The sequence below is a fragment of the Protomyctophum bolini genome, assembly GCF_963924005.1.
Source record: "Protomyctophum bolini genome assembly, chromosome: 19".
In the NCBI taxonomy this organism is placed as follows: domain Eukaryota; kingdom Metazoa; phylum Chordata; class Actinopteri; order Myctophiformes; family Myctophidae; genus Protomyctophum; species Protomyctophum bolini.
The window spans coordinates 23762779-23906957 of NC_137880.1; the positions used below are offsets into that span (position 1 = coordinate 23762779).

The 144179-nt window shown below is 42.5% G+C and overlaps 7 protein-coding genes and 1 long non-coding RNA gene across 14 annotated transcripts in view; 2 read left to right on the top strand and 6 right to left on the bottom strand.

Moving 5' to 3' along the window:
- Positions 1–9850: 9850 nt before the first annotated feature.
- Positions 9851–12199, bottom strand: LOC308333753. The gene is made up of 4 exons (XR_013965821.1): positions 11746–12199; positions 11006–11622; positions 10390–10494; positions 9851–9946 (listed from the first exon to the last, which is right to left on the bottom strand). It is a non-coding gene; the product is annotated as an uncharacterized lncRNA (long non-coding RNA).
- A 178-nt stretch (positions 12200–12377) lies between these two features.
- On the top strand, positions 12378–28583 carry LOC308334486 (ectonucleoside triphosphate diphosphohydrolase 5-like). 3 transcript variants are annotated; one of them, XM_080791276.1, is made up of 14 exons: positions 12378–12594; positions 16089–16330; positions 16807–16886; positions 17741–17884; positions 18579–18654; positions 19178–19213; positions 19886–19974; positions 20072–20154; positions 21107–21168; positions 21798–21899; positions 22318–22461; positions 22779–22835; positions 23367–23482; positions 27367–28583. In XM_080791276.1, the coding sequence occupies exons 2-14, from the start codon at positions 16096–16098 to the stop codon at positions 27448–27450; spliced, it is 1308 nt and encodes a 435-aa protein (XP_080647402.1). In that variant the 5' UTR covers positions 12378–12594; positions 16089–16095; the 3' UTR covers positions 27451–28583. The 3 variants fall into 3 exon arrangements, 2 of the variants coding, with proteins under 2 accessions (XP_080647402.1, XP_080647401.1); XR_013965911.1 differs by lacking the exon at positions 12378–12594 and having other exon boundaries at positions 15928–16330; positions 27367–27998; positions 28046–28583; XM_080791275.1 differs by lacking the exon at positions 12378–12594 and having other exon boundaries at positions 15928–16330.
- A 124-nt stretch (positions 28584–28707) lies between these two features.
- Positions 28708–49856, bottom strand: znf410 (zinc finger protein 410). Of its 4 annotated transcripts, none has more exons than XM_080791273.1 (12): positions 49753–49856; positions 49261–49342; positions 46830–46880; positions 46406–46541; positions 43434–43619; positions 38930–39151; positions 37571–37733; positions 35366–35547; positions 35003–35092; positions 33591–33710; positions 30885–31007; positions 28708–29130 (listed from the first exon to the last, which is right to left on the bottom strand). In XM_080791273.1, exons 3-12 carry the CDS (start codon positions 46860–46862, stop codon positions 29024–29026), a joined length of 1362 nt encoding a protein of 453 aa, XP_080647399.1. In that variant the 5' UTR covers positions 46863–46880; positions 49261–49342; positions 49753–49856; the 3' UTR covers positions 28708–29023. The 4 variants fall into 4 exon arrangements, with proteins under 4 accessions (XP_080647399.1, XP_080647400.1, XP_080647397.1 ...); XM_080791274.1 differs by having other exon boundaries at positions 35378–35547; positions 46821–46880; XM_080791271.1 differs by having other exon boundaries at positions 46821–46880.
- A 642-nt stretch (positions 49857–50498) lies between these two features.
- On the bottom strand, positions 50499–57009 carry cipcb (CLOCK-interacting pacemaker b). The gene is made up of 4 exons (XM_080791302.1): positions 56801–57009; positions 55864–56083; positions 55173–55336; positions 50499–53773 (listed from the first exon to the last, which is right to left on the bottom strand). Exons 1-4 carry the CDS (start codon positions 56822–56824, stop codon positions 52853–52855), a joined length of 1329 nt encoding a protein of 442 aa, XP_080647428.1. The 5' UTR covers positions 56825–57009; the 3' UTR covers positions 50499–52852.
- A 3222-nt stretch (positions 57010–60231) lies between these two features.
- Positions 60232–74023, bottom strand: LOC308334242 (vascular endothelial growth factor A-like). 2 transcript variants are annotated; one of them, XM_080790883.1, is made up of 7 exons: positions 73879–74023; positions 68193–68226; positions 67879–68075; positions 67239–67318; positions 67066–67101; positions 65841–65909; positions 60232–61534 (listed from the first exon to the last, which is right to left on the bottom strand). In XM_080790883.1, the coding sequence occupies exons 1-7, from the start codon at positions 73927–73929 to the stop codon at positions 61513–61515; spliced, it is 489 nt and encodes a 162-aa protein (XP_080647009.1). In that variant the 5' UTR covers positions 73930–74023; the 3' UTR covers positions 60232–61512. The 2 variants fall into 2 exon arrangements, with proteins under 2 accessions (XP_080647009.1, XP_080647008.1); XM_080790882.1 differs by having other exon boundaries at positions 65841–65912.
- Positions 74024–77904: 3881 nt separating this feature from the next.
- actr10 (actin related protein 10) lies at positions 77905–93136 on the bottom strand. The gene is made up of 13 exons (XM_080790848.1): positions 92945–93136; positions 91585–91657; positions 90740–90822; positions 90188–90296; positions 89590–89697; positions 89260–89327; positions 88060–88139; positions 87723–87758; positions 87292–87371; positions 85888–85961; positions 84372–84453; positions 81114–81315; positions 77905–79031 (listed from the first exon to the last, which is right to left on the bottom strand). The coding sequence occupies exons 1-13, from the start codon at positions 93019–93021 to the stop codon at positions 78850–78852; spliced, it is 1254 nt and encodes a 417-aa protein (XP_080646974.1). The 5' UTR covers positions 93022–93136; the 3' UTR covers positions 77905–78849.
- A 15471-nt stretch (positions 93137–108607) lies between these two features.
- Positions 108608–117742, bottom strand: LOC308333841 (uncharacterized protein). The gene is made up of 4 exons (XM_080790345.1): positions 116246–117742; positions 113307–113430; positions 110731–110786; positions 108608–109362 (listed from the first exon to the last, which is right to left on the bottom strand). Exons 1-4 carry the CDS (start codon positions 117104–117106, stop codon positions 109225–109227), a joined length of 1179 nt encoding a protein of 392 aa, XP_080646471.1. The 5' UTR covers positions 117107–117742; the 3' UTR covers positions 108608–109224.
- A 25409-nt stretch (positions 117743–143151) lies between these two features.
- Positions 143152–144179, top strand: part of LOC308333710 (homeobox protein OTX2-like) — a gene marked incomplete at both ends in the record, with an annotated part of 1713 nt that continues 685 nt past the window's right edge. The window contains 2 exons of the mRNA XM_080790163.1: positions 143152–143245; positions 143743–143894. Coding sequence (XP_080646289.1) covers positions 143152–143245; positions 143743–143894 — 246 coding nt within the window. The remainder of the gene's footprint in view (positions 143246–143742; positions 143895–144179) is intronic.

Sequence of the window (144179 nt, forward strand, 5' to 3'; positions counted from 1 at the left end):
AGCAGATGTCTCCTGGTGCTTTTGAGTTTTTATTTTTTATTCAAGCCTTGAAAAGTTCAAATTACTGCAGCATTGAGTTGTAGGAGGAACTCCCGATGGTCCTCCAGCACCTTGATGTCATGACATGGGACTTGAACCGGCCAACATGGAATATCTGTACTGAAAGCCTGATGATTAGACCACTGCACCATCAGTCAGACACTCTCAGGCAAAGTTTCCTGGTAATTTTGAAGTGATCTTTTGTTCGTTAGCCTTCAGTTAGTAAAGTTTAAATAACACAGCATTATATTAATCAGATGTTTCTTAGCGCTGTTGAGGTCTTCTTTTGTATGACAGTGTAACAGCCGGGAATCGAACCCTGGTCTCCCACGTGGAAAGCCAACATCTTAACCACTACGACAATTAGAGTTTTGAGGTAGTCAGGCTGAGGCTGAGGCTGTGAGCCACTGCTAGAATAGCAGTAAATGAAGCTCAATAACTAGCATTAAACTTTAGGAAGAGTGGGATTTGAACATTTAGGCCCAATCCCAATTCGTTTTTTAACCCTACCCCTCAGCCCTTGCCCCTTGTCCCTACATAATGAGTGTCAAGGGGTAGGGAGATAAATCATCCCCCTAGGAATTGGAACGTCCCTAAATATTGAACGTCCCTTGTAGATATTGATATACAACCTGTTCTCAGAAAATAGCTGATCTGCAAGCTCACTGCAGGCCAGTGGTCCCCAAACTTTGATGGCATTTCTGTCTCTAGGACCCCCAATTTATATTGTTATATGAATGTTAATTAACTCTGAGTGTACAAACTATCATTTAGCCCATAACCCACTTTGGAAACTACTTTCCATTTGATTTAAGCTGTAGAGATGCAACGTAAATATAACATTGCTGTGGTTATGATGAAATAAATATATTGTAGTTTTGTCTCATGTTGGTAGCCCACCATGCAGAATGTAATTCAGCTAGATATAGCTCATTCTGACACCTGCTCAACAGTTGTACCTGATTCATTGATTATTGGTTTGTATAGCATGGGTACAGATATAGGGTTAGAAAAAGGAAAAACTATTTACAGTATAGAAAGAAGGGGCTGTGGTCACTGGTCATCGTTTTTAATATCATTAGGAACAGAGTAATTTTCTATCAATGAAAATGCCATCGTGATTCATCTCCATCCAATGTACAGTCTGCACAGCAGCTTGCAATCTGTTTCCATAGCTGGTTTGCCTGGGGAAAAAACAACAAGATTGCTAATTAGACTGATGCCTGCTAATAAGCTAGCTTGCTTCCGAGTTGTAGCCTATCACCGGGGCACCGGCGATAAATAAAAAAGAATAAAGCGCCGATGCGGCGCCAAATGAATGGGTAACGTTGTATGAATGCAACGCCGTATCATATCGTTAGTTCATGTGAGGTAACGTTAACCTTTGCTAGAGATTGCGATATTTTTGGCGATGCAGATTGTTAATACATTCATATAATATTGGTTATTATAATATTTTTCCATAATAAAGTACATAAAAGGCTTCTTACCTCGTCCACCTTTCAGCCCTCAGTGATGTTGCTCCGTTTTAAGTCCCGTCGAGACATCCCTTCAAACGAAGGGGATTCTACCCCTCGCCCTCTGCCCTACCCCTCGCTCCACAGACAACCACTGCTCTACAAGACAATTATTTTATAGCCAGAATTAATTTTTACTTTTTAAACAAATTTGGCTGAACAAACTTCAGCCTGAGAGTCATACGGTTTTCTATATCTAATATCTAATTTCATTTCAACTGCCGAAACCCAGGTTGAGGGACCTTTAATCTAATACTCTACCAACTGAGCTATTTCGGCTTGCAAGAAACAGGACGGAAGACAATGAGGGCGGACACAAGTGTGGCCTACATGGGTCACATATAATTCGCCCAGCTGGTACCCACTTAAGGCCCAATCAGATCCCAGTTCAAACCCATACAGGCAAACACAGGTGGCGCACACATGGTTCTGAAATAGAATGGCCCATTTGGACCCACTTAGAAACCCGCATAAGCCCATATGGGCTAACACGGGTGGACCCTTTGTGAAAACTGGGTGCACGGCCCACTCGGACCCATGCCCATAGCCCATGTAGACATTTTTAAAAAGATTTACTATAGACCTACTAGACCTAGAAATTACATCTGGCCACAAAAGTTCACAGGATCTACTGAATGTGAAGGGGGTTATAGCCCATGTTTTTTGAAATTTTGAAAAAAAAAGTTATCCTCGTTTCTCATCATTTTGGACCATGGGCTATAGCCTATATCGTACGGCATACTATAGCGCGCCGTTTTTCATCATTTTTGATGATTTGACAAAAATGAAAAAAATGACAAAAACGATGGGTTATAGCCCATGTTTTTTGAAATTTTGAAAAAAAAAGTTAGCCTCGTTTCTCATCATTTTGGACCGTGGGCTATAGCCCATATCGTACGGCATACTATAGCGCGCAGTTTTTCATCATTTTTGAGGATTTTAAAAAAATGACGAAATGACAAAAACGATGGGTTATAGCCCATGTTTTTTGAAATGTTGAAAAAAAAAGTTAGCCTCGTTTCTCATCATTTTGGACCGTGGGCTATAGCCCATATCGTACGGCATACTATAGCGCGCAGTTTTTCATCATTTTTGAAGATTTTAAAAAAATGACAAAATGACAAAAACGATGGGTTATAGCCCATGTTTTTTGAAATTTTGAAAAAAAAAGTTATCCTCGTTTCTCATCATTTTGGACCATGGGCTATAGCCTATATCGTACGGCATACTATAGCGCGCCGTTTTTCATCATTTTTGATGATTTGACAAAAATGAAAAAATGACAAAAACGATGGGTTATAGCCCATGTTTTTTGAAATTTTGAAAAAAAAAGTTAGCCTCGTTTCTCATCATTTTGGACCGTGGGCTATAGCCCATATCGTACGGCATACTATAGCGCGCAGTTTTTCATCATTTTTGAGGATTTGAAAAAAATGACGAAATGACAAAAACGATGGGTTATAGCCCATGTTTTTTGAAATGTTGAAAAAAAAAGTTAGCCTCGTTTCTCATCATTTTGGACCGTGGGCTATAGCCCATATCGTACGGCATACTATAGCGCGCAGTTTTTCATCATTTTTGAAGATTTGAAAAAAATGACGAAATGACAAAAACGATGGGTTATAGCCCATGTTTTTTGAAATTTTGAAAAAAAAAGTTATCCTCGTTTCTCATCATTTTGGACCATGGGCTATAGCCTATATCGTACGGCATACTATAGCGCGCCGTTTTTCATCATTTTTGATGATTTGACAAAAATGACGAAATGACAAAAACGATGGGTTATAGCCCATGTTTTTTGAAAATGTTGAAAAAAAATGTTAGCCTCGTTTCTCATCATTTTGGACCGTGGGCTATAGCCCATATCGTACGGCATACTATAGCGCGCAGTTTTTCATCATTTTTGAAGATTTGAAAAAAATGACGAAATGACAAAAACGATGGGTTATAGCCCATGTTTTTTGAAATTTTGGAAAAAAAAGTTATCCTCGTTTCTCATCATTTTGGACCATGGGCTATAGCCTATATCGTACGGCATACTATAGCGCGCCGTTTTTCATCATTTTTGATGATTTGACAAAAATGAAAAAAATGACAAAAACGATGGGTTATAGCCCATGTTTTTTGAAATTTTGAAAAAAAAAGTTAGCCTCGTTTCTCATCATTTTGGACTGTGGGCTATAGCCCATATCGTACGGCATACTATAGCGCGCAGTTTTTCATCATTTTTGAGGATTTGAAAAAAATGACGAAATGACAAAAACGATGGGTTATAGCCCATGTTTTTTGAAATGTTGAAAAAAAAGTTAGCCTCGTTTCTCATCATTTTGGACCGCGGGCTATAGCCCATATCGTACGGCATACTATAGCGCGCAGTTTTTCATCATTTTTGAAGATTTGAAAAAAATGACGAAATGACAAAAACGATGGGTTATAGCCCATGTTTTTTGAAATTTTGAAAAAAAAGTTATCCTCGTTTCTCATCATTTTGGACCATGGGCTATAGCCTATATCGTACGGCATACTATAGCGCGCCGTTTTTCATCATTTTTGATGATTTGACAAAAATGACGAAATGACAAAAACGATGGGTTATAGCCCATGTTTTTTGAAATGTTGAAAAAAAAAGTTAGCCTCGTTTCTCATCATTTTGGACCGTGGGCTATAGCCCATATCGTACGGCATACTATAGCGCGCAGTTTTTCATCATTTTTGAAGATTTGAAAAAAATGACGAAATGACAAAAACGATGGGTTATAGCCCATGTTTTTTGAAATTTTGAAAAAAAAAGTTAGCCTCGTTTCTCATCATTTTGGACCGTGGGCTATAGCCCATATCGTACGGCATACTATAGCGCGCAGTTTTTCATCATTTTTGAAGATTTGAAAAAAATGACAAAATGACAAAAACGATGGGTTATAGCCCATGTTTTTTGAAATTTTGAAAAAAAAAGTTATCCTCGTTTCTCATCATTTTGGACCATGGGCTATAGCCTATATCGTACGGCATACTATAGCGCGCCGTTTTTCATCATTTTTGATGATTTGACAAAAATGAAAAAATGACAAAAACGATGGGTTATAGCCCATGTTTTTTGAAATTTTGAAAAAAAAAGTTAGCCTCGTTTCTCATCATTTTGGACCGTGGGCTATAGCCCATATCGTACGGCATACTATAGCGCGCAGTTTTTCATCATTTTTGATGATTTGACAAAAATGACGAAATGACAAAAACGATGGGTTATAGCCCATGTTTTTTGAAATGTTGAAAAAAAAGTTAGCCTCGTTTCTCATCATTTTGGACCGCGGGCTATAGCCCATATCGTACGGCATACTATAGCGTGCAGTTTTTCATCATTTTTGAGGATTTGAAAAAAATGACGAAATGACAAAAACGATGGGTTATAGCCCATGTTTTTTGAAATTTTGAAAAAAAAAGTTAGCCTCGTTTCTCATCATTTTGGACCGTGGGCTATAGCCCATATCGTACGGCATACTATAGCGCGCAGTTTTTCATCATTTTTGAGGATTTGAAAAAAATGACGAAATGACAAAAACGATGGGTTATAGCCCATGTTTTTTGAAATGTTGAAAAAAAAGTTAGCCTCGTTTCTCATCATTTTGGACCGCGGGCTATAGCCCATATCGTACGGCATACTATAGCGTGCAGTTTTTCATAATTTTTGAGGATTTGAAAAAAATGACGAAATGACAAAAACGATGGGTTATAGCCCATGTTTTTTGAAATTTTGAAAAAAAAAGTTAGCCTCGTTTCTCATCATTTTGGACCGTGGGCTATAGCCCATATCGTACGGCATACTATAGCGCGCAGTTTTTCATCATTTTTGAGGATTTGAAAAAAATGACGAAATGACAAAAACGATGGGTTATAGCCCATGTTTTTTGAAATTTTGGAGAAAAAAAGTTAGCCTCGTTTCTCATCATTTTGGACCGTGGGCTATAGCCCATATCGTACGGCATACTATAGCGCGCAGTTTTTCATCATTTTTGAGGATTTGAAAAAAATGACGAAATGACAAAAACGATGGGTTATAGCCCATGTTTTTTGAAATTTAGAAAAAAAAAGTTAGCCTCGTTTCTCATCATTTTGGACCGTGGGCTATAGCCCATATCGTACGGCATACTATAGCGCGCAGTTTTTCATCATTTTTGAGGATTTGAAAAAAATGACGAAATGACAGCCCATGTTTTTTGAAATTTTGGAAAAAAAAGTTAGCCTCGTTTCTCATCATTTTGGACCGTGGGCTATAGCCCATATCGTACGGCATACTATAGCGCGCAGTTTTTCATCATTTTTGAGGATTTGAAAAAAAATGACGAAATGACAAAAACGATGGGTTATAGCCCATGTTTTTTGAAATTTTGAAAAAAAAGTTATCCTCGTTTCTCATCATTTTGGACCATGGGCTATAGCCCATATCGTACGGCATACTATAGCGCGCCGTTTTTCATCATTTTTGAGGATTTGAAAAAAATGACGAAATGACAAAAACGATGGGTTATAGCCCATGTTTTTTGAAAATTTGAAAAACAAAGTTAGCCTCGTTTCTCATCATTTTGGACCGTGGGCTATAGCCCATATCGTACGGCATACTATAGCGTGCAGTTTTTCATCATTTTTGAGGATTTGAAAAAAATGACGAAATGACAAAAACGATGGGTTATAGCCCATGTTTTTTGAAATTTTGAAAAAAATAAGTTAGCCTCGTTTCTCATCATTTTGGACCGTGGGCTATAGCCCATATCGTACGGCATACTATAGCGCGCAGTTTTTCATCATTTTTGAGGATTTGAAAAAAATGACGAAATGACAAAAACGATGGGTTATAGCCCATGTTTTTTGAAATTTTGGAGAAAAAAAAGTTAGACTCGTTTCTCATCATTTTGGACCGTGGGCTATAGCCCATATCGTACGGCATACTATAGCGCGCAGTTTTTCATCATTTTTGAGGATTTGAAAAAAATGACGAAATGACAAAAACGATGGGTTATAGCCCATGTTTTTTGAAATTTTGAAAAAAAAAGTTAGCCTCGTTTCTCATCATTTTGGACCGTGGGCTATAGCCCATATCGTACGGCATACTATAGCGCGCAGTTTTTCATCATTTTTGAGGATTTGAAAAAAATGACGAAATGACAGCCCATGTTTTTTGAAATTTTGGGAAAAAAAGTTAGCCTCGTTTCTCATCATTTTGGACCGTGGGCTATAGCCCATATCGTACGGCATACTATAGCGCGCAGTTTTTCATCATTTTTGAGGATTTGAAAAAAATGACGAAATGACAAAAACGATGGGTTATAGCCCATGTTTTTTGAAATTTTGAAAAAAAAAGTTAGCCTCGTTTCTCATCATTTTGGACCGTGGGCTATAGCCCATATCGTACGGCTTACTATAGCGCGCAGTTTTTCATCATTTTTGAGGATTTGAAAAAAATGACGAAATGACAAAAACGATGGGTTATAGCCCATGTTTTTTGAAATTTTGGAAAAAAAAGTTAGCCTCGTTTCTCATCATTTTGGACAGTGGGCTATAGCCCATATCGTACGGCATACTATAGCGCGCAGTTTTTCATCATTTTTGAGGATTTGAAAAAAATGACGAAATGACAAAAACGATGGGTTATAGCCCATGTTTTTTGAAATTTTGAAAAAAAAAGTTAGCCTCGTTTCTCATCATTTTGGACCGTGGGCTATAGCCCATATCGTACGGCATACTATAGCGCGCAGTTTTTCATCATTTTTGAGGATTTGAAAAAAATGACGAAATGACAAAAACGATGGGTTATAGCCCATGTTTTTTGAAAATTTGAAAAAAAAAGTTAGCCTCGTTTCTCATCATTTTGGACCGTGGGCTATAGCCCATATCAAACGGCATACTATAGCGCGCAGTTTTTCATCATTTTTGAGGATTTGAAAAAAATGACGAAATGACAAAAACGATGGGTTATAGCCCATGTTTTTTGAAATTTAGAAAAAAAAAGTTAGCCTCGTTTCTCATCATTTTGGACCGTGGGCTATAGCCCATATCGTACGGCATACTATAGCGCGCAGTTTTTCATCATTTTTGAGGATTTGAAAAAAATGACGAAATGCCAAAAACGATGGGTTATAAACTTATAGCCCATGTTTTTTGAAATTTTGAAAAAAAAAGTTAGCCTCGTTTCTCATCATTTTGGACCGTGGGCTATAGCCCATATCGTACGGCATACTATAGCGCGCAGTTTTTCATCATTTTTGAGGATTTGAAAAAAATGACGAAATGACAAAAACGATGGGTTATAGCCCATGTTTTTTGAAATTTTGGAAAAAAAAGTTAGCCTCGTTTCTCATCATTTTGGACCGTGGGCTATAGCCCATATCAAACGGCATACTATAGCGCGCAGTTTTTCATCATTTTTGAGGATTTGAAAAAAATGACGAAATGACAAAAACGATGGGTTATAGCCCATGTTTTTTGAAATTTTGAAAAAAAAAGTTAGCCTCGTTTCTCATCATTTTGGACCGTGGGCTATAGCCCATATCGTACGGCATACTATAGCGCGCAGTTTTTCATCATTTTTGAGGATTTAAAAAAAATGACAAATGACAAAAACGATGGGTTATAGCCCATGTTTTTTGAAATTTTGGAAAAAAAAGTTAGCCTCGTTTCTCATCATTTTGGACCGTGGGCTATAGCCCATATCGTACGGCATACTATAGCGCGCAGTTTTTCATCATTTTTGAGGATTTGAAAAAAATGACGAAATGACAAAAACGATGGGTTATATATAGCCCATGTTTTTTGAAATTTTGAAAAAAAAAGTTAGCCTCGTTTCTCATCATTTTGGACCATGGGCTATAGCCCATATCGTACGGCATACTATAGCGCGCCGTTTTTCATCATTTTTGAGGATTTGAAAAAAATGACGAAATGACAAAAACGATGGGTTATAGCCCATGTTTTTTGAAATTTTGAAAAAAAAAGTTAGCCTCGTTTCTCATCATTTTGGACCATGGGCTATAGCCCATATCGTACGGCATACTATAGCGCGCCGTTTTTCATCATTTTTGAGGATTTGAAAAAAATGACGAAATGACAAAAACGATGGGTTATAGCCCATGTTTTTTGAAATTTTGAAAAAAAAGTTATCCTCGTTTCTCATCATTTTGGACCATGGGCTATAGCCCATATCGTACGGCATACTATAGCGCAGTTTTTCATCATTTTTGAGGATTTGAAAAAAATGACGAAATGACAAAAACGATGGGTTATAGCCCATGTTTTTTGAAATTTTGAAAAAAAAGTTATCCTCGTTTCTCATCATTTTGGACCATGGGCTATAGCCCATATCGTACGGCATACTATAGCGCGCCGTTTTTCATCATTTTTGAGGATTTGAAAAAAATGACAAAATGACAAAAACGATGGGTTATAGCCCATGTTTTTTGAAATTTTGAAAAAAAAAGTTAGCCTCGTTTCTCATCATTTTGGACCGTGGGCTATAGCCCATATCGTACGGCATACTATAGCGCGCAGTTTTTCATCATTTTTGAGGATTCGAAAAAAATGACGAAATGACAATAACGATGGGTTATAGCCCATGTTTTTTGAAATTTTGAAAAAAAAAGTTAGCCTCGTTTCTCATCATTTTGGACCGTGGGCTATAGCCCATATCGTACGGCATACTATAGCGCGCAGTTTTTCATCATTTTTGAGGATTTGAAAAAAATGACGAAATGACAAAAACGATGGGTTATAGCCCATGTTTTTTGAAATTTTGAAAAAAAAAGTTAGCCTCGTTTCTCATCATTTTGGACCGTGGGCTATAGCCCATATCGTACGGCATACTATAGCGCGCAGTTTTTCATCATTTTTGAGGATTTGAAAAAAATGACGAAATGACAAAAACGATGGGTTATAGCCCATGTTTTTTGAAATTTTGAAAAAAAAAGTTAGCCTCGTTTCTCATCATTTTGGACCATGGGCTATAGCCCATATCGTACGGCATACTATAGCGCGCCGTTTTTCATCATTTTTTGAGGATTTGAAAAAAATGAAAAAATGGAAAAAAAAATCCGCAATTTCCGCAATTTCCATTTCAAATTATTTCAAATTCCAAATTACCATTTCCGCAATTTCCGCAATTCCGCAATTTGACAAAAACGATGGGTTATACACAAGGGTTCACAAGAACAACAGCCCTCCCAACAGTTGTTTATGGGCTATAGAACTAGACTCTGTACACAGGCTGTGGAACAGAATTAAAGTTAATGGAAAAAAAAGTATAAAAACACCTGTTTTTGTGCACTCAACACAGTGGTTTTCGGTCTCACTGCCATTTCATCGGATCTGGCCCTGGGCTGTGGTGGTGAAATGGACTGGAATGAAGTCTGTAACACATTTTGAGTGCAATAGATCATCAGTTTTGTCATACAATACCATATCTACAAGCAATTAAAGCTAAAAGCCTATAGGTGTACATCAGAGGAATGAATAGCCATGGGAATAGTGATAAAAGAGTGTTAGTGACATGATCACATTTTTTTATAAGATTCCTTCAGTGGGAAATGTCAGGATTTTGGCCTTTGGGGTTGATGACCCGGACGCTTGAGACCCCCAATGTACAGGCATGTCAGGAAATGAACTCTGCAATATAACAGGGGAAATAATTGGGCTTTGAGGTGGGTGTGATTGCACAAATGTTGTGTTCAGTCTGTACAATGTATAGTATTTCAATATTGTATCATATCCACAATAACTTATAAGCCAGGGGTTTAGGTAATCAGAACAACACAGCATATTATGTTACAAGATAATGTCTCTTTATACTTACCGCTCCTGTACTGTCAAGAGGCGGAAATGATGACTTTGACGGTGATGGAGGTGCAGAACAGGGATGGTGCTCTTCCCATTGTTTGGTCATCGAGGAAACTGATAACTAGTAACGTGTGAAAAAAAATATTAAACAAACAGTAATTAAGGGATTCATCAATATCATCAGAATGGGTTCAAATACAGCTCTCCCCTGAGAATGTATCTATAAGTTCACAACAAGGTGTTCACGGGATATCATGTAATTGTTGTGCTTTTTAAAATAAATATTGGTCTTTTAAATATTTCTGAGGACACTTTCAAATTACATTTATAGTTAAATGTATTTACAGTGTCTCTCTTTAGGAGGTTTAAAATTGTTTATCTCCATGAGAACAACAGGGGTTCCTACACATTGAGAATGTGAACTCCTGAAACAGCTGGGGTCAAATACTCTGTAGTGTGTTGGTTGTAAAAGATAACAGCTCATTGTTCTACTACTAGTGATTCTCAGCATGGGTTCTGGCCTCTCAAGAGGTCTGTCACCAAAAACACATCATAATGGCTTTCCTTAAATTTAAAAACATTGTAATTCAATATAATGTTAGTGTACAGAATACAGATATTGTTTTCCTCACTCCAGTCAAAGTAGAAGTCAGCTGGGTCTGTGCTTTCAAAGGCAATGAATTATACTGGAGTGCCTCCCAGTTTGATGTCTTCATGGCAACTGAGATAGTCTATATAGCACAATGGGAAGACATATTTAGATAGCCACAACTTTAATAGTATGAGCAATATAAACAAAACAATGTATATTATTGTTTACACATTTTGACAGTAAATAGATTATGTAAAAGCTCAAAACTAAAAGCTGTAACTTTTCAGATCAAGCTTGTAGATCAGTTATTTCACCAAATGTATGTGTATAACAGATACTACGTTTCTATAGTGGGTAAAAGGTCAAAGATAGATGTAAAGCAAGAACTATAAAAAAGGAAGGTTTGGGGTTTGAGTTAGAGATAATGAATGAAAGTATTAGATTGGATGGATGGATGAATGAATGGGTTTACAGAAAAGTTAAATAAGGAGGGGGGATTCTCTCTGAGAGCAGGATGATAAGACATTGTCAGAAAGGCAATGTAAAGAAGAGGTGAAATATTATTTAATAATAAAACGTCAAACTTGTGCACAAAAGACTGCTGGTCACCAACGGGGCTTTCAGGCATCAAACTCGTTTCGTTTATCACAGGATATGCTTCAATAAAGAAAAATAGTTCGTTATTAACCTGAATCTAACAACAAATAATACATAGGCTATGCAATATTTAAAAATATAGTACATCTGCTAGATATGAATTATAAATAGTAGGCTACTCACATCGCTAATGCATGTTGGCACTTTGAATAGATTTCGCCGAGCAGGGCTTGGGCTACTAGGCTTTTCCTCAGAAGTTTTCTTTTTCTCTCTTCGTTCTGGTGTGGACTTTGCGCATCGTTTCACCCTTGAAGCTTGATTATGGAGAGACAACTCTTTAATCTCATCCGCAAGTTTTACAATTTGTTGTTGACATCGTCGATATGCATTTAATTTAGTACGACATTGGCCGCAAACTGCCTTTACATCATACGCGGCCGTCACTTCAGTTGCCGTGAGCTTCTCCAAAACAACTGCATAATCTTGTTTGACGTCCTTGATTATTAAATGGTGTCTGTTCTTCGAACTGTCAAAGTTATTTCCACAGAGTCGGCACACGTTGGGTTTTTTCTTAGACGGTGTGGTGGGTTCTTCAGCCATTCTCCTCATTTTCCTGAATTTCCTCGCTTAGCCTCGTTTTAAGTTCCACTGGTAATGATTTCCCCACGGTGTTATTTTGAGCGGTGCACACCGCTCAGAGCCCTGACGTCACATAATTTTGAGCGACGCCTACGCGGAAGGGTTGACTGGTTGACTCCCACTTTTAGACTGGTTCAGCCCACGGCTTATTCCAGAATCCAGGCTTTCATCTTTCGCGCAGACGAAATGAAAGCCTGGGTATCGAGGCTAGGTTAACTCGATCGGTGACCGGTCTCGGCTTTTTGAAAGTGCATATAGACACTTTCTTTCTTTCTGCTCACACCTATTTTTTTACAGTCTATGGTTCACACTCACACAGGGGCCCCCGACGGTTAACATCATCACACACAGACAGACGTCATATATCGTCCAGTCAGAAGAAGTGACATCATGGTGAGGATGAGTGGTTTTTACTTATTTTACTCCTCAACTACTCATTACATTGTGTCAGTTTGTGTAGACGCCTCGTGTATTTTGGTGGAACAATAAAGAGCTTGTGGTGGCGTTTAATTCAGGTTTCCCTTCTTGAACAAGTTGTAACCGTAGGCTACAAGGTGACAGCTGTGTACAGTGTAGCCTACCGTTATGTCAGTCGGTGGTTAGTTACTCTGGTGGAGAAGCTGAAGCTAGTAATAGCTAACTGCTAGCTGATGTAATCAATTGTAACGATAATGTCAGTGGCTGTGTTGTGAAACGCTGACAACAGTTGGTGGGAGAGGAACACAAATTGCTCATCGCAAACTAAAGTAATACACGTTGTACAACACATGACATGGCCGTTGTGACACTGGCATGTAGACACCTTTTAAACAGCGAGATAACATGGAGTCATGGACTTGATTAAAATAGAATACATCTTTGCATACTTATATTACTTAATGCTAGAAGATCGTGATCATTATAGTATAGGCTACAAGGCATTAAAGCCATGGCAGCTGGATTCGGTTTTATTTTATTGAAACTTTTATTGAACACCGATCGTTATCCTTTTGAGACACGATTACACCTCATATGAGGACAATGATAACTCATATGCATAACTGATAACTCATAATACAGAGCTTTTAAGGCCTGTCTTATGAGTTATCATTAATGGTTATGAATGTTCCAAAAATAATACTTCGTTATTATCCATTTATAAACATTGCTATTAGACCCATGTTGTGAAACCAATCGGTCTGTCCTACACCTAAGAAAATGTTGCAAGCAAAATAGTGAAAATAGCTGATTTACAATTTGTGAACATTTTTGAAGACTGTCACATGCCCAAAATATGGACGACAGGTTGAAGTTAAAGGTAAAAAAAATACCCCTAAAATTACAACCTTTTATTTATATGGACCATTATTCACCTCTGACATGTTGCCTTGAATACCTGGAGACGGTGTGTACTTTGTGTGCAAGAAGAGGCTGTTAAATTGTCCAGAAATGTTTTCTATATAGCAATTTAAAGATTTTGTGTTTTCTCACTTGCTACTGAGCAACTGAGCATAGAACTGTAATTACTGAATACAGTTTTGCTCTTTTAAAACTTTGCCCCAGTTAACTTCAGTTCATCATGCATTCACTCAGTTTTTGGATTCTTCATTTACCAGGTGGGGGAAAAAACAAATCCAGGAAAGAAAAGTTGATATACAAAATTGTTCATTTTTAGGGGTGAAGTATTACCTTTAACAGCTTCAGATTTAGTGTGCTGTAGTTTAGTGTGAAAAACATGTTCTTGGAAGCATTGCAGTGAAACTCATCCACATTTGGCAGTGTCAGTGTGCTCCAATTAATTAATATTGGAGGCAGAGCTGAATAGTGTCAAGCTGAGTCGGATCTGCCACATGTTTTTATACACATGCAACCGGAACTTAACATACTGTAGCCCCTTAAATGAAATGCACAATAAATTGTTACCCCACTACTGTATATACAGACTGCAATAACAATATATTTTGTTTTAGGCCTAAAACAAAAATCTGAACTATATCTGAGCTATAGTGAACTATGTTTACTATAGCCTCGGAAACCCAGACATTTTATTTTGTTTACTATTAATGTTAATAATGAATATAAATATAATACATCAAACATAGAGCACCTTTGTACTTATAGTTACTAAAATATGCAATACATAAACAGAACAAATAACTAAATATATAAAATAAATAAATATGGGCTACAGAATAATCCTAAAAACTGTTAAGATCTAATGGTAAAACAATGGAAAGAAACAGGTTTTTTGGGGGGTTAGACTTTAAAGGTGGGCTTTGAGATTGGTTGTAGCATCTGTTTTTATGTCGGTTGGCAGTGAGTTCCACAGAAAGCAACTAAGAAAGCCCCGTCACCCGTGGTTAGGTGCTTGGTCCTGGGGGTTTCTAGGAGGTTGGCATCACCCCTGGTTAGGTGCTTGGTCCTGGGGGTTTCTAGGAGGTTGGCATCACCCGTGGTTAGGTGCTTGGTCCTGGGGGTTTCTAGGAGGTTGGCATCACCCCTGGTTAGGTGCTTGGTCCTGGGGGTTTCTAGGAGGTTGGCATCACCCCTGGTTAGGTGCTTGGTCCTGGGGGTTTCTAGGAGGTCCCCGGACCTGAGGGAGTGGGAGTGGGGACATGGAGGTGTAGGTCGTTCAGAGAGGTAGAAGGGAGATGGGTTGTTGAGTCTTGGTGGGGAGTATTTCTTTAATGCAGGGGTTTTCAACTGATTGTGAACCAGGGACCACTGCTGTGTTGGGTGGGGATATGGGGTAAGGGCTAAGATTAATGCTTTTGTAACACTTGCTATGCCTCCCATGTGTATACATTCCACTGTTTTTCAAGCAATTGTCCACTGACTAAGTATAATTTCCTAATAATAATGACTCAACCAGACAGTCTGCTGCACTTCCCGCTCTTGAGATGATAACTCCCTTTTTCTGTTGAATTTCTTGACCTTCAATTTGTCAGTAAATGACTACATGGACGGTCATCATAGGTCACCAGGTCATTCAGTTCACTGTTTCTCAACTAGTGGAAAGACATTTTTTTTTAAATCAACAAATCCTACATTACTAAATGAATGGTCAGGGACCACATGCAATACTTGCAGGGACCACCAGTGGTCCACGGACCACCTGTTGAAAACCCCTGCTTTAATGTATTCTCATAAAATAAAATAAATTGTCTTCCGATTCCTGAATCCTCACTGGTTAACCCCCACACCCCACAAACATGAGTTCAGATTTTTCCTTCTAATTCAAGTCTACTATTACTACTACATATTTTGCAACATATTTTCCTTTGTGTTTAATGTCATACGTCATAGTGATGGATCTCTGGTTTGGGACTCGTTGCCAATCTTAGCAAATATCACCCACATAATTCCTATAATTATACTTAGTCATGATGAATAGCACAGACACCTGGTCTGCAAGCTCACAACATGGCGCATTGCGACATATTGAGCTTGTAGATCACATGCACAAAGCCACAATCTTGTTTAAAATGGGATTTCATTTTGTTGCTTGAATGAGCTATTTTACGGCAGCCCTATCAATATCATAGTTATACAAATAAGATGTATGACATGATTCCTTCCTGTACATTGATTGAGTCAACATGCATGCCAGAGACGTTGCAGTGAGCTACTGCAGGGATGTTCCTCTGTGGTTAGTTATAGTGGCTACAAGGGCGTGGTGAAACCGCAGGCTACATAACTTCATCTGGTTAACTCACCTTGCTCCATTTGATCACTCCCATACTCCTCTGTCACCCGCCGGTCACCCTGGGACATCACATTTCATAAGAGCAGACACTAACCGAGCTCCTCATTCTCTGCGCTGTCTCCTCGGTTCACTCACGCCACCGGTAACTCTTTTGTTTTCATTTGATCTTTCATCATCGTGCCTCTCTGCTGATCTCTTCCAGCGTGAAGATGAGACCCGGGGTGCCTGTAAATGTGATGCTTCTGCTGGTGCTTCTGGCCATGGTGGGGCTGAGCCATGCCCAGGTCAAAACCTCTCTCCTGGAGCTGACCAACAGCATCGGCAGCCTGCTGCCCGCACTCAGCCGCCCGGCCAACTCCAGCCGTATCTTCTACGCGGTGATGTTCGACGCAGGGAGCACGGGGACGCGCATCCACGTGTATACCTTCATCCAGAAAGACTCAGGTAGCCTGGCTCGTGTGAACCGGCCTCTCTTGGCACACATTGCTGTTAGTATTGTTTACTTTGTCTTTAAAAAAAATGTTTTTTTGTTATATTGAATGCAGCAGATCGTGTGAGCCTGTGAGGTCAATTTTATTGTACAGCAAAGATTTGAATCATGTATTTAAATTCCACAAGCAAGTTAAACAGCATGATGCTAGTACATACTATGTCGACTGACAGGTGGGAAATTCTGGGAATCCCTATTGCACAACAGCAAATGAATACCTGCAGATTATATTTAATTTAATCTGTTTTGCAAGTTATATAAAACCTGTATTTCGTTAAATACGACACACGAGTCAACTTGAATTGTCTTGAATGAGATCAATGCTGCACAGTGCACAATATATGTATACCAACTGCCAATTTAAAGTCCTCTGAATGTTTTGAATATCTGCTGTATAACTGATGCGTGCTGTATATGTTGTATTCTTTAGCGGAGCTGCCTGTTTTGGACAATGAGATGTTCCATTCCATAAAGCCTGGCTTGTCAGCATATGCTGACTCACCAGAGATGGTGAGTTAATTGTCAGTACTAATCAGTTCAGTTGAGCTGCATAAAAAGTGCTGTTTTCTCTGAAGCTGCATAAAGAAAACCTTCAAAAATGATTTAAGACTTGGGTCCCGATCAGACGGGATGCGTTTCAGCGGCTGGGGGCATCTTTTTGTAATTCTTATTTCAACTTTTAGTGAAGTTTTTTAGTGCACCCAGCGTTTTTATCTATGCGCCTCATGTTTTGGTTGAAAAGGAAAAAAGGTGCTGCAAGCTGCTCTGCTTTGTAGGCTGCACATAAAAGGCACCCTGTGTTTTGCAGTGTGAAAATGCATCCTGTCTGATTTGTGCTATACTGTTTGGTTCTAATTGTTTGGTTCTTTTTTTAATTTGTTGATGTGAAGTGAAGTGTTACACAGTGATGATTGTCTAACAGGACAGTTACACCTCATCTACACAGGCAAGGGCCGAGTGTTCCGACGGCGATATCACACAAACAACTGTCCTGATATGGAGCGTCGGCCATTGCCTTCAATCCTTGCAACGTAGCCTGAAACAATCTAGTAACCAATAAATAGTAGCGTGTAGATCTCAACCAATAACGGTGTTGGAGCCGCTAAACTTCGCTCAAATAGAGATTCTGCAAGTGAATATAGGAGGGGTGAACGACATCGCTGCACGCTCAGGGTACGTCAGGACAGTCTCATTGAAAAACATGTATTCTAATGAGAATTCATTGTTCGCTCGCGCGCATCGCTGGCAGTGTAGATGAGATGTTACACAGTGATGTCCCTCTGTCCCCATAGGACAGTCATACAGTGATGATTGTCTGTCCTAACAGGACAGTCACAGACTGATGTCCCTCTGTCCCCACACAGGGCGGTCACACAGTGAGGATGCTGTTGAAGGTGGCCAGGAAGACAGTCCCTCGTCTGGAGTGGAAGAGGACGCCGGTGGTCCTCAGAGCCACGGCAGGACTCCGGCTGTTGCCTGGAGACAAAGCCAAAGCTCTCCTGGACCAGGTAAAGGAGCTACAGTAGGCATGCGTCGTTAGCTTGTAGATCGGTTATTCTTTGGCAAAGCATCGTGCATGCCATGGATTATAATTTATGCTCCGGCGGCGCTGCTTGAACAGCCAGGAGGCAGGAGAAGATAATGCCAAGCGCAGCGTTAGTCTCTCTTGTACTGCCTGGAGTGATCATCGCCACAGAAAGCTATCCTGACTTGACTTGTTATTATGGGAAGAAGAGTAGCGGGGCAATCTGCACAGCCTGGGAGAGATGGGGGGGGGGGGGGGGGGTGACAGGTACTAGAGTGTTGAAGGAGGAAGAGCATTGTTATCAGGAGCGCCGTGGAGTGAGCTTTAGTGTGGAGAGAGGGCTCTCAATGAGGATAAGGCATAATGGATGGCCCCCAGGCATTGTGGGAGATATATGATACTTTATTAATCCCCCCCACGGGGAAATTAATTAATCCCCGTCTTGTGGAGGGCATGTCTGGAGGGGCTACCATTACTGCAGATAACATTAAGTCAGTTTTTTCGCTTTTTCTCGCTTTCTTTTTCCCTCGCTGTCTTCATTTTGCCTTTCACTGTACAATGTTTTCCTCTTTGTAATTTTCTCTCACTTCATTTTTCTCTCCCCTGCTTTGTGTTGATCTCTTGATTTCTCTATTTTTTCCTCTTGATTTCTCTCTCTCTCTCTCTCTCTCTCTCAGGTCCTGGATGTGTTTCATGAATCTCCCTTCTTGGTGTCAGACGACAGCGTCAGCATAATGAACGGCACAAACGAAGGTACCGTCTGGTCACCCTTGGCCCCAACAAGCAGCAGCCAAAGCCTTTCATCAGCTCCCACTGTCACTATGCTTGTTTCTGCAGCACCCGCACAGTGCCATCAGAGAAATTCTAGCATGCTACGCACATTTCCTTCTTGGAACTATTTATGACATTAGCTAAATTACAGTAGATTATTGCCATGTTTTATGATGACACTTTAGAAAATGTAATTGTTTTGGGGCTACAGAACTGTTATGACCTGAACAGGCTGCAATTATGTGGTGAAAAGATTTGATGTTCTGACTTAAACCACACGTTGTGCCATGGTGTTATTGATTTGTCAGCGTTTTGACCTTGTTTTTGTGAATTATAGCTCTGGTTCCAGGTGTTTACACTTAATGTATGTTAATGTAATGTTGTAAGCATTGCAATTTTGAATGAAATCATGTGGTTATCTTCCCTGAAACGGTCTTGTTAGCTTTTCTTGAAAATGACTGTTATCCGTTTCTTGCTTTTGTTTGTTTGCTAATCTGCGATGTAGGAATCCTGGCCTGGGTAGCCATCAACTTTCTGACTGGTGAGTTCTGAAAACTCAAGTCCACATGGTCTCCTACGTACATGAATACAGTATTTGAGAAAACATTGTAAATCCCGGGGGGGGGATTTGGTTGTCTCTGTAGCCAAAGTTATTATGTAGTTAAGCACTACACACAAATTACACAAACCAACAAAGACAGTTCTACTCAATTTCCCACGATCTGAGCAGCTCCCCTCCAAAAAAGATCTCATACTAAACTAACTTAAAACTCATGACTTGTTACCTTGTAGGTGGTTGAACTTGTAATGTTAAGTAACTTGAACAATAACCCTAAAAACCACATGAAACAACATTGTGATATTATATTTCTCCATATCGCCCAACCCTAAGACCAAGTCTAGAGCCCTGGGGGACCCTGGCCAACTAAGTATATGGGGTTTAAGAGGTTAAGTGAAGGTTTCGGCTGCACATATAATTTCACATAATTCTGCAGTTATTTTCTGATAGAAGCTGAACGTGTTTACCTTGCATGACTGCATGATTTGGCTCATTATCAGCTACAAAGCTGAGATTTCGTACCCCTGGTTACATAATGGCCCTTTTGAAGATAACATCTTATAAGTGTAGCTGATTCCTAATCGTCCCTGTGTGTGCGCTGCAGAGTTCACTGCTGGATTAAACCAGGGACCTTTTTTTCTCTCTTTCTTTTAGGTCACCTGAATTCACAAACTAAGAAGACTGTGGGGATCTTGGATTTGGGTGGGGGATCTACCCAGATTACCTTCCTACCGAAATCACAGGTTCGTCATCTGTATTTCAACTTGCTTTTTCCTGTCATTCTTTTGAAATAATGTTGTAATTGTGATCTGACATACAGTATTTGATATCCCTCCGTAGAAAACAGTTGAAAGCGCCCCGCCGGACGATTACATTGCCAGATTCGACATGTTCAATTCCACGTTTGAGCTATACACTCACAGGTAATACATGTTCAAATGCAAATAAAAACGCATTATAACGGTATGACAACTAATGTGTACTAACTTCCATAAAAGCTTTGTTGTTCCAGCTTCAGAGATGTTGGCCTACTTGCAAGAGACAACTGTGCTGAAATATGGTTTGGAAGTAATGTCAGACTTGATTCTTATTTTTTAAGAATTACCCAATAGTGAGCTTCTGCCTACGTAATTATAATTGGCCTCCACCATAGAGCAGTTTTCTTGCACTTGGGACTCCAATTAAAACCTACTGTTGTGAGTCAGATGACCTAAGTGCCGTTGCTATTTCCAGAGAAACAACTTGTTTCAAATTGTTTTGGGCAAGTCATTATAGGCAAAAATCTTTTTTGAAAATAGCAGATACTATACAAGCTCACAACATGTCATGATGCAATGCGTTGTGAGCTTATAGATTTAGCTCATTTTAGCTGTTTTTGAAAGAGGGCAAAAAGTTTTTGAGGGGCACTAGCCCCTCCTATGTCCAGCTTTGAGGGTTTGTGTAAACAAACATTGAATGCCATTGACAATAAATGGCCAGAATTTAGTGTTTGTGTAAACACAAACATTGAAGGCCATTGACAAATTGACAATGAATGGCCAGCTTTGAGTGTTTTTGACGCAAAGGTGAGGACGCAAATTGTGATTGGCCAGAATGAGATGATGTATGATGATAAGAGCGCCCCTCACTTCACACGGATGTGATCTTTCCATAATGAGCATTTCATTTGTTCGGATTGCCATTAGTACATAGATCAAATGAAAGTGGGGCAGCGGGCAGGGATATACTATCTATTTTGCAGAGTACTGTACTAATGTGCTACTGTACATTGTGGTGTGGGGGTATCTAGTTTGTTTGCAGAGTACATTATATTGCGGTGTGACAGTGTCTTATTACCTTTTTGTTCTCTTCACTCATACCATTGATTCCCTGCAGTTATCTGGGGAACGGGCTGATGGCAGCACGACTGGCAAGCCTGGGAGCTCTGGGTGCAGAAGGTACATGAATGAATGGTTATTTGGTTTCCATTAGCTGTGACTCCACGAGGCAGGCGACACACAGGTTTCACATTACTTTTTCGAGCGTCAATGCTTGAAGCCTTGAAGTACCTTTTTATTCTTTTCCTCGTTTTCATGATTTTTTGTCTCTGTTGGGTGGAAACATGTCAAACTGTTCAATTCAAAACTGTTCAAATTAAAAAGTAACAGATGTACAAGCCCAAAACGGATCGCTTCGCACCGCATTTCGAGCTTGTGGATCTGCTACTAGTGATGCTTTTGTGTGACACTGTAGTAATAGTATGTTCAAGTATGGCATTAATGGGTGAAAAAATGGTATGAAAAAATATTTTAATATGGAGATAAGACGTTTGTGTCCAACAACAGCAATTTAAAGGTTTTGGGTTTGGGGTGAGGGGTTTACTAAGGTCCTCCTTTCTAATCAGCAATTCCAGTGAGATGCTGAGATATAATAGGAAGTTCCTTGGATTGCCAAAAGGCTTGGGTGGAATTCATTGTCTATTAGTTTGGCGTTCCCCTGTCTGCGCCGTAAGACCACAGAAACCGGCTGTGTGAATTCTTGAGTCAACCCAGAGATTAAACACAGTCTTTGTGTTTCTCCTCTCCAGATGTGGACTGGCGGGTCTTCAGAAGCTCCTGTCTGCCAAAGAAGTTCAAGGATGAGTGGAGCTTTGGAGGAATCACCTATCAAGTCAGCGGGATCCCAGATGGTGCGAACCGATTGTGCTATGAATACAAGCACCCAATCTGTTGTTTGGGGTTAACAAATCAAGATCAGTGTGGAGAAACCTAATCTATTCCTTTTAAGATGCTTTACTCTAACAAATATAAATGTCCTTGGGTTTAAAGAAGTGATTCAACGTTCACCTTAAACACCCAAGGAGTGCTTAGGTAAAAAGCATTTTAGTGCAGTGTATTGCAGATTTTAATCTACTAAATATAGATGCATTATATGGTTCCATAATATGAAACCAAATGTTTCATATTAAAATCAAATGGGTTCAGATCCATGGAGTCTCCTGAGGAGGCACATCTGAAGCCTGGCCTGGATGGGGTCTCTGGATGTAAAAACAAATCTCTCATAATTATAGTTCCATAATAACGTGGCGTCTCTGTGCCTTGCATCAGGTTATACAGGATACAAGCTGTGTTATCAGGAGATCCTCAAAGTGGTCAAGGGGATCATCCACCAGCCATACGAACTGAAGGACAGCGGCGTCTTCTACGCATTCTCCTATTACTTTGACAGAGCTGTGGATGCAGGCCTCATCGGTGAGCGAACAGACACGGTTGCCCCCACACACACACACACACACACACACACACACACACACTCTAATTGCAGACAGAGACGGGGAAATATGAGTCATCAGCAGCTGCCTCTGTGGGTTTGACAGCCCTATAGGTGTGTAGTTATTAGACTAATCACTATCCTCTCTGCCGACCCGAGCCAAAAGGGCGCACACACTATTATTAGCATGATAGAAGCGTGTGTGTGTATGTGTGTAGGCCTACTTTTACTGTAATTAATGGTGTATAGAATTAGCATGATACGCAACGCAAATGACCCCAATCACCTCTCGTTGCAGACGGGAGCCAAGGAGGCAAGCTGGAGGTCAAAGACTTCAAGAAGAGGGCTAAGGAGGGTGAGTCGAGCACCGAGTGCTGGAACGCACGGTGATGCATAGCGATCGCTGTCGGGTGGAAACCTTGTATGTCCAAAACAGTTACTTCTCAGGAATGAAAAATAATAACCTGTGTTCCATTGTAGATATTATTTTGTCACAAGCACCTGTTAGTTTTCATTGGTTCAATATTTCTAAAAACCCACAGACACACTTTAACAACTTTTACTTTAATAACATTTTCAAAAATAGCAGAAATTGCAAGTTGCAAGTTTGCCACATCACAATACGTCGTGGCTACTTTTGTGTTTAACTAAGTAATACTTGAAATATGGAGATACAGGGTTTCTGCCCGACAGCAACGCTAATCACCATTACAGACCTGTCATGCACTTGAGACGAGGGACGCATCTCAATAGTCCGTCCACCCTTCAGCTGCCCTATCTTAAAACCCTGCCCCTCGGCCCACACGGCAGCATACAGATGACTTATTATCCAAGCCGTAAACAGAGAGGCATTACTTCAACGTTTGTTCTCTTTGTGTCGTCACAGTCTGCAACAAGATGACCAAGTACGGCACAGCCAGTCCATTCCTGTGCATGGACCTGACCTACATCACCTGCCTGCTCAAGGACGGCTTTGGCTTCAAGGAGAACACTGTACTGCAGGTACAGTAAGACGTCACAATAACAATGGAGTCTAGAAGGGGTGTAACGATACATTCTAACAGCGATACGTATCACGATACATGGTTGACGATACATGGACGATATTGGTTCATTATGGCGATAGGATTCAATGATTTGAAATCGATACAGTACCGGTAACTATTTAGAAAATACATTAAATATGTGTGAAACTTGTGGATAGTGCAGGTTTTTTTAAGAGAAACAATTATTATGGATATAAATTAGTAAACACTGATTCTCTGGCAAATAGATGGACATTGTATTTGAACACATACAGTATTACTTCCGCGAGCGGCCGGGCCATTCCGCCCATGCGAATGCATGGAGAAAAAAAAGAGACGAAAGCCAGCTGTATCGGAGCCGTGCCACACACACACAGTCAGTCACACACACACACACACTCACAGAGAGAAAGAGAGAGAGGAGAGAGGAGTTGACGTGAGAGAACGAGACCGCTGTTGCGTTTCACATGGCCAGTGCTGTTAGACAGCGACGACGATGATACACGGAAATAAGGCAACACGTCAAATATGGGCCAGCATCTTAGCAGACATCACAAAGAAATCGATCTGTCCAACGACGATTGTACAAAGACAACAACACAGCCAACTATATTCTAGATTCGTATAGAGAAAAGCTCTCAGCTAATTCGCCCCGTGCAAAACAATTAACGCACGGAGTTGCGGTCTGCATAGCTGCAGACATGCGACCACTTTCAATGGTGGAAAACGCTGGCTTTCAATATTTAATGAGAGTTGCAGAACAGCAGAACCACGTTACAAAATGCCATGCAGGTCGCATATGACCACGCGTGTGTTGCCTGGCATGTATGATAAAGTGAGGGCACAAATCACTGAAGGGCTGAGCCATGCAGATCAAATTGCACTAACAACAGATGGGTCTATATACTATTTGTCTTTTTTTTCCTTTCTTTTACTTACTTAGAGCTTAACAAGAATGTTACAAGTCATCTCATCTTAAAGAAACATTTAAAAAATGTTAGGGCATAAAACCCAAAGTTGTTAAACCTTTTATTATTCTCATTCTGATTTGTTATTTATAGAAAATAAATATGACTTATTGGGAAACAAGTGTTTTTCTTTACAAACCAAGATATTGGCCTAAATTATAATGAATATAGCCCTCAATGCTGAAAAAGGAGGTTTTTAAAAAATAGATTGAAAAAATGTAATCGAACATCGAAGCAAATCGTGAGCTTCAAATCGAAAATTGAATTGAATCGTGGACTAGGCGAATCGAACATCGAATCGAATCGTGAGCTGCAAATCGAAAATTGAATTGAATCGTGGACTAGGCGAATCGTGACAGCCCTAGAAAGTAATTAAACCCATCTTTTTATTTTTACAATGTACTTAGGGCAGGGGTTCTCAACCCGTGGGTTGTGACCCCTCGGGGGTCGCAAAATTATTTTGGGGGGGTCCCCAATTTCTTTTTATTTATTTTTAATATTTATTATATCTGGTTTCAGTATTCATTTATATTTTCTCTATTAAGGTTATTTTTGCAGTCAGTTTGTATTGGTGGTGGGGAGGGGGGCATGGCCAAAGCATTTCCGGGGGTCCCCAGCCAAAAACTTTGAGAACCTCTGACTTAGGGTATTGATAAAATTGATTATTTCCATTGCAAAACTATTCGATTCCGATTATTTCCGTTGCAAAACAAAACACTACGATACTTGCCGTTTACATATTGATATTAGGGCTGGGACTAATTGCGATTAATTTAGATTAATTAAGTACAGAGAAATTAATCGCGATTAACTACAGATAAATTAATCGCACCTTTTTTTTCACCGCGGAACGTTTCTCACTGGGCGCTTTTCTATAGTACTGAAAACTGGAAATAATAAAAAGTCACCCCATTTTGTGTTGCCTAGAACTGGAGGTCTGACAAAAAACAGTAACAATATGAAGTAAGTACAGCTTTGTGATGTCACTGAAATGTACTTGTTACCGTTACTAATTGTTTTTCAGACCTCCAGTTCTAGGCAACACAGAATGGGGTGACTTTTTATTATTATTTCCACAACAGGTATAATAATGACAGTAAAATGTTGAAAATGAGTTGTATCCTGTAGTCACTATTCATTGATTCACTGGGATACCAAAAAACATAAAAAAAAGGTTTCTCGCTGTTCTCGGGTTGAATATTGATATGCGATTAAAATGTGATTAATCTAGATTAGTTAACTACAAAGCCTCTGATTAATTGGATTAATTGTTTTAATCGAGTCCCAGCTCTAATTGATATACTTCGATAGTTTTCAAATTAAAATAGATATTTTGATAGTTACTATATCGTTACACCCCTAGAATATAGGCTCTAGAAACAGCTCGGGGCATGTTCCGAATTGTATCTAGACGGGGCTGGGCAATATATCTTATGTGATGATATTGTGATAGGAGTAGTAGTGGCGGTATAGTAGGACTATTACTGCTACTGCTATTACTATAGCAGCAGCAGTAGTAGTAATTTGCCTCTGAGATGTAGTGGAGTAGAAGTAAAAGTATTGGAAATACCAATACCTCCAAATTGTACTTAAGTATAGTACTTGAATAAATGTACTTAGTTACTTTCCACCACTGCAGGCAGTCAGGCAAGCAGGCAGACAGACAGACACACACAGCTTGCGAGCCTAATTTGCCGCAAGGGAGCTATATGAGAAGTTGTACTTTTTACCATGGCTAATCCTATGCGACGCAAGGCATGCGCAAGGCATGCCACTGGCTTTAATTGGTCACAGCTGTAATTAAATGCAGACTTAATACAACTGATTCAGTTTGTCTCGTTATTCAGAAATCAACTCTTTTCAGTAGGCTACGTGCGTTTGGTATTGCTGTTTGAAAGGGGTTTTGTGCATGAACTATTCTACATACCAGTACCACACTGTCTGCCTCTACTCCTCCACACTACTCCAGTGTTACGTCCGCATCATAATTTACTGGTGGTAAGTGAAGTGCCATTTGAACGGCACCGTTGGTGCTGGGACCGCGAGGGTCCACCTGGCTGGCCAGAGTGGGATTTCACTGGCGCTCCGGAAGGTTCTACTGTCTACATGCTGCTGGTTAAAACCATAGATAAAAAATAGATGCCTCATTGGCCGCTGGAGTTCATTGGAGCAACGTGTCTCCGTTGAAGGCAGGGATCTTTTTCCCTTCAACAGCGACACGCGCCCCAGAGCCGGAAGGGGCGTCTACCTTTTTATGTCTATGGTTAAAACATTCTCCTCTTGTCCTGATCCATATAGTTTTGAGCCACCGTTTGCACCATTGTAACTCTGCTGTTTATTAGGGGGCGCATACGTTGGTCCGACAGAGTCCGACAGCCAATGGTCCGGCAACCCCATAGTCCGACTCCGACCATAGAGCCAGTAGTAGTAGCAGTAACATGCCATCAAACATAATCAAAAGGTCACACTAGAACATGTCAAAAACCAGCAAAACTGTGATGCTATAGCATGTAATCAAAAATCATCACAAAAGACCATACTAACACTACTACGACTACTCAGGCCATGAGTGAACAATCTGAACAAAAGCCCACAGCATGGTACACTTGATCTGGTGTTGAGATGTGACATTTTAAAATCAGGTTCCACATGTGTAGAAAAGTGCTTCGACTTGCTTTTTCTGCATATTTGGTTCCCAATGTCTCTCCTATGTTCAAGTAAATTAAAATCTCACAAAATAAGTTGATTTCTGTCCCGGCCCAAACCGTTGCAGACAAAAAACTAAACAAAAGAAATGTTACTTTCTTTTTTATTATTTCAATAAATACAAAGGCATTTAAGTGATTTGGTGTTGGGTTATTTTCATTGTTTGTTGTTCTATCCCCCCTCCCAGTTGACCAAGAAAGTGAACAACGTGGAGACAAGCTGGGCTTTGGGCGCCACATTTCATCACTTCCACAACCTGAAGATCCACTGAGGAGGGAGGAGCAAGAGGATATATATATATATATACACACACTGTTTATTTAGTTGGTGCTCAATCATCAGGCGTACTGAATAATGGCCACTGCCAGGCCTCCATCTACCCCGGGACATTTGCTGTGTATTTTATTAGGGGGCTGTAAAAGAGCTCATGAGTAATTGTTTGTCTATTTTCTGAACGCAATTCCTCTTGTGTGTTGATATATATCGAGTTGTGAACGAGCCACAGACACCTGTTGTCTTAAGCCTGAGTTGTACTTGGTTGCACGCCGGTGTTTGCACCCCGAAAATAGCAGATCTATAGTTATATATAAGCTCTACAAGCTCACAACACGTTGCGAGCTTGTAGAGCTGCAGATTTTCGACACCAGCTGAGCTTACTTGACAGTTTTTGGTAATATAATGGAGTAAATGTTTTGAATGCTATTCTTCTCAGGTGTTAATATATCGAGTTATAAACAAGCTACCTGCAACCAAATCATTTGACATTTTTTGCAGACAGCCAGACACATTTTCAGATCCTTGATTCACGCGCCGAAAACAGTCAATCTACAAGCTCACAACACGCGGCGCAACTCGTGAGTTTGGAGACTGGCTTGTTGCCGGTGCACCAACACCAGCAAGTAACCCAAGTATATAAATCAGGCATTACACAGACACCGGCTGAAACGTGACGGCTAATACGTGCACCGTAATCATCCTGGTACCTAATTTGGCAAAAACTTGGTGTAGCCCTTCCATAAGATAATGCCGTGTAAAAGCAGTGTGCTCCATTGTTTTCAATGCAACAGTGGAGTAGACTCTAATGAGTGTAGAGGGAGTGGTTCTCAAACACTCTGAGAGTGTACAAAGTTACAGACCTGTAAGGGTCCATTTGGAACACCCCTGAAGGAACCCAGACAGTCCCTGGACCCCACTTTGAGAACCACTGGCATAGAGAGTGCATTATGTCTGGCACATTTCAAGTGGTAATTTTATAAATTATTATTAGCCGCTGGAACAAAAAAATGAATGGCACTCGGAGTTGTAAATTTTACATTAGGAAAACCGCTGTTAACCTTAAATGTACATGGTGATGAAAAAATGCAGGTATCTATACATTATTGTTTTCATAAAACATCATTTTTACACCCGTCTTTGTATTTCTTTGGGAGTACTTTGTTTTCTTTAAAAAAAAAAAAGGTTCATTTAGTACAAACTTTAGCATTTTTGTGCTTTTTGTCAAAATAAAACAGTTATTGGCTGCTAATTACATATCTACAAGGGTGAAAGTCAACAGAAACTATTTACATATAGACGTCTTCATGTTAAGTCCATTCCTTTTGCTTGACTGACCACATGATGATGCAGGTATTATGTTCCGACATACCAAGAGTCCGACACCCTACCCAAACACTAACCCTAAACCGCACGCCACAGGTGATTTGTATCCCGCAGCACGGGTGATTTGTAACCGGCAACGCATGTAGGGAGCCACGGTGTTGTCATGGACTAATGACTGATGATGGATTTTTGGTATGTCGGATAAACGACCACATGATGTGTGGGGGAAGTTCACCATGACGACACTATAGCAGAGCAACCGTGACCTGCTCTCCGTACGTGACGTGGCTCTCGGACGTCATGGTCACCAGCTCATGAGGTTGAGAGAGAACCACCACAGTGTCTGCTGAACCTGGACAGAAACAGACAGACAGACACAGTGATCAGAGAGAGGCGATGTTACGCTAAAACCAGTGTTTACCCCCAAACGAAAAACATAAAAAAAGAACATGAAATGTATCCATCTATAAATGCCTAGTCTGTACGTGTGTACGGCTAATGCGCGTAACTCAAGAACCGTTCACCCCATCGACTTCAAATTCGACACACATGTTCCACCGAATCCACACCCCCACAGGGAATGCAGTGGTCGGTGTCGAGTCGGTCGGACCCACAAAAGGCCTCTGCCAGGGCTCTGGACAGGGCCCCTGCCCATGCTCCATATATGGAGCTGGCCTGTTCTGACATCACAACACTCCATATTTGGGCATGCCTGACACAGAACTCCATACAGGAATAAAGGGACACAGTGAGACGATACAGAAATCTCCATATATGGGCATAAAAGGGACACAGACAAGATGGGTGTTACGGGTACTCTGACACAGGTACAACGGGTATTGCATAGCTGGGTGGGGCATGGATCTCCAACTTCCATCGTTACCGACACGGTGCTCTACAGCCGGGGACCGGTCTAATAATCCATGAATTAAAAAGAAACCTTTAAAGAAAATAGCAGCTAACAGCTATTACATTGGGTTGGGTTAAGTTGGGTTAAGACACCACATTTCTCTTTCTAGTCTCGACTCTCGAGCTAAAATTGGGTTTTTGCTGCGCTAAACATCAAAGGTGTCTGTGACGGGGGGGATTGGGGGGTTAATGGCTCGTCGTAACAACCTCACCGAGGTTGAACTACGACAGCGAGGTCCTCCTTTCAGACATCCCATTCATTCCTGGCTGGCTGAAGGGAAATGTTAACGGTGTTTGACAGACACTTGTCACATTGCAGGAATGTGTCACTACAGTCGTCCTTGGGTTTTCTGCAAGCTGGCGGCCGGCTCTGCCACTCGGCTCTAATGAGGAATGCTGACAAGTCATTTTAGGGAATCTGAAGGACAAAATGGAGGAACTTTTCCAAGTTTAAATGGGTACTACTACCTCCTACCTTCTGCTAGTATTTGCGTTTTTCACAAGCTGCTCGTTCAATCTTAACTACGTAGTCAAGACAGGCCGAAACCTACAGTAGAGCCTGAGTTATACTTGGCTGCACATCCGCTGGTGATCTACAAAAAATGCGTTTATGCTTTATGTAAAGCACATTGGATTGCCATTATGAAATATGCTATACAAAAGTAATTAAATTGTATTTTAAAGATATTTTTGATCTTTTTTGCCTTTATTGATAGATCACAGTAGTAGGTAGACAGGAAACGGGCAGAGATTGGGGAATATACGCAGGTTCGGGACTCGAACCCGCGACACACTGTTGGATTACCAGCCAAGGTGCCTGGACCGCTAAGCTGGCCCAGGCCTTTAAATTGTATTTTAAAACCAGGAAAGCACACTTGTCATTTTAGATTTTTGCATTGGCTATTCAAAAAATAGCAGATATACTAATACAAGCTTGTAGATATACGGCTTCTATTTTTGAACAATTTTGAAAAACCTTGTCCGATTTAAACTATCCGATTTAAATTAGAAAGCATTACTAGAATAGGCCTCGGGTATGAATGGGTTAAAGAAATTAGGTCAAATAGTCATCCGTGCATGTATGACATGACTGTTGATGAGGTGGGATGCCATCCATGTCACACCAGGTATGATGAGCTGTGACTGCAGTTAGATCAGCATCCCCCTCTATGCCACATCATGTGATCCTACGCCTACCTTGAGCTCTCAGCATGGCATGATGAAGGTTCATGGGTTCCACTGACGTCGTCGTCATGGTGACCATGGTGTCACCCGTCTCCCCATCAGCCTCCAGCAAGCTGCTGTGGGTCAGAGCCTCTCCTGTCAATCACACACACACACACACACACACACACACCGCTGCCTTCAATTATGTGCCGATAAAACAGCACAGACAGTGACACTTGGGGAACAGGTAGGTGGATTTAGGGATTTCTAGACTGCCATAGTGGGGCCCACACTCCACATAAGTATACATTATTATTAAGCAACCTACTAAAGCCGCATTGCGACATGTTGTACATCAGCTATGTCAGTCAGTGAATAGATTTGGTGGTGTAAAAAGATTTGGTGGTGGGGAAAAGGGAGGAGACCATGCATTCCCCCAGGGAGTTTGTGTTGTGTTCACTTTTCTTTGCAAGGAGAAGCGAGGACTTGGCCCTAGATTTCCCCATGATCAGCACAGCCCGGAAACATGGACAACAGTACAATAATAATTCTCTTTTTTTTAATCCAATGGCACAAAGGCTTCAAATACAATGTGAAATTTTATACAATCATGATTCACCGTTCGCCGAGCTCTAAATGCTGCACAGATCAGATGTTCTCTACAACAAAATCTAACAATTATGACAAGGAAACCATCATAATACGGTTGCGTTGCTTTACTCAAAACAGTATTGAAACCGGTTCAAATTTGGAACCGGTTTCAATACTCATTTTCCACACCAGTCGTGCACCCTACTTTGAGAACTACTGGTACTGGTCTAGACCGACAAGCTAAACACACACGCAGTCACACACGCGCATCCTCACCTCTCCTTCCCCACGCTAACGCATGTCTCTCCACATATCACTTATCTCGTTTCTCATCTTTAAAAAAAAAACCTATTTACTGATACACGGTACAGAAAGCAGTGGAATACGGCATCAGCTCGAGGGCCCTTTTCATTTGAAATGTTTCACACAACTAACCCTGCCCGTGGGAACAGGCTGCCATTAGACCTCGTCTGGAGTCTCGGAGTGCCAGAGGAAAGGTCACTCAGGCGCCAGGCTCCTCTAGTCTACACGCAAAGCATAACATTTAGCGGGGGTCTGGCAAAGTGATGGAGAAGCTGTGACTTTTTTCCACACAGCCCGACTACACAAAATGTTCTGCCCGGCATGTTGGATTACAGACTACTGGTCAGTATGAAAAGCAGTTGCTTGTTATCACAATGCTAGGTTAGTGTGAAGAAGGCTTTCACATCACACAGTTGTTGTATAGGTCGCTTAGCCTGGACACCAGACGAATCTGCCACAGGATAAACAAATGCCCTGGGCAGAGATTGGTCTGGCACTCCTCAGTTTGAATTACATTTCACTCACCCCAGAGTTGTGGTTGACGAATCAGAGCCCACTATTCAAAGTGACACGTTGGAATCTGTTTGTAACTGCCCAATGTAAATCAATATTCCACACTGAAGTTCCAGACTAATATCTACGTAGTGATATTAGTCTGGCCATGCCAGGCTATTATGTCGCTATAGTTGCACTCTAGATATTTGCTAGTCCTAGTTGCTAATGGATACCACCCTGAGTCAAACCACGTCCATATTGTATGTGTGTGACTGAGTCAGTTCTCTGGGACTTGGCAAGTTCACCGTTCTGCCTCTGCATTAAAAAGATAATCCTCCCTCCCTTTTTCTTTTTTCTGTTCTTTGGTTGCCCCACTTTGTGTACTGTGTTGCTGTTCTGTTAAAAATTAAAAGATGATCCTATATTAATCATCTTGTCCTATTGTTGCTTCCAAATCCAATATAGGACAGCATTGTTAATTTAGGCAATAATAACTAACAAATCATTAGTGGGACATTAGAGTGAGACTGGGATTAGAACCAAGAATAAATTATAACTATGTCCCATTACCAAAATAATCCACCACAGCTATTCAAAAATATATGAAAAGAGAAAACGCTTTGTTCTAAAACAGAACATGAGGAATTTTGTCAAGTGACTGCAGGAGAAATGAATGAGCTCTGCAAAGACAAGCGTAATGAGGGGTATCTTGTTATTGCTCATATACACTTGAGACAGATTCAAAAAGAAATATGTCTGCTGTGCAGCCAGTCACAGATGGCTTTTCAAACCTGTAGGGCTTGTGCGGAATCTGAGCCAAATATGTAAAAAAGAAAAAAAAAAAAGAAAGTGCTATAGAAATCATCATTTAAAGAACAGAACATCATGAACAATTCATGCTGCAGTCTTTGATGTCACAGACCATGAAACAGCATCTGTACTTGGGCTGCGTACAGCTTATGTCCAACACTGCCTCTGTGTGTGTGTGTGTGTGTGTGTGTGTGTGTGTGTGTGTGTGCAGCAATATTTGTGAGTTGCTGTGATAGGAGAAGAATATCAAATGGAACCACCCTGTGTGTGAGTGAGTGAGTGAGTGAGTGAGTGAGTGAGTGTGCATGTGCATGTGCGTGTGCGTGTGCGTGTGCGTGTGCGTGTGCGTGTGCGTGTGTGTGTGTGTGTGTGTGTGTGTGTGTGTGTGTGTGTGTGTGTGTGTGTGTTTACACTTGTGAGGACCAAACCTCCCCACAAGTATAGAAGAATTTGATAAATAGACATTGTGAGGACCTTTTCCTTAGTCCTCACAAAATATTAATAATGTTTTGATTTTAGAGTGCGTGTGTGTCTGACCCGTTTCTCTGCCCTCACTGGTGAGTCCCTCCTCTCCGTGTCTCTTCCTCATGTGGACATTTCTGCTGCCAGACTGAGAGAAGGTCTTCCCACAGATCCCACACTGATGGGGCTTCTCACCTGATTGCGCGCGCGCGCGCACGCGCACACACACACACACACACACACACACACACACACACACACATTTGAATCCACAAATTACAATGAATTTGACAAGGAAAGAAATATAACGGGGTTGACAGTTCATGTTCACTTAAGGATACACATGGCACCTCCTCCTCCACACAGACAAACTGCCTATAACAGCCGAAACAGAACAGTATTTGGCAAGTTGTTTGGCTTTGCTTTTTGTCATTCCAGCTATTCTTAGGCCACTCATGGTCAGTTTATGCACATGGCCCAGGCTTGCCGTCAGGCAGAAACCTCTTGTTTCCTAATTCTAACTTTTATGTTTTTTATTTCATGCCCTACTATACAAGCTCAAAACATTGTAGATCTGCTAGAGTTTAGCTAGTGGTGGCATCACTGGATGGTGGTGATGGGATGGTGGAAGAACTACAGAGTGTCAACCGCATGTGGGTCCTGTCCATTATGCGTCTGTATGTGTCTGCAGCTACTGTATGTATGAGGATCTCCCAATGGCTGAGCAGCAAGCGGCTGCCAATGAGGAGAACGCAGTGTATTTTTTTAGAGCACACTTTGTAGTATTCATTGTTTTTAGTAGGGTTGTCCCGATCCGATTACATGATTGGAAATCAGGGCCCGATCACGTACATCGATAGTATCAATATTATATTAGACTGGATATTGTACTATTGTAATATGGCATAAGTATTCTATATAAATATAAATATCGGATCTGGAAAAATCGGTATCGGCAGATACTCAAATGATCGGATCCTGTAGCTGATGTTTCTTTTGTACTGTATGTACTTAATACAATAAATCATGAGTATTCCTTTAAAGGTAGAGTCAGTGATTTCACTTAATTCAAATATGACTTATTTTTTTGTTTTGTTGTGATAATCCTCTCTACTATAGAGTGTGCTGACCATATAAGGAGTTCCTCCCTGTCCCCAGTTAACCCCTGGGGGTCAAAAAACCTTAGGTTTCGTTTTTGTTCTCTATCCTGATTGGATGAAAGCTTGTGTCCCAAGGCAAAAACGAAACCTAAGGGTTTTTGACTGAAATCACTGACACCCCCTTTAACTCTAAAACGTAAGACCTCATCCTTACATACACAGCGCACTTGGAGAGTTATGACTAACAAACAGCACGTAGCCACATTTCAGGATGGCTTTCTTTCCCCGACACATATTCAATTGTCATCCTCAAATGTGAGGCCTGCCAATGTGAGAGGGCTCCTCAGCCCTCCTTGGCTTATTAAGGAAAGTGTGTCCCACACTCACCAGAATGTACGAGCATGTGCTTTCGTAGACTAGAGTATTCTGCAAATGATCGCCCACAACCATCTGCTTCACACAGAAAAGGCTTTTCTCCTGGAACCACACACACACACACACACACACACACACACACACACACACACACAGTTTTATTATATATAGAGTATATACACACCCAGCAGATACATATTACACAGTAGAGATTTAACCCATTAAGGCCTGAGGCAGACTCTGTCTGGCGGACAGTTATATCGCCAGTTACGTGACGCTGGTTGGCCATGCCACGGATTACTCGGATGTGTAGTTCCAGACCTCCAGTAGTAAAGTGTCGTGTGGTACTGTGTACCGTCTGTGGCTCTGACTGACCTGTGTGCGTACGTTTGTGGTTCTTCAGGTTTCCGGCGGTGGTGAACCTCTTGCCGCAGTTCTTCTCCTTGCAGATGTAGGGCTTCTCGCCGTTGTGGGTCCTCATGTGAACCTGCAGCCTCTGCAGCACGTAGAAGCTCTTCCCACAGCCCTCTGCCCCGCACCGGAACGTGCGGTCGTTCCTTCAGCGAAACCCCAAAGCAAACGACAAGCACGTGTATAATGAAACACAAGATCTCACGGCTGAAAATGTCTGTATGACCAAATCCTAATGTGTGATTTGTGAAACGGTGTGAAAGGAGCACTTAGCACTGTTGACACAACATGTAAAATTATGTTTTACCGTTCTACATACTGCCAACCAGGTGAAGAAATCACAGATTGAGGCTTTAACATTTGCTTTTATATGAAATATCTTAGACTAATAAGATTTTATGGAATATGCTTCTGAACATTTTGCTACTTCGACCACTTCAAATGCTCTATTCTTAAATTAATAACCGAAAATAGCCTATTTTCAAGTTCTCAATGCCGTCTCAATTGTAGATCGGCTATTTTCACTGCACAACATGCTTGCATAGAAAACATGCTGGCTTCTGTGGATTCCAAATGACTTAAATCAGTCCTCGTGTCTGAGAACTTAAATGAATGCTTATGCAGAACTTTGCCTTCATAAAGGCTTATTTACTGCAGCTTACCACACTATCAGGCAGGCTGACCGCAAATAGATTTTTCCAAAACTGATACAATAAACAAGATCACAGCTCCCTGCATTGCATTAAGCAGTCTTCTCCTTCGCTTTGATGCCGTTTTCTGTTGCCCCGGCAAGCTGCTGCGACCACAAGTAAATCAAAGAATGTGCAAACAGTCTTACTGCCAAAAACCAACTTGCCTGTTAATGATTCTACACAGTCGATTCAATCCTCCTTGTTTATGTTTGATACATTTTGATATCGGGAGATTAAATCCAAGTTAATATAGTGATGTGCTTTCATTTTATTGTTTTTAAATTGGGGTTAGTTGCGGTCGATTCAGTAGTCAAAGTAGATACGGCAGCTAGAGAAATGATATCACACAACAGAATAAGGCAAAAAATGAGAGTATAAAAGGAGACAATTTAGATTTAACATCTACAATGACAAATCAAACTGAGGTATGCAAGATGAATTAGATAAAAAAGTAAAAATGTCAACGTGTGTGTGTGTTTTTTATTATTATTAAGCAATTGCATTATGGTGTGTAGTAGTCTTTTTACATCATGTCAGTACAATGGAAAAGGCATATCTGCCTAAGTCAAAGAGATGACTTGGGCAGATTTTGGAATGTAACAAAAGTTCTGAGGGCATATGAAATTGAATAAGGCAAGGTGAATGAGCTGTGTTAGGAGAGTAGCGTTGGGCAGAATAAATAAAAGATAAAATATGACTTAGGATATTACTAAACGCACAAGTCAAAGAGATGACTTAGGCAGATAGCGTTTTCCCTTCTTTTCAGAAAACCTTGAAGTATGACTTAGGCAATTATGCTATGAGGCCAACGATTATGAGACCAGCGATTATGCAGTATCTTTCCTGAATAGTAATAAGCAGTAGTAGCTGACTTTGGAAAATGTGTTTTGAAAAGAAAAGAAAAAGGTTTGCTCAACTCCTAGCTGCTTATGTGTTTACGACTACGGTGTTTATACCCAAGACAATCTTGTGACTCATAAAGAAACTAACTTCGTTATTAGTCTGCTTTGGGCTCTGGTCCTTAGGGCTGGGCCATACAACTTCAAATCAATATAAGGATTATTTTACTTTTGCCTCCATTAAGATTAATGAACGATTCTAACAACAAAAAAAGTGAAAATAGGCTCAGGCGGCTGGCGTAGCCGTCTGGGCACCTAGGCTGGTAATCCAGCTTGACAGCGTGTCGCGGGTTGTCGGCGGTGAGTGAGTTAATCAGACTAATCGACTTAAGACAATTAGAAAAATCTAATTTGTTCAGTCGATTCTTTGATATACTGTATAAGAAACAAAAAATGTAAAGTAGCAAAAAATCTGCTTCTCAATTCTATTCTGCCATTCAATTCATCTACATAAAAGTCGGTTATTGGTTCTAAATAAATTTGATATATATTTTAGGTTAACTTAAATTGCCAACCCTGCCGAAACTAACTTTGTAATAATAAGCCTGTTATGTGCTCCAGGCAGTCCCTCGTCTTACCTGTGAGTTTTTAGGTGGTATTTGAGGTGAGCGGGCCAGGTGAACGTCCTGCAACAACCCTCGAAGGAGCAGCGAAGGATCTGCTTGGCCAGTGGGCGGCTCACCCGAGACAACAGCTCGCGCTGCTTCTCCCCGTCCTGCGTGAAGCTGTGTGTGTGGTCGCCTGGGCCAGCCGGAGGAGAGAGAGAGAGAGATAGAGACCGGAGGAGAGAGTAGGTCTGTCACAATTATTACGTAATCGTTTAATCGCGATTATTTGAGATAATAGTCATGATCGTCATCATTTTTAAAAGCAAAAACAGCAGATCTACAAGCTTACAACGAGTCACTTCGTTGTAAGTTTGTAGATCAGCCATTTACGCTATTTGAAGTACTAGAGCGGTGCCCATTGGAGCCTCTACAGCAGCCTACATGGAACGATGCATGTTGGAAATTAATGCCCCACAAATATCTGGGTATTGAAAACCTCAAGGGATGCAACTGTGACATATATACCGTGCGACACTACTGAAGGGCTATAGACCATTTGCAGACCGAGGCCATGTTTCCATCAGAGTTTGGAAGCACTCATTTTTAGTAAAGCAATGTCCTGCTGCCTCTCATTATGTGCCAATTCAAAACAGGTGGTACACAGGGCAGTTGAGTGATATCTAATGAGCACTTCCAAAATAACCACCTGCAAGTACACAAAGTAGCTCATAACATGTATACAGTGGATTTTTATGAAACAAACTTAATAATTCAAGCTTTCCGTACAGCTGCAATGTTGGTGAGTTTGACGTTGTTTAATACAATCAGATAGGACTTTTCTGTTTGGATGAATGGGCTGCCATTGGAAGTTGCACCTTGCCACACAAGGTTTCAGCTCGACAGCGACGATATAATACATGGCGACTCTACTATGCTGAATGCAATCACTCTCTCTTTTTAACTGCCTGCTGCTTGGAAGGCACTTATCAGCAGCAATCACACCAAGTCAGTGGTAACGTCTGTCTGTAACAGACACATTTGATGCTTCTGAGGGGGGACCTACAGGACATAATTTAATCATTGGCAGCTGGAGGGGTACTTCTACTAGCTCAGGGAATGAACATTTTATTCCACACTGCACTAAGGCCCGCCATGCTGCAGACATTGTACTCTCACACTGCACTGAAGTCAGTGTTAAAGACCAAAGTACTGTGAGACAATATTCTGCTGCATTAGCTACCTACCTACTGTATGAGACAAGACTCAGAGTACAAGTTGCTTTTCTAGCCTAAGATAGCTTTTAAAAGCTTTGACAAATGACGTTCTTCTAATTGCACTTCAATGGTTATCCTGCTTGTACTGATTGAGATAAAAAAAGAAGGCATTTACTGCTACTGACGCTTGCAGCCCTGGCATCTTGGCTGGCCCTGGCATCCCTGGCAAGCTGTGCCCGTGTGGCAGCGATCAGGCTGTCGTGCGCCAGCTCCTGCACCCGTAGGTACCAGGGAGCGCTGCCATCCATCCCGTAGTCCCCGGACGAGACCCCGTCGTCGTCGTCCTCCCCTGCTCCATCTGCAGAGAAGATCAGCGGCTCTGACGAGGTGCTGATACCTGAGGGTGACAAGGGAGCGATATAAATAGAGAAAAGATCGTCAAGAACAAATAGTGAGCCGTAATGCCGAGTTGCTGACGTGCTAATGCTTCACCCATTTAGACCTGAGGCCGAAGTTTCTTATGTCAGTGGTTCTCAAACTTGTTCGTGTCAAGGACCCCCAAAATGATATGCATGATTTGGCTGCCGACCAGCCATCTCAAAATATAGAAGATGTACAAGCTCATAAAGCTGCACGAAGTGACATGCTATGAGCTTGTATATCTGCTATTTGCTATGGCCAAAGTATACAATTAATGGTTAGTGGTTCAAATCTAAAATGACACAGATCAAACTGGGAGTGTGCCAAGTTTAGCCCACTGACTAGGACCCACTCACGGTAAACCTAAGGGCCACTTGACCCCTTTTGCAACCAGATCTTATTTTAATTATGTTTGGGAGACACTTTCCTGGGGTTCTTATGTGGGTAAAATGTGTTTTTAGATATTTCAGTATTTCAAAGTGTCCATGGGCTCCATGATGTCATGGACACTGGGCTCACTTATTTCCAAGCTGTCATTCTCTTGTATTATATCGTACTTGTATGATTTATTTATTTCCCACCACGGAGTAACCTCGCGGCAGACTATCCAGCCAGCATGCATCTTCCACCTTGGAGGAAACTCTGGTAAGGCCGGCAGTGTCGGTAGGCCAATCAGAGGCAGGCGGGGCGTTACCATGTCTATGCTCGGACGTAGAAAAGATATACACCATAATATCATGGATCCCATGGACACTTTGAAATACTAAAATATTATGTAAAAAGAAAACACATATTACCCACATAAAACCCCCAGGAAAGTGTTTGTCTCCCAAACATCAACATTGTTATAATTTAGCTATTGAAAAATAGCAGATCTACAAGCTCATAGCGCATTTTTTAAAAATAGTTAAAATGTGCTTGAAATCTTTCAGAACATTGTCATGATTTAGAAAATCATAATAATTTCGACGTCAGGCCTAAATGGGTTAAAATAAGATCTGGTTGCAGAAGGGGTGAAGTGGCCCTTTGACGTTACTGACAACCATTTTACAAAACATAGTGTAGATTTGAGGAAGCCACTGGTTTATGTTCATTTCAGTGTAACATTGTCGGAAGAACAGGAAACAAAAGTCTGCACACCTGATCGGCTCAGAGACAGGTGCTTAGGCAGGGATCAAGCATAGAGAATAAAATAAAATGATCCGCACAATGCCTGCACTGTCTGCACTTTTATTTAAGCAACGTTTCGGTCACATAGACCTTCTTCGGGCATCTAAATCACAGGCATCTAAGACGTTATAAAAGTGTTCCATTGGTAATAGTGTAATTAAGAGTGCAATTGTAGTGCAAAATTGTCAACAACATAGTTTTGCCATTATATGTATCGTTATCTAAAGATCACAATGACACGCAGCCTCTTTAACACACAGCAACACGCTGCACACGGGAAGAAAGACATCGAGAAGGAGACAATTTATTTAACGTCATGTCATGAGATAGTATTATTAGGGCCTGCATACTAGAAAAACGGTGCACTTTGCTCAGCACATACAGCTGATTACTGTACAAATCAGACATACATTTCCCAAGTGGTGTCTCTAATCTTTCTCTTTCCACATTTTGAATTCCATGCCATCACGATAACACAATCTGTCCCCCTTTGCATCATTGTGCTCAATCATCCCTAGGGGCCACTTGGGGACTTCCTGAAAGAGTAAGATTCTCTTATCGGCTCGTTTCCGGAAGATGGCACTCCCTGCATTCTAATGGGCAAGTTCAACATACGCGCAGATAAGTATCTTCTTGTTAGGGCTCTTCTGTCTTCATTCGACCTCTCCTTATCTCCTTCTCCTCCTACTCATAGAGCTATTAGACATAGGTTTCTCTAGAGAGAATGCTCTCCCTCTAACCTCTGTAACCCCCTACATATCTCTGATTACCACTTCATAACCTTCTCCATCTCTCTCTCTCCCTCAAACTATTACCACTCAACGTAAGGTGAGGGCCTTAAACGTCTCTCCCTTACCCCAACAATTCCCTCCCCTCCCCCTGAGACTGTAACCTGCTCCTTCCTCTCCACTATTTCATCTGTTTGACCATCACTGCCCTCTCAAGGCAGCCCCCGCCAGCTCCTTGGTTATCTGAAATCCTCAGAGCTGAACGAACAGGTCTCGGGGCAGATGAAAAGAAGTGGCGCAAAACAGGTTAATCAGATGACCTCTCCCAATTTCACTCACTCCTTTCTGCCTTCTCCCCTCCCTCCTCGATCTACTGCCAAGTCCTCTTTCTACTGCGTTAAGATTCAGTCCTCTGCCTCTAACCCAAGGAAGCTTCTTTCTCCTGCCCCGTTCATCACTCTCCGCCAAGGCTTTCATCACCTACGACGTCAGAAACGCTTTCTCCAATGTTCCCACTAATCAAGTGCCTAACTCACTCAACGCTCTCCTATCTCTCCAGATGGTCATAAGACACCTCTAGACTGCATTCTTTCCTGGATCTTCGAGACCGTTCTAGAACTAATAGGGGTGGGCGATATGGTGATACAATATCGTATTGTGAGACGTTATTCACAGATATCGTATATATCTGATAGTGAATGCACATTTGCATTCATTTATCATTTTGTATAACAACGTTTTCGTTAGCCAAGTATTTTGGTCTAAATGTTCTGTTACTTATTTTTCTTTTAGTTTGTTACCTTGTAGGTGGTTGTACTGTTAACACATTCTGTACATACGTCTGGAAACGTCATAGGGGCTCGAACCGAGCAGTACATACGACGTCTGTAGACGTCCTAGCGCATCCTCAATGATACCGGGCGAGAGAGGAATATTCTATTCTATTTTTCCATATCGCCCAACCCTAATCTACTCCCTTTCATTACATTCATCATCAACAGTCAAATTAATCCTCAAGAAAACAACCATTGAACACTCAAGACAGTAGAACTACAGGCCGTCGGGATAAAGTTGTTTTAAAAAAATCAATCCTTTCCTTTCTTTCAAAAACTCTTGAACGTGTTGTCTCTAACCAGCTTTCTCTCCATGTCTCACAGAACTAGACCTCATGCTTACTCTGCTTATTCCGATTTCACACGTCGTTCAGTCGCTCAAGATAATGACTAAAGTCGCTACGGATATTGCCTAAATTGGAATAGTAAATTGTCAAAATCATAAGGCATCAGCTATTTGTGTACTAAAGCAGTGGTTCCCAAAGTGGGGTCCGGGGACCCCCAGGGGTACCTGAGGGAGTTCCAGGGGGGACCCATCTATTTTGTTCATGTTCATAAAGTGCTAAAGTGTTTAAAGCAGTGGTTCCCAAACTTTTTCATGTCAAGGACCCCCAAATTGACACTACTTAGCCCGTGGACCCCCATTTGAAAAGATATGCCAGGGACCCCCATAAGAGAAGACGTACACATTTAGACGTCTACATTTAGATGTTAGCTCTAAAGTGTTTAAAGCAGTGGTTCCCAAACTTACATTTAGACGTCTACATTTAGACGTCTACATTTAGACGTCTGTATACATTTAGACCAGTGGTTCCCAAAGTGATGTCCGGGAACCCCCAGGGGTACCTGAGGGAGTTCCAGGGGGGACCCATCTATTTTGTTCATGTTCATAAAGTGCTAAAGTGTTTAAAGCAGTGGTTCCCAAACTTACATTTAGACGTCTACATTTAGACGTCTACATTTAGACGTATACATTTAGACGTCTACATTTAGACAGTGTCCCCCTGAGTGCCTTCCCAGTGCCTCCCCAGTGCCTCCCCAGTGTCTCCCCAGTGCCTCCCCAGTGCCTCCCCAGTGTGCCCCCCGAGTGCCTTCCCAGTGCCTCCCCAGTGTGCCCCTGAGTGCCTCCCCAGTGTCTCCTCAGTGCCTGCCCAATTGCGGCCTGTGCCCAGCACCATGCCAAAGCTTTTTCCTGCAGGAAACACTGGTTGTGGTTGTAAATATATTGTTATCCGTGTTGCGAGGATGAGAGGGTACCTGGAAAAATATCTACCCCAAAAGGGGTACCTGGTCCAAAAAAGTTTGGGAACCCCTGTACTAAAGGCACATATCGCATCAGTGTCGTTTGTTGTCAAACTGCATACCTGCTACGCAAAATGCACACAGGTACGCAGGTCTGTTAAACGGATGAAGCCGAAAAGGATTATCTATGTTGTGTCCTCATTCACAGAATCACAGTGAATCCAGAGACTGGCAGATAGCAATTGCACAGATTATATTATGCTTTGTGTTTTTAATGTTGCTTCACCTTTGGCTAGGTTTAGCAGGACATAGGAGGTGCTGTCTGACTGCTGCAGGTCGTGGAGGATCGGTGGAGGGCTGGGGGAGCTCCTTGGGTGGGAGTGGGCTTGGACAACCATGGGGCTTCGCTCTGAAACGCCCCCGAACTCCGACAAGGAAGGAGTGCTCTCAGGCTCATGGCTGAGGGCACCACCTGGGAAGAAAATCACAAATACTTTACGTTTTTAAGATGAACTAAGTTGTTACCTTAAGGCAGAACAATTGAGCGTTATGAAGGTTAAAGGCTGCAGAGAATGGGTACAAAAACATTTACACTCCAATAAATTTGAATTAACCTTTAAACTGCGAGTATAAACAGCTTCTGTTAGCAGAATGAATGTAAGCAGCTGACGAAATCGCTCTTGGAGATATGTTGGTCTTTATATTAAATGTTTGAATTGTGTTTATAAGCTTCAATAATGTGTTTTATTTCTATGTACTGTTTAAGATACCAGGGTTTTTCGAAGAGGGAACTTTTGGGGTGGGATAGGTATGGGGTATGCTATTGTTTTATTGACCAATATGTGATTTGGACAATATTAATATACTGCTATTGGTGCCAGAGTGGGACATTTCTGCTTTACAACCTGGTGCTGCTGAATTGAAGAGACCAGGTTGATTACAGTTTGTTATTATTTATTTTCATTATTTTTTACAGGGAAAAAAAGCTTTGGGGAACCGTTTTGTCATATTTTATTTATATGACAGTGGGAAGTAATTATAATGTCGCATTTGATAGAACAAATATTTGAGGGTATAGTATTTTGTTCATTGGCTGACTTTGTTTTCCTGCGACGACCCGTAAAGGATAGAGGGAATATTCTGAGGCGTAGTAACGCTTCCATCAGTTTTCATCAGTGCAACGCTGGATTAATGATTTACTGTATATTATGCACCGATCATGCCTATTTGATCTAGTTTTGAGCCATAGTGCAAATAACGACAGCGTGTGTGCGTGCATGCATGCACACACACACACACAGGGATTTTGGCCGTTTTTACATGGACGCGATCGTCTGTTAGCTACAAATGCTGTCAGATGTCATAATGATGTTAGAACAGGCCAGCTCCATGCCCCACCAGGCTATGCAATACCTGTTGTACCTGTGACAGAGTACCCGCTTCACCCATCTGTCTGCGTCCCTTTCATGCCCATATATGGAGATTTCTGTATATGTCTCTCTGTGGGCCTTTATTCCTATATATGAGGTTCTGTGTCAGGCATGCCCAAATATGAAGTGTTGTGATGTCAGAATAGGCCAGATCCATATATAGAGATATAGGGGTGATCAGGTTCAGAGCCCGGGCAGAGGCTTTTGTGCTGGTTCCAAGTTCCAACAACCGGCTATCCGACACCGGGCACTGCACTCCCTGTGGGGGTGTGGAACGTGGGTGTCAAATTTGAAGTCAGTGTGGCGAACGGTTCTCGAGTTATGTGCATTAAAGATGTACACACAGACGTACAGAGCAATGGTGCATTTATAGATAGATGGTGTTATCATTTACACCTTCTTTTAATCAAACCTATACCTTGCACTGCTCTGGATTTATTCCCTACTAGTACTTTCTGCTGGAGCATCTAGTATTTTCCCTGTGTAGAATCAATAGGTAATTCTACCCATCACTAACAATATGAAGCATAATAATCTGAAACAAATTCGTTTTGTGTCGACTGTCGAGCACAATCAATGTACACTTAGTTTTCCTGGAGCAGAGACTCCTCTCCACAATGCTTCTAAGAAGGCATTCTTAAACCTGGGTTTAAACAAAACAATCCCCAGGAAAGGGATCTGTGTGTGCAAACTGTGCATGTGGCAATAGATGAAGAGAGACGTCCAACTGAAAAGTATGCATGCCACAACACGGTTAGGCAGCCGCATAACATTAACTATCACATCTAATTAAGAGTTTGGTCAAAAGATATGAGAATGAGTGAAACATTGTAGCCGCTGCCGAACTGTAAAAGCATGTTGGTCTCACTGTTAAAAACCAAAGTTGTGGCTAAAGTCCATGTGGCACATGATTGATGAGAGAATGGCTGTTGCCAGTCCAAATAAAAATATGCCTGGAGTGGACTAGATCACTAGTTTCAGATGATAATTCTAACACCGGGGCTCCACCGGGGTGTTGCGTCTCCGTCGCGTGTGTCAAAAAACGAACCGGGGCAATTTTAATGCAGTCACGCAACGCAACGCGGGCAGTGGAGCCTTCATTGATTAAAAAGGGAACATTCCCCGACGGTGACGGAGACGCGACGCTGGCGCGCCCGGTGGAGCCCCGGTGTAATGCTTTGCCGAGTGCCAATCCATCTGTATTATACACAAAACCTTTTTGTCTGGTGAAAACCTGAGCTATTTACCCGAATAGCCTTGTAATCAACTACGTGGTAACAGGCAATTCAGTGTCTATAGGTGACAATGACTGTAGTTGTGCAGGCATGCAAACAGGCCCAGGGTGAAAAAGGTGACCCTGGGCCACCCTAGATATTCCCTGATCAGATCATAGAATAAATCAGATCTGTCTGAAGTGAGTGGTACTGTACTGTACTGTACTGTACTGTACTGTACTGTACTGTACTGTACTGTACTGTACTGTACTGTACTGTACTGTACTGTACTGTACTGTACTGTACTGTACTGTACTGTACTGTACTGCCCTCCTCCCTGGCCTGTGTGTGTCTGTGTGTTAGGCTGTGCAACAGGGACACAGCCACACACATCTATAGGAGTGGTTGCACTCCTCAAAAATGTAGTGTTGCAACTTGCAAATTGCGGCCAAACTGGCTCTAATATAAGCAAAAACATGGCGGATCTAGTGGCCTGAAAGCTCTACAATGACCACAGACCTGCCAGTTGCAGTGAGTTGAAACAAACGCTCTGAATGACCATTTTCCTTTCAGGTCCAGTGGCCTGAACGCCCTAGTCTAAAATGACCACAAACCTGTCAGTTCCAGCGGGCTGCATAGAGAGCCAGACCCAGTGGCTGCCAGCAGAGGCAAGCAGGAGTGCTTGGACTCAGAGTCCTCCAAACCCTGTGCCAATGGGATGGAGGCGTTCTGTACAAACTGCACCAGCAGCTGATGAGAGAAACAGAGTAAGCGATGAGCTAGAAGACGTGTATGTAATTTTTGTCGTGCAACAGATAATAATTCTACTCATCAATTTAATTGATTATGAAAACATTATCCATTTATAATACTGTAATAACAAATGTAATTTTAGATTATTCTATAAATAAAATATGTAATGGATAGAATAATCACTAAGAACAAAAATTTAGTTAATGAATTACTTTGTCACCAAAAAAAGGACCAGGTTCTAGAGACTATAGGGAATATAAGAGAGAGGCAGGTCACCTGACTCACCTCAGGTTTGGAGTCCAACTCATCGGAAAGCATGGGTCAGACTTCTGAAACCTGTAGGAATGAGATGGGAAACCGTAACCACCACACATTATACACACATCAGTCATTGAACCACGCACAGAACGTCGGAAAAGAACGCAAACAACGGAAGCGAGGCGCGAGGTTGTGACACACAAACATACACATTACTAAAATAATAATCAGACTAATATGGGGGAGGGGGAGGGACACAACTGAGAAAGCGCACGCAAACAACGGCCGCGAGGCGCGAGGTTGTGAGTGTGACACACAAACATACACGTTACTAAAATAATAATCATACTAATATGGGGGGAAAACACAACGGAGACAGTGCTTCTTTCACCTGACAAATATCATTATGTGATAATTTCTTGTTTTATTATGGGATGAATCTAGAGTTGATTCTTTTTCTAAGTGTTGGAGTTTGGAAGCGCTCGGCAAAGTCACTGAATGGCCCTGCTGCTGCTGCGTGGTGCGTACCACCTGTTTCGAATTTGCACAAAATGCAGGTGGCAGCAGCACGACCAGTTAATAAAAACGAGTGCTTCCAAACTCTAACACAGAAAATATCACGGCACGGAATAACATGCATAACATGTCTATGGTCAGTGTTGCACACAACTGGTGCGTCACTGCGCATGCGTGACACGTCGTCAAAACGTTTGCTGTGTGGTAGATCAAAGGCATGCGATGCGTATGAGGAGAGGACAGCTGAGACAGGAATTTAGAGAATGCTGACAGGCACTCAAAAGGCGCACCAAACTAAAACTACATGTACAGGTGCTCCTTTGAGTACTAGCCCAAAATAATAATGTGCCCCCCTCTCTATGGTGGATTTTTATGAAACAAAAGCTTTGCAGTTTTTCTTAAACTAAAGAGGAGTGATCCATCTCTCTTCCCTTACAATCTGATGATAGTTGCACAGTAGTGACTGCAAAGGAAAATATGACACAACGATTATAGTATCAAGAACAAAACATATGGCTTGAATATTTATTTTTAAAAGACCTATTTGAGTTCAGAAGAGTAGTGTTCCTTCTAGACTGACATGTGTAGCTATTCTTTAATCAAATGTATGCAGTCAGAATAAGCCTAAAGACACCACGAGTTGCTTTAATTATTTTCAAATTAGTTTGTCTTTTATTTGAATATCAGCCTAATCAGCAACTACGTTTTTTGAAACTTATTGTTAGTTAGAACATGTCTAAAATAACCTAAAATATATTTTAAGGTGATTGCTAAATAAGTCATAATCCGATTCATTGATTAATCGTTTAAATAGTGGCTGGATGGTAAACACAAGGTTGCCAGTTCGAACCCGGGCTCCCCCAGAGTTAGTGTCGAAGTGTCCTTGAGCAAGACTCTGAACCCCTAATTGCTCCCGATGTGCAGGTTGGTGCCTTGCATGGTTTCCGCCGCCATCGGTGTATGAATGTGTGCGTGAATGGGTGAATGTAATGCACAATCTATGTAATGCGCCTTGGATAAAGGCGCTATATAATACCCATGTATACCTGTCGAAATACTTCCTTAATGTCAAAGAAGTCCACACCCACAACAGAGGGAGTTCAACAAAACATGTGCAACCCAGATTCGGCACAAACAAGGGACTAATTAATTTCGCTCCGATGCCACCAAAATGTGGAACACCCTACCAACAGGCATTAAGAGATGTATGCTGCTGCAAATGCCTTGACTCTTTCAAAAAACGCTCTCAAAGGGCACCTACGGACGGCTGCAATTCGAAACTGGCCCCCGTAAAATCTGAATCGCCCACCCACCCCTCAATGTATGTTTTTTGACCCTATTAACTCTATGATGATTTCCAGTTTTTGGCTATAATAGTAGTGTGTATTTGTAAATGTTGTGATGAATTGAACATGGTGGACCGGGCACTATTGTAAACAAGTGTAATGCAATAAGGTTATTTATCTCAGGGTCCTTTTCTTTGACTATATAGAAGTGTCTATTTGTATGTCTCTAAATGTTTTGATGAATTGAACATGGTGGACCCTCTTGTAAACAAGTGTAATGCTTAATTGGGTCGTCCACTCACAGTTAACAGTCTTTGTATTGAGTTTGTGCTTAAAATGTACTGTAATTCTGCAAACTGTTAATAAATATTTCAATCAATCAATGGTGTCGTCCCATTATCTACAATCTATGTGTCGTCCACAGTTAACAGTTTTGTATCGAGTTGTGTTTGAAATGTATTGTAATTCTCCAATATGTTAATAAATACTCCAATCAATCAAAAATCAGCTGTTGTAAATGTAAATAAGTGTAATAATGCTTAATCATGGATCGTCCACAAAGTATAGGCCTATATATTTTGTATTGACTTGTGCTTTAGTTTGAAATGTACCCATTCTGCATACTGTGAAATACAATTATCAATCAAAGCACTTACCCCAAGTTTACCCGTTACTTATGTTGATCATATATTATTTTGGTTTTCCAGTCATCTCTCGCTCAAAACCATCCTACAGCATCTACAGACAAGAACATATGGGATCAATCAACAAATCAACAAAGAAAACACCGTCGCTACAGTTTGTCAACATGGTAAAGTTAAGTGTCTACTATAGTATAATGCTACACTACCTTTAAGCGGGAGACAATGCCACTATTCTATGACAACTGTGTAAATAGGTAAAATACAAGGTCAATATTCATAACAATTTGAAGTGTAAACATTGCTGGGGGTGCTAAATGCGAGCTAGCTTAAACCACAGCTGTACCAAACTTGTATACAGCCGGCGTGTTTGTTATTGACATTCGCTAGTAAGCTAACTATGCTAAGCAGCTAGCCAGTTTAACGTTTCATGCTTTGTGTCAAAGACAACCATTTGAGTCGCGGGACACTTTTATTGGCATTATTACACCAGAGCAGAGTACTAACCTGTATCACCCATATACAGGTTAAAATACAGTTGTTGTTCCCTTTGTAACTGTAACTTTGACAGAGAGAGGATTGTCTACATTCACCAGTGGGCTGCAACAAGATTGTTCTACGGAAAGCCGAATGGAACATGACTTAAGTCAACTTCCGCGTTGTGTGTGTGTGTGTGTGTGTGTGTGTGTGTGTGCGCGTGTGCGCGTGCGTGCGTGTGTTGCCTGACACCTGACTGCTCCCTAGTGTTGAAATGGTGTAACTGCAGGACAGTAGGAGTGATCCAGTCACTGTGGAAGTGAAGTGCATTTCATTAAAGGACCGTCACCGTCACTCACCAAGCAGTCCTGAAAGGACTTGGTCCTTTATTGTTATTAAAGGACCAAGCAGTCCTGAAAGTCCTTTATTGTTTAGTTGTTTTTCTTCTCATTCTCCTTCCGCCAAAAATAGTAGTATGATATTACGAGTGATGAGAATACCACATTAATAAACCATTTTGGCAGATCATATCATATAATGCTTATAATCATAATGCCAAAACCCCAAACTAATCTACTGTAGAAGTTTGTAATGGTCACTTTGATCTTGCTTACCATTTGCACTGTACACAGAAAAAAGGAAATCTCAACCACCAGAAAACAAGGTTTCTCCCTAAGGCTTTCACTAAGCACAGGAGAAACATCCTACTTCATTACAATGAAGAACAAAGCGCAAATCATGGCCATTGAAATAATTTAGTTTTTCCTTTTCTTTAATCTGACGCATCTGCCCAGTTTCTTGGGTCAGCAACACATAAATAAAACAAGTATCCAACAGCATTTCAAACCTTCGCTTTGACAATTTAACAAGAATTTATTTATATACTCAAAAGCACATTACAAGACCAGAGGAATACAAATCATCCTTTTAAAAGGAAATAATGAAAGGCATCATACACGATCGTAAGCCAGGTGAGTGCGTTGTAATCATCATAATACACCATGCTTAAACTCCATACAATCTTCACATCCTAACACATGAGGTCAATCTGTATGGCTATTTTTTAAATCGCAACACAGACATGAAAAACATATGCGTTATTTATAACACATTGCATTTGCATGGCATAATAAATTATTATAATGCGTGTAGGTTTCATATGAGGTAATAATGTAGGTTTCATATGAGGTAATGAATGAGGTTAATTTAATCAACATGATTTTGCAATGTACTGTATGAATAGCCCATATCAGCTTATATTGTGCTTATAATGCCTTAGAAGACACTTCAAATAAAGTGTAAACCTAAAAAACAGACCGTTGCAGACTGTGTTTCACATGCGCCTCAATAGCTGCCTCAAAGTACCTCTCAGTATAAAATTGCTGGGGAGCTACTCAGTGCAAATCCAAACCCTTTAAACTAATAATATCATGTTTGATATTAAAGGCGTTATTCTACACTGTACACAGTACACACAGTTTTTAAAAAAGAGAAAAGAAACACAAAATTACAATGGAGAAACGCTGTGACACAAACTCTGCACATATTTACAATGGTGAACCACAGTGTTCACTTTCTGTTTGTTATATAAAAAACATACTTGAATGAAACGGTCTTGTTGATGCAGCACTACTGCATTTCCCTAGTGGAATTGTCTTGAGGGCTGTTTTTGCCCGCATCGATTCAGTTTAAAGTTTCTCCCGCAATTCATCATTCCAAATACAAACTCAGAACAGAAACAACTGTACACTTAGTTTGTAACAAGTGATGCAAAATACACACACAATAACGATATCCCCTGCCCTTAAAAAAGACAAAAACAACCCACAAAGTCATAAATAAATAGATTGTGATTAGGAAGTGCAGTCCATACCTCGATGGCCTGGTTAATGCTTGTATGAACCATTTGCTACTACACTCGTAGTAGCAAAGTATTACCAGCATTCCATCAACATGATGGGAATGTTATTTTAGAGAGAATGTGGTGGCCTATCGCAGAACTGTGCCAAACCCATTGAGGACTCAAACCGTTTCCGAATACAGCACGAACCATAATAAGACTTGAGGCACAGTATTCTCCTGTTTTTCGAGATTCAGACTGGTCTGAGCCAACACACTGAAAAGAGAGAATTGAGGCATTATTGGTATCGCCGCGACACGATCCATGTGTCGCATGTGCTTCATCGACACCCATTATTGAGGATTCAATGTTTGGAAGTACACAGTAGTGTTTGGTCTCCCGATGGCAAGCATTACTTCAGCATTCTTCTTGTCATCTCAGAGTCTGAGCACAACAAAACTAATTCCAAATCATGTGTAAGTTGGTTTAGGCAATAATTGATTGAATATTATATGAATATTACATTCATTGAACTGAATATTATATGGATACATTTATAAGGGATGTCTATGGGATTGTCTCAATAGCTATGGGTCTGAGGAACCGGACACATTCATGAATGAGCCCGATATTATGCTCTCGCCGATAAAGCCACATTGTCATTTCAATGACATAAGCATATTTTTGAGTTCTACAGAATTTTCGTTTCTTTTGAAAAGCTGCTCTTGAAGTATCTATACAAGTGCTGTTGAGTTGAAGTGCACCTCAGCATCAATGGGGCTAGAGCTGATTATAATTATCAGATTTTCTTTCAATTTTAGATCCACCAGACACTTTGTGCTGTGCACTTATAAAATAATATCCATCCTCATAGATTTTCATCTACAGAAAGTATTCATCCCGAGGCCAGTGGCGCTTTTCTTTTTTTATTAAAGTCTGCAGTGGCACTATATTAAGTCAGAAACTATAGTCAACCATATGACGCATGGTAAAAATAGCTGACAAAAGTGACGTGTCACCATATTGAAAGTGGTTAAGAGGAAGTCGGTGGAAGGGATGCAGACATGGTCATGGACCACCACACCAACAATGACTGTCCAGTGACTTTCTGAAAGCAGACTGCAGACAGAATATAGGTCACAGCATGCTATGGCTGGCTGCGGGGTGGATTTGTTGTGGGTCATATTACTGCCAGCTCAGCATGTCTTTTGTGAGCTCCAACAACAACCCCCAAACATGCTTTCCCCCAATCTGAGTCTAAAGGATTACCATCTGACCTTTAGTCTAGGTCTAGTCAGTGGTTTGGAGTTGGACACCCTTCTCTTTCTCCCTCTCCCGGTCCTCTTCCTGGAGGCTGCCCTGTAGCCGGACAAAGACGCTACTGTCCCCACTCTGCAAAGTCTGCATTGCCTTGAGGAAGAGCGCGGTTTCTTCCTTGAGTCGGTCCAAGTCCGTCTGAGTGCGGCGGTTCTGCCGGAGCAGCTCCTTGGTTCTGAGTGTGATGTCCAGCAGCCCGGACTTGCTCAGGATGTTGTAAGTGTTGGAGAAACGCTTCCGCTTGGCGTCGGGCTCGCCATCGGTGCATCCGCTGCTGTCCGAGCTGTATTGCTCGGCGGCGGCGCCGATGCAGGGAGCCGCGTCGGGGAGTGGCAGGGCCTCTTCTGGGTCTTCGAAGCAGTACAAGGGAGTGAGACACTGGCTGGGAGACAACCCTGATCGGCTGACGGCAGGCGAGGGCCTCTCACTGGAAGGGCTGCTGCAGCTGCTGCTGTCCGTCAGGGGCGCAGCGAGGCGCCGAAGAAGCAAAGGTGGTACAGCGCCAGGAGACAGACTGGCTGTGGAGGAACTACTGCTAGAGTGAACGGATGGGCCTCTCTGCTGGTGCTTGTGCCTGTGATGAGAACGCTCACGGTGTCTGGAAATGCCACTTTCTCCAGAGCTTGAGGAAGAAGAGGAATAACCGGACGAGGAAGAAGAGGAAGTGGTACTTCTTCCAGAGGAGCCGTGGCCGCCTCCAGGATGGGGTGCGATTTTGGGGTACGACTTGAGGATGGGGAGATACTTCTTGGGGCGTCTGTGTTTGGAGGTGGCCTCCTTAGAGCGAGAGACCACCGGCTGCAGAAACACCACCTGAGGCTGCTGGACCACTGGCTGGACCACCTCCACAGCGGGACTGAACGCCCAGGGCCTCAGAGCAGGCGGGGTCTCAGGCTGTGGAAAAAAGGAAGCACGTGTATGAGCCACGGATATCAAAAGTAACAAATGGCAAATACATGGAGCTATATATTACTAGAGCTAGACTGATACTGGCCTATCACAGACATATTGGTATCAGCATGTATGAAGACTTTTTACTGAACTGATGTCATGTTGATGTCGGAATAGAATGTAGATAAATGCATATACCGTACATTAATTTAGTTTTACTCTTGCTTAAACATTTTAAGATAATAATAAAATAATCAATAATAAAATAGTAACATTTAATATATTTTAAATTATTATAATTAATGGGAGACTACATGCTCAAAACTGCATTGTTCTGCAGTGTTATTACCCTCTTTTATCCCCTCTGAACAGACTGACTGTCCAGAGGCTCTTGGCCTTGATCGTGTGATTAGTGGGTGACCCTGCCCCAGATTTAACCACTCAAGCCCTGACTTTGTCATACAACAATTGCAGAATAATAATAATAAAAGGCTGATATACAAGCTCAGCTCAGCTGTGACCTCTGTAATACTCTTTTGTGTATAATGACATGCCCAAAATACGGACGCCAGGTTTAAGAGTGTAGTTTGAGCTTTGAACGAACTAGAACGTAATGCACCCATGGCTCCACAGGCTCTGTTGCCTTCATCCGAGCAATCACCTCCTTTTTCCCCCTGAGTAGGAATATTTTCTTTGTTCACGCCTCTCGTGAGGAAGATGTGGATAAATATTTGAGCTCGTTACAATAGCTTTCAATCGGGCGAGAAATGTGTGGACACTTGCTACAGTGCACACTCTCTGGTAAAGCTCAGGATGTTTATGCAACCTTGTCTCCATGGCCTTGGATTATGAGCATGTCAAAGCAGAGTTTATTTTGTTGTGGCTGTAACAAAGGGGAACTATAACAAGCCGCCGTGTTTCAAACACTGACTGTATATAAACCGGAAAGTTGTTTCAATCATATCAAGTGAAACGGTATATATATTGTTTTAAGTAAATAGAGACAGTGAGCAGAGAGAGGGCAAAGAGCCAAAGGTCAGATTTGAACCCGGGTCAGCTGTGAGGACTAGTCGCCTCATTTATGTGATACTCGGGTGCCTCCAGAGGCAGAGGAAGTACTACTAGCTATTTCATTGGCTTTTACTTCTTGCACAGACACAGGTCTGTATAATGGCTAATAGGCTATTCAGCGAGAAGTCATGTTGTGCAGGAACATGATCCACCATATATCGCAGTAGTGGTAGGCTTAGTGGGAGGCCTATACAGTATATTTGTGTAATAGACTAGTGCAGGTGAGTTGAAAGCATTGAGTTAATGTCAGAAACTATGCTATACTAGTATACAGTGTGACCCCCTTTCTGTTTGTTCCTGCGTGCGTGCGTGTGTGTGTGTAGTAGAATACCTGTTTGAGTAAGACATTGTTCATGATGATCACAGGAGAAAGGTTGGAGTAGGAGCCCCCCACCACTGCCAGCTGGGAGGGATGCGCTCCAGGACTGGAGCCCACAACAGTCCGGGGAGAGTCCTCCGAGTCGGTGATGTCCAGCGCGATCACTGAGCCCACATCTACAGGTCAGGAAGAAAGTAGGTTACAACCATGTGACACACTGCACAGTGAAGACACAGGAGACTGCGGCGAGGACAGTTAGTGGTGGAAGAAGTACTCAGGATGTTTTACTTGGGTAGAAATACTGTTTAAAACTCAAGGAAAAGTCCTATATTCGAAACGTGTCTAAATCTCTCTCTTTCTCTCTCTCAAAAAAAAGAAGGAAAAAAAAAGAGCAGATCTAGCTCACAAGGTGTCGCATCCATTTTCGAATAGATTAAGTATAAAAGACTCAAGAACGTTTTATGTTTTTGTAATAATAATAAAAATCTACAAAGTAACACTTGATAAAATATTGTAGTGGAGTAAAAACCATTAAGTACAATGTTTGCCTCTGAGATGTGATGGAGTACAACTTATAACATATAAAAGATCCACATACTTAAGTAATGTAAAAGTACTTCAAAATGTTTTACTTAGGTACTGTGCTTGACTTGAGTAAATGTACATAGTTAACCTTCCACTGCTACGGGAGGGCGGAACCAACCTGAGAAACCGGAGTCCCTCTCCGAGTCCGTTCTGGAACGCCCGGAGGACTTCATGGTACGCAGTTTGCCCGTCAACCTGCTGTGGCCCTCGGCCTTCCTCTTGGTGCTCGTCATCCTCGTGTTTGTGTTCCCTGCAGTGCTGTGATGTGTATGTCCTTGTTTCTGGAGCTCACCACCACATGTCTCCATCAGTATCTCCTGACCTAGAAAATGTTGGACCTGGAAGAAACGAGTAGTTGGTCGTTGGTTACAATGGGTGTTGCAGTGGTTGTATGTATGTGAGTGTTATTGCACCAGTGTTTCTTTATTTATTACATTTTAACAACACAAATCTTGTATGGGAGTCCCTGGCACACATTCCTTTCAGATGGGGGTCTGTGGCCAAATACATATTAACTAGGGGGTCTAGTAAGTGGATCCGTTAATTTGACAACTCCATCATCAAATTAAACTGAACTTAAACTGAAATCCATCCAGCCTCTACTGTTTTCTTGTAGCCACGATGTAGAACATGCATTTGGGGGTCTAGTCTACATGAGTTAACATGCATGAGACATGCATGGGTTATGCTCAAAATAATAAACAAAAACAATATGACAAAAGCAAATGACAGAAAACATGCCGTAAACTGGAATACACATAACATAATAGCAGTAGTGTATAGGATCTGCAGTGAGCAGAATATTTTGTTTCTATCCATCTACATATATTAGTAGATAATCTATTTACACACGAATAAAACACAAATAAACAACTGATATCATGGCCACATCAAGCCTGCCTATCTGATTAATTGAAAATGGTGGAACCTGTTATAAACAAGTCACAGTGTAAATGCTTTATCATCGTCCATAACAGTTTTTTAATTGACTTGTGCTTTCGTTTGAAATGTACCCATTCTGCATAATGTGAAATAACATTTTCAATCAATCATACCTTTGTGTGTGTTCCACGATCCATGGTTTCGAAGCAGGAGCAGCGGTAAAGTAACCCAGGACGCTGAGGACGGAGTTAGTTAGTGTGTGCTGTGTGGCTCCTGTGTCTGTGTGTGTGCCAGCGCCAGGCTGTGCCGCAGACGCTGTGTGTGTGCAGTAGTACATGTACAATACACGCTGGAACTCCGTGTTCCGCCGTTCCACGATACAGTCCACGGGACCACCACGGGGCTGTCCTCCTCCGCTCCTCCCCCTGCGGGTGGGGGTGTCGTTCAGACACGGGGCGGGATGCAATGTAACACGCAGCGCCGCGGACTTTCTCCCTAGATTAAAGTGTGATGATGGAAGAATCCCACGATTCTCTCCATACGGAAGGAAGCGTCGTATGCACGTATGGATTGAAAGATAGCTGTGGATTTGTTCCCGACGATCCACAAATAATGTTCCAGACGACCAGTAACAACAACAACAACAACCGAGATCAAGGATATCCTTTTGTACTTCAACGTGCCATATTTGGAAGATAGGGGGCGCGGCCTCGCCCATAGTAGTTGTAGTTATGGCAGCGTCACGGCCTCGCCCCCGCACATTGCCCGCCCACCATGTGCGTTCCATAGTCTCCGATTGGATGGCCCATTTGGCATTAGGCCAGAAAACGTGAGCCAGAGCCACCATCTAAATGTATGGCAAGTTGAGGACATTGTGTCCGCTTTATGATGCACACACACTGAAACACTTCACAGTGCAGGGCAGGCTTTTCCGATGTAGAGTATGTGGAATCCAGTGACGTGGCGTATGTGGAGCGTATAGCGTCCTGGTTGGTACATTACATTGCACATTAACCTTACAGTAAGACGACTAACCGCTGGCGGTGATCACGGTGTGTGCATGTACACTACAGTAGTAAACAGTACACTCCCTCACTGTACCCAGAGTCCTGTGCACGTGCCCAGAGCACAGCACAGCACACACGAGTGCTCAGCTGTACTCAGCTGCAGTACAAAAGGTGTGTGTGCTGCTGTGCAATGTGCCTTAGTACCGCTATCATGCACCCATTCTTTCACAAATCCATCTAGGCTGGGCCTAGATTCTAGGTGTATAAATAATTAGGGAGAAGTTTAATACAATTTGTTCTTAAAAGCAAATTAGACACATTCTTTAAAGTAAAAAATATACTGTGCAGTAGTGTATTTTCTTTATCCAAATAATTGGACTAATTGAAATAGAAAACTGTTGGCGCTTTTGCAAAATATTTAGGTTCCAATTTGAGATATTTAGATAAATCACTCAGTAATGTAATCAGTAATGCATACTATGTAATAAATGATTGCGACTAGGTCACAGATTACTATGAACACCTGTCCGTCAGTCAGGTGATCACGCCTCCATATATGGTTGTCAGTCCATTATGCCTCATGACATCACGCCTCATGACAAGTCACACCACCATATGGCCGTCAGTCCATCACTCCTTGTGACACGCTCCATATATGGCCGTCTCTATATGAAGATCACGACACTGCCCTCATCAAACCCTGGATAGCCATAGGCTACATGGAGAAGAACATAAATCTGCATATGGAGCCGGCCAGCAACTCTACATCTGACCTCAAACCCGTAGATCACCATATAGCCTATGGAGCTGACCTGTTCTGACATTACATATGTTGATCCTTTCCTCTTCGATGTCTCCCTTTTGACCGGTGGACATGTATTACCTGTCCATTCAAAGTTATTAGTGCAGCCGGCGAAAACTAGAGTTCTCAACAGGCACGAAAATTAAGGCCCAGCCCTACCTGGGCCCTCATCAAACCCTGTACACTCAAGACACTGCCCTTGCTGCCACATGCGCCACACGCGCGCGCACACACACACACACACACACACACACACACACACACACACACACACACACACACACACACACACACTCTCGTAATGATAATAGAGTGCACTCAAATGTCTTATCTGTACGAGACAGCGCCATGCCTGATAATGAGTACCCAGCTGTGAGTACATCATGCGACCGAAGTCATTGTTTGAGCACAATAATTACAACAGTAGGCTAATTCCTTGTTTTGTTTTTTCTTAAAGAGGCAGTGCCACAGGCCTATTACTCCTACATAATGATTGGGTATCAGTATATCCAGGGACCCCCCCTCCCTGGATATGGAGGGTGGAGGGTTCTACCAAAAACTGTAATTTTCTGTGTTAAAAGGCTATATTTATGTGGACACAAAACAACAGTCCCTTAACCAGTTGAACCCCAGCAATGCATCCATATTTGTGGAAAACTAAAAACAAAAAATCACAACTTGTAGATCAGTGTAGAACGAAAAGAGAATAGTATCAACTATCAAGAACAAGCAACACCATTCAAAGTAATAGGGCGACTGAATATCGTGGTGGCTGTCCTTTGAAGGCCTGTTTTATACGGTTCCTCAAACCCTGAGTCATTCCACTCAATCCAACTATAGTTAAGTGGTTAAAGATGCAGTACAGTGATTTTTGTACTTGTGGAGTTAACATTATTCTAATAGACCCCCAGGTGTGGTTAGAAATTCAAATATGTCTTCCCTGTGTATTGTTGGTTTCTCAAAAGGCCCAATCGAGGCCCAGGTCAAAAGGCCCAATCGAAATGACAGCAATATAGTGTCAACAACGCTGAAGGCATGACGCCAAAGCACGTACGCTGTGCAGTCTGCTCTGCAGCGTACCATGCCAAATGATAAATAAAATAAAAGTGCCTTAATGGACAGGTCCGTGAGTGCTGGTATTCTCTTTTAGAGATTTAATGTAAAACTGCCCACAACCCCTAGGACAATATGGGTAAATTCACGCATCTGCAGCATCGGTGTTTGACACCAATGTGTGACTGGTTGGGACTGGTTGGGACCGTAGGGCCCCCCCACTTGCAGTCTCCCATCTGCTTGCTTTGCCAATGAAAATAGCAATCTTTTTAAACTGCTTCATAACAACAAATGCTTGTGTAGACATTAGCTTAGACTAGACGAATGAAAACCAGAAATAGTAGGCCTACCACAGCCTCTCCAAGTCCTGGAAAAGATAAATAGGTCACTGTAACCTCTCATGTGGTTCCTAACCATTTTTACCCAGAGCCCCCTGTTCTTACACCTAACAATCCCCCACATGTTCACACTCATGCACGCACGCACACTCACGCATGTTTGTAATACATCGCAATGTGCAATAAAATTACATGCCCAAAGGGATACGGATACCAGGTTGAAAGTGGATAAAAGCAAGCATGTTTAAAAGGGAAACCCTGCCCTAGACTAAACCCCAACACAAAAGTCACAATCAGCATTCTAACACACATTTTATTCAAGCATTAAATTGTAGCATTCCATACCGGTAATTAGTAATTACACAGAGTAGATTAAATAATACATGTGTTCAATGACAGTGCCAATAAATAATATCTTCATGACATGATGACACTTGGACACAACAAGACACAATAAGTGTCATATTAGCATGCCATCAGTATGCAGCAATTTCTTCTAATAATTGTCTCCACCAGGCCGAAGGCATGGGGAGAGAGTATATATGTTTTGCACTCAGTCCGTGTGTGTGTCCGTCCGTCGGTGTACAGCTAATCAAATTTTGCACGTACACTCCCTGGATGCCAACGACCTCTGCACAAAACTTTCCAGAACGGCCTGTTATAGCGCCACCAGGAGGCCGACTTTTGAATTTTTTTTGGATATTACTCCGCTAGATTCTGTCCAAAAAACCCGCAAATAGTTACACACTATCTCTATAATCATGTGTTCAAGCCGGATCTGTCTGATATTTCATATTCCATCCGAATTGGCTAACATTGGCTTTCAAAGTTTGCAGGATTGGCCCCTTTGGAACAAAAAGCCTCAAATCATGAACGCAGCGTGTAATTTACGTGAAATCTTTCAAGGACTTTCCTACTAGGCTGAGGAATATATCCCACCCTTTTCACATTGGCCTGTTATAGCGCCACCAACAGGTGGAGTTTTGCCAAACACATTTTTGGAACAAAATGCCTCAAATCATCCAATTGCCATCCAAGGCATAAGAAGAAATGGCACCCTTTTCACATTGGCCTATTATAGCGCCACCAGGGGGCCACAACCTGACCTGCCCTCGTGGAGACCTGTGCCCCGAGGGGCACTTTATCTAGTTTTCTTTCCTATATTATTATCTTTTTTTAATGAAAATGACTCTGAACTGTTTTGGTAATTTCATCAGCAGCAGTCTGGGTCAAACTGGTGTGAATTGGTAGGTCGGGGGTAGTGAGACAATTAAGTGTTGTCCATATAGTGACTGTCCAGCAAAAGCCTTGGAGCAGGACAGGGAGGAGGACCTACAGTACATACTCCCTCAACCTGAATGACTGTCAACTGTAGAAATAATGTACATTTTAATTTAAACCATGTCTGGAGACATGAATACATGGTGCATACATGGATGTGAATAAACAGCATAACGTTGTAGAAAGCCATGCATGGTTGACCAGTGTGTGTGTGTGTGTGTGTGTGTGTGTGTGTGTGTGTGTGTGTGTGTGTGTGTGTGTGTGTGTGTGTGTGTGTGTGTGTGTGTGTGTGTGTGTGTGTGTGTGTGTGTGTGTGTGTGTGTGTGTGTACGTGCGTGTGAGACCGGTCCAAAGAGCTGTTGTTTCTTCACGTTGAACAGACGTCAGGATCAATCAACATCGTCCTAGGGGGGTGGGTGCTGACACCTGATGTACACAATCAGACAAACACAGGTTACAACAGGACTGCAGTGCTATCACTACTACTACACTGTTAAATCCTAAACTGAAGACCCATAATGTTATTGTGCACATTGCACAAAGTTTTAATGTGCCATACGGCACCTCATTGTGTGCCATACGGTACACAATGAGGTTTGGCTAGCAATGTTTTCATTATTTAAGCAGGAAAATGTTCAGTTATGACATATGGCCAAAGCTGTGAACAGACAATTGGTGTTGACACTGGTATGGTCCTGAAATAAATAAATAAAACAATAAAATATAAAACAAAAATGATACACAACAATCTACTAATTTAAAAAAGGACATTCTACTAATCTACTAATTTTAAAAAGGCCATTATAAAAGGGATTTCCTGAATAAGCGCATTTTCAGAATCTATTCTGTAAATGCAGCCTTGCCCTCAATGCCCTCAGTGCCTGTACACCTGACTAACTACCTAAAAAAAGTGAGCCACACCCACAGCCACAATACTAGAGGGAGCGAGAACAACGATCTGGTACCACCCACTTTCAAAACAAATATTGGTAAATTCTCCTTCTAGAGCACTGCCACTCAAGCGTGGAATGCCCTGACCCCTTCCCTCAAAAAATGCAGGTGACTTGCATCTTTTAAAACAGGCCTGAAAATCCACCTTTCAGCAGGCCCAAGGGAGAGGAAATGATCACCCACCTTTCCCGCAAGGACTTGTTTTGGTGCTATCCCTTTTGGATTATAAGTGTTTAACTGTACTATGTTGCTGTTAGATTTCTGTCTAATAAACTATCCAATCATTCAAACCCCAGAAGGTAAACAGGTAAAGCAAACAAAAGCTAGAGTGTATGAGCACCTCGCTGAGAATAATCATCAGATAACACAAAAACATAAAATGTTCATTACTTCAGATGTCTCTATCTGACAACAAGACCAGTAAACCATTGTTTGCGAGAGGAACACAAGACCAGGAGGCAAATAACTGGAGGAACGCCAGCTTAACGAGGCCACGGGTGACGCCATCAAGTCCCATTACAACAGGCAGACGGCAGAGTCATTTGGCTAACTGTAAAGTAGCCTTGCCGAGCCATGAGGCCCATAGGGCAGAATCTCCTGTTTCTGTAGCGTGAGGCAGCTTGATGTACAAGTACACCCCCTGGACATGTCACATATCGCTAGTAATTTACCCCCAATCCAACCCTTGATGCTGAGTGTCAAGCAGGGAGGCATTGGGTCCCATTTCTACAGTCTTTGGTATGACCCGGCTGGGGATTGAACCCCAACCTCCCAGTCTCAGGGCGGACACTCTAACCACAAGGCCACTGAGCTGGTTGGCTAACTGTGACTCAAGCTTATTATCGCCATTGCTCAATGGACTCAGAAGCAACAGGGGGCACCCCCCCACCAAATCATCACAGAGAAGAATGTTCATACACTTTTACAAAAACAAAACAAAATCACAAGCAACAGGGGGCACCCCTCCACCAAATCATCACAGAGAAGAATGTTCATACACTTTTACAAAAACAAAACAAAATGTGCTCGATGATGGAGTCTGGCTGTAACCATATACAGTAGGTGTCACCAGCCTCTTAATTGAGCCTTTGTCCCGAGTAGCCGTTGCCATGTATAACAGCTAATGGGGAAGCTGAATAAACTGAGTAAACTAAACCAAGACGCTTCCATGCTTTAAAGTTTAAATAATAAACTAAAGCCTACTTTATTCTCTGTAGCATGAAGGCGTTTGCCTTCATGCTTGCCGACAAGAAATAATCTTCAAGCTAACAATGCATTAGCTAAACTAGGAGATTGGATCTTGTCTTGTCTTGTCATTTTTGGAATAGAGTTTAAGTGGGAGGGCAACGGTTGCACAGCGGTTATCTATCTATCTATCTAGTTGACACAGTTGGTGGCACCCTTCCTGTGTTTTCTCCTTCGGCCCTGCTCTGTGGGAGCTACTGTACCGTTAGTCAGCCATGATAAAACACCCTTCCCTACACAGCTCTCCTCAACGCAAAGCCAAATTTATAGTCCGTCATATGATGGCGTCTCTTGTCGACAAGAACCACTTTTTCTAATGATTTAACACCATGTCACGAGACGTTGGCCTGAAGAGACACCACTATGCAATGGAGTATTAATTAAGCTTAAGACAAAGACAATGGCGCAATGTTCCAGGGCCGCGGTGACTGAGCCAATTTCTCTGTCCGTGTTACATAATATGCTTCGGGTTAAAATAGGGCAGGCTTTCCGTGAACCACACGACAGGACATTATGTCTGTCTGAGCTGAATTCCTCAATTAATTCTGCGGGTTCAGGCTGGGTTTAGATTTATATTCTTGAGATAAAGAGAATCATCTTTGGTCTGCTCAAAGACCAGATAAGATTGTTTCAAGTTCCAAAAGTGGGTATAATACTGACAGGAAAGTAGAATGCCGTATTATGAATCCATCAGTACACCCTGGGCTTTATCAGGAAGAATCAGAATAACAAGTAGGCCTAGATGTAGATAACAGACTGTATCTGCTTTGACATTTAAGCAATATCACAGGGAGGAGGAGTGCTGTCAACACTGCTGTGATTTGGTCAACGGCACAAGGCCACAGGCCGCTTTTCTTTCCTTTTGCTGTACTCTTCTTCCTTTTATGTATATACCCTACGGGCCCATTTGGGTCAATTTTTCACACTCTCAGAGTCATAGTGGCATTGAGAAATGTTTTGTTTGATTCTAAATATTGGGCATCCTTGGACACAAACACAACATGGCCATCTGTGGCCACTAGATCATAATGCATGTCTGCCAAGAAGGACAGCTGAGAGGTAATGTGACACGGCTGCACCGTCTCATCCCACTGCACAAACAGTGCTTAAAGTACCCACACATGTCTGAATGTTGAAGCCAAAAGCCTGATTCATACTGTTGTCGGTGTCACAAGGGATTAATTAAGCAAGCATATTTTATACTTTGGTGCAGGATGATTGTAAAGCGACTACATGAGAAACTGATGTTAAAGTCGCTGAGAGGCGATGGGATGGGCCAGGTTGTCAGACGCGCTCTGCTCCACAAAAAAAAAGGAATTCACTGGATCCAAAACAATGCGTTTAAGGGGTTTATTAAAGTAATGCTCAAACATAAATCCAAGTAATCACAGCGATCAACGTAAATAAAGCAAAATAAAGCGGTCAACAAAAAGTATGGCGTCCCACACACCCCCTCTCTCTCACTGTGTGTCAGCCAGGTGAACAGGCCACCTTCTTGAGTGAACCAGATCCGCCCCTATGCCCATCAATCAATCACATTAACACCAGTGACAGTCCATTCATTTCATTGACCAACATATTACCAGAATCCAATTCATGGCTCCTACAATGATGTTGCTCATCACAAATGACAGATTTCCAAGTTAATAACGCGATGTATCGTAAATCGATTTCAATCGATTCAAACAGGTGACAATTTAAAGCGATTTAATAAATAAAGAAATTACTTTTGGCTTTTGGAGGGAAATGAAATAGACTGCAGTCACTTTCATCTTAACTTAGAGCACTGCAGAGGGGAGGTGTGTGTGTGTGTGTGTGTGTGTGTGTGTGACTGTGTGTGTGTGTGTGTGTGTGTGTGTGTGTGTGTGTGTGTGTGTGTGTGTGTGTGTGTGTGTGTGTGTGTGTGTGTGTGTGTGTGTGTGTGTGTGTCTGTGACCAGCTGATGCTTGTTTACATGAAAAGTATGGTACTTTTGCAATGTAGTTAAGTAAAAGTTGTGAAAATGTGGTACTGTACATGTGAGATTAATAGCTGGGGGGGGATGTAAGAGGAAAAAAAAGAAATCAGTTTTCAGTCATTTGTCTGGAAAATTAATTTGTGTGACAAATCTGTTATTTGTGACAAGCAACAGTCTTCACTGTGTGAAGGGGTTGTGAGTGCGTGAGTGTGCGACCGTGCTTGCGTGCGTGACTATATCGTCGGGTGTGTCGGATGTAAACCTCATGTGTCCAAAACTGTACATTTTTAGGATTCAAATGCAAAAATATCAAAAGTAGCAGTTCGAAACATGGCCGTGTGGATGCTTTTGATGCTTCTGTGTGACGCTGCATGTAGAATGATCACATAGGCGTTGTAGGGTATTAATTTAGGAAAAAAGTAAAACACAAAAAGTTAGAATATAGAGATAAGAGGTTTCTGCCTGACAGCAACGATATGTGAGAGCAAGAGAAATAGAAGATACAGACAGATAGATACAGAAAGAGTGTGTGAAGGACAGTATGATCCAACTCATGCAGATAAATCATCTCTTTCTTACTTGCCACAGTCTTTTAGTTTTTTCCTGTGTTTCCTCCTCCTCCTCGGTCTGTTCCTCACAGACTGACTGCTGCTGGGAATCAATAAACATAATAAATATAAATGTACAGAACTCTGAAGAATGATGATGCTGCATGATATGAGTCCTTTGTCATGCATTTGCTGGTGGTTACAGCTAAACAAACTAAGAGGAATGCGAGCACACCTTCTGTCAAAATGAACGATACAACAAACCTGCCAGGCTGCCAGGTGCACGGCCATAACTCTATGTGCACGGCTCCAAAGAGTTCAACATAAAGAGAATGATGCTAGCTCTCAAGTTCTGAAAGCTGAAAGCCTTCGGGTACTTCTTTATTTTAATATACTGTAAGAGAGGCAATATAACAAATCGGACGTGCTACAGTATGCTCTACACTGTTTGTTTTGTCATGTTGATGTCAGGGCCGGTTTTAGCCTGCCCCAGGAGGGACTAATATATGGGGGGATATCATCATATCAGTTTATCCATCTATCTATCTTCTCCTTCTTTGACCAACAGTAACCCAATTTCCATCAAGACCACAGTATCTGACCACAGCACTGATGGCACACAGTGTTCAGCCGGGTCTAAATTCCTCTAAAAATGCTGCCCACCCAATCAGAAATGATAAATGGGTTGGCAGAGGAAGTGTAGCGCCCAGGATTACATTAGATAATTGGCGCTGGGTGATAAGAAAAAACTGGGTTACAAAATCGTGGGATAAAAATAAAAAATAAATTAAAAAAAGATAAATGGTTCAGCTATTTTGTGGTATTTTTTTATATCGGCTAAAAATAAATATTCCCAATAACTTGGTTTGGTGCCCCCCCCCCCTACAAACAAGCCTGTTGGCATCATTCTCTTTACTCTTTCATTCTCTTTACAGTTGTTTTAGTGGTCATACATCATGCAAAAACTGTTATACAATTGGCAGAAATATGCTTTGCAGAAAAAAATATACTGTATCTTTCAAAACTCTATGTAGAGTGGATGAAATTGTATGCTTAACCCATTTAGACCTGAGGCAGGGAGGCTGCTAAATCGTGACCTAAGTTTTCAGGAAAAACTTCAATTCTTTTATAATTGTGTTTACATGACTCCTGTGTCCAAAATGTATTTACGCGTTAGAATCATACTGCAAATGTGAACTAAATTTATTTAGGAAACTATTTTGCATTGAGATATCCAGAAATGTCTTTCTACTCACCTTCGACTATTCATATGTATTAATTGCCGCCGGGGTCTGAAAAAGAGCAGAAAACAATTAATGTAGGTTACTTAACTTACTTATGGTCTGCATTGGCAGGTTCTTCTCATAGGGAAATAACTTGTAAATGGCATTTGAGGGATTGTTCCCAGGTGGTATTCATCAGCACCTACCTGCACTCACATTCCTCGTGCTCCACAAAGGTGAGCTCCACATAATGTCCGGATCTCTCAGATGGAGTAATCCTCAACAGCTACGACGGGAAGGACAAGGAGAAGTTCTACGAAACTATCCCACAAATCTATGCAAAAAGCTCACACAAAAAAAAAGCTCACACCGACATGCTCTTCATCATTGCAAGCTCAGAATGTGTTGCCACCACTGTTTTCATACTGTAATGTTCTTAACGGAGCCATGCAGGCTGAAAACCGTGGCAGTCTGAGCCATTTAGCGCCATCTAGTGGCAGCAGGGAAGGAGTTTTAAGTTAAGTGCTGATCTGATACTGTGCATTCAAGTGAAACGTGGAAGGTATCAATTTTATAATGTGTGAGGGTGACTGACCGTTAAAGCAGTGGTTATCAAAGTGGACCACTAAACGACCAGCTAGGGGTCCTTGAGTGGTACAAATGTACAAATGGAACCAAATAGACCTGTCCATTTGGTTCCATTTGTGCACTGTCGGAGTTAAATGAATACTGAAGATTTTACATTTTAGATTGGGGTCCCAGCGATAAATAATCATATCAAAATGGGGTCCGTGGCCTAACTAACTGGGGTTCCTTGAGAAACCCTTCGTTACAGTACTCACACACCTGCAGAGTGATGTTGCGTATGAGTGTTGGCTGGCACTCCAGGTTGGCATCTCCGCAGCAGCCAGAACATCGCCAAAGTGGAACACAGGCGGGGCTAAACATATGCTCCACCCCTCCCGGGTACTCCTGCTCTACATCCACCAATCGCTCCATGGGACGACACATGCTCCGCCTCCACACCTCATGGAACAGCACTACTGCAACGATGGCAGAGGAGGAACTCTCTCATTATTACTCAATTCACATTTAGGGGCGGCGCTGATGATTAATGCATGATGATAATTATGTAATTATTATGTATCCATGGTCCTTACTTTTTGGGGGGACTTCTGATGAAGGGAGGGATTCCTGTATTATGTACACCAAAACAAGAAAGAATAATCTTTAAACACATTCATTCTTCCTTTATATCCGGGTAATAATCTGACACAAGCCCCTATGTGACTGTCCAATGAACAGAGCACAGTACAGAGATCTGTGAGATGAGATGAACATGCTTATACTGTAACTGAGAGGAGCAGTATGATTTGCAATTGAAGACCGCCCTCTGGTGGCAAAGGTAATACTAACCGTGTGCTACTAGGAGGTATGAGTTGTTGTTTAATAGGTAATGAGAAATGACTAATGAATAATGACTATAAACATAATTCAAATGATGCCAATCGATTTGAAATCTGCAGTATTTATAGTGACAATAATTCAATAACTTTTGAGTAGTTTAAACAGTATGTTATATCATTGTTATATGTTGTCAGACTACCAAAAGCATCAATAATACGAATAAATCGATTTTCAGGCAAAGACTGCACTTCAAATAATACCAACAAGGGTGTGTTGTAATATGTTTGCGTGCACACACACACACGCACACGCACACACGCACACACACACACACACACACACACACACACACACACACACACACACACACACAATCAAAGCCATGAACAAGCAACTACAGTATAGCTGTCAGGTCAAATGTTTTCGAGCAGTAATAACTCTTTCCTCCCAACAGATCACACAGCTGTTTTCATTACTTCTAGGGTCAAACCTGCACATATATTGTAACTTATATACTGCATATATGTAACTATAATTCTCTCTCTCTCTCTCTCTCTCTCTCTCTCTGTCTCCGTCTCTCTCTCTCTCGTTGTCTTATTTCTAAATGTCACATCCATTTTCTATGAACTTTCTTCTGGTGACTAATACAGGAGATACCACAGATAATATGTAGCAATATCTCTCTCTCTCTCCCTCATTATATGTTTTCTAAATGTCACATTAGATTTCTGTGAACTTTCTTCTGCTTAAGGTGACTAATACAAACAGGACCCATCTGGGCGTGTTTCGTCTGATCTAATAAGGCAAACCATGCATCCTAGAGACACGCAGGAGGCCATAATTAGATCCTTCTATTCATTCTATATAGGATACAATTTCAGTTTTGTTCAAAGTCTGACGCCTCTGTGTATTCCAGTCAAGGCCCACGCAGTCTTTGTGTTTCCTGAACTCCAGATGAGATCAAATGTGACTTTCTGGCCACGATCAGGCAATGAAGTTGTTTTCAATTCATAAATTTGTTTTCAATTCATAAATTTGTTTTCAATTCATAAAAAGACAGATTTACATGAGTCTGTGTTTCCTGAACTCCAGATGAGATCAAACGTGACTTTCTGGCCACGATCAGGCAATGAAGTTGTTTTCAATTCATAAAAAGACAGATTTACATGAGTCTGTGTTTCCTGAACTCCAGATGAGATCAAACGTGACTTTCTGGCCACGATCAGGCAATGAAGTTGTTTTCAATTCATAAAAAGACAGATTTACATGAGATCAGGAATGACTGTTTCTGTCTCAGAGTGAAGCTGGGAAGGGGGTTTGATTACTTGCAACGATACAGCACTAAATAACTCATTATCCATCTTCAAAGGAGTAAAGTTGCAGCTCCCACTGGGGGGAGTTGACCTTTAAGGGTCATTGTATACATTCTCTGAGGATACCGCGCTGTGTATATCCACACATCATGGTCTCTACTAGACTAGAGTATAAAGTTCTCAACAGGCCTGATAATTAAGGCCCTAACTCTGAGCCAAGGCCCGGCCCGAGTAATTAGCATAGATTTTAGGCCCAACCTGGCCCTAAAGCGTCGGGTCGGGTCGAGTTTGGGCAGAATTTGAGAACTCTATACAGAGTAAAAGTGAAATGCCAGTCAGCACCATCTTCATGATATATATAAATACACAAACAGACAGAACAGAACTATTATTTCTATATATATTCTTTTTTTTAAGATTTATTTCTTCATGGAGCCGCCCTGACGTTTTTGGGCCGGGTCGGGTTCGGGCAGGGTTTGAGAACTCTAGACTAGAGTAGAGTTCAATATAGAGTTCAGTCATAGCAGATGGTGTTCACCACTGGTTCTCAGGTTAACATCTCGGAGAGGGTATGAAAGAAACCAAATCGACCTGATAACACTGAGGACATTACAATATAGATTGAGGTCCCAAAGATAAATTGTAATTTGTAGCACATGGGGTCTGTGGTTTAATGCATATCAAGCTGACCTTTAAAAAGGTTGAGAATCACTGGTCTGCAACCCAAATCTACACTGAAAAATCCTCATTGCCCATTTAACTCAGTTCCATTTGTACCGTCTCTGAAATTACAGACCTATTGACACAATGTTGATAAACAGTGGTGTGTACAGTATATGACTGTGCTCTGCATAGCACCCCCCCTTCTTAAGGGGTCAAGGGTCAGAGGGCATTATAGGAAAAAGGAAACACCTGGGAGACGTGTCTAGCATCACACCCACACACCCATGGGACCATGCAGCCTAAGGGAGCTGTGGCCTCTCTGTACAAACCAGCTGGAAGATGCATGGTTCAACATGTTAAAATAACTCTGATATATTGAAACTCAGATATATTCGGGAGCGACACCGTCGTGTAAGAAAGTATAGAGTAGGATTAAGAAGATCACAACTTGTTTGAGAGAATCCAGACATTTACATTTTCATTGAAGCCAGTTATAGACCTAGCAGCCTAGACGATGTTCTTATACAAAGCTCCAGCTGGGGAGCAGCTAAGCAGGCCAGATTAATGTGTTCTGAGGAGAATAAAGGGAATACAACTGCCTCCAACTTACTCAACATAAAGAGTTGTTGTACCGTCTTGTTTGAGCTTAATTGTTTATCACATCACTCTCATTCTTCAATATAGCCTATATAATAGCTGTTTCTCCACCAGGGATCCAAATACTTTTTTGAGACATTGAGGGCTGTATTTTGCGTGTCTTAAGTACAAGGTCTTATTCCCTAACTTGAGTAAACTAAAGACCTGGAGGCGTGGTCAATGCTCTTTGGCCACTCAGAATAGCCAAATGGCATTGATCACGCCTCCAGGTCTTAAGTTTACTCAAGTTAGGGAATAAGACCTGGTGCTTAAGACACGCAAAATACAGCCCTGAGAGTGTACAACTATTAGATACACTCAGATTTAAATTGACACTGAATGGACTAAATGTATGAATGAATGAATGAACCATTGTAAAGCGCTTTGAGCACTTGGAAAAGCGCTATAAAAATGCAATTCATTATTATTATCATTATTAAATGGACACTTTCCAGTATAAATTGGGGTCAGAGATAATTTCCCCCGCCTAATAACAAGTTCAGAGTGTTTGCACTGAAAATGAATTGGTTCAGAAGAACCATGAAAGTTGGTTCTGAACTGGAACCAAAAAAGGGTTCCTTGAAAGCAAGAATCTAGAACGGAACCAGTTCTAGAACCAAAGTTCTTTTGGTGGAACAGGAGCCTGATAGATTGTGACATCTTGGCTGGGGTACTGCAAGGGCACACCCTACTGTAGCCCTCTTCGTCATAGTCCTGGACTACGCGCTAAGGAAGGCCATCAGTGGATGAGAGCACGATCTTGGCCTCACCATAATACCGCAAGGAGGTATTGGGAAAGGAGTCCAGACAGACCTGGACTATGCGGACGGCATCAGCCTGCTCTCCGACCACGTGGAACAAGCTCAGGAAAACTCCTAACCAGAGTTGAGGCAGAGTGTGCCAAGGTTGGTCTTCGGGCTGAATGCCAAGAAAACTGATGTTATCAACTATAACTATCACTTTGGAACATCCATCTCTGACAACAACAGAAGGCACTACTAAGGAAGTCAAGGATTCAAGTACCTAGGCTCATGGGTCAACTCAACTGAACAAGATCTTAAAGTGAGGAAGGCACTTGCATGGAGGGGCCGGCCAGCATATGGAACTCCAATCTCCCCCGTTAAATCAAGCTCAGCTTCTATACGGTAGAGTCTGTTCTCCTATACGGCAGTGAATGCTGGACACTGAAGCCAACCTTGCAGAAGTATAGATAGGTGCTACACCAGAATGTTACCAACATGAATCTGTATGATGGAATGCCAAGGGTGAGCCAGAAAATACCATCCAGGAGAATGAGACTAGCAGGACACTGCCAAAGACACCAATTTTGCGTGTCTTAAGTACCAGGTCTTATTACTTAACTTAAGACCTGGAGGCGTGGCCAATGCTCTTTGGACACTCAGAATAGCCAAATGGCATTGATCACGCCTCCAGGTCTTAAGTTAAGTAATAAGACCTGGTACTTAAGACACGCAAAATACAGCCCCAAGAGTTTCCAGCCAGCAAGTTAGTGCTGTGGGAACCAACACACGGGCACGGCCGCACAGGTCACGAGAACGTCCAACATTAACATATGTGGATGTACTCAAGAAAGGCAAAGCACCAACGAACTGGCCAGATCTATATGGAGAACCGGGATGACTGGAAGCAACGATGGAGGGCTCGTCTCAGGACGACCTAGAGAGAGTATCTGTCTCTCCAGCTCTTTAATAAACAGAAAATTAAATGTTTTGAGGGTTGCAGATTTCAGCCAATCAGGAGAGACTACCCATGTATCAGCTTCAGTACTGCAGTATCAGTTTGTCTGCTCATTTCTTTGTGTCAACACTCATCACTTCCACTTCCACAATTGCACTTGTTTGTCCTGCAGTATCCTGTATGGCTTCTCTGCATGAAATTGGTATCCTGACCCGAAAATGCTTTTTTTTTTTTTTACTAAAGAGCTGGGGAAACAGACCTATAGGCCTATGTTACTGTAAAAAATAATCTACTATCTACTATCAGAATACAGAATCATTTAACAAATAAATGATAATAAATGAATAGAAATCACTACCCCTATGGGTAGGCTACCCTATACCTTTAATTTGTCATGGTCCATTCAATTGCATATCAAAACTGGGTGTCCTTGTATAGCCCACTGAAAGAAGTTCAGAATAGGTCTAGGCCCCTAATTTAACCTCTAAATCTTGAACTGGATCTAAACATGCAGAGTTCCTGGCCCAGCTGGACCCTGCTGCCTGCAGCTGCCTGCTGCTGCAAAGGCCAGTTGTGTAAATATGTGCGCACATGAATGATAGCTAGCATATAGTCACTGTAAACAGCTTGTACATTCAATTGAACACGACACAACAGACAACACAACAAGAGTGCCTTAAAATGTGCCACACAGTCATTCAATATTAAGCTGCAAAGGTCTCTGTTAAAATGCTAAGGGTTGTGGTTATTCCCCCAGAAGGCTATTCAAATGTGACTCCAATTATATCTTCGTATTTCACGTGAAGTGCTCATCATAAGAGTCACAAGGAGAAAGAGAAGTCAAGGCGTAAGAAACGATTTCAAGAACTAATAAGACCGAGATGAATGTTTTACCAGATTTTAGAGATGAGCAATTCAATCAAATCTACTAATCATTTACACATGGGCTATACATTAAGCACTATAGCCTACTGCATGGTATTTAATCCCTCATGTAGGCCTACTGTAGGCCTAGCTATCCATACGCATTAAAGCTAACGATTCAAGCTCTGCATAGTTGTAGTTTTACGTTTTCAATGTCCCATTATATAAAATATTATAAAGTTTGCATGTTGCAGAGTTGGCCTACCTGCGCAGGTATCAGTTGCAGGAGAACTGCGACGCCGATGAAACTTTTCATTCTACCAAAAACAAATGGGCTCAGGGCATCACCAGCTTTGAAAGTAGGCCTATAGGCTAAAAAAAGAAAGAAAAGAAAAATAAATAAAGGTCAAAAGTAACGGAAAAGCTGGACGTATTTATGGGTCCAGATGAGAGGAGAGGCGCATTTTCTCTCTGCGCTCCTAGCGAGAGCGCGCACGAGGGCTGCGCGTCACAGCGGAGCATCAGTAGGCTAAAATAATCAACCCTCTGGCGCACAGCCTCTTTCTCTATGTACACCCCCCTCTATATGTACACCCCCCCCCCCCCCACACACACACACACACACACACACACACTTTCAAACTTATAGCGACGGTGCACTTAAAACATAGCAGTGGGCGTGGTTTTCTGGTTACACTGAAACATCGGCCATTCATACGTTTATAGATTATAGAAATGAAAACGTTTTTGTTATATCAAAAAATATCACTTACCCCACCTTTAAGACTATAAAGACAGACAGATCTATTCCGAGAAACCATTTGTATGTGTTTTCAAACATGTGAAATATGTGTATTTTCTGATGTTTTAACAATTAATCTTTATTTCAGACTATAGTCCATATGAAAAACTGTTACTTACGGACCGTGCCCTGTGAGCTGAAGCAGAAGCAACTATTCCCCCCCCCCCCCCCCTTCATTTAAACATTTATAATCAGGGCTTATTATTTGAAAACTTGTCCACTTTGGGACTCACTGATGGAGCCAAGCATCCAACATATAGGCTGGATGGGATGGATATAGGGATCCATCCCTTGATTCTCTGCCCTCGGTCATCATGCCGATTACAATTCTTAAATATATAAGACGGAGGGGTCGGGGTCACACATCACTCTCTAACTAAACCCTCCATTTGGGATGTGGCTTTACCAGCTGAGATTACACTGTTTATAATACCCAGGCCCCCAGATGGTGATGTGTATGGTCTGGGCACCAGGTTACGAATCTGAGGTTATCATCTCTGCCGTTCCAAATATGAGCAGAATGTCTGTGAAAGAGCCTCCTTCATTCCTGACTAAGCTGTGTTTATGCACTGTCATGTTCGCAAAAGATAACATGTCTGCCTTCATTAGTGATGATGGTCTATTTTATTATTATGCCTTTGACAAAACGTTCCTTTACATGATTGACTTACATTATATAGCTACATATTGGACTCATTGTGGTGAAAAAAGGGCATTGTTCCACTTTAATTTAGTCATATGCCGATACCATCATTAGTGATGGATTTTATTTTAACTTTTTGTCACTGACAAAACACTGCTCTATATGATTTACTTACATAATAAGTACATTCACCCCATTTATAAGTCATTGGCATCATTGTGGTTAATTTTTATCTTTTTCTGCAAACTGGGCATTGGTCCAGGACAGGTCCAGCGGAGTCCACTCTGATTTACAGTCAAGCACCCGATGCCAACTCTCGACGATGTTCTTTATTACAACCAGGTGCTTCATGTGAGTGCCACTCCTTATTATGGAATAGCCATGTTGGTTCAGCTCACAGCACACGACTCATAAGTAAGGCAGTGCCAACCCCCATCGTACATTTATTACAAAGGTCTCAGATGTGTTTTTACAGCCTTGGTGATTTACAGACCAATTAGGGCTGGTGTGTTTTATAAAACAGCGTCTGCAGAGAAGATAACGTAGACGGATGATGCCAGGCCCCCCACACACTGACTGCGATACTTGGCCTTTTTAAGCCTCATTTATATACTGTAGGGTGGCGGACTGTTTTGCTTGCAAAAAAGAACAGATCGACAAGCTAACAATATGTTGCTTCACAATGCATTGTTAGTTTGCAGATCTGTTGTTTTTAGGTGCCATATTTTCCTAACCTTGCACATGACTTTGATGAATTTATAAATAATGAATAGGGCATGTGAGAAGTCATACATGCAGATGTGGTGTGGTGTGTGCGTGTTTGCAAGTTGACAAATCTTCACGGCCAAGAAAATGCAACATCCCTACTGGTGTACTATATAACCCCGACATTCAAACTATCGTCTCTCAGTAGAACCCAGTGGTTCCCAAACATTTTAGCTCAAGACCCAAAAGAGAAATTAAACGTTTGCCCGGGACTCAATCTAGTGAGAATAGCAGATCGTTTTTAATTGATGAAAAGTTGTGATTTCTTTGTTTAAACTTTAAAAACAAATCTTGTATATATATTTAAAACGGAAAAGGAGATACCGGTATTTACTCTCAACCCATAACAATTGGTCCGCGGGAAACAGTGGCCTAAACTAAGGGACATGCAGGCCTCGTTTACTTTCAGGAGTCCCCACTCCCACTCGTAGGGTCCCACAGGCAGGGGTCAGGCAGACAGACAGACAGACAGCTGCTTCTTCCTGTGCCTGGGAACCGAGAAGATGCTCAGGTCCCAGTGCGAGCCCTCAGGCCCGTCGGGAGATAAAGAAGAGGGACGGGTACTGGGGGTTCCCCTTAAGCAGAGCAACAGCAGCAGGAGGCAGGGCCCTCTCTCTGGGTACTCTGGGTCCCCTCCCATCGTCTCAGATGTGGTTGCATGAGGGTCACATCCTAAGGGAGTGTGGCCTTTCTGTCTGGCATTCAAGTCACTCTCTTAGTCACTGGGCCTCGGGCCATGGGTTGGTCTGAAGTCTCTCACTTTCCCTCATAAGATCATACGCTGGGAAGGTCATCTGTGGAAGATCTCTGCATTGATCTGTCTGCCACTCACATCAATCACTCAAACTATGACTCAGCCTGGAGTCTTTTACAGTGCAACCGCTGTCTACAACACCGTCTGAATACATGTTCCGCATAGTCTACGGTTCTGCAATGTTGTTTTGCACAGATTGGGAGACCTGTGTTGTGCACCTTGTACCATCATGGCAAATTCCTTGCATAGTTGACAATAAATGGTTTCAGATTTTGAGAATACACTAGGACTGTAGCCACTCTATGGGCTGTATGTCTGAACTCATTGCGCAGTCTACAATTTGAAATTGTGCAATCTGATTCAACAGAAGTAGTAATTAGTAAATACAAAAAGTTGTGATGGTGAAAAACTTTACCTCCCTCTCAGAGATGAGTGATGCTGGCCTGGGATCATGTTGTCTGACAGCAGGGCCTCAGAATTCTCTCAGCATGGACATGAATCCTCCAGGGAAGCTGTTTGACGTGAGATCCTCACCATCTGTTTGGTTTACTGCTTCAAGTAAAAAGTTTGTTGGTGAGAGAAAGAATCTATGGAGATGATGTTTTGGAAAGTGTGGTATATGGAAAGGCAATAGAAGAGAAAGAGAGAGAAGGATGCAGGCGAAATAAAGACAGAGGTGTACATCTCTCATCCACCACAAGGCGGTAATCTATCTCAGCTCTCTTCCATTAAATTATTACATTTGTTTATGCCTGTGAGCAGTACAAACTTCTCCCAGACTTATCCCTATAGCTCATAGCTACCACTGTGTTGTGTTGACCCTATTTGATGTACTTAGTTGACCGCGGTCCCCAGGGGTCTATACTTGGTCGACCTCAGATTTTCCCTCAACAAATGTCTTTGCAGAAAATAGCTGAACGAGCTTGTAGATCAGCTATTCTTTGCATAATGTTTCCCCCCTCAGGTCGGGATGCTAGGATGTGCTGTGTGTTGCTTTAGTTGCCAATGCCAAGTACACAGGTAGGCCAACATTTTACCAATAAGTTGATTTCTCTCTCACACACACACACACACACACACACACACACACACACACACACGACATTGGAGAAATACTGTGAGAGTTCATCAAATCAACCTCCTTAACGAATCCTTACATTCCATTCTATTTTCCTTTAAACCACAGAGGGTATTCCCTGGAATGCTGCAGCTACACTGCACTAGTGGACAGCAGGGAATACTGTTCAAAGTGAGTAAGTTTCTGCACCCATGAGTGATGTCTGGGTAAATCCAGCACTCATTTCTAAAAAATAAATAATAATAATAATCACTCTTTAATAAGCATTCTTTAAAAATGAAGGGACACAACTATGAGACAGCCTTGGGAAGAGCGTGGAACAAAGAGGAACAAGATACATAAAAGCTTGACAGTAAAAGTAAAGGTGAAAAAAAAAGGTAAAAGTAAACAGGTGGCATTCATTTCAGATTCAAATTTAGCTTTGGTGAATTACAGAATCATTTATTTTGTAATAGTTTGAGTTACAGTAGTGAGTCTTACAGGATTGATATGGAGTTGGCTCCCGAATTTCTTAATAACTAATCTGTATAGTTGGCATGATAAAAAAAAACACAAAACAATAAATAAGCTAAACATTTAACCCTTGTTGAAAGAGTGTGCATGGGAGGTGCATTCAGCACCACCCAACCAGGTCTCTAGACCTCAATCACAACCTTTGGGAAACCACTGCTCTCCTGTATGTACAGTGAACTGATGCATGATAGGGAACGTTTCAACGCAGCACCATATATGCCATGACTGAATCAAATTCCTCTCTTTTGCTCAGAAAATGGAATGGGTCAAGACCATTTAACCTCTTAATGTAAACACTAATTAAGCTAATTTTTTCTTTAATTTATTTTTCCAAAATCACGGAAATTGCCGACCTAGAGGTTCATGTCGCAACGTGATGACCTGCTGGTCCGCGAACCACACATTGAGAACCAGTGGCCCAATGCAACAGGTGAATGGGTAAGGCCCTAACCCATTAATTCACATGGTTAAAACAACTGTTTTCCTAACAATTATTTTCATTTGACACCATCCAACAATACGCAGTCCAAGATAAGTGGATATTAGTAGATATGTGTGCACATGGGAGAACCTTGGGAGAGAAACCATTACACATGAATTAATGAATGGTCATCTGATGCTAGGAACAGACTATCCATGAAGTGCCATAGATTCCTACGGTTAGGGTGGCGAGTTAAAAGTCTATTTCTCTGTGGAGAAGGCTCTCTTCATGAGCGGAGGCGGGGTCTTCCCCGCTTCGTAGACAGACTCGGGTGGAGGCGAGCTGAGGCAGCACCAGTCCGGGATGCGACCCGTCTGGTTGTAATAATCCCGAGACACAGACCTGCTGCCCAGGATGTCCTGCAGAGCTCCGAAGATGGCTCCTGTACAGGGAAGAGAAGAACAGAGTGTATTCCAGTATTCTTTTATGTTTGGTAAATGCAGAAGACGACATGTCAATAAATAACTCTGTTTAGGATAACGTTCTTCCGGTGAGTCACTCCATGTGTCTTTATGAGGACAAATACTTGCATGGAATTTAAGAGGTTGTAAAGACTATAGGAGGTACATGGTGTGCTTTTACCCACTTTCACCCTGGCATCCTTATTTTGGGCATATCATTATAGGCAAACATTTTTAGGTTTAAAAATAAATCTAATAAATAAATAAATAAAATAAATCTTAGTAAAGCAACGTCATACTTACCAAATATTTTTTTCTAGAAAAAACTAAAAGGTGCCCACCCCTGGCATAGATCAAGGTTGAAGGATACTTACGCAACTCATTCTCTGTCAATGACGAAAATATACGTCAGAAAGCTCTGAGGTCCACCTTGTCAATGACGTAAAATAGGGTACAGGCTTTAGTTCCGATATCATTATTGGTCCGTCGGTCATTAGACCGACAACCTACCTCAAACCCTAAGCTAACCATAACTGCAAGCCCGGGAGCAGCACATGTTCGAGCGCTAGTCCGACCGTTGTTCCAGCATGTCAGACTAATGCTCCGTCGGAATTACCATCGGATCCCGTAAAACACATATTTTTTTATTTTTCCATTGATTAAGTTAGATCTTGCTCTTCACCCCCGTATGAATAACTCTCGTCTCGGTTGCTAGGCGATCGAGAAAACAGGAAATGAACCGGAAGTGAAAAAGTCCACCTCCGCGTAAACAGATTCTTTCAAATGCATTTATCTAAACAGGCTTTATTCACGGCCCATAACTGAAGCGGCTTGCGCTTATAAAATTTATGTTACGGTTTACGGGTGAATTAAAATAAGATCGCTGGACACTTTACATAGGCGTTGTTATGCAATAGTGGCAGTCGATGAACACACACAATGCCACATACAATAATAACAGTCATTAAGGCCAATAAATTACCCTCCAGCATAATATATCACCCCAGCTAACATAGCTAATGCATCAAGAGCAACACCTTAGCACCACCTTAAAACCGTCAACCCCACTGTCTGCCCTCCAAAAGGAGTCCATTCAGGAGTGTGATTGACAGAGGGACAAATGAGCGCTTGAACCTATTATAGCTCCAGGCAGTGACCCCATCTATATCTTCTCCCTGACGGACCCTTTTCCTTCCAACCTGTTCAGTTATTTTTTCCCACCTAATATTGAACCAGGTCCACTGGAAATGAATTGGTTCAGAACCCAAAAAGTTCTGTGAAAGCACCATGGTTCCAAGAATCTAGAACAGAACCACTTCTAGAACCAAAGTTCTTATGGTGGAAAAGGGTCCATACAGTACTCAGGGTATAGTACAGCATGCACAACTTTCTTTGCCTGCCCAATGGTGACTGCGCCAGGTCATTTCACAATCAATTCGTACTCCTAGATATGTATGATGTTGTGATTATGGTGTATTCTATTCACCCATAGACCTGGGAGCCACCACAATCACCTCGGTTTTCCTTACATTAATTACTACATTCCTTAAACTTAAGATCCTGTACTCTAGGTTGTACCAAATTCTCAAAACCAAACCCGAACAATACTGCTGATGCAGCTTTCACTAACTATGTCAATCATGAGAAGAAAAGGGTCCCGCTCACCGTCTTCACTTATAGAGCACTTATAGATTATTCAGAGTGACAACGTTTCAGTCTAAACGACCTTCATCAGGTATCTCCTGGATCTGCCGGCTCCTACGCACCTGTCCTTGTAGGTGTGCACAAGGACCTTTCTCTACTAACTGTGCCACAAAACTGTGGATCACCTGACCATATCTCTTTAATAAGAAATACAAATACCACCTTTTTACTGGCATAATATTTAATTTTGCCTTCTTAAACCCAAAGCACTGTCCTTCCTTGATGTACAGTTTATTTTGAATCGCATCTATATTATTAATGACATTATGTCTATAGTTATTGCTTCATGTTGTTAGTCTGGACTTTATTTAATTTCTCTTTTTCAATGTACAGCACTTTGAATATCAAATTCTGCTTACCTCCGAGCCAGGCAGTGCAGTTGGGCTTGGCGGGCGGGGAGTGCAGACGGAAGCTCTTGGTAGCAAGGACATTGCAGTACTTGGGTTTCTCCACCAGGAGGCGTATCTCAGCCAGCAGGCGGTGCAAGAAGCCTGGCAGCATGGCTGTGCCTCCAATCACCACCAGGTTCTCAGACAGAACCTTACGGGTGTCAATGGGGCACTGCGGGGATGAAGACACACACACACACACACACACGTGCACAAAACACACAAACACAAGACAGAGACAAACCGACTCAGATATTTGCTAAGGTGATAAACAAAGGGAATGTTATGCAATCTCAGATTGTCCAGAGTGTTTGTCTTCAGCTTTCTTGATCCAAACTAATTTGACAATGACAAGTTTGGACACATTTTTTATTTTTTTTACAGTATTATGTAACACAAATTTTGACATACCGGTAACCATTCTGTTAGGAGAACTGAGGTTTACCTAAACAGCCACTAGTATTAACCACGTAACATCCCTATTTTGGGCAAGTCATTGTCAAAGATTTCCAAATGTTTTGAAATTATGTAATCTACAAGCTCACAATGCAACGCACCAAGAGATTGTAGATCGTCAATTGCTATTCAACACCACCGTATGCTGAAGTATAAAACAGGAACACTGATGCTTTATGAGTACAGACGGACCTGAACTAACAGCCATGCACCGTCTAGCCATCTGAAAGTCCCGGCTTAGGTACAAACCAGCTGTGATAAATGAGGGTCCATGCAGTACCTTCCCTAGTGAACAGAACTGATGCTTCAGGAGGGATTCTGTGTCTCAGCACTGATCTTGTGGAGCGTAAAGTACAGTACATCTTGTATAGCTTCATTGGCTTGCAGTGAGTAGTAGCCCTATTCCGAGTGGACTAAAGCCAAACTTGTAAAGAATATGTGAGGTACATAGTGTGCTTTTACCCACTTTCATCCTGGCATCCTCAATTTGGGCATATCATTATAGGCAAACAATGTTAGGTATAAAGACAAATGCAAAATCTTCAAAAATAGCAGATCTACAAGGAGGCCTGGCAAATAGTAAAGCATCGTCATAATTACCAAATTATTTATTTGTTCAGCACAGCAATGTGTTTCAAGTTTTAATTCAGTTGTCCAATATGTGCAGTGGCCCATCGCTCACCAAGTCAGTAAAAACAAAGCTGCAGCTACAGTACATCTTGCTAGCTTAATTAGTTTGCAGTGAGTAGTAGAGCTATTCCAAGTGCACTACAGCCAAACTTATAATTTGTCGCACAACAGTGTAGCTTGCAGAAATATAATGGAAAGCAACACCTCTGTGTGACAAATTAGGCTTTTTGATTATCTCTCTTAACCACTTGAGCCTGACACCATTATATAGTGAAAATAATCTATTTTTGCTATGCCACACCGGCATAGTTACTTGTGTAAATTAAGCATAAAGGACAGTGATATACGTTTCTTTAAATTAAAAATGTTATCCCACGATTTTGTAACCCCTTTTTCACCCCTGTGTCAATTAACTAATGTGATCCTGGGCTGCTACACACCCTCTGCCAACCTGGGGAGAGCAACGGACTTGAACTCATGCTTCCTTTCCTTCACGCACGAGTGTCCAAGTTGCTCCTTTTCACCGGACAGGGGGGAGTTTCCCTGGTTGGACGTAGTGCAACCAGTTCCTTTTCACCGGACAGGGGGGAGTTTCCCTGGTTGGACGTAGTGCAACCAGTTCCTTTTCACCGGACAGGGGGGAGTTTCCCTGGTTGGACGTAGTGCAAACAGTTCCTTTTCACCGGACAGGGGGGAGTTTCCCAGGCTGGACGTAGTGCAACCAGTTCCTTTTCACCGGACAGGGGGGAGTTTCCCTGGTTGGACGTAGTGCAACCAGTTCCTTTTCACCGGACAGGGGGGAGTTTCCCTGGTTGGACGTAGTGCAACCAGATCCTTTTCACCGGACAGGGGGGGGGTTTCCCTGGCTGGACGTAGTGCAACCAGTTCCTTTTCACCGGACAGGGGGGAGTTTCCCTGGCTGGACGTAGTGCAACCAGTTCCTTTTCACCGGACAGGGGGGAGTTTCCCTGGCTGGACGTAGTACAACCAGTTCCTTTTCACCGGACAGGGGGGAGTTTCCCTGGCTGGACGTAGTGCAACCAGTTCCTTTTCACCGGACAGGGGGGGAGTTTCCCTGGCTGGACGTAGTGCAACCAGTTCCTTTCCGCTCCATCAGGCGCCCCGGCTGGTCAGCGTCCCCAGCGGGAATCGAACACAGGACCTTCTAGCTGTGAGGAGACAGCACTACCGACTATGCCACCGTGATATATCTTTCAAAGCAGTAGGTATAAGTTTGTCAGTGGCTGCCACTGTTCTACTCCATCTATACATTGAATTTAGATTGCCCCCAGACGTATCAGCAGTAGGCGGAGATCTCAGATCGTCTCATTATGTGTACTGTGTACATTGTGTCCTCCCGTCTGAAGATATATACAGTACATTGTGTACTGAATGCACTTGATATAACAATGTGTCCTGACTCCTGTGCGGGTTGAGCCAAAACATCTGCTCACAAGCATGTTTTTCAATTAGGTTAAAATCATTTATCTTTATGTGTAAGCAATGAGATGACATACTTGTGTGGGGCGAAATTTAAACACACATATGTAAATACTGACACAAAGAGCAGGCTCAGTACAAGGCAGAGATACAAGGCTTTTGTTTAGAGCCTTGTAACTGCCCAAGCAATGCATCAGTGTGACAGCTCTGTGCTGTCATGTTTATGGAGACTGATTAGTTTGTCCTGGTATGACCCATGGTACCACATGCATCTCACTGGAGCTTCCATTGCTCTGTGTTGGCAGCGTGGTTAGCGTTGCTGTCGGGCAGGAAACTCTTATCTCCATATTTTAACTAGGAAGCTTGAAAAGCTGTACGAAGCGACATATTTTAAAAAGCTTATGGTCTGCTCACTATTGAATTTGCATATCTTGAAAAGTAACAGTTCGGGACTTTGGACATTTTTCCACCCGACAGAGACGTTATACAGGTCTGTTGTTTTTGAGATTTACATTAGACAATAAAAAATCCGATCTTTTCTCCCCGATTCTGATATTTTGAAAATCATGTGATCGGAGCAGATTTCTGATCTCCCGATCGGGACAACCCTAATATATATAAAATCTATTTGACCCACACACTCATGCCTCCTGTCATTCCACAATCCAAATCACAACAAGAAATGCATCAGCTCTCATCTACCTTCACCAAGGCATCAAGTATCAGCGAGGCCACGCTCTTCTCCTCGTTGTCCTGCTCGAAGAGCATCTCCATCACAGAGTCCCTGGAAGAAGACAACCTAATTAGCAACAGCAGACGGAACTAAAGGCTGATAGTAATCACATTAAACTGGCCAGCTCATTTTATTAGGTCTGCTACTGAACAGAGGACAGTAAAGGCAAGCAATGTCCCCGAGACGAAATATTACCCTAATGACCAGTTATGTCATTTTTACAAAGCAAAAGCTAATCTCTTAATTGAGGCAGTCTACTGATCATTCCCAGTTTTGACCTGAGATCAGATTCTAAAAATGTATTCTATGTCAGTCGTTCGTTCTGAGCTTGTAGATCTGTTATTTTTCAATAGCTAAAGCATAACATAATGCTAACACCAAAAGGGGTTCCCGCCCAAAATGGGTTAAAGTTGAAATTTTTAACTTTTATGTCCTACCTACAGTATCTTGGAATTCGAACCCGATCTCTAGCACGAGTACATTTCTACCAGTCATCCTGTGAGATATTTCCCTGCTTGGCCAGGCGAGATATTGTGCTTTTGAGCTTCAGACAATACTACTTTTCAACTAGTAGGTGTCCGATACCAGGCTTCCTCTATAGAAGAGACCACCTTCAACTACTGCATATGCCCTGAGGGCAATCATACTATTGTTTTACTGCTCTGTTTATTTTGACGTGCTACTCCTCCCACAGTTTTTGTCTGTCTGGGCTACATCGGGAATCGTGTGCTTGTATTTTGCTAAGACATTTGTTGGATAATTTAATTGATATGAATTAATTAGAATTTCCACATAGACATGAATGGGAAAATGGGAAAATGCAAAAACTCACTTTCAAGTATTTTTTCCTCTGAGACCGTAAGGGCTATACTTACAAGACTTGGAGGAGAGATTCATAATAATTACTAAAAATGAATTACCTTAGAAGTATACCGGTCGGCCTCATGGTGGCGCTATAACAGCCAACTTTACATTTTTGGGTATAACTCTTGAACCGTAGGTCGTAAAATCAAAATGTTTTTTCCCCTGGATTCCTTGGGTCATGACGCATCTCCCCATATAGGCCACGCCCATTTGCGTCTAGATAGATTTCCCGCCATTTTGAATTTTGTTCAAAAAACACTTTTTGCTCCTCCTCCTACAGATTTTGTCCAAATCTCACAAAAATCGGTACACATGATCTCCGGACCTATCCGATTAAAACAGCACAGTCAGAATTTAGATTTTCTGTATCGTTCGGCCGTAATCGTCTTCCGAAGTTAGTGGGAGGGGCCTATTTTACGAAAAACGCCACAACTCACGCACGGAATGTCCGATCCATCCCAAATCTGAATCACGTGTCGAGGGTGGCTTAATCAACGCGGAGCGAAAAGCGATTCCATTTTCGACGGCTGCGATGTAGGCAATCACACTTTGCAATTTCCCAGAATTGCCTCTTTCTAGTTACGTATTATCATACTCTTTTACAGTATGTTGTTCAGCTACCTGATTGATCCCTTGACATGCAGGATCTTCTCCCCATCCAACGGGTAGTCAACATCAGGGGGCGCGGCCGGGCGCTACATGTGCATAAAAAAGGTAAATACGTTTAATTAAAATCCAGACAAAAATGCATTGAAAGGAAAACGGATGAATACTTTTACTATGTGTTCAGCTACTTTGAGCATATTAGCCAACTATACTCATTTGCCCAATGTCCTCATTTATGATACCACAATTCAATTTGCGTATTGCTGTAAATGCTTTTCCCAAGACGGCAGACGTCTGATTCATGAAATGTACACAGCTTTGATTTGTGTGCAAGCACTAGCGTATCAAATTGCTAGACCCATAACATGCAGACCAAAGATAGGGTCATGTGCAACAAGAAGAGGGAAACCTAATTATACCCGGTCGGTAGTACAACGGTATCGCTCGCCAAACAGAACAGATCTACAAACTGACAAGGCTTTGCATCATGACACATTGTAGATTGTAGATCTGGTGTTTTTAAGTATTGCTCTCAATACAATGTAACGTCCTCTTCAACCCGCTAGTGTTTGAGTAGCACGAGCAGTGAAATAAACATAAACAAAATGTGTAGTGAGCGCTGCTGCTAGGACATTAGTCCGTGACGTCACTGTTAAGATACCACGGATGTGTCAGTGACATCACTGTCATATGATAATTACAGATGACGTTACATTGCGATGTTTCAAAGACCGTCAGCACACATGTATGCTTTGGTTGTGTATTGTTGTTATTATGATACCTCAAAACGTCAGGAACACAGCCAAACTTTATTATTCGCTCTAAACTCTGACAAATGACATTCTCTGTCTCCCAAAGCCCCATAGTCCACAGCGCCCCTCTGAGGCACATAAGTACCATTGCAGTTGAATTAAGTGTACTTGGGTAGGGAAGAATCTTGGCCAATGTGAATGCTGGCCAGCGGCCACCAGGCAATCATATTCGGGAACGGTTCGAATCAATCAGATTGAGTCTGAATCCACCCTAAGTGCCTTCACACATTTCTCAATGCATACACAAGCAGTTTTGTGTGTACCAATGAACAAATTCTGTTAAGAACGATGAATGTGCGCCTGCTGCCCTAGTGGTCCAGGCGCATGCCACATATAGGCTCTGGCCTGACAGCGTGTCGCGTGTTCGAGTCCTGTTCATGACGACCTTTGCTTCATGTCTCCCCCTGTCCCTCTCTCCTCTTTCCTCTCAATCCTCACTTCACTTATTTATCAATAAAGGCCGAAAAACCAAAAAAATCAATCAAAAAGAAAAAAAAGAACGATGAATCAGACTGCACTTGGAAACAGCTGTACAGTGTACAAGCACTTGAACGCAAATCTGATCACATACACATTGCGTAAAAAAGCCCATCGAGTGTGCACTTACTTCAGCTGTACCATCCAAGTTAAATTTGGCTTCTTGTATCTTGAGGCCTCTCTGTAGGTCACTGACAAAGCATGTTCTGACTGTAAGCAGAAAAACACAACAGACAGTTACAATGCTGAAATGTTATGTTAAATGATCAACTTTAAACTTTATTTCTATTGCAGAATTTTCAAAATCAAGTCTGCAAAGTGCTTCAAAGACATACAAACAGAAAATACACAGTTCAATTACAAATTCAAATGCATGCAATGCAATGCAATGCAGTCAAGAAATAACCAGAAAAAGTGAATAGTTGATTTGGCAATGAATAAAAAATAAAGACAATTTAAAAAAAGAGGCTTAGCTTAGCTTTCAGTGAGACATTGCTTGTGACTTGTTGTCCTTACAGGAATCACAGTAAAGGAAAGATAATCAAATAAGAAAAAACCTACCCTTTATATCCTCCACAATCTCCTCTGGAATGGAGCCTGAGGAACAGAAAGGAAACTACAGGTAACTGAAAACCAAACAAGACAACGTCAGTGTAATCCTCATATAATTCCACTACTGCAGTCAAGTCTTTGTGGTTTAGTAAGCCTCCATTTTGATGGTGATGCTGAGGCAGCAGACTACAGCATCAGTAGGGAGAGAGTGGCAGGATGGCTGTTGTACAGATTAATTGTCGTAGATGTTTATTTTCCCACACGATAGATTGGAACGATCCATGGGCCACGCTTTAGTGCCTAAAATCAATCAGTCCATCTATCAATCCCATTGTCTAGAACTTACCAATAACCGTAGGTACACTTTGTCCACTACTGGCGTCTGTATCCACTGTGCACTGCTCCACCAGAAGTCCATCTAATTCTCTACAAGAAACACACATGACAGGAAACAATCACATCTTAAGGACTTTCAAGGAATTTATAATATGAGACAGAAAACCTCAGTGTTTAACGCTTCATTTACACTAAAACCTAAGTCCCCCCTTTCCATTTCCATCTACAACATCCTGGTGACTTCCTGTTCAAACTGCCAAGAGCCTGGGAGTGGTCCTGGATTAGTCAACTGTCCTATAAGGCAAAGCGATAACTCGATCCTCTGGGTTAGCACTTAACAACCTCCAGGGGATCAGATCAGACCATTCCTCACCAAGGAGTCTGCCCATCCAACTCTCTTTGCTGGGTCTGCCGGCATGTGCTCTCAAACATCTACTGACCCAGAACGCTGCAGCATGCTTGCTTGGTGGTCTTCAACTTCACAGCTTTTTCACGTCTCCCGACCACTGCACTCGCTCCATTGGCATTTGGCACCCACTTGCTGCTGGACGTTGCGATTACATGGTGACTGCATTGAGACTACATCTAGACTATGTTTCTGTCACTGTGATCGTTTTGTCTGTGCCTACGCGTGTCTGTGCTGAAAGGCACAAATGCTATCATAGTACATGGTCACAACAACACAGAAAATGCAGTCTGCACACTATACGTTCTATGACAGAGCCAGTGTGTAGTGTGTACATGGCACGGCCAATATGCTTATAAGAAGCCTGATTGCCTAGTATGAACACACTGAAAGTTATTAATTTGAGGTTTGGCACTCAGTACCCCCATTGATTCTTCCAAAGACAATTATAAATATGTAGAAGCCACATAAGTATAATACCCTTCCACATCAGTGTTAATCATAAGAGAGAAAGTGTGGATGATATTGGAAAATGTAGCAGGATTATAGGTTTTCAAACAGAAACATCTAGTAAGTGTGGATAATTGTCAGTGACTGAGCCACTGTGGAAATCCTCATGATACAGTGACAAGATGTTCAGTTAATACAAAGATGAAAGCTAGAGGTCCTGTTGTACTCTATGTCCAAGTCTTCTGTCACACACTGTATGTGTCAGATGAAGGCACGCGCTTCACTGGGAGCAATATACATCAACTTCAGTCAGTAGCATCCCCTTGAAATATACAGAATTCACAAGTTACTTACTTATGGATGGATTTCCCAGCCAAAGGCAAGGCCTCCCAGGCCGGAAGAATAGGAGTGCACTCATAGACCTGATGTCACAGTTAAGGGAGTAGCCTAAATAATCTGATATAGAACTAAACTATCCATTAAGTTACCAAACCATCATTTAAAAATGAAAACTTCAGAATCAGGACAAAATTCTTTAAAGTTCTATACCCTGGGAAAAAACACAGTGGGAAGAAGAATGATGGTACTGAACTTAAAGAAGGTCCAATTGTAACTAATAATTTGTACTCCCGTTTAATCCCTTGTTTAAGACCTCTGCAGTCCAAGTCGCTGAGTAAAGGATACAGGCAGCACCAGTGTCTCTGTGTAACCACAGTCCATCACCAGGGCAGAGTTAATGCCCAGGGTCATGATGGACATCAGATGACTGGGGGCAAACAGCACAGAGGGCACCTGCGTGGTATCACCAAACAAAGAATGAAAGTCTAAAAGCACCAGTGTGGAAACAGCACTTTTCAAAAATAGCTAAATTAGCCAATTTACAAGCTCACGATGCTTTATGACGGTTAGGGAAACTCCACCAGGTTGTTTATTTTTGTTATTCGTTGTACGACAAAGTACATAGGGTTATGTTAATACTGAAATGGTACATTTTCTGCATATACAGTATAAAAATTTAATCAATAAGTTGTGATATGCATAATACTGTATATATGCAACTTAAATGTAAGGCTGGCATGAGTTAAGCACTCTGAAATAACAGTTTATAAATGTTATTCCACAAATATAGCATTCTGGATGTTAGTTCACAATAAAACCCGGCTGTGGACTTCTCCTTTGAAATAAGGGTAATTTGCTACACTTCCAAGTACAACTTTATAGTTAGTCACATCACATGTTTACATCATGTCATCATAAGCAGGCTCAACATGGGCCCCATTACCTCAAACTGCTTGAAGAAGACTTTGGTGAGGGTCTCCCTGAAGTGGGACGGGCAAAGGATGGACTCGATGATGACCACTCTTCTGTCGCGAGGGTTCACCAAGAGGTGCCTGTTCCGTAATATAAGTCTCAGCCAGTCAATTTCAACTTCCAAAGTCACATCTTGAGGCACAATTATTTGGAATAATTTTGATTTGTAAATTACTATAATCTCAATGTATTTATTATTTTAGATTTTATTTCACTGTATGTCCGTAATACTCCAAGCTTCATGTATATGCATTTTTGCCAATACAAACATAAATCAATCAATCAAAACCTATGACTCAAGCAATCTCCAATTTTGGGAAAGTCTGAAGTAAAGTTAACAAAATGATGTTATAATTAAATACATGGTATTACAGTCATTACTTATTTTTCACATGTATTCTAAGATTTCAGGCAGTTTGGTCATAATGCACACATACATTTCTTAAGTGAAATGACTGTTTTCCTTTTTTGTTGCATTTTCTACTCATCCATGGCACACGTGCACACACACGCACTCACTCACCTGAAGTATAGCATATGGATAAACTCTTTGAGGTTGACATACAGTTCTTCTGTGTTGATGTTGTACTGAACTACTTTGATGGCCTGCAATAGAAACATGCATGAAATACATTTGTGCAATATGGCTGAAGAACATAACAATGTCAGGAGGACCACTTCACCACTTTTCAACTTATCTTATTGGTCCTCACTAATGTTCATGATAAAATACCACAATTGTGTTCTACTCAGTCTGTGTCTCATTAAGGGCTGTGGGAAGTTCAGAAACCCAGATTTTTTAAAACAAGATTGTTTTTAAACAACATTTATTAGATTTATATTATCGTGAGAACAAAGCCCATTATCGAGTCAAAACAGAAAAGTCACTATCATAGTGCCTAGAGGCTGGCTCAGACTAGTGTGCTAGACCAGTGGGTTTCAAGCCTTTTCATTTCAAGGCCCATTATTTATTCAGCATTTGAGCCACGGACCACCATTTGATAAGATCTAGCCTCTCAGATCCAAAACTAAAGAATATTTTGTTGTCGTTGGATAAGATTTTGTCCACAATTCCATGCTTTTGGTGAATGTTGATAAAAATAACAATTCTTCTACATTCTCTAATTGTGTAGACTTCTTGTAAATTGCAGATGTTTAACAATAATGTAACTCTGGAGTGTAAAATTAAACCATTTTACACTCTCAAGAGTTAAAGATCCAAGGGTCCATTTTGTTACCAACTCTCGATCATTTAGTTGGGGACCACCTGGAACCCCCTCAAGGACCACTGGTGGTCCCCGGACCACTGGTTGAAAACGACTGTCCTAGACGGTCAACCATATAGAGTTTAAGGAGTTAAGATCTCACCCGTTTCTGCCCTGGCTTCTGGATCTCGCTTGGAATGATGAACCTGGGACCCGTTTCCCCTGCAAAGCCACATCTACAACACAAAAGGAGCTCTGTCAGAAAAACAAACCAGGGCTTTTAGATCTGCTTTTACTTGAATGATGAAGTGATTAATTGGTTTTCAAACTTTTTCATATCGAGGATGTATTTGGCCAGCATTTCACTAAAGTGAGTAAGCCTTGCCGAGCCATGACGCCCATGGGGCAGGAGCCTACCGGTATCTCCTGTTTCTGTAGCGTGAGCCGTGAGACAGCTTGACGAACAAGTACACCCCCTGGACTGACGCTAGTACAGTCAGTATGTCGCAGGGACTTACCCCCAATCCAACCCTTGATGCTGCGTGCCAAGCAGGGAGGCACTGGGTCCCATATTTAGATTCTTTGGTATGACCCAGCCGGGGATCGAACCCCAACCTTCCAACCTCAGGGTGAACACTCTAACCACAAGGGCACTGAGCAGCATTTCACAGCATGTACTTTTATGAGCATGTGAGTCACAAATAAAACATCTTGAATCTAATGTTTTAGTGCCCATCTAGAATAGGTGAAGAGGTCGCACACACACCAAGAATCGGTTTAACAGGATTATACTACTCTACATCAGGTACAAACGTTTCGGCTATCCAGCCTTCATCAGTGCCCATCTACTAAAGCTGCCTGTGTTATAACAATGAACACAGATAAAACCCAAATAGACCACATGGATTTTCACATGACCTGCCTCAGGGAGGTGTTGACTATTAATTGCTGAACAAACTGTCTCATGTTATTCGCCCTTTAACACTCTCATATACAAGGCCCAATAATATATTGTCATTTTGAACACACAGTATATGAAATAGAAAGATTTGTATCTACATACTGTAGTGTACATGCATTCTGATTGTTTTATAAGAAAACAAATGCTATTTCTTGCCCCATCATTAGCTTTGGACCTAACGCTTTGAATCAGAGCTAAACCATCATGTTCATGTGACAAAACTCAAGTCTACTAACTAACAATGAAGCTGATGTTTCAATAAAGTCTGAACATGTATAATGTTGTGTTTTATGTAATAAATAAATAACAAAAAATATTTAGCTAGCTAGCTCAAGCTTTCTGTCTGACAACATTCTGGCAGCTTTCTGCCATTTATCTGAGGACTAATGACAATGTAATCTATAGCTAAATGTCACCATTATTCCTCGGGTAAACACAGGACACATCCGTTACTAGTATTAAGGAACGTTAGCATTAATTGACATGTTAAGCACCTAAGTAATAACTTGTTTACATTAGCATCATGCTCTGTTAGCAGGGACAGCTAACGGTTGCTACTCACTTTGTATAAGCGGCTCCCAAGTCAATGACGACCGCAGTCTTCTCTCCTCCACTGCCCAAGCCTTCATACAGGGGCATTTTAGTAGCCTTTTTTTAAAAGAAATTAATTAGAAAGAAATCAAATACAGTTAATAATCCCCTAATGTTTATGTTTATGTTTAGTTTGCATCGAAGCTGGGTTGGGCTGGGAGGGTCCTCGAAACCTATTGAGGTGACGTCCGTCCTGATCGCCTGACTACAAATGGAATTACGAAAGAAAAGACAATTATCAATAAAACAAAACGCACTTCTGTTGCGCATTATTATTTGAATATGGTATGTCTAAGAGCGCGCAACATTTAAGATGTTATCAATCAAGCACTGTATTTGGAAATTGCTTTCCACATCAATAAATCAACCAAAGCAAGTAAATAATATATATAAAAATAAAATAAAATCTTATGGGAAGAAAAGAAGCTTTGTACTAAATTTGTTACATTCTAGGCTAAGTTGCTGAATTTAATTGTCTCTGACATAAAAGGTAAATAGTGGATTTTAATTTGGAAAAAAGTTAGTTGAAGTTAAGGAGCTGTCCCTTCAGCACCAGGTAAATGTCTCATTATTTATATGCCTCGAATTGGCAACGAGAACGAGTCAACGACAGACAGAAAAACATGATGTATTTGTTAAGAATGTGACTAATTACATTACAATTGATATCATAGGCTATAGGCTAATCATATGCTCGTCTAAAAGGAAGCTAAATGGCACTTATCATCATACATAATCAATTCTGTTTGATTTGACGCTGCATGGTATGAGTGACGAGTCTATGACTGCAACAAACACTACAGAACTCCACCAGTCCAGACCTATCTATGGTCCAGACGCGCATACGCACAGGGCAACTTTCACAGCATGACGTTGGTGCTTGTTTTCCGCGCTCTGTCTGTCTTGGAAATAAGGTGAAGCGAAATTGGGGGAATTCTATAGATTATGAAACGACCTTCGATCTGTGCGCTCTCAAATTCGACGATATGATTTGTGGATGGTAAGGTATGCTTCATATATATTCATGTTACTTTTCTGCCTGGCGTTAATACGAAATGCAAATGCATAGTCAGACTGCATGAATTCCTTAAAATGCATTTTAAGACAGGCTTGTGTTCGGTTGGAGCTATGAATAGGATACTGCTGTATGTTACATTGCAGCCAGTCAGTGCAACCATTTCAGATGATTTCAGCACCGCATGCAATGGGGATTTGTTTACTGGTCTCTGCATAAATCTATACGTTTGATAAGTCGATTGGCTGCTCTTGTTGTGGAGTATAATGGCTATATAGCCTACTACTATATAGTCTACCAACCACATCGATCATAGAGAGGGAATGTGCGTTGTGTTATTGTATTGATACACAGTCGAGCTATATGCACCGTCAGGGCAGGTGTTGATTCATTTCAGACGCCTGTCTGACTCAGTCTCAACATGAAGAAAGGGTGTCACCCCCCGTCAACAATTCTACAATCTGTCTAGAATTTGAACATCTTCAAAGGGTCGATGTTTGTTATTGTGACAGGTATGCTTCACACCATGAAGCATACCTATTTGCAAAATATTATGATGATGATGGTGATGATGATGATGACGATCATGTTGCATGCATTTTATAACATTATTGCCTCTGTAGGCTAATACAGAACCTTGCATTATTCGAACATTGAACATCCATCAATTCAACTGAATAAGAACCGCGCGGCCGCGGACGGACGGAGAACCCGGTGCTATTTATAGTTTTCTCAAGTGCAAATGGGTGCAAGGGATTGCTGTGTCAGATTGTCTCCACCGACCTTATTATACCACCTCCTCCTCCCCCGGCCAGCCGTATGTGCGTGTTTTTCTCTGTGTGTTCACTGTGTTTACAAGAACACAGAGCATTGCAGACCCCATGATGATGACACATGTAACAGTGTGACTGAAGAGAAATTAGCCAAATGAAATGAGAAGATCTGCTCAGCCACCATGCATGGGATCAAAGCAAAGGCTTAATGGAATGCAGACTTAATCCCCTTATCTGTGGTTATCTAACACAAATAAGCTCTGCGGTTTTTCATATTATCATTGAGTTTTTCCAAAAAGTCATACAAACAAACAGACAGACACCTACATCTACAAAACACCAGCTATAAAACAAACACAAACACCTAACAGCTATACAAAACACCAGACAAATAAGTAGGCCAACTCAACACATATAATCAAATTGAACTGAACGACCAAACATTTAAAAGAGAATTAGTACAATACATTTGCATAAAGAGCGGCATTGATCTCCGCTTTTTAAACTAATAATATTGTTTCACTTATTCTCTTTCATCTGCAGACACGGCAACACCAGCAATGTGACCTGCCAGGCTGCCACCATATCTCTTTCCCAAATTTCCTTCCTGGCCCTGTCCTCTTTTTCCTCTATCTGTACTCATGTACTGTACATGCTGGTTGACTGAGAGTGTATGCATGCTCCTGCAGACATTGTCCAGGACTCGGCACATCCTCGCCATACATTAGAGCTCGACATCATTGCCTCGGCTGCAATTCGGGCAACCACTGTCTTTGAACCACTTTGAGTGGAGGAGAGAGAGGAGGTCGAGATGTCTGGGACTCTCCTCCACCTTCTCCTGGCTGGGACCTGTCTCTGCATCTACGGCACCCCGGGCCCTCTCCACCACCTGCACCTTTCCTCCACGGAGGACAGCAGGTGTGGTGGACAGTGTGCCGGCTCAGTCGCCCCCGATGTAGCCACACAAGGCGTGAATTCTGGGTTGTTGCATTCAGACAGGTCTGCCCGTGACGTACGGGAACGTGTGACTGGACTCCCAGTGAGTGTAGGAGGCAGAGAAGGAGCGGAGGTTGGCCCAGATGGACCAGGCACAGAACCTAAGGGGGCGGTTGCCGTGATTCAGGCTGCAAACGGGGACAGCCTAGATGGAGGATCTGTGTCACGCGAGGCTGGTCGGCTGGTGGCCAAAGAGGAGCTAAAAGCTGAACCTGTTGACAACGTCGAGGCCATGTTAACTTCTACCAGTGAGAAACAGGAGATGACTGTGGTGACGAATACACCAAAACAAGCTCTGTCGAGATTTTCGGCCATGGCACCACCACAGCCACAGGCACTCAGCCTGGGGGCCATGCCCCAGGAGAGCAAACGTGATGAGGCGTACAGTAGAGGAAGTGTGACCAGGTTTGGCAGCTCTCTCCAGGAGGAAGAACCAGAGGCCAGCATACCGTCGTCCATGGATCCTCCTGCTTGGATGGAGAGGCTGACTTCCAACAGTGGCGCTCTCCTCAGTCCCCTCTCATCACCACCCTCTCTTTCGCCTCTCACTCCCATGCCACTGTCAGCCTGGAGCCAGGAGGGCTTGACTATCTCTACACTCTTGCCTGACATCGGACCAAACCTGATGCCCAGACAGGATGGCCCAGAAACCCTTTGGACCGAGGCAGTGAGACAGAGCGGAGGTATGTCCAAAAGATGCACAGGTGCATGATCAAACAGGTTGATATACACAATGTGCACGTTGAAACACATGACTTGATGCTTTGTGAAACTTGTTTATTATCTTGCTCAACATGTCCACATTTGCGAACTGAACAGCAATGCAAACCAAAGACAGAACCACAGGAATATCACTCTCTGGCCCCTAAAGATGTATATATTGACCGCTGTGACAGTAGGATATTACCCATAAATAAATATATTAGGCTACACTTAAACCTTATACGTTCATAATAGGTCCACTCTTTTTTCCCTCAACACCAACTCTATTCTCTGAAAATAGCCTACAATCTCACAACGCATTGCGTTGTGACACGTGAGATTGTACATCGGCTATTTATTTTTTTCATGGCTCAATTGCGGTTAAGTCACTGTGGCCCTATAAGAATCTCCTCCACTGACTTTGTTTGATGGTGAGCTGGATTTTCCATCTCATTTGACATCGCTGCATTTCGGTTGCTTTCCATACAAGACAAGGCATCAGGGAATGAAAATGACACATCCAGTAGCACATGATCGCCTTTGATGATCAGCAAAGAGAGGCGCCCACTTCCAAACCCCATCGGGGACTTGTGGCAGTCTAATTACTTTCTATTCCTGAGCCCAACTCTGAAAATAAATTAGCATTACTGCAAAAGAAAGACGTAAGGGTGCATTATACAAGTCTGCAGAAAATTCAACCTTCCTCCTCCTATTGCCATCTCTCTGCATTCTCTCTGTCGTCGCCTTTTTTCTCATCTCTCTCTCTCATCTCTCTCTCTCTCTCTCTCTCTCTCTCTCATCTCTCTCTGTCTCTCTCTCTTTCTCTCTCCATGCTCCTTTCTTCCATCCAATCTTTTGTAAAGACTGAGTCAGGCTATTATTCAGTAATACAGAGGAGGGAGATGGATTAGAGGAGTCTGTCTGAGCCAATGTGTGTTCCTGGCATCCCTGTGGGGACTGTCTGTTTGATGAAGCTTTCCACACAACAGAAAGAAAACTGGCAAGACAAAAATTCCCAAAGTGGTATTATGTAAAAGGATTGCAGTAGTCTTTGTATGCCTTTATTTAGGCTAGTTTTGGACAAAAGCAAGTGAGCAAAGAGTGACAAGTGCAAAGAAAACAATTAGAGTTCTATGGATATCAGGTGAGGTAAAGTAAACATCAAACCTAGCATTTGTCTTAAAACAATTTGTTCTCAAAAGTGGGGTCCTTGGTGGGGTTCCAGGGGGTCCTCAGCTAAAATTCTTAGTAAAGCATCACAATCATTTTAAGCACTTTATCCATATCTTATACCGCAGATTTATATAAGCTCAAAGCATGTCATTTACGTGTGTGTGTGTGTGTGTGTGTGTGTGTGTGTGGCCTAACAATAGGTGGCATGAAAAAGAGCAAAGGCAAACAACTTGCCAAATACTGCTCTTTTTCAGCTGTTATAGGCACTTTGTCTGTGTGGAGAAAGGTGCCATGTGTATCCTTAGGTGCCCATGAACTCTCATGAATTTGTTTCCCTGTAAAATTGATTGTAATTCAAATAAAGAACTAACTAACACTGTGTGTGTGTGTGTGTGTGTGTGTGTGTGTGTGTGTGTGTGGTGACCCCCCTGTGCTTGTGTTGTGCCTGCAGAGGACACGGTGGCCCCGCTGTCTCAGGACGAAGCCACCGAGGGCACCATGTCCTCGGAGGCGCTGCCTCTTATCTTCGAGCCCTTCGAGGACGTCGTCACACCGGAGGGTGACGGGGGACAGGCGGCGGCGGGGGGGGTCACCCTGCTGCCGTCACCCGTCAGCTCGCAGCCACCGGCTGCCATGGCGACCGGAGGGATGCTCCTCCTGGCGGACGCGGACCTCGACCCTCAGCCATCCTCGTCGCCGGTTACCGTGGAGACGGACGGCAATGCCGCTGCTGCCGGTCCCTCGCCCCCCGCCCCCCCATCCCTCCTGCTGCCGGACTGGATGTCGTCCGGGGCCGCCGAGTCGCTGGACCCTCCGTCCACGGCCCCGCCTCCGGCAGAGAGAGGTGAGAGAGGGTAAACTGGTGATGTGAGAGGGTTTTGTGGAAATCCCTATTTCTCTCTAGGTCGTCCTAAAACGAGCCCTCCATCGTTGCTTCCAGTCATCCCGGTTGTCCATACATCTGGCCAGCTCGTTGGTACTTTGCGCTCCTGCGTCGTTCTTGAGTACATCCATGTTAGCGTGGGACGTCCTCGTGACCGGTGCCCGTGTGCTAATACAGCATAACAATCATTTTAACCACTTTATCCATTTATATGTTGGCTATTCTTTTTTTTTTATCCGGGTCCGGGGGGAAATAAATATCAATTTGGGGGTCCTTGACACAAAAAAGTTTGAGAACCACTGACTTTATATAATAATGCTAAAAGGATAACAGAAAAAGCCCTGAGGGCTTGTTTCCATTGCAGTCCAATGTCCTGACAATTAGTGGTGGTCAAATACCAGGAGTCTCCAAACACTTTTGTGTCTCCGGGACCCAAACTTACAAGAATACATTATGAATTAATCACATAAGCCCTATATTTAATAGTGAAAATAAATAAATATATACAAGCTCACAAATAACGTGGATTCACCTAAGCCTCCTCCCCTGAGGAATCCACGTTATCATTATGGCCAAAGCCAGGCTGTAGTGGTAAGCAACCCTGGGCCTCAGAGAACCCCTGTAGTTACTGCTGTTTGTTACACCATCAGGATTGTAATTGAATTCACCATAGTGTCCTTCAGTTACTTCAGTCTATTCAGGAACCCCGAGGCTTCATGCCAATATAATTACCTTCCCGATAGGATAGAAAGGCAGTAATACACCACAAGGGACTGTAGTCTACCGTCTATGGACTGTGGCACACACTTGGATTTCTGACTGTATTCAACCCCCAACCAATTCAAACCTGGATCCCCATTAGCTAATTGTTCACGTCCACACATAATATAAAAACATGACATTACAGCCAAGACATTAAATGTCAACTAATGATACGATAGTTGTGCAAGTACGATGCATTTGGTTGCAAACATCTCATAGTTCAGAACTTTGACATTCGATTCAACAGAGACACATAAAATAAATAAATAATAAATAATAAATAAATAAAATGGGAACGTCACAGTAAACCTGGTGTCCTTCCCATTGGCTGGTGGTTTGTCAACAGGTGCTGACAGGACAAAGGACCTGAAGGTGACTGGCTCCTCTCTCTCATCCACCCAGTTCTCTGCTACAACTGTAGCCATGGCACCCCATCGGGCGCTGTCCAACTCCATGTCAGGGCTGGAGGCGATGGAGTCTGAGGGTACGGGACACACAATTATTTTCTGAGCGATTCTTCTTCTATGGGTTCCTTTTTGGATAAATCGAAGAATCGAGAAACACATTTTAAAATGTGTTTTTAAAAGCCAAATGGCTGAAGGGTAAAGACGTGTGTGGTGGTAACAGACAGTGGTGGAAGAAGTACTCAAATAGTTTTTGTATTTTAGCAATACCACAATGTAGAAATACTCTGTTAGCAAGTAAAGTCCTGCATTGAAAATGTTACTTGAGTAAAAGTACATCACCTAGGCTATTTTTGAATAGCCAAAGCATAAAATAAAGTATATTTTGTGCTAATAATCTAAATATGCAAAGTAACTTGTAACTAAAACGCTGTCAAATTATTTGTGTGGAGCGCCGGAAAGTACAGTAGCAGAGTAGAAGTGAATGTAGAGTATCGAAAAATGGAAATACTCAAGTAAAGTAAAAGTATGTTAAAATTGTACTTATGTGGAGAGTATGCTCACCACTGGTAACAGCATAACCGTCGTCTGTTTGTTTGTTGCCTACAGAGGAGCCAGATGAGGATGAGGAAGATGAGAACACAGAGGAATCCGATGAAGAGGACAGCGATGAGGATCTGACAGAAGTGCCCCAGACGGCCCCCACAACAAGACCCCCATACAGCATCATCCCCCCACCCCCTGTATGGGTGCAGCGCAACCAGGGACTAAGTACGACAACATAGAGCAAGGGTCCCGGGACCCCCAGTGGTCCTCGGCGGGGTTCCAGGGGTCTCCAGCTAAAGTAGTTCATATACTGTAGCATCACAATCACTGTAAACCACTATATCCAATACTTTGGCTATTAAAAGATAGCAGATCCACGGCAAAAGTATTCAATTAGGGGCATGAAAAAGTTTGAGAACCTCTAGAGAGTCATTGTGTCAGGGTTGCATGATCTGCTTTTGATATTCCCTGCTGCACACATATTAAGATGTTTTGTTTGTCTCTCCCTCTCTTGCAGTGCGTAGTTGGGTTGAACTGATCAGAGAAAAGGTAAGACTGCCCCCTGCTGTCTCTGAAAAGCACTACACATGTCTCTCCTATTCATGCCCTTACAGCTCTTTAATATGTATACTGTATTATACTGTCACTCATTGTAAAGCAGTTAAGTCGTGCCTTCATTCATTTATTATAAATATATTTAGTTAGTTAGTAGAGGAACGGAAAACCTCCGCCGAAAAGAGATTTATTCTGGTCCTGGCATCAACCTCTATTATGCTCCTTGTGCAGGCGGGCTATGTGTCAGGTATGTTGGCCCCTGTGGGTATCGGGATAACGGGGGCCCTGCTGATTGTTGGCGCCCTCTACAGTATCCGGATGATCCACCGCAAGAGAAGGAACAGCTACAAGCACCAGAGGAGGAAGGCCAGACAGCCACAGGTCAGTATTTACAACTATACTGTGTGGCACAGGGTCAGCACGTTTGATTATTTTACAGGAGTGGTGAGTGGTGACTGATGTTTCCATTTTTTCCCCTTCTTATTCAAGTTGTCGCTGTTGAGCACCGAGCCTTTCTACTTTTAACTGAAGCGCGTTGCAATAGAATGTCATGTCAAGGTTAAATTTGTACACTACAAGAGTAAACTGAAGATCTTACTGTGCAAATAACATTTTATTTCTACAGATTTGACTGATAGCATGAATATGCCATTGCCCCCTATTCCCTCTCTTATCCGTGCTACACTGTGTAAATAACTTTACATCTCTTGCCTCGTTTTTCATTCCCAGCAACCTAGAGAACCCGGTCCCGCCCGACAGGACCAAGCCATGCTATTGGCCGACAGCTCCGAGGACGAGTTCTGATCCGGTGTTGGTGACCAACGGCTGCTGCTGCCATGATATAAGGACGCTCAGCTCCACATCTCCATTTCTACGACGACATCTCACCCTGGGGTGTTTGCTTTATGAGTCATCTCATCTGATCAAAGTATGACAGCGTAGGGCACCACTTTGCACTGGCTCTTGAAAGGTCGGCTCCACCTCCCACCACCGTGAAGCTTCTTTTATAGCCAATATTATACTCCATCAGACAACAGCGTTGCTGCTCGCCGACAAGAACTGACTTGAAGATCGACAAGCGACTCAGTCCCAGGTTCCCAGAAGGTGGCGGCACCCCCATTTCCTGAGCCGGTTATTATAATTTTTTACCATAACCTCATTTGATTGGATTGGCAGCAGATTTTAATGGGAAAAACACACATAATGTGTAATTTGTGTTTTCCAAATCTGCTGCCAAGCCAATCAAATGAAGCAAAGGGACACTGAACCAGAACCTTCTGGAAAACTGGAACTACAGTTATGCACAGAGCTGATGATTAAGCTTGACGTTGGTACTGGATACACACTTCTTTTCAGACAATATCATCAGGTGTGGTCGTTTTTGATGGGGTGGCAGGATTGGGCAACAGTCAGGCCAAGTGAGCCAATGAAGACAAACATGACACGTTTTGAAAAACACATGGCTCTGGAAACAGTTTTTCTCATCAGCCAGGCTGGCAGAATTGCACAAAATAATTTGTCTGTGAAATAAAATGTTGTCTGTGAGTGCTCGTGTGGTAGGGTTAGTATGTATCTGTCCATTAAGTTTCAGGGTTCGAATCCACCGCGGTGCATCAGGCCTGGCCTAACCTCTAGTCTACACAGATGTGTGTGGGATGATTAACTGGCATAATTACTCAATTTGGAGGGGAAAAGGGTGAAATGAATTAGCTACAAAAAAGGCAATGGCAGAATTTGAATTCTGTGTATTTCAGTTAAATAAAAAGGGCCGTAGCCGATGATGTAAACCTGTAAATATTGTATGTAGATGACTGGGGGCCAATGTTATGTTATTAGTGTACAGTACATAAGAATTCCTTAGCCCTCGTCTCCTGTCATTTTAGACTTAAGTTGACTGGAACAAGATTTCCATAATAGATCAACACATTTTATAAATATCCCGTTTACCATGAGAAATTACGCATTTAGTATCTAGCCAACAGTTCAGTGTGCATTCAGCAGAAATGTATATATGCATTTGTTCCAAGCCAGCTCAGTTGTTCATAAAATAATTGTTGGTCTTCATCTTACAAGAGCACGAGGCAGAAAACAGGTCAGCGTAAGCTTCTATTCCTCTTTCTGTTCCTTTTGTCAAACCTTTGCTGTGAATACAAAGCACACCGCAACACGGTTTCTCTATTTTAGTCAAGATGTTCCAACCTCATCGCAGATGTCCTAACGGAGGCGATCTGTGTGGGTGTGTTCCCTGTTTTTTTTGTTTTATTGATGATATTTTCTCATGTGTTTCTCATTTCCAGCACTATTGTCACTGACTTCAGTGAATGTTTTGGTGTGACAAGAGTGGGTGCTGTAAGACAGATAGTGCATGGTTCTCAAAGTGGGTTCTGGGGACCCCCAGGGGTCCTCCTTGAGGGGTCCCCAGCTAATTCGGTTTACTATAACCCCATGGCCATGGACCCGTCCGTGGCCGATAATGCATAGTAAACTAGGGGTTTGTGTTGAGAATCACTGCTGTAAGGAAATGGTTCTAAACCTTTTCAGGGTCATGATGACCCTCCAAAATACATTTAGTTTGACTCCACAGATAAACATGGTGAAAATAGCTAATCTGAATGCTCACAACTCGCAATTTTACGGTCATCTGGGGTCCTGGGGACCCTCCAAAATCATACTGCCTTAATATAAGAAGGCATGGTGATGGCTGTCGCTGCTGGGTGTATTGTTGCTTACTTTGTGATTCTAAGATCTCAGCCATCAAGTTTTTACCAATGTAGGACAGAAAAGGGTTTTAAAGAGGTTTAAAAATGTGTTGTTCATCTGAATAATGTTAATGTACATACTGTACAACCGATCTACAGTCTATACTGATCATTTCTTACGTTTCAAGTATCAAATGTATATTGTCTGATGTGCTTGATGCACAAATATTATTGCCTTTATATATATATATTTGGGATCAGCGTTATGTCATATATTGATGGCAAATAAATGAATTACACCTGTCAGATATCATGTGTGTACACGGCAAAGATCTGCTCGTTAACCTCCCATTAAAGTAGTGGCCCCAAGCCGGCAAGGTGAACATTGCTTTCTCCAATAATATCTACAATTCTGAGGATGAAAAGTGATCGGTTTTCAGAATGTCATATCAGAAGGGCTTCGAAAAACTACTTCAGAATAAAATATCGGCTGTCGGGTGTCCAAAACTGTTACGTTTCAGGATTCAAATTAAAAAATAGCAGATCTACGAGCTGTGTTGCTTTACGCCGAGTTTCGAGCCTGTGTATCTGCTACATTTGATGCTTTCGTGTAGTACTTCTAGTGTAGTATGATACATTTGGGACACTAATTTACAAACAAACCCAACAGCAACGATATGATTAGACCTCTGATTAGGTACATTTTTACGTTCTGGGTCTAGACAAACATTCTACTATAGGTTTCTATATCCCCACATCTCTGCCCTAAAATAAAAGAACCCTCATAACCTCAAACTTCACTAATAGTCACCAAGCTAAACCTGTTTGGGGTGATAGAAACAAACTGACGACACGACACAACAGGCACCAGTCACTACAATCCAGCTTACAGCATTAAAAAAATCAAATAATTTATTTCTGTGTTCTTTTTTTCCCCCCACATTAAATAAAAGCTATTGTTGGACATTTTCAGATCAAAATGAAAAGAGAAAGGGGAAGAGGGGCAGGGAATCAAAAACAAAAACTGACATGCAAAACGCCCCTTTTTTCTCTCTCCCCTCAGCCCACTTTTATAGAGTCAGTCAGGGGGCCGGTTCCGGTCGCCCCGAAGCCTGCAAGAGGCCCCTGTAGTTGGTTCTGGTGAGTGGCGCAGCTTAATTGCAGAGTCACGTTTTGCTCATTACATCGGCAGACTGTTCTTTAAGCAAAGGTCTTCCTGGGAGGGGCGGAGGATTGTGGGATTAGGTCTGGGAACAGTTTAGCCCAATTTATACCTTCGTCACGCAACGGTATCTACTTGCCGAAAGCGACACCGCCATGCAACGTGGTGTACATTGGGCTTTTAGTGTAAGCTAGCTGGTGACGCGATGGCCACTAGCTGGTGACGCGATGGCCACCCGAAGTCCATGAAAGTAAAAAGTCCTTCTTGTAAGACACGATTACATTTGAACACTTTAACTGGCAAAACAAGTCACATCTCTTTTTGTGAACACAGTCGAGCCGTGACGAGGAGCAGTTGGTACTGAGTATTGGGTTGTTCTTAGGCATCGCCACAGGCCATGGCTACAGACTTGAGATTGACGACAAAGTCCTTTCAGTTGATGCTCATAGTCTAAACTGAGCCGTTTGACTCACTGTGGCAGGCTGTAATGCCCATAAAACCTAATGGCACTGCCAGAGTTTCACAACATGGAGGGTGTAGAGGGGAGACCCGTTCCACAAAAACCAGAACAAAGACAGTGCACAACTTATCACCAAACTGCCTCCTCATACACAGCTGGTTAGAAATATTGTAACAGGTTACACCTCTCCTGTCTGTTAAGTCATCGTATGAAAGAGGAGAGCCAGACAGTGATGGGGTACAGACAGTAAAAGGTAAATTCATTAGGATCATGGCCCATATCAAAAGGATAGAAGACCCATACACCTCTAGAAGAAACTCATATTAGACCAAGACGTCGTCATTTTTGATTGTGAGGGGAAGATTGAAGCGGGTTGAGATACTCAATTGCGCATGTTGCCACCCACCGAAAATAGCAGATCTAAATGAATCTTCAGTAAGTGCGACACCAGCGACCAACTAGTAAATATATGCATAAATCCGGAACGATCCATCACTGGTTGGTGACGGATAGGCAGAGGAAGTGAACTCTTCCTCTTTCATTCATGACATCATCTGCTTTACAACCTGGTCATTCTCTTCTAGGCAAAGCTCCAAAAATCATCCAAGCACAGAAATTCACCAGAAACCTCAATAATAAAACTCAATCAATCAACCAACCAACCAACCAACCCCCCCACACCCATCCACAAAATAAAATAAAAAATAAAAACAGATTCACAAAAAAGGTGCTCTCGATATAATCTGATGAACAAAGACCAAACACTCGCATACAAATCTGTAAAATAAAAAAGGGCATGTCTCCCCCCCACCTCAAACATACACAGGTTGTTGTGTGGGTCGACAGGACTGTAAACATGTACTCTGCCCTTCAGCTCGTGGCCTCGCAGACTCCATTCATTTCGACTGAACTGCACTAGAAAGAGGAATAAACACGATTAATTTCCTCAATGCATCTCAGAGAGAGGGCTAATCTCAGTTTACCTCAATTTGTTACGGCTTTAAGGTTCATGACTGTGCTGAAATGGAAGAATTACATAATTTATCCAATTTCTTTTATTGGGGAAAGTGAGACCATGAGGCCTAATGTATGATGGCATGTCACTCGCCGAAAACTTGCAGAAATATGATATTAATCGATGAATATTGAATATGGTTGAATATTCACTTTGGACGTCTCACTGGCTGGAACAGGAAAAAACACAGGTGCAATGATCTATGTGAATTGTAGGCAGGATCAAAGTGCATAGACGCGTAGTTGCATTACTTGACTCACTACTGTTCATCATCTAAACTCAGATTCCACTATAAAAATGTTCAGACCTGTATTGTGGAAGTTATTCAACCGGTAACAATGCGCAGAAGGGTTTGCCGTGTTTATTCTCCCTTTCAAGCTTTGCTAACGATCGACACATTTGTCTCCTAGTCCTGTGTTATCAGATCACAAAAAAAACAGTTCCTTCCAGGCCAATTACTAACTAGTCCTATTGTCCTTGTTAGAAGTGGGCTGGAACAAAAGCCTGCACCATAGAGTGCTGTGGTTTCCCTGTGTGCGGCCTCTGAAAAGTAGAGACAAAATCTAGACAGAACCGATTCCACACGCACGCACATACACACGCACGCACGCATGCGCACACACACACACACACACACACACACACACACACACACACGAGCAGCAATTGCCAAAAGAAGTACATCTGACCTTTGTTCATTTTACTATAGTTAAAACTAAGAAAAACAAACAACATTTACTAATGCAAAGTGTCTTTGCAGTGTGGAGAATTGGGCCATCCTGGTGCATGTGTGTTACCGTGTTTCCCAGGTGGGTGTCTTTCTGATGTTTGAGAGGTTGGTACTAGTGCATCAAAGTTAGCAGGGCACCTGGCTGGGATGCATGATGCGAGCTGGACTCAAAAGCTGTGGGCAGCCAGCATGAGGTTGTACAGGTGTATGGTGGAACAATCTAGATAAGCCGAGAGTCAACAAAAATAATAAAATATGAATCTGCTAAGAATACTTGTCTTTTCTTCCTTTTATCGAAATCGCACGCAGCGCAAACACTCTCAGGCAGGCACACACACACACACACACACACACACACACACAGACACACAGACACACACAATATTTAAACAAGAATCCAGCATGTTTATAATACTAGCCCCCTCCAGTCTGATGCTGACACCAGAGAGCCAAGTGTCCAGCCTATTAGCAGGCAGAACTCCCGGGCCGTAGTCTGTGTGAGTGGTGCTAGGTATAGTGGCACTTGTAACCAATGAGAATTAAGGATAATTCTACTGGTAAGAGGGGTAATAGATGGTAGAACGCAACCGATATATTACTTATTTGTCTTTTCTTTTAACGAAATAGGTATCGGCAGTTATGTAGCCAATGTGTCCCAATTTGTTTTCAAAAATCTAAAAAGGGAATAGGGGTTAAGTGGTTAAATTAAATCAAGTTGATTGTATAATTAACGTTAAACGTTATTTTCATGTATTAGTTTAATATACATTGTACACTTAATTAAAAAATATATATAATCCGTCAAAAAGTTATGTTTATTGTTATTTAGCCGTTTGCTTATAAGTTAAATTTGATCAAATCAAAGTTTTTCAAATTGAATCAGACCTATAAATCTGGCATCAGTCGGGCTCTGACAGACAGACACAGTAGATAGATAGACCACCCCAAGGGCTCTGTGTAAAAGAACAAACCAGAAAGAGAGTCTGATTCTTCTTTAAGGGACACTTTGCTGTGCCTGGCAGTCCATCTGAAGGGGGATGTGGGGGGAAAAATGTAATAAAGAAAGATAATATCCAATCATTCCACTCTCCTTTGGAGATTGAGGAACAGAATGATCCACCATTTTGGGGCAAAGTCGGAGCTACTAAGGGGGAGTGATTTGTTTAAGTTACCTGCTTTGCACCAAAAAGTTGTTTACGCGGAGGAATGCGTCTGTGTGGCGCGGGGGAAGTCAAGTCTCAGACCAGGCTGAGATTTGTGCGTTTGCGAATTGACACATACTCATACTGTCCCCAGACACGTTCCATTAAAAGCATCGGCCCTGATGCTGGAGACAGGATGGCAAACGGGCGCTGTCCTCGCTTCAGGACGAGGGACAACACAGATGACACATTATGACGATGCACACAACTCTCAAGTTTTCTTTCCGCCAAAGCAGGCACTAACACGTGCATTTTGCATACACAAACGCACTCACACAAACCACCCACGTCCTATCTGTGCGCACGCGCACGCACACACACACACACACACACACACACACACACACACACACACACACACACACACTTTTTTCCGAAAACACACGGCAGTACAAACACTCAGTCACACTATAGATTTTTCCATCCTGTCTAACTCACCAAGAAGAAAGGAAAAGAAACACAAAAAGAAACTCCACAACTATTTTCTTCCGAGTCTGTGATGGGTCACCCCCCTCCCCTGCCCTCCCCTCCCCTCCCCTCCGTCATGTGTCCTGGTTTGACTTGGTGTTGGTTTTCCTGTGTTCGGGTGAATAACTGTGTGGTGCCTCCTTCTCCGAGCACGCAAAAAACCTAACATGTGGCCTACCCGCCTCGAGTTGCCTCGCACCTCACTTCCTGGTCAACAAGGGGTCCAAGCTTGAAGGTCTAAAAGGTCATATGGTCCGAGGCAAGGTCATCCCGGACAACCTTCACTGGCCCTCCACTCCCCACCCACGGCCCTTAAATCCTCCTCTTAGGGTCCAACGACTATAAGGGCCATATTCATAAAAACTTTTGGTGGGATTAATAGTCCGTTTTAAGCCTCAGGATGAGTTATTTGAAGAGGTCAGGGGACCAAAGAAAATACATGGGGTGTGTGTGTTTGTTTCTTGTAGATGTACTGCGTATGAGTACTCTATGCACGTGTGTGTGTGTGTGTGTGTGTGTGTGTGTGTGTGTGTGTGTAGTCTGTGTGTGTAATAGTGTATGCGTGCATGTCAAAAAAAGAAAAAAAAGGGGGGTGAAATGATGGGGCAGGATTGAGGCTGTTGAGCTGATCGTCAAAGGAGGTGAGCGACACTCCACTGCCCACCACACACACCCCCTCTGTCCAATTGCCTTGATTTGTGTTCCTCTAGCGGAGCCACAGTTTGAGTCGCAGGGCATCCACTCCATTCAGGTAGTATCTGAACAGCCGCTTGTCTCGGACAAAGCCTAGGTTCTCATACAGCTTCAGGGCCGACTTGTTGGTGATCTCCGTCTCCAACACCACCTGCGGAGACGGGGACGAGAGCCATGTCAGTGGACAAGTTTCAGTTTCGCTCTACTTTTGAGCCGAACAAAAGTATATATATATTTTTTATAGGTGGCTTGAGAAGCCAGCCTGTCAACAATCACCCAAAGCAGTAGTCGCGATGTAGTGGCGACCTTTTCATGATTGGTTGGCCAGCCTGTCACTCAAGGTGCAGCTGTCTGTTCCTTTGCCACACTAGGACAAAAACAGTCCTTTTCATTATTGGCTAGGGCTGGCCTCTAAGCCAAACGATTAGACACAGATGCATCTGTATATAAATCCTCGCAATGTCCGACAGGCCTAACAAAAGTATTTTTTACTCTTATGTACAAGACTTGACAGTAAAGGACCTTGAGCTAGTTAGTGAGTTAACCACTTTCAACCTGCCGTCCGGGCATGTACAAGGCCATCTACAAACTCACAACGTCGCACAATGCAACGTGGTCACGTTGTGAGTTTACGGATCGCCCATCATACAACAAAGTATGAAACAGGGCACTCAATGGAGGCGTTTGGAGTGGTTAATGGAGGAACTGATGTATAAATAGTCCCAAACTTCTGTGTTTTGAATGAAATCAGTCAGTCAGCAGATATTTGTTTTGGGATTGTTTTTCTTGACACGTGTGTAAGAAAAAATGCACCCTCATGTGTCGCTGACTGGTGTGGATGCCGTTGTTTTGAGGCACACAAAGCACGACACACTGAAACTAACTCCACCTTTAGTGTGATTGCATTGATAATGTTCATGAAAATATGATTTTACATTTCTTTCAGATGCCTGATTGCTAAAAGACATCCGCCAAACTTGCACAAAGAGCAAAAATAATGACTTTGCATGATAAATTGTAAAGAAAATGAATAAATGCATTTGATCTACATTTGTGTAACCCAACTCAGAAAAAGAAAAGGCACAGCAATACGGTGACATAAAAAGGTCATCCTTTTGTCTGATGCAGCGAAGGGGACAGACACGGAATCAATGTCAAACTCTCCGTGTCAAATTTCTGCTCTATCATTTTGATTTTAAATCATTTCAACAACACAGCATCACACCCTTTTGCACCAAAATAACTTTGGTTCAAGAACTGATTCTGTTCTACATTCTTAGAAACTAATATTCAGTGGAAACACTGGTTCAATGTTAGGCCAAGGCGGGGAAAAAATAACTGAACCAGTTCAAAAGGGGCCTCTGTGTCGCGTGTAGCTGTATTGTGCATTACATTCACACACATTCATACACCAGGATCGAACTGGGAACCTTGCAGTTCTGTATCTGTACGTGTCTGTTCCCTGTATCTATATGCTGTTGGCCCTTGAGGCAAAAATGTATCCGTTTTCTTTTCTTACCTCGTCACAGTCGCCCTCTACCATGGCATAGATGGCCTTCTTTACCAAGTTAGTACCTGAAACAGAAGGCGCACAGTTCAGCCAAACCACATAGATAAGAAGCACACAATGGCCAGCGTAAGCAGCCCTTGGGTTTGTGTATTGTTCTTGTTTACTTCAGAAGTTCCTTTCACAGAGCATGCTACGGAAAGTGACTGAGCACGCTGGCAGAACATGTACGTATAACTTATTTTAAGACATTTGCAATAAACAGGGCTCACTCTTTGTACAATGCAGTACATTGATCAGTTGTCAGTGCAGCATACCACAAGTCACTGCAGTACAGTGTAGCACATAAAAGTGTAGAAGTACAGTGTATAACAGAGTGTAATACAGTATAGTGCCGTGCCATATCTCTCTGCCAACATATTGCAATCCTGGCATGCTGCCGTGCCTAAATTGGCCCCCCACCGCCCCACGCATCGTGGAAATACTTTCTGAAACGTACAGTTTAGTCTGAACTCAATGTCCTGCGTTTTGTTGAAGAAACTGACGGTTAAATAGCCTATCAACAGTCTACGCTCTACTCCATGTTTGTGGGAGAGATGTGGGGGGAAATCCAAAGCACCAGTAAAGAAGCATTTTCCTGTACGTTATAGTGTATATACTGTAACCCAATCAAAAGAGCATATCGTTGCTGTCGGGCAGAAGTAACCGCATATCTCCATATTTTAACTTTTTGTGTTTTTTCGTAAAGTAACGCCATACTTGATCATACAGCGTCTAAGTATCAAAAGTAGCTGATCGGCAAGCTTGAAACCGTTGCCAAGATTAGAGCTTGTAGCTCTACTTTTGCTTTTTGAATCCTGATTTTTTTTTTTATATATACGAGATATTGAAGTTCCAGAATTCATATTGGAATGTAATTTCACTCTCTTGTTTGCTCGCTAACTTACCTCTCTCTCTCTTTCTGTCACTCTCTCTGTCTCGCACATACGCACGCGCACCTCGACAAGGAAATGTGAAAGAAAGTAGTCGAGACAAGAGTATGGAAATTCTTGACAATAATCCATGGATGAATAAAGTTATTTTTTGCAGCCAATGTCTTACTTACGCCAGCATTGTTGTGAAGCAGTTTTTACTAAAGAAACATTTGGCAAAGGAGACGGACGGTAGGGGATGGCGGATTTAGCTGCGATTGCTGTGGGTAACCGCAGTTTAGGGTGGATTTGGGTCAATGCAATGTAGTATTAATGAATATTGGATAAACCGCGGGTGAAATAATGCGTAAAATAAATTAATGGCATCTATCTATAGGCCTATTATAGCTTTTAAAAACGCACAGAATCTCGCCATGCGTGCATTACTGCGTTAGTATTTTAACATTACATAATTTCCCACCCAAGCACAAATTAGACACCTATACGCGTTGGCTTGCGACGGGTCCTTGCTAAACAACAACACAGTGGTCTTCTAGGCTACAGGCAGCTAGGCTAACAGGCAGCTATAGTGAGAGTCTGAGAGAAACTTAAAACTAAATTAAAAAAAGAAAGGAGGAATATAAGTTTGGCGTGGGACTGGGAGTGATTTAATTTCTTAACCGTGCCGACGATGGGCCGGATGGATATGCCTAAACATGTTGTGATGTGAGAATGTGAATGAACGTGGACGGCTTGTTACCATGGATATGGAAATATACAACCATTACGTAACATTGGTGAACTGTGACAGTGGTGAGTGACATTGTTTGTTTGTACGCATGCATAAGTACGTATAAGTAAGTAGCTGATCTACAAGCTCCCAACTACAAGCTCACTGTCACTCACAACGCATCGCAGTGACACGTTGGGAGTGGGACACGATTCGGGTGACAAAAAAGCTCATCCACAGGTCTCTAGTAGGGGAAGAAGTGCTTTGGTGCGACTGTCAGAGGGAGGATTCATGGGCGGTGACAAAGTCAAACCCAGTATATATATTGATCTAAAAATGAGAAAAACCAACCAGGTGCTCACAGGAGATAAAAGTAGTACAATTATGAAGTGCTGGTGGTAATTCTAGGATCAGTACTGTGGGAAGAAACACTGGATAAATCAGAGGAGAGCTGAGCTCTCCAAGTGCTGGAGTGTGTGAGGTTTTGCGTCCCTAAGGAGACGCCCGAGAGGCATCCTAACCAGATGTCCGAACCACCTATGCTGGCTCCTTTCCAGGCGAAGAAGCAGCGACTCTACTCCGAGTCTGTCTTGTGTGACTGAACTTCTCACCCTATCTCTAAGGGAGATGCCAGCCACCCGTCGAAGAAAACTCATTTCGGCCGCTTGTATTCGCGACCTTATTCTTTTGGTCATGACCCACACTTCATGACCATATCGGCTTTGATTATTTTTTATTTACATTAGGACAAGTTTGGGGGACTACAGTGATGAAACAAAAGTGGGGAGGAAGTGGGACATCCGCGTTACTCACGGACCGGCTCCGTTTTCAGTGCTTCCTTTGCGCAGAGTAGACTGTATGACAGAAGGACTTGAGATTTATGTCAGTCAACACAGCTGGAGGAGAGACTACACTACATGCAGTGCAAAAGTGGCTGAAGGACTCACCGATGCTTTTCCTCCTGTGCTTGGAGTCCACAGCCAGCATGGCAATGTAGCCGCGACGGAACATTTTCTTGTGCATGTCCAACTTACACACGATGGCTCCAACACACTCCTGCTCCACCATGGCCTGAGACACACACAAACACACAAACAAATATGTTATTCCTTGGCATCTTCAAAGCATTTTATGACAGGAAAGAGAGGCTAGAGAGAGGGGAAACATGCAATACAAGTCTTGTGTGGTACTCGAACACCAGCACGTTGTAATTATGTGGTCGTGTCAGCTCAATAACTTGGTTGAGCCACCAGGACATCCTCTCTCACGCACGCACACACACACGTTCGTGGACAGACTCCTGGAGTGACCAGTGCAAGCTCAGCTCCCTCTGCCAACACAGTAGCTGACCTGTCTCTGACCCTGGTTGCGAAGCATTTCCTCTTGTCATGTGCTGTGTTCAAGTCAACAGTGGGTTTTCAGCCTCCAAGTGAGAAGAGATGGTGACATGACATCATAAGCAGTCACACTGTGGTTCTGAACATTTCGTACAAGAAAATCTCCACACTAACACAGATTTATTTAAGTAACAGATTTTCATTTGATTACATCATGGCAAACTTTTGATCGAGCAGCCAGTCTAGGTTTCATAGTAGGTTTACCTTTTTCTCATATTCCAACATATTTTGATAGTACTTGGTATGAGACTAGGATTTATATTCTAAGGCTATTCCACTGTTAAGACAGATGTTAGGTTCTTAGCTTACATATATGATTCTTGATATACAGGTAGGTATATATAGCAGGTCGTCCAATGATCCGTGGGTCGGCGGTTCGAATCCCGGCTCCTACTGTCCACATGTCGAAGTGTCCTTGGGCAAGACACTGAACCCTACATTGCCTCCAATGTGTTGGTCGGTGTGAGCTTGCCACCATTGGTGAGTGTGAATGTGGGATGCTGGCGTTGACTGTTCGCCGCTTCACCTCCCAATGTATGAATGAATGAACCATTGTAACCAAATTTTGCACACACACTCCCTGGATGCCAACATGAACCTCTGCCCTAAATTTTCCAGAACGGCCTGTTATAGCACCACCAGCAGGCCAACTTTTTAAAAACACATTACTCCTCCAGATTCTGTCCAAAAATCCCGCAAATCGTTACACAGTATCTCTATAGTCATGTGTTCAAGACGGATCTGTCCGATATTTCATATTCCATCCTAATTAGCTAACATTGGCTTTCAAAGTTTGCAGGATTGGCCCGTTTTGAACACAAAGCCTCAAATCATGAATGCAGCGTACAATTTAGGTGAAATCTTTCACTGACTTTCCTACTAGGCTGAGGAATGGAATATATCCCACCCTTTTCACATTGGCCTGTTATAGCGCCACCACCAATAGGTGGATTTTTGCTAAACACATTTTTGGAACAACATGCCTCAAATCATCCAATTGCCATCCAAGGCGTAAGAAGAAATGGCACCCTTCACATTGGCCTATTATAGCGCCACCAGGAGACCACAACCTGAACATGTCCTTCTGGGCCTGTGCCCAGAAGGATAATGTACTACCATGTGTTGTTCTTGCTTGTTGTGGCTCTGGATTAAGAGCGTCTGCTAAATGCCTTAATTGTAAATTGTATTGCTCTTACCCAGAAAAGCACAGACGGCCACCCTCTCGTGAAAGTATCACAAGAACTAAGGGCAGGTGGCGTAATTCTACAGATTTGGAGTAGATTTCTTTAGTACCTTTTATCGATTTATAGTAGATACAATTCTGATCGTAACATATTCATATAGAATGAAATGAGGGCAACATGTTAGTCATGAATAGGGTTGGGATTAGGATCCTTTAGGATTTTACCAATTCCGATTCCTGAGTGATTCCCTCTGAACGATCCGATTCCTTAACGATTGCTATATTTTTTTTTATATTGAATAAAAATTGTTAATAAACAGTAAACACAAATTCACTCGTAAACACAGTATTGCATACATTACTGCAGTAGTACTCAAACAAAGGTCTAGGGAGGGACCTCTGGGTTACTTGAGGGGGTTCCATTTCCAAATGGACCCTTACAGGTCCTTACAACTGTACAATAGAACCAAATGGACTTGTGTACACTCTCAGAGTTATGGTGGTCCTTAAAAATAAAACGTTTGAGAACCACTGGTATTATAATTGTATAACAGCGTGAAGCCCACAATACACATACCATACCATACTAGACGGTTTCATAAAACGGTTCCGGAAACGGTTCCAAATGTGATCATGGAACCGATTCCGGTTCCTGAGTTTTGGATCCGTTTCCTCTGATTCTGGATCCCAACCTTAGCAATGAATGCAGTGTGCCATTGTCACCAAGTATGCATTTATTGAAATCTCCCAAACTAAAGTAAAGAAAATATGTCAGCTTCTGTTAAAATACGCTGTCCTGGCTGCAGGCAGCGTCCAAGCTCAAGGGCGCTATAATAAAAACTCCCTGTCAGGCCTTGTGCACTGAGGGATATTTATAAGTGCTAGTTGTTGGCTGTACTGTGTATTTGTGTACGTGGGCCAAGACTACATAGCACCACTGTGTTCAGCTGCCTCCTGTGACCGACAGGCTGACAGGTGATTATTTAAGTGCACTGGCCAGGCAATGCACTGTACATACCAACTCCAGCAGTAGACACACCCTATATCTGTCGGATAAACACTGAGAGGTTGCAGTTATACCTTCTCACCACTCACCAGCGATGACAGAATACAGGCTTAGACCACACACCTATTATGGGCAAGTCAAAATAGCCATCTGCGGGGGGGAAACGGGTCTTAAGAAGACAAGACAACCGGTTCAGATCACAATGCAGCTTGAATATAATGATCTCCATACAAGCAAGTCATAGGAACAGAGCTGGGAACAGAGCTGGTAAAGAAGATGGTTCTGCTAAGTTCTACTCACCAGAAAGCAGAGCTGGGGCCAGTTGTGGATGAAGTACCTATAAGTGTAAATGGAATAAGGCTCAGACAAGTCCTTTGTGATCAGTCTCATGATCCATGGCATCTGTAACTCGGACTCGTAGCGGACGTAATGGATCCCGTGGCTCTCTTCCGAGGCGCTTTTCAGGTTCAGGTCCAGTCTCGCCAGCTCTGCCGCGGGGGGCTGCTGCTGCGGTGCTACCGCCGGGCCGAGGCGTGTCTCGACATCCCAGTCGCCGACGTGATGATCGGGGGGCTCGCTCGGTGGTCGCGGCGGTTCCGTGGGGGGGAAACACTCCCCGGTGTCCGGGTGGCTTTGCACAGCCTCAGTTCTTGTGATACTCGGCATTCCGTTCATGGTGGTGTTGTTCAAGAGACTAGTAGGGTGGCCGCCGGTGCTTTTCGAACGGGGGCCTCCTTCGTGGTGGCAATGCTCGCTGTTGTTTGTGTCGCTCGGTGTCCCCTCCGCCTCCACGGCGCTGTCACAGTTGACATCGGACGGTCTGCTAGGATTGTCGGGTCGGTTGTCTGTGCGCTGCTGGCGGCTGTCAGCGTCCTCCGGGGGGCTGATCATGCCGTTCAGCTGCTGCTGTTCCTGGGCTTGCATCTTGAGGTGGAGCGCCGTCGGGTTAGAGTGCGACGACAACATGTTTTTCTGATTTTTCTTGATCGCCTGTCGCTTGTCCTCCTCGCCGACCTGCGACTCCTCGGGGACGGGGTCCTCCCTGCCGCAGCCCGTCTGCCCGTCCTCCCCAAAATCCGCGCTCCTACCCCCGGGGAAGGGAGTAATTTCGGCCGGGGATGCAGGCAATGCGCTACTAGGCCCAGTCGGCACTGTAGCCATCCCACCGCATTAAGGTGGAGATTTGCACTTTGATGGCGTTGTACGCGATTGCATTCACGGCGTGGAGGGTCTTCGCTGACAAGAACACAAGTCACTTCTCCGAATATTTCATAAATCCGAGGATTCGTGCGGCGGTACGGGTTTCCCCTGCGACGTTTGTCGTTGCTTTCTCCTCGATATTTCCCAGCTGCCGGAAAGTGCTGTCGAAGCAAATGTCATTGCGACAGCGAGCAGTGCACAGGGGAGCCGCTTTACGACAGTGGTGGTGAAATGTGAAATGCATCTTGTGATCCTTGTAATGCATGCTCATTGCTCACATATTAAGATATTATGACCTGTCCTAATTCCTAAATATGATATTTTATCACTGGCCTATTCACATTTATTTATTTTACACAAAATTGTATTAAAAAGTAACGCAACGTTAACTTTGGGACACACAGTCAGTCACACACTTGACTTATTTGTTTCTTCAAATAACGGAGATGGCATGCAAAGTGTGTCACTGCATGTGCAAATTCACATTTATATTCATTTTGTATAATGCGATTATGAGATAGTAACAGGCTACAGCACCAGTACTGGGATATGTCATGTGGTGTGGCTCAGTGGCTGCAGCAAGACACTTGGAATACCGTAAGTATATTCTGAAACCCCTAAAAGTGTAGAGTTAGTAGAAAGTAACTGTGTGACTGTGATCAACTGTCGACCTTCAACGAGTTTTATACTACAGTAACATGAAGTTAAAGTGTGCATTGTGGTGACATAATGATGCCATACCAGTAGAGGGCGCCCTCCAAGTTGAAGTTATACCTTGTAGTTTTTATTTATTTATTATTTATTTGACCTTAATTTATATATAGGTGAATCCCATTCATTGAGATACTATGAGTTTGTTCAGTACAAAAATGATGTCTTGTAATGCGATAGTTAGTCCACTAGATGTCGCCCTTGTCTTACTGGTAACCATGCAGTTGAAGACGTTACCACAGGAACTCAAGACCAGGATAATTTCATTTCATTCATTCATTCATTCGTTTGTTTGATTGTTCTTTTGTTATTACGTCTATTAAAAAAAAATTGTCGGTTTTCCTCTTTTAGTTTATTTTCATGACTTTCTGGTCATTTTAGTTTTTCTGCACACCAATTTCTCTGTCTGGATTGTTTTTTGCAATAGGTAGGCTATACATAGCTGGTGACCAAGAACCCCCCTCAAGAACCCATGGGGGTTCCCTGGAACACACTTTGAGAACCACTCAGATAGAGACTGCATTTCAGCACTGGACAGCTACCGCTGTCTTTCTGTGATATTCCTAACTTTGGTGGTTGTTGTAGGCTAGCCTTTTTATATCACAAATTCTAATTTCAATAAGATAACATTGTCAAACTAATAATGGAATCGATTGGTGACTGAATACTGTCTCCATGTGGCAGGATGATCCTCTGTTCTCCTAATCTCCTTGTCTCCACTGGCACTCATTCCTATAGTTATTATGGCCAGGCTGGCATCAGTACTTTATTAATAATTTCTGCTTTATTCAGGTAAGAAAAGAAAGAACAAAATGTCGGTATTAGAAGGAGGCATTTAACCACTTGAGACAAATGACCACATTGGAATGGAAATAAGTCACCGACTATACTGTATATTGTTGCTGAATTAAAAATGAAGGACACTGGTGTAAACAAGTCTTAGTGCTTTTTCTGGTTTTATCCTCGCAGGAGTTTTTGTAATGACCTGTACTTTCGTTGAACTGTAGGCCTACCCATTATACAAACTGTGAAGTGTGAATACCAATTTCAATCAATCAATTGGGTTTCATCCTTGATGTTTCCCCTAGAGCTGCTTGGGAAATGGAAGGTTCCAAGTTTGATGCCCGGCTCCGGGTAAGAGCAAGACAGACACTGAGCCCCTGATGAGCAGAGCAGGTTGTTGCCTTGCATACATGGTTTCCTCCGCCATCTGTGTGTGTGAATATGTGTTAATTTAATTCAGAGCAAATAGATTTTTTTGCTGATGGGTTCCCAGATTGGGGTGAATGTAATGCACATTGTAAAGCGTTTTGGATAATGGCACTATATAAAACAGTTCCTCGATATACTATAGCATGGGTGTCAAAGTCAAGGCCCGCGGGCCAAATGTGGCCCGCCATGTCATTTAATGTGGCCCGCCTGCCTCAAGCTTTCTTTTTTTTTCCTCCGTTTTTTTAATAGACAAAATATAGGCTTATAAGTAAGGCTGCATGATATATCGAACATTGCGGAATTGCGGAAATTGCGGAAATTCTAGAAATGGATAAATTGCGGAAATGGAAATTGCGGAAATTGCGGAATTCCGGAAATTGCGGAAATTGCGGAGAAATTGCGGAAAAAACATTCCGCAAATTTTGCGGAATTGCGGAAATTGCGGAAATTGTGAAATTAAATACAACACATTGAGCAGGGCACTGCAGTGAGTTGAACCCCGTTCCGGTAAACCAGAAGTACGACACCAGTGCCTTAGCTTTTGTGTATTCAACTATTTGGGTAACATGTGAGCTTTATCTCTATAGGCTAATAAGTTAACAATTACTACTACCACCCAGTTGAAATCTGCATTGTGGTTTAACACCCCTAGGTGCCGGTGTTGCTCTATGATACTCAAAAGTCCAGGCAGACTTTCAAAGAAAGAGTTATAAAAGCATCATGTGCTTTCTGCCTTCACATCTCTGGACAGGTACACACACTTGCACACATAACAGACTTAACAGTAGTTCACTGAATAGCAGGTATGCATGAACATGGAGCCAAGGTGCAGAGAGAGACAGACGGACAGACGGACACAGACAGACAGACAGACAGACAGACAGACAGACAGACAGACAGATCTTTACCATAATTGTACCTGTTCGTCAGAGACACCAAAAAGAGACAGAGTGACAGTTAAAGCCATAAAAATAAAAGGAGAAAAATTAACAGGAAGAGAATAAGAATGAAAACAAAATGTAGAGAGAGAGGGAGAGAGAGACCGCAATTTGAAAGGGGGGGGGGGGCTGAGAACTGGGTGAAGAGACATGCACTATCAGTTCCTCTCTTCAAATCTCCTTTACGGGCCGATCTGCTCAGACACACTCCTCTTAATTACTTTCTCTATCACTAAGAGAGCTGTGACTGGGCTTGAGAGCATCATTTTCTTGCCAGAGACAGTTGGCTGCTGTGAGCCCATATACTTCAGTCTCTGGGTCCTCTACCTGTTTTCACCCCCCATCTCCCTTTATTCCTTTCTGTGTTTCATTCTCTGCTGCTGTCGTCTCTTTCGTAGCTCTGTTGTTGTTCTTGATGTTGCTGGTGTTGTTGCTGTGATGGTGGTGTCTCCCTTTCATTCCAAATATCTCCAGGGCTTGAGTTGCATGGCGTGGCCGTGTTGCCTCAGTGATTAGCGCAGTTGGCAGTGGCACACACTCCTGTTTATCTATATGGCGATGGCTGTGTGTGTGTGTGTGTGTGTGTGTGTGTGTGTGTGTGTGTGTGTGTGTGTGTGTGTGCACGAGCGCTGAGGGACGTCTTCCAAAAGGTACCGTGAAAACTCATACCCCGTAAAAGGTCATGTTGTTTGGTACAGTACATACTAGCCCATCCTCAGTGGACAGAGGGGACACAGTGAAATTAGTGCTAACTCAAAGCTAAATGAACACAGATGATTTTTATTATGAAGACTACTGGAAATGTATGACAGGGAAACTATTTCTCTTCCTCTCTCTCTCTCTCTCTCTCATTCTGATGGTTCCCTTTCTCATTTCTGTCTTTCTCTCTCTGTCCCACTCTCCCCCAAGCACCCCAAATGTCACCCTAGTTTTATTTCTCTCTCTCTCTCTCTCTCTCTCTCTCTGAAGTCTTCTTGGGCGTGCGTGTGTGTGTGTGTGTGTGTGTGTGTGTGTGTGTGTGTGTGCGCGTGCGTGTGTGTTTTTCTCCCCCCCCCCCCGCCCATCTCGTTGGCTCCCTTGCCTTCCCGTTACGCCGCTCACTTCCCCACGTCCTCTTCTCCTCTTGTCTGGCGTCTGCTCCTTCAGAGCTGCATTTAATTAGTTTCTCTTGGGTTAATTAGGGGGCCAAAGTTAGGGGGTCGGTCCGGAACAAAAGCGGGTCAGGCTGGATGGACGCAGGTGCCCCGGCACAGTTGCCAGATTCCTCCGTTCAGATTAAGATGGTTGGAAAACTGTTTGACAGAGCCGGAGAGAACCTCTGTGTGTGTGTGTGTGTGTGTGTGTGTGTGTGTGTGTGTGTGTGTGTGTGTGTGTGTGTGTGTGTGTGTGTGTGTTGGGGGAGAAGGGTTACAGTGATTGTTACAATGTCTGGTTTAAGACCGATTCTACTACAAATGCCTTCTAAAACAGTAGTTCTCACACTTTGAAGATGTTTCAAAAACACGCAAAAAAGAATAATGTCTGAACAGTCAGATTGGCGTAGAACAAATTAATTTGTTTGCGACCTTTGTTTGGCCCCTGCATGGCAGGTGTAGGACTACATTTGCAACCCATGAATTCCCGGTTTAATGAGTTATGAAAACTCACTCCAGTTTTCTGGCCTAAGCACCCCCCAGCACCAAGCCGTTTCCTCCTACAGGGGGCATTTCTTTTAACTCCATGCATGTCCTTCATCCATTGTTTAAAGTACAAAAAAGCAAGTTTGGTTCGTTGTAATCCACGTCAAATTTGACACACGCGTTTCTCCGTTCCACACCACCACAGGGAGTGCAGTGCAGTGCAGTCGAGTCGGTCGGACTCATGGTTGTCCAGAACCGCGCCAAAAAGGCCTCTGCCCGGGCTCCATCCATAAATGGAGCTGGCCTGTTCTGACATCATTCTGATGTCTGCATAGACTCCATATTTGGGCATGCCTGACAAAGAACTCCATATATGGGCATAAAAGCTACACAGACATAATATCTTGGGGCATGCATTTCCAACTTGCATCGTTCCAAGTAGGCCAGTGCCCAACGGGCACCGCTGTAGAGGCTCCAACGGGCACCGCTCTAGTAGTCCTAATTAAAAACGTAACCACCATGTGGGTCTTGGGGTCCACATGGTAACGGGCGGCATCATGGCTCCAATGTGGATCTGGGACTTCATGTGGCCATGCCATGGCCATGTCTGTGATTCATGTGGCCATGGCCATGTCTGTGATTCATGTGGCCATGTCTGTGATTCATGTGGCCATGTCTGTGATTCATGTGGCCATGTCTGTGATTCATGTGGCCATGTCTGTGATTCATGTGGCCATGGCCATGTCTGTGATTCATGTGGCCATGGCCATGTCTGTGATTCATGTGGCCATGGCCGTGTCTGTGATTCATGTGGCCATGGCCGTGTCTGTGATTCATGTGGCCATGGACATGTCTGTGATTCATGTGGCCATGCCATGGCCATGTCTGTGATTCCACATATTCCTCCAAATTTGAGCAAGGCTTCGGCTTCAGAGCCCCATTGCCATCTATATATTTTAAATCAAAGTCATATATTTCAAAAAAGTATCAAACAATGTGAAGTGGAGGTACCTCTGTAGTGGCCTAATGGCAAAGTCTGATGCGGATCGGGTCCAACGGCTGGTGAGATTATCTCCAGAGACTCACTCCAGACACACTGCTCTCATAGACGGCTTGCCTCCTATTACAAAAATGACTTGATCCAACAAACAAACAAACAAACAAAATATTCATTTGCAAATGTCCACTGCATGCTGTATCATTGGAACACATACAGAGGTAAACACATGCGGGAAAAGAGAGATAGAATTGAACCCGTCCATTCTGACCTTCTAATAACACATCATGTGGATAGAGAGATAATAGATAAAGTCAGGAGAGGGCACAAGAGAGAGAGAGAGAGAGAGAGAGAGAGAGAGAGAGAGAGAGATGCTATATTAATGTAGGAGGCACAGAGGTGAGGAGGTGGAATGATAATATGTGTAAGAGAGGAGAGGAGAGGAGAGGAGAGGAGAGGAGAGGAGAGGAGAGGAGAGGAGAGGAGAGGAGAGGAGAGGAGAGGAGAGGAGAGGAGAGGGTTTCTCTGGCATGGCCGGGGCTCCTCAGCGTGTGAGCGTCCTATGGCTCTTTAGACAGGCGCCAGCCCAGCGGGGGGCACAGACAATCACACAGCACCAGATTCTACGAACAGAGATGGAAGGATGGAGGGAGCCCGAGAGGAGAAGGAGGAGGAGGAGGAGGAGGAGGCGGCGTAGATGGGGGTGCAGGATGAAGAGCACCGCTCTGACGGGGTGTAGGACAGGGCAAGGAGAGAGACACAGGTATAGCATCCTACAAGACAGGAGGGATGAGCTGCAGGTGTACGTCCAAAAGCAGACAAACAGAACATGAGAGAACATAAGAAGACCCGTCCGGATCAAGCAGAAGAGGTACTGTACAGGGAGAGAAAGGGGGCTACTGTAAGTGAGGAGAGAGAGAGAGCTAGCGTATATTCCCTCAGTGTTTATCAGCAGCCCAGATCGTAGTGTGTGGACAGTGATCCAAGTCAACCATCTGCTGAGGATAGATAAGCCTGGGTGTCACTCAGGGTAGGGCAGAGAGAAAGACAGAGAGAGAGAGACACACACACACAGAGCCAGAGAGAGAGAGAGAGAGAGCAGGAGAGAAAGTAGTTGGGGGGGGGCAAGGAAAAAATAAGACGAGAGAAAGAGAGGGAGGCGAGAGGGATGGAGAGGTTCGGGAGAGAGAGAGAGGGAGGCAAGGGAAAGAGAAGACGGAAGAAAGGAAGAGTGCAGAGAGAGTGGAGGAGGAGACCGAAAATAAGAGTCAGATATGAAAGGAGGGGCTTCTGGAAGGTGGTACATTTCAAAACAGAAAAGATTACCGATGTCGAGAGGGATCATGTCACACTTCCTTGGAGAAGGAATTAACATTAGCATCAGATCTATCATTTAACTATACCTTTACCGAAGGACAATAGTCATACGTAATGATTGTTCTCTGTCTTTAAATGCACACAAAATCACACTGATTATACAGCTATATCTATATGTGTAAAGACTGACACACACACACGCACACACACACACACACACACACACACACACGGCCAGATTATGTATGTCTAAAGAGTGAATGATACACCATTCCAAAAATAGTCCACAAAGTGTCACGGCTCACACTGCAACGCATTTTGAGCTTAATTATTGGCCATTTTATGCTACAAAGTACACAGAGAAAAAATATGTATTTTGTGAATGGGATTGCAAACACTTTTAAATGTACAGTATACTAGGGTGGGTCTGATATGGTTGTGATGGGAGTGTCTTTGGGGTTTAGGTTTACCTGTGCAGCCAAAGGGCTGCATCTCCATGACCTTCACACTGGAGGTGTATCTATAAATGACCGAAACGTCGACTTAATAAAGAGCAAGTTTCTGACAGTGTGCAAGTCCTAGTCTTTGTTTTTCAAAGATACCCTTTTAAAATAATAATGAAAAAAGGAACAGTCCGACAGCGGTGAAGTCAGACTTCGTTCTATAGACTATAGAGCACACAATGCTCATTACAATCTTCAGTGTCAATTAAAGTCTCTGTGAGTGTACAAATAGGTCCTTATGAGTCTTATCCTTATACCCTCAGGGTCCTTATGAGTCTTATCGTTATACCCTCAGGGTTCAATTATTATGAGGATTTGTCTGTGTGACCATGTGGTGTGGACTGTGCGACTGCATGTGGGAAGGATATATGTACTGTAACTGTTGATCTCCAGTATGATACTGGGATCAGTTTATAGGTGATTAAGCTAAAACCACTTAAACATACACCGCTAAACCTCTGATACTAGAACTATGAATCAGATTATCCCTGTGTGTGTGTGTGTGTGTGTGTGTGTGTGTGTGTGTGTGTGTGTGTGTGTGTGTGTGTGTGTGTGTGTGTGTGCGTGTGCGTGCGTGCGTGCGTGCTTGTGTATATGTTGACAACTTCAAGATATGACTATTTAAAAGAACACACCTGTCTCTTCGTCCGCCTGTTTCATTTTCTTTGGAAGGAAGGACGTGTGTGTGTGTGTGTGTGTGTGTGTGCATGCGCGCACGCGTGAGTGCGTGTCCCCGCCTGTGTGCGTAAGACTAGAGTGCATGCAGCTGAGTGTGGCATTATGGCGGTGCATGAGGGGCTCAGGTTGGGGTCGGGGGCAGTAGCTGCTGGTGTGGTAGTTGTGGGGGGGTTTGGATGAGATTAGCCCCGGCCAGTTGGATCATTTTACAGGCGGCGAGCCCCCACCACACCAGCCCCCAAACCCCCGTCCCCCCCTCACTCTCCCCAAGTCTCCCGGACAATGAGGATTAAACTGCTCTTGTTCCTCAACTCCGAAACGGCAGGGCGACAAAGACACCGTTCCTCCCGGGGACCCTGGCTGTGTGGCTGGGAGCTGAGAGCTGGGGGGGTTAAGGAGTGAAGAAGAGGAGGAGGAGGAGGGGGGAGTCAGGCAGGCAGGCAGGGAGGAGGCAGGGGGTCCGTCGTAAAATTAATCCCTTCACAGTTTCCTCTGGGTGCAGAGTGAGATATGAGAAACGACTAATGAAACACTATAGTCATCTAAGGCCACAGCGATAAAGGCCCTATATTAAACTAATGGAGCCTGTCATTAGCGCCTCTATTAGAGGGGAAGGGGAAGGTTGTGCACTCCTCTGGCGATTACCGCCGAAGATTAAACGGTGCGACTCATTACTGTAATCCGCCGCCGTTCAGCACTTCCCTATCGTTTGGTGCCCGAAGTTATGTGGCGATAAAGTCACACTCACGCACTAGGCTGAACCACACTGACCATTATTCAGTTCAGCATCACTTATTCATCACAGCATCAGTTCACAACACTGAATTACTACATGCAAAATGTAACAGTGTGAAGTGAACTCCCTCCTGCAACCTCAACCCCCCCAAAAATAGGTCTGTATACTGAATCAGTGCAAAGAGTTGCCATGTATAGTGTGATTGTATAGCCCCAGGAACTGTGCTCTCTTTTTGATTATTTTTGGGGGGCTTTTCTGTCTTGATGTCATTACAGTGGAGAGTCACAGGAAACAGGGAGAGAGTCGGGGAGTGACAAGGAGCAAAGGACCAAAGGTCCACCGAGCTCGGGAATCGAACCAAGGACTCGAGTCTCTATCAGAGCCGTACACGCCTTAACCACTCGGTCATCAGCACCCTGTGATTAGGGATCTTTATGCTGCAGAAATATGCACTGAATGTATGTTCAGTATGTGGCAGGGTAGGAAAGAAGAGTTTGGTGATATTCAGATATTTACTATTAGTCTAATCAGTAACATATTTCTATATCTGTTGTTATTCAATTGCTGTACCTTATGTATACAGCTGTTACTAAATCTACTGCTATTTTAACTGCCTCATTCCATTGACATTTCTTTTAACCATAATGTATAAATGTACATTTATTATGTATATTTATGTATTTACTCATGATGAATACTCCTACATGAGTGAATACTACAAAAACAAATATTACACACACTTATTTTACACCTGCAAAACCTGTGATGTGACAATAAAGGATTAGAAGTTATGTCATATGTATTGAGGACATACAGTAACTTATTGTGTCAAGCAAAATCCCACTGAAGATCCATTTTACAGGGACAAAGACAGAGTGGGACACAGAACAGAGAGGTCCATTGCTTTTTATGTAGCGGGAGTCAATATAGGAGAGCGAAGTGAGGGTTGAAAGAACGAAGAAGAATGGAGGAGGAGGGTGAGAAGGCCCAGAGCGCCAGAGGGAAAGAGGGAAGAGAAAGGCGGAGCCCATCATATACAAAGGCTCTCTTTTACTTTTAGAGGACGGGAGAGGGAGGAAAAAAAAGAGCAATAGAAAAGCTTCTTCTCGCCTCCTGGACGCAGTGTCAAACCCAATCAGCGTCTGGTCTGCCAGCGTTGCTCGTCTCCCAGGCACCGGCTCACAATGGAGGCCGGCCACGGCCGCCACACCTTTCACTTCCAATCTCCATCTTCCAGGACGGGCCCTTCTCGAGGGGACCCACGGCAGGGGGGCCACAGAGAGAGGTCCCTGGCCTGGTGCACCTCTGCAAATTCTCATCGCAAAGACAACCAGATTATTAAGTAGAAGTGAAAATACTTCTGTTTGTGCACATGTTTTTAAAGGTAAATGATCAGTTTTTTTTTGTTTTTTTTTGTGGCTTAGAGTAAGCTGGTGGGTGTCGGTGAGCCAATTGTTCTTGAAAGCCCTTCAGTACAGGTAGAGAATGGAGGCTTAAGCCACAGGATGCGTAGAGACGCCGAAGGCAAACATGGATCAACTGCTCAACGAAGGTGTGTAACAAGCTCTGAGCTGTGGCATCGCTCGCTAATAAACGTGAGCAACAAGGCTTGATCCTTAGGAAACCACCCGCCATTCACAAAAAAGAACAAATGTCTGCCTCCAATAGACACCCTCCCTAAATCGCATTGTTGAACAAATCCTGCATTAAAAGGAAAGAGTTAGTCTGCGCTTATACTCCTCAACACTTTAGTCAAGTCAGCGCCTCTGCCACTTTCAGAGGCTTGGGCTTCATCGAACCCGAGTAAATCCGTCCCTCAGCAGTCCCAATTGGCTGATGCTGCGGGGCCATCTTTTTCACACGCTTCCCGACTGAAGAGCCGTCACCAAACAATGGCCAGTTACTGGCAATTAAACAGCGTTTTCCGAGGAATCCGTGGCACTGGTGTAATGGCATTACCGTTAGGGACGATTCAATCCCTGAATAGTCAACAGGATTTCGCCTCTCACCAGGAAAAATACTCCTTCATCGAATTACCCGTATTACATAGATTTAGCCAGAGCTTATGATTCAAGGTTCACAGATTATGGCTCCTCTAAAGATGGCAGGAAGAGAAAGGAACGAAAGGCCAGGAGAAAGATGCAAGAGGGCCGACTCCAGCGTATTGTCGCCATTTGGCAGAAACCATGTACCTCAATATTTTAAGGTTTTAAGTTATCGCATATATTAATGCCCTAATTCATCAAATTACAGTGTCACACAAAAGTGATGCATAATAGCTCAAAACATATTGCATCGGTAAGCGTTGTGAGCTTGTAGATTGGCTATCTTTGATACTTTTGCATTTGAATCCTGGAAAGTAACAGTTTTGGCACTTTCTGTCCCAACAAAACGCCTGAGCAAACTCTAGACACACATTAAAACAAAAAACCTATCTTCACCTTTTAGATGGACAGAGCAGTTCTCGATGTGGAAATGGTCAGAAAGTAGGCCTACGTGTTGCAGGATAGTTTCGCGTACATTTGTCCATGGTGAATAAGCTTAAAGCTGACGCATGTTCTGATATCAATTTAGATGTTGAATGTTTTGTACAACTAGAAACTGACAACACAGCTCAACACCACACAGTCATACGCCCTGACTACGGTGACGTGGCACAAGTTCAGGGGTGCCTCAGAATACTTTGATAATATTTGAAATTTATCAACATCACTTCAGTTTATGTAGACATAGGGTGCCCAAAAGGTACATTGTGATCTACCAGAAGTTCACCACAAAGGCTGTGCAGGTAGACCCATGACATGCCCCTAAAATATCTATCACTTGAATTAAGGTGACTTGATTGATTGACATAAAAAGAGCCTGTCAGCTCAAACCCACAATGCAATACATTGTTTTCAAGAGTGTTTGCACACAAACGTCAGTAGCATTACAAAGTTATATACAAGAAAACCTACCAATTCCATTTATGTCCTGTTAATAAATAATAAAGCCTGGGCAAACGAGTCAGGAAATCTGCCATTAGAAGTGGGAGTGAACCTTGAATTTTGCTAACCAATAACCAAAATAAGAAATGTGCTGTTCTCTGCTGTATTCTAACGAGGAGGGGAGGAGGAGGGGGGCAGGCGCACAGGATAGGATAGGATCCACCGGCTGTTTCGCTCGCTGGGAAATTTGTATCCGGCCCTCTACACCAGAAATCACACTGGCTGGGGCATCCGATACCCACGCTCGTTATCAGCCCTGACAATCAGGTACACATTTGCCTTCTTGAGACTCCCTTTTCTGTGGAATTTCTTCACCTCTGAATTCCCAGTAACTGACAACGTTCTCCCAGAATAGGGATATCCTGCATGGGGTTCAAGTGGTCTGTCCTATAATGGAAACTGATATTCTCTCTCAAGTTTTCCTCTGTGACATTAGGGGGAAAGATTTGCATATTTACATACCTAATATGACGAAACTTAACAATGCAATTTGGGGGTGCCGTGGATGAAAATGTTATTTAAAAAAACGTTTGAGGATAATTTTATATGGAGTTCCAACGAGGCATTATGTGATGGGGTCTGGCTCGGTGGTATCCATAGCGACTAGGACTAGTATAGTGGGCAACTATAGTTGTATGCTGTGAAGGCCTTTTTAACAGTAAACAAGCCAAACAAACAAAATAAATGTTCCAGAATTAAGTACATGAAACATGGAGCCGGCCAGCGACTCTACATCTGACCTCAAACCCTTAGATCTCCATATATGGAGCTGATCTGACATTCCATATGTTGATCTGACCTCATCAAACCCTGTATACTCAAGACACGCTCCATATATATGGCCAGTACAGAATTCATTCCATATGTTGATCTGACCTCCCAGCAGTCTGCCGTCACCCAGGCGGATGTGATCTGACCCCCCAGCAGTCTCACAGGTTTAGCTACGGTATTTGAGAACTAATCTCGCGCGCCTGCAGCATGCTCACATCTTACGCCACGCGATCTGTGTTGTTGTTTTTCAGAAAATATCGTGTGTCCGAGTGAGAGACACACACAAACCGTACGTTTTGAATGAAGGCAGACAGCGTCACAATGATCTGTGTTTGGCCATTGACCGTGTTGTTTCCGTGTTGCACCGGTGTTGGTGCTTTCCCTTGTTCGATGCAATACAGAACAGGGCTCTTTTACTTTCACGTTCAACGTGGAGCGACAGACTGCTGCTTGAAGAAAAGGCCCGCTGTAATTGGCCAGTCGCACACCCACCCAGCTGGGTTGAAGACACAGAGGTAACGCCAGTGACATCACAGCCAGAAAGCACAGGTGTAAACGGCACTTCTGCATACGCATAGTGTGCATACTGTATACGTCATGGTCTGACTGGGCGACCAGAACTGAGCACAAAGCTGCGATAACATTTGCATTGTGCTTACCGGTATTTGCATTGTGGGCGTGGAATTCTCTGAAATGTAATAATAGATAGACTTGCACACACACACACACACACACACACAGACACACTCTTGCACGCACGCACACACACACACACAATCTCACACACATACACGCACACGGCGCGCATACACACACACACACACACACAGACGCACACACAATCTCACACACATGCACGCACACACACACATAAAAAATATAAAATATTCAGGAGGCAAACTGCACATGGTGCCCTTCGATCCCTCATAGGTAGGGTTGTCCGGGTGGTTCTGGGAATCAGGAAGTCTTGCCAAACCCATTATCTCACAATGAAGGGCTAATTACCGGGTCCACAAGCCTCAAATCACACAGCAACAGACCGCTGGTCTCTGTCCTCCTCTCACCCAACATCTTAATTGCTCTTTTATTCTGCTCGCGTTTCATTCTGTCTCTTTCCGCAACTCTCCTTCCCTCGCCTCAGCCATTCCCGCACATAAAAGCGGGATGCTAATTGCTTGCTGTGGAAATATTGGGACTGTGATTAGAGAGGTTGGAGGGGATTGGCTGGTCCGGGCCTCTCTTTCTGCACGAGGCAGCGGCAAGCCACAGCGCCACGCTGCAGTCGCAGAGCGACAGCCAATGAGAAAGTACAGTAAAGCACATCAGTGCTGAGAGGAAATTCAATTTGTCGTCCGCATGCAGGCTTTGCGCTCCAAACCTTCGATATGACACACATGTTTCAGTCTTTCCGGAATTTCTACAAATATTTTTATTTTAGAAAATATTTTGAAATACTAAAAAGGTTGGTGGAAAAACTGCCTGCACTCACTTGAGAAGTAGTCTGCTGAGGGAAGCTGATTTTTTTACACGACCCTGTGGGATTAAAGTAACGGTTCATAACTTTTTGGGCCGTGACAGCACTGACAAGTTGTTTGAACCCTGCTGCAGGACATATGCCATCTAAGGCCCCATTACAATTTACAATTTAGGCATTTAGCAGGCTCTTAATCCAGAGCGATTTACAGTAAGCAAGAACAAAAAGCATGGCAAAATATCACATAAAAAGTAGTTATCATGAAACATGCGTAAGCTAAGAACGTAACAGTGGAATATCTATATAATGAAACTATACATACTATAAAGTGCTATGACTACATAAAATGCAATTCTAGTGCTGTCTACGTAACATGCTATAAGTCTGTATAAAATGATATCCAAGTCTACATAAAGTGCTATCTAAGGGGCTAGGGCAAGTGCTACGGGACATGATGGAGTCTGAAAAGGTGGGTTTTCAGACTACGGCGGAAGATTGGGAGTGAGGCTGCAGTTCTGATTGTAATGGGAAGTGCATTCCATAGTTTTTGAGCCAGAAGGGAGAAGAGTTTGTAACGTGTGGAGCGTTGTCCCGGCGTTTTTAGTGAAGGTACTTCCAGCCTCTCTGTGTTGGCTGATCTGAGTGCGTGGGAAGGTTTGTTCGATCATACTTGCAAGAACCTTTAGTTGCTTTGAATGCCAGCATCAGAGTTTTGTATTCTGTGCGGGCAGCGGCCGGGAGCCAATGGAGGGAGCGGAGAAGGGGGAGACGAGAATTTTGGCTGGTTGAAGAGTGAAGACCAAGCGAGCTGCGGCATTTTGGATCAGTTGGAGTGGCTTAAGTGCACATGCCGGTAAGCCAGTAAGGAGGGAGTTACAATAGTCAGGTTTTGACAAGACTGGGTGAGGAACGGTCTAATTCGTCGTATGTTATTAGAGTGTAAACCTACAGGATCAAGTGACAGCTGTGATGTGTGTTTTGAACGAGAGCTGACTGTCCAGGACAACACCAAGGTTCCTGGCTGTTGGGACAGACGTTACCAGGGCGTTGTCTACGGAAATAGTTAGCTCCCGCATAGGGCAGGACTTATCTGGGAAGAAGAGAAGCTCAGTCTTGTCTGGGTTCAGCTTGAGGTGGTTGAAAGACATCCACTGTGAGATGTCAGCCAGGCATGCAGTGATGCGCTCTTCCACCTGGGTGGATAGAAGCAGTTGTGTGTCATCGGCATAGCAGTGATATGATATATTGTGAGCAGAGGTGATAGTGCCAAGGGATTTAATTTACACTGGCAGACAAATCTAGCCTGAATCAGATCTGTGCCACATCGAGATTGAAATGCAATTGGTTTAATTGAGTCTAACATGTCACATGACTCATTTAAACAAATCAGATTCCAATCTGGATGTTGCTCAGATCTGATTCAGGCTGGATTTGTCTGCCAGTGTAAATGGGGCCTAATAAAGCTAAAATTATTTGAAAATAACAGCAAGAATTTGAAGCGCTTTGGACTAAAGCGCTATAAAATCTTGATGATGTTATTATGTTAAGGGAAAGCTGACAGCCTCCGTTATCGCATGTGTTTTCACTGGGTATGTTTTTTTCCACAAAAAATAAATTTTGGGAAGGCAGCCATCATGCATGTTACTATGTTGCAGACCACATACAGTAATGGGGAAATAGCTAACCTTATGCAACAGAGGTGTTGTAAAAGTGCAAGGGTTAGGGTTAGGGCCATTTGAAAATAGCGGATACAAATATGACACATTGTGATCTTATAGAATATAGTTATGATATAGTTATTATTCATTTACAAGCTCTTGTTAATACTTTTCATTTGTTCAATATTTTTTAAACCCCCAGACAGACTTAACCACTTTCAAGTGGCGAAGGTTTTCTAACCTTTTCACATTTTCTACAAGCAACATATTGCATCTTGACACATTGTGACCTTGTGTATAGATTGTCTATATATTTTCGCTACTTTTATGCAACACTGTCAAGGGACAAAGTATCAAAAAAGCATTCATTTGTGAAACAAAGATTCAGAGATAAAGATGTTTGCCCAACAGCGACTATAAATAATTACTGGTGATCACAGCATAGCTGCACTGCATGCACTAACTAAGCTGGTGACTGACTGATGACTTTAGCGTTGACATTATTGTTTTGCTATCAGTGATCAGACTCATTTAACCAAGATCTCATTCCCTTTTCCAGCCTGAATATCCTCAGGCTTATCTTCACAAATAATGGATGCACATAATCATGTATTAACTAGACCTTTTTAACAACAAGGGTCAGCCTTAATAGACTCTGCAATCTCAACATAAGACGCTTATGGAAATTCGCCTGGTTAGTGTAGGGGCATTTGCAGTCTTACAACACTGTCTTTTGCCCTTCTCCTTTTTAGAATCATGCCCTATATTTCACCTGCACCTGTATCTGTTCAAATTATGTTGATGGATTTGTTTGTTTGTAACCACTTTCAAGCTTTCATCCTTGTTTTTGGCACATTTGAAAATCTAAAATAAATACATACTTATACTTAGTTGACTTAAGTATAGTTTTTGCTGCATTTTCACACGCAGAATAGGGATGCTTTAAAAAAGGAAATAACTGCTAAACAGAACCGCACTACGATATCCAGCTCTCCTCAATCCGTGTGAAGTCTTTAGAAATGCCGCTCGCTTGATTCAGTGTCCATCAAACCTAACGTTTGACCTCTGGCCTTCGTCTAAAGCGTCGGGAAAAATCAAAAGCATGTTGAGAAACTTCGATGGATGAAGTACTCTTTCAAAGACTTTTTCCGCCCTATACCCTCCCAACTCCCCAATGAGGCTGGAAAAGATGGAAAATCTTTGGTTTTCCCAATGGTGGGAGTGGCGGAGTGTTTGGACAGCGTGCGGTGACTGGCGGGTGGGTGGGTGGTGGGGGGGTCGGCTGAGGGGTGCAGGTCGGCTGTTCAAAGGCTGGCTTTTTACATTGTTGGTCAGTTGGGGATTAAGGCCCTCTCTGCAGCAGAATAGCCCCTCTAATTAAAAAGGATAAGGAGACAGAGAGGTAGCGAGAGGCACGGGAGGACTGGGGGACGAGAGGGGGAGAGCAAATTTGAGGAGAAAAGAAAGAAAAGAAAAACTGTTTTTCAGTGTCACTCCGGCGAGCCGGACCTCGGTAGGATTAACTTTACCAACTCCCCTCCTCTCACTCTCATTTTCTGCCTCTTCATGTCCCTTTTTCTGTCTGTCTGTCTGTCTGTCTGAGTTTACTGTGTAGAGCAGGGCTACTCAATTTAAGATGGCTCAGGGACCACTCAGCAAAATTCAGCAAAAAGGGCTGCAAAATGTCAGTATTAATTTTGAAACGTTCACAATTTAATTTTGTAACAGACTACACGACTAATCTAAAACTAGAAACACACAGTAAAAAGCCACATTTCCATCTGTAAGGCCTAACCTCAATGAACAAAAGACATTGTGATTAATGAAGTTACAAAATTAGTCTTCATTCACAAAATATGAAGAGAACATAATGAACAGATTATCACAGGTGAATAAATGAGTAAGGGGTTAATACTCTGGGGTTAATAAGATGACATCATCTTAGGGTTTTGTATAATATGACCCAAAAGGAGACAAGGAATTCGAATTAGGTTGATCGCAAGCAAAAAAAATAGAGCTCAGAGGCACAGTAACTTTACCGATCGGCAACTGACAAACTGACGAGGGCTGGAGTGAAGAGCCAGGGTTTTTATCAGCTGGGCTTGATGAGGAGATGACCCCAAGGTGTGCAGTTCCACAGGAGGTTGATAGCACGTCACCGCCCAGGCAGCCAGCCACACGCCCACGCCAGACCATATAGGGAAAAGGAAAAACAGAAACACAGCAGAAAAACTGTCAGCATAACACATCAGGCCATATCATTTATCTCGGAACAAACAATACTATACATACAATCTTGTTCAAAACAATGAAAATAACTATATTATATTTTTGGTATGACTATGACGGGCCACAAATACATTAAGCAGAGGCTGCATGTGGCCCACGGGCCGCGAGTTGAGTAGCACATGGTGTAGATTAGGAAACAAAATCTCCCAGAATCTAGTTTGCTTGGTTCTAAACTGAGCCATATAGACATCATAATATCTGTCCTTGAAATCCATGACAGCAGGCAAATTTAGATTGTGTGTTGGCATCATATCACATTTTCTTCCAGCACTGTTTTTACAATTATTTGCGGGCCCACTTGCAATATCACAATGGCCCACCAGTGGGCCCTGGTCCACAGGTTGGGAATCGCGGCTACAGCATTAGTTTTGCATACACATCTCTCGTGAACCAATTTCAGCCAACGCATGTGTGCATGTACAAGTCAAAGGCTCAAGTGACATGCAGGCAATATCTAAGTTGTGCATGTACCGTACAGTGTGTGAAGTGTGAACATGCAATTGTGTGTGTGTGTGTGTGTGTGTGTGTGTGTGTGTGTGTGCGTGCGTGCGTGCGTGCGTGCGTGCGTGCGTGCGTGCGTGCGTGCGGTCTCTTCAGAATGTGAATGGAAGCTGTGCTGCGGTCCAGATGCTGGCTGTCAGTAGGTGGGCTGTTTGCAGTGGGGATGCCAGGTTGTGTTTTTGTTTGTCCCTCCTCCGCCCCACCTCCCTCCCTCCCCTCTCTCGGCGGGGGTCCGGGGCTCCCGGGGTTCGCTGGGCGGGGGGCGATCCCTGCTGACCGATACCCAGCTCTAAGGCCTTCTCCTCAGGCGGGGTAACAGTGGCCACAGGCCATGGGAGGTTAACGAGGTACCAGCAGGAACAACACACTCCAATACTCCTGTCCTCCTCCCCATGCAGACTGCTCACAAGGGTGTGCTGTGTGCACCGCAAAGTCTACAGTGTTCTAACTCTGAGAGTGCAGATGTGGACCCTTAAAGGGTCCCTTACGGTTACATAAACACTCCAGAGTTTGCAGTGCATGCATCTCAATTAAGATAAGATAAGAAATAAACGTTTTATTGAGCACTGTGGGAAAATCCAGGTAAGAGCAACAGTGTATAAAGCGTGAAGCATAGGATACTGCCTGGTAATTAACACTAATAGACTCAAAGAGAAAGGAATAATATGAAACTTAAATACATTTAAATAAAATAAATAAATAACATTAACTTTATGTATATTCTATCAATATAAATATCACCAGTGAATATATATAGGCATGAATATAATATCATCAGTGGATATATGAAGGGATTATGTACTCTAGACTGCTGCGCCAACCGAACTTCAACAGTGGGTATATCTGGGTAAATATAGCCTGCCTGTCCTACTGCATGATCAAAGGAACAATCTGCACTCAAAGAATAGGTTTCAAAGCTTTTAATGTGCCACAACCGCAATCATGAAAAACTTGCTGCTGCACATTTTAACTATTATCCTATACAGGGTCCCTGGCAAAAAATATTTCCGCGGGTCCTTGACATGAATAAAAGTACCAGGTTTAGAGTCTGTATGCGTTTTAGATTTTTCAACAATGAATGTGTAAAAAGAATATATATGTACCGTTCAACAACGAATATCTAAATAAGTAGCGTAAAGTATGGTAACTAATAATCGCTTTATGAGTTGATAACTGGCTAGTATGTTCAACATACTATGATGTTAATTGTGGCATTTTACTGTTTTTATTCTTCATAATACTAATGCTGAGTCAAGCACTCTTTAAACAAATAAATACTGATTATCATTATTATAACGCAGCAATCAATATTTAGTATTGGATTAAATACTTGGCTTAGCAAAAGTTCCTTTTCTAAAACACCTTTAACCTAAATACAACATAATATGTATAAAACATTGAATCATTCACACCGACAACAGGACACCTGATCAGGAGCAGTTAGGAGTTCAATCAATGTCTTGCTCAAGGATACTTTTGTGGTCCTTGGGGAGTCCCCAGCTAAATGCCTGATAGTTATACATGCCCCTTGGGGAGTCCCCAGCTAAATGCCTGATAGTTATACATGCCCCTTGGGGAGTCCCCAGCTAAATGCCTGATAGTTATACAGTTATCCAAAGTGGATGTTTGAGAATCACTGTCATAGACGATGAGCTTGAGAGTTTAACACACTATAGTTTTCATTCATTACCTGCAAACAGCAACTGGTCTTTCTTAGTTTAGGCAGTTAGGCTTACACTGTAAAATGCTAATGTAACTCCCAGAGTTGAATTGACATTCAGGGTTTTACAGTATAAACACCTGTTCAGGCTTTTGTCATAATTGATAAACTTGGACGCTACGCTACGCCTTGTTACTCGCCGTAGAGCTTATGGCAGTCAATACTATTACGATAGCCACTAGCTATCAATAAATCCACCAATGCAGATGGCATGGTTGTTTGATAGTTATCTGTGTGTGTGTGTGTGTGTGTGTGTGTGTGTGTGTGTGTGTGTGTGTGTGTGTGTGTGTGTGTGTGTGTGTGTGTGCGTGCGTGCGTGCGTGCGTTCGTGCGTGCGTGCGTGCGTGCGTGCGTGCGTGCGTGCGTGCGTGCGTGCGTATACGTACTGGCCTACAGTAAGTGTGACAGATGGGGGCAGTTGAGTGGGCCATGTCATTGATTTGACCTTGAGGTGCAGTGGCACAAACAAAGGATTCAATTATTACACAATACTATGGAGTGCTTTAATGCCGTTTAAAAATAGAAACCCTTATTATTATAATCAGGGGAGAAATCATAAGTAGGCCTATTAATAGAATGACGAATTCCACAATGAAAATTAATTACACTGACTTAAATAATAGCATGCGATAGGGAATAATTATGATTTTCATTTTAAACATGTATTATCATTTTCTCAAGTCTTATTAACCAGCGAAGTTTGCACTATACATTTAATACAGCATAGAATATTGTGTATATGTAATTTTTTTCTCATGCCAGTATAGCCTATAGCCTATATCTATAGAGAGCATTGGCTAGCACTGCGAGTCATATCTCAGTCCCACGATTCTTAAGTGTTCAATCCGTCTCTCTAAACAGCAGGAGAAACCGTGACTCTTACAATTGGCCCTGGGACATGCAGGGGACACGACACAGGGACATGGGGGGGGGCAGATTGTCACAGACATTAACAAGAGTGTTCACCTTTTTACAATCACAGGCCCCGTTTAGCTCAAGCGCTCCCCGGGGGCTATTAGATATTTTTCAGACGAATTATATATCAGAGGAGGAGATGAAAAGCCCCCAGTGAGAGCGAAGAACAGCTGTGGGATAAGACGAGGGGATAGTTGTTAGGTTATTTGTTTGTTTGTTTGATCGTGTGCAAAAGGGTAATTAGCTATACCTCCGATTACAGCAGCATGTTTGGCAGGCTAATGAAGGGAATTTTATGTATTATAGAAATAACATTACAATTAAAATGTACAACATTCAGTGGATTGTTCTGTCAGTGTGAATATTTGTCCATAGCCTGCCCTATATATAGTGTATTCTTGTCATTCATAAAAGGAACTTGAAAAGGCAAAGAAAGACTGGAAGTCTAGTCTCATATTGATTTAGAGTAGACGCATGTCTAACAAGCCCATTGGCTTTTGTTCACAGCACACTCACATCACACTCCCACACACTGTCCCACTGAAGTGTGTAACCATAATGCTGGTGTAACAACCTACCGGTTGTTACACTTTTATACTGTATGAAAAAGAAGGGTGTGCTTCTGTGCATCAAGCTATAGCTTGATATGATGAATGCAATTCATCTTTGAGCTGTTAGAGCTGTGGACACACAACACAGCACAGCACAGTAAAAAGAGCACTTTACAATTAGCTTGCTTGATAATCACATCCAGCCGGTAATCCCCCAAACTGCATGCAACCTGCCTGCTGGACGGAAAGTGGGAGGATGATGGAAAGAATCTGGAGGATGGAGAGAATCTGAGGATGGAGAGAATTATGGAGGATGGAAAGGGGGAGGGGAGGGAGTAAGTGTGCAGAAGAATGAGTATACGCCACCTAAGGAGCAATATCCCATATAACCACTATTAACTATTAATAGAGATAAATAATCATGAATTAGTAGACCCAACCGAAAACTTCCAATGTATGAAAGTATAAACAGAATCAATTAGAGGCTTTTTACCACTGCGAGAGAGAGATATGGGGGAGAGAAAGAGAGAGAGAGAGAGAGAGAGAGAGAGAGAGAGAGAGAGAGAGACTTTTATTAATCTCCTTGACAGATTTAACCGTGACAGATTGTTTTTATAAAAGGCATGCAGGCCTGTGCCAAAACCGTTATACTTGTATTCATTTATTTTTGCTTGTTCAGTAGTTTTCCAACTAAACACACACACACACACACACACACACACACACACACACACAGCTATAGGTCTATTTCATATTTAGTCTATATATTTAATGATGAGCCGGGTGTGTATTACACAGAAGGATTTGTCAAACTAAATGCTCCATAGAGCTCCAGGCTCCGACTGCACGGATGTTGTTGTGCAATTAGGAATACATTACAGACTTGGCACAACAAGCCAAGGCTGCTTTGACTCTCCTCCTTTGCAAATATTACATGCGTTCACACCTCTGCTCTGGCTGTCATATTTTCACCAATTCCATTGGCTGTTGAGATTCCATTCCACTTAAACCTCTCTCTCTCTCTCTCTCTCTCTCTCTCTCTGCATATTGAGCATCATGACCAATAATATTCACGTCCTCTGAAAGGGACGTGTGACCTATACAGTATGAGGATATCTGACTCGATCATATAAGGTGACTGATAGAAAAAGGACATTTCAAAGGCAAGTAACAACTCCAAAATACTTTCATCATTATTGTCATTATCTTGGGTAGATAGATATATCATGTCTCAATATACAGACTGAATGCTATTGATGCTGCCTGCCGAGACTTTGTGACCGAAATACCACAGGATAATTGGGCGTGCTTAAAGATGACACCCCCCCCCCCCCCACCACCACCACCACCTTCCCCCCTTGTCACTTGTCTTTGCAAAGTGGTATCAGGCCCCAACATATAAAAAGCAGCCTACGGAGGTGTACGTATTTATTTACTAATCCAGACCCTAATTTATATACTCTATAATGCAGGACAGAGTATAGCTTTAACCTAATGTGGTGTCTTACTGGTATTTGGTTTGGCTGATAGCCATATGACAAATTGAGAAAAACATGAGGTAGCCTACAGTAGCCTACATTTATTGAAGTAAATAAAATTATTTAGTTAGATAGCATCAGCAAGAAAGAAAACCTAAAACAACACCAATAATAATAATATTATAACGAGAATAATAATATTAATAAAAAGATCAGTGATTAACCTTTGCTTTCAATTGTAAATATTAGCCTACTTATTACATGATAAAAATGTAAATAGGCATTCAATTCAAACTATATACACTGCTTTAACCTTCCCTACCTAATAACACATAATTAGGTCTTTAATAATAATAATAAATATGATGATGATAATAACCTCACTGCGAACTTATATATAATGTCAGTTTGGGAAAGTGAGTATAGTGGAGTGAGTATGGTTGGTGTGTGTGTGTGTGTGTGTGTGTGTGTGTGTGTGTGTGTGTGTGTGTGTGTGTGTGTGTGTGTGTGTGTGTGGGGGGGGGGTTATTGGGAGGGAGGGGGGTTGGGGTCTGTCTGGCAGTCAGCTGGTCCCATAAACACAATGACAGCCTTTGTTTTATTTTCGTGACGCAGAAAATTAATCTGGGCCCCGAATGCTGCGAGGAGCGCGTCCTGTAATCACGCACAGCGCGTGCCGTCCGGATTATCTCGTTATAATTTCTTACACAAGAAGAAACTTGTAGCCAATAATTAATTAATCGTTGTTGGTCAGGGAGGGTAATTATTATTATCATTATCATTAATATTATTGAACGGATACTGTGTGTGGGGTTGGTGGTGGTGGTGGTGGTGGGGGGGGGGGGGGGGGGGGGTCGATGGGGTGACAGATTGAGAAGAATAGCATAGTGTCCGTTATTGGCTGTATAAAAACTAGAAGAATAGCATCGTGTCCGTTATTGGCTGTATAAGAACGTTATAGAGGTGTACACAGCTGTAGAAAAGACAGTTTAGACCACTGTTTCCCAAACAGTGGGTCGGGACCCATTTGTGGGTCGCGGGCACATTTCTATGGGTCCCAATGTTTTGTTTGTTTGTTCCAATGTTTTTTTTGTTTTGTTTTTTAATCATTATTATTAGGCCTATTTCAAAACATTTTCAAAAAACATTCCCATTCCCAAAAAAGTTTAACTTTTCATGAATTAATGACACAATCTAATGATTTGTTTCAGTAGCATATAAATGTCATGAAGAAATGAAAGAAAAATCAAAAATAAATAAAATTAGATCAAATATTTAGTAGTGCATGGACACTACCGATCTAGAAGCTTGTATATCTGCTATTTTCACTATAGTTTGGGTCCGGACGAATATCTAATTCTAATTTCTGTTTTGGAATAAGTTGGGAACCACTGGTTAATTATAAGGACCCCCCGCCGGCTTCAACCGCAATATATTCCACAGGTAGGTGGAGAGAGAAAAATAAAGTATTATACGTTTAGCCTTATAACATATTAAGACAGAAAAACCATAGTAGCGTAATACATTTATAATAATTTGTATAACCTTGAGTTATTTAGGGTCAGCCCTATATGGGGCAATATATATATATATATATATATATATATATATATATATATATATATATATATATATATATATATAGGCCTACTGCCTAATATTAAACTGTCAGAAGGTTGGGAAATTTGACCATTTCAATGGGAATTCCTGTTAAGAAAATACCCAGGTCCTAAATGTGTGTAGCACAGTAACGGTTTGTTCAGACGTTCATCATCGTTGCAATTTGAACTGCTGGAGAGAGAGGGGGGGGGGAGAATCCAGGTGATCGCTTCTGTTTGTTTAAATTAAGATTAGCCTAAGCGTTTTCTAATCAACACTTTTCGAGTGTCTGCACCACTTAAATCTAATTACCGGGCGGGGGCAATTCATTAGTGGAAATCACCCTGGCTGACAGACACTACACTAGCCTAAATGGCCTATCAATAACGAATAGGTAAACACACACACCTTCTGGGGGAATGGATTCCTCGAGGTTTCCCTCTCTCATTATTCCATTTGCTAAATGTGTCGTTCGCGAATTTAACTCTGTTACATTTGAATGTGCAAGAGTTTTTATTTAGCCCGCCATGCAACAAAAGCGCGCAATAGAAAATGAAGATGGCGCTCGTTGTATTTGAATGAGCTCTGAGTTGGCAGTCTTGCGTCTTTTGTGTGTCCGTGTTCCCCCTAAAGGTTCTTTTGTTATCAGCATTACTTATCGGTCAACAGTGGCCTTTGTCTCTGCAAATGGACCCCCAATCAGCTGTCTATTTAGTTACTCTTAAACCTGTGGGTATATGCTAATTGGGGTGCCTGCGTGTGTGTGTGTGTGTGTGTGTGTGTGTGGGTGGGTGTGGAGGGGGGGGGGGGGGATGAGTGTGCGCATTTTAACGACAATGTTTTGTTTTCGTTGGGGAGTGTGTGTGTGTGTGTGTGTGTCTGTGTCTCTGTGTGTGTGTGTGTGTGTATGCATGCGCGCGTATATGAGAAAGAGAGAGAGAGAGAGAGAGAGAGAGAGAGAGAGAGAGAGAGAGAGAGAGAGAGAGAGAGAGAGAGGAGGCGGGTGGGGGTGTGTGTGTGGGGGGGGGGGAGGGGGGCGTAAACGTTTGTCAGACAGACAGAGCCTCAAGGCCAGCTGGGGGTCTCCGCTCCTCTTTAAGAGCCGTGCGTAAAGAGCGCACGCAGTCAGCAACAACAAACCCACCGGGGACTATACTCATCTCAACACATATCCCTCCTCTGCTCTGCTCTGACTGGCTGTCTGTGTCCTCAGGTCTACTCTGGGCAAATACAAGAGAGAGAGAGCTAGAGAGAGACATATACGACAGGATTGGGTTTTTTAAAGAAGAGGATTTCTTATTATTTTCTTTTGGTTTATAGTTAATTGTCGCTCATCGAATACGGACGCTACCATGATGTCGTATTTGAAACAATCTCCGTACAGCGTCAACGGTCTGAGTCTGTCTACCGGCATGGACCTGCTGCATCCCTCCGTCGGATATCCATGTAAGTAAGCTGCTTCAAACATATAGACCGAGGCGAGAACTATTGGCAATGTAAACTTGTAGTTTTTGTAAGTTTAGGTTTTTACCATTATGTTTTTATTCGTTAAACTTGGTTAAATGTATTGTGATTTATTTTGATCAGCTATTGGAATTTACGAAACATTCATGTCTAAATAAGCCTTTCTGCGTACACAAAACAGGCTGTTATATAGCCTTTAATTTACATAACAGACTGTTGCGCTAATTTGTTTCGTAGTCGTCTATCCCTTTGTAAATCAATCCAACAAACTGTGGCCAAAAGTAGACATATAATTAAATTTAAAATGGCCGTGGGACGGTATAGGTTATTTTACACCTTACATTTGAAATAAGTTAGCCAAAGTTAAAGAAATAAATTAAGAACGACATTTTGAGATAATGAAATAAAGTGGGTATACAGTATTGGACTGGTTGAATGATACAGTATATTCATGTTTGTTTTCCCCTGAATTCATGCAGCGACTCCTCGGAAACAGAGGCGAGAGCGCACGACTTTCACGCGGGGACAGCTCGACATCTTGGAGAACCTGTTCTCCAAGACGCGCTACCCTGACATCTTCATGAGAGAGGAAGTGGCCTTGAAGATCAACCTCCCTGAGTCCAGAGTTCAGGTGGGTGTCTCATCAATCATGGTTGCACACACACACACACACACACACACACACACACACACACACACACACAGCTACTGTTGTAACTTGTGTGCATGTGTCATTCATTCTCCATTCTTAATTATATGGCTGAGACTCTCAGCCAAAAGACATGGTGTGACAGACGGCCTAACTATATCCTCTCGACGAATCTCAACATCACATCCTAATTTAGATGTGTAATAATAATAATACAAGTAGATAATATTTCTGATTTATTGTACGTGTTATTTATCTACGACAGTT

Bases quoted from the DNA above. Each gene is read 5' to 3' on its own strand.
- LOC308333841 (XM_080790345.1), bottom strand. From the start codon at position 117,106: ATGGCTACAGTGCCGACTGGGCCTAGTAGCGCATTGCCTGCATCCCCG. The intron at 113,431-116,245 runs GTGAGTAGAACT...TGTGTGTCTCAG, and splicing joins GGCCCCAGCTCTGCTTTCTG to GCCATGGTGGAGCAGGAGTG. The intron at 109,363-110,730 runs GTAAGAAAAGAA...CCGTCTCCGCAG, and splicing joins TAGAGGGCGACTGTGACGAG to GTGGTGTTGGAGACGGAGAT.
- actr10 (XM_080790848.1), bottom strand. From the start codon at position 93,021: ATGCCCCTGTATGAAGGCTTGGGCAGTGGAGGAGAGAAGACTGCGGTC. The intron at 87,372-87,722 runs GTAGGTTTTTTC...TTCTGCTTACAG, and splicing joins GATTGTGGAGGATATAAAGG to TCAGAACATGCTTTGTCAGT. The intron at 85,962-87,291 runs GTAAGTGCACAC...ATGCACATGTAG, and splicing joins ACTTGGATGGTACAGCTGAA to CGCCCGGCCGCGCCCCCTGA.
- cipcb (XM_080791302.1), bottom strand. From the start codon at position 56,824: ATGGATCGTGGAACACACACAAAG. The intron at 56,084-56,800 runs GTATGATTGATT...CGTTTCTTCCAG, and splicing joins ATCGTGGAACACACACAAAG to GTCCAACATTTTCTAGGTCA. The intron at 53,774-55,172 runs GTATTCTACTAC...TTTTTTCCACAG, and splicing joins ACAATGTCTTACTCAAACAG to CCTGAGACCCCGCCTGCTCT.
- LOC308334486 (XM_080791276.1), top strand. From the start codon at position 16,096: ATGAGACCCGGGGTGCCTGTAAATGTGATGCTTCTGCTGGTGCTTCTG. The intron at 18,655-19,177 runs GTACCGTCTGGT...TCTGCGATGTAG, and splicing joins AATGAACGGCACAAACGAAG to GAATCCTGGCCTGGGTAGCC. The intron at 22,462-22,778 runs GTGAGCGAACAG...CTCTCGTTGCAG, and splicing joins TGTGGATGCAGGCCTCATCG to ACGGGAGCCAAGGAGGCAAG.
- LOC308334242 (XM_080790882.1), bottom strand. From the start codon at position 73,929: ATGAAAAGTTTCATCGGCGTCGCAGTTCTCCTGCAACTGATACCTGCG. The intron at 65,913-67,065 runs GTGAGTAGAAAG...ATTGATTCCCAG, and splicing joins ATACATATGAATAGTCGAAG to CAGCAGTCAGTCTGTGAGGA. The intron at 61,535-65,840 runs GTAAGAAAGAGA...TGTGTACATCAG, and splicing joins AAACTAAAAGACTGTGGCAA to GTGTCAGCACCCACCCCCCT.
- znf410 (XM_080791271.1), bottom strand. From the start codon at position 46,862: ATGCTTTCCGATGAGTTGGACTCCAAACCTGAGGTGAGTCAG. The intron at 35,093-35,365 runs GTCAGTCAGAGC...GTGTGGTTCCAG, and splicing joins CCACAAACGTACGCACACAG to GAGAAAAGCCTTTTCTGTGT. The intron at 29,131-30,884 runs GTAGGCGTAGGA...GTTTCTGTCCAG, and splicing joins TGCCATGCTGAGAGCTCAAG to GTTCAGCAGACACTGTGGTG.